This window comes from Argiope bruennichi, chromosome 5, assembly GCF_947563725.1.
Source record: "Argiope bruennichi chromosome 5, qqArgBrue1.1, whole genome shotgun sequence".
NCBI classification, from domain to species: Eukaryota; Metazoa; Arthropoda; class Arachnida; order Araneae; family Araneidae; genus Argiope; species Argiope bruennichi.
In genome coordinates, this window is record NC_079155.1 from 47,313,797 (window position 1) to 47,457,975 (window position 144,179).

General features: G+C 29.1%; 2 protein-coding genes across 3 annotated transcripts; one reads left to right on the forward strand and one right to left on the reverse strand.

The window, feature by feature from the left end:
* The first annotated feature begins 12,527 nt into the window (after positions 1-12,527).
* LOC129969494 (uncharacterized) lies at positions 12,528-29,820 on the forward strand. The gene is made up of 7 exons (XM_056084094.1): positions 12,528-12,843; positions 14,858-14,992; positions 16,844-16,996; positions 17,102-17,234; positions 20,496-20,635; positions 23,588-23,664; positions 25,646-29,820. Exons 1-7 carry the CDS (start codon positions 12,702-12,704, stop codon positions 25,718-25,720), a joined length of 855 nt encoding a protein of 284 aa, XP_055940069.1. The 5' UTR covers positions 12,528-12,701; the 3' UTR covers positions 25,721-29,820.
* Positions 29,821-36,509: 6,689 nt separating this feature from the next.
* Positions 36,510-116,019, reverse strand: LOC129968614 (lateral signaling target protein 2 homolog). 2 transcript variants are annotated; one of them, XM_056082682.1, is made up of 12 exons: positions 115,734-116,019; positions 54,120-54,266; positions 51,494-51,625; positions 49,928-50,077; positions 48,955-49,007; positions 48,116-48,205; positions 46,577-46,768; positions 44,847-46,097; positions 39,542-39,693; positions 39,080-39,436; positions 38,867-38,970; positions 36,510-37,899 (listed from the first exon to the last, which is right to left on the reverse strand). In XM_056082682.1, the coding sequence occupies exons 1-12, from the start codon at positions 115,767-115,769 to the stop codon at positions 37,765-37,767; spliced, it is 2,799 nt and encodes a 932-aa protein (XP_055938657.1). In that variant the 5' UTR covers positions 115,770-116,019; the 3' UTR covers positions 36,510-37,764. The 2 variants fall into 2 exon arrangements, with proteins under 2 accessions (XP_055938657.1, XP_055938656.1); XM_056082681.1 differs by having other exon boundaries at positions 38,867-38,973; positions 115,734-116,018.
* Between the last annotated feature and the right edge of the window lie 28,160 nt (positions 116,020-144,179).

Sequence of the window (144,179 nt, forward strand, 5' to 3'; positions counted from 1 at the left end):
TCGTCAAAAATTGTATGCTGGGTTTGCCATCATTGTACTACGGTTCTTGTAACACTCATACGCGGGACTCCGATAGTAAAAAAGCATTGCACTTGTGGATTTCATGATCTTGCCTAAAGTACACAATTTTTATGCGGAGAGGGGGGGGGGTGATGAGGTGAAATAGTATCTCTATTTGGGAATATGTAAATAAAATTGCGGAGAGACCATTTTGACTAATCTGTTAAAACATCATTAATAATTCAAATTCGAAACACATTATTTATTCTTTAAAAAAATTAAAAATATTTCCTCAGAAAGTTTTAAAAAATACTTAGAAATCAAAAAAATTAAAATCATTTAAAAAAATATAAAATAGACTAAAAGTAAATTTATTTCACATAAAAACATACATTCGCCAAATGCTATCGAAAAAAAATTGAATTTCTCTTAGCAATAACTTTCACATTAAAAAAAAAATGAAGAAAAATATTTGAAATTTTTCAGGTTCTTGCGAGTTTTCTTTCTGAATATTCAGTTTAAAAATGAAAGGTTTTATTTAGACTTCGAAAGTCATTGCCAACTAAAAATGGAAAATAGGTAGACGAAAAGTGAGAAAAACAAGATTTTGGCCTTAGATACCACATGATTAAAAAAAAAGTTCTACCCCACCTACCTCATTCTAAAACCTACTTGTAAAGCAACTTAACAGTTTGATGGATGGATTAGTAGGTAAAAAAATAAGCGAAACCCTGTTTACGATTTTAATAAACACGCCATTAAAAAAATGCAATTCCATCCACTGAGTATCGCCCACAAGTTAGGACACAAGCTGTCCTACTTTCGCTTGTCTCGAAATTTTTTTCCACGGTAATTTTTAAAACTCCTCTGGCACAGTAACCCACTGGATGATAAACCGTCAAGCTGACCTTGCTCATGACACCAAGTGCGGATTTTTATCCGGTCATCGACACTGATTGTTTCTATTTGCCTTTGATTGTTTTTTTTTCTTTCGAAGTTCGCCGGGTTCAAGTAGTCCTATACCGAACGAGGCCTTGCGAGAACGAAAATGGACCCAAACGCTTCTCATCAAGTCGAGATATTAAGCTTTCGATCTCATCTTCCACAAAGAGGTTGCTCAACTTTCAACTTTAGCTCGGAACATACTTTTCTTTATCTTTCTAGGTGTTTGCAAGCATCGGTTTTTGCGGTTTTCAATAGCAGGAAAAAGGAAAATGACTTTTCATTCATGAATTCGTCTGCAAAAGCACACCTGGAATGAATTTTGTTTTCTCACAACACCGGCACAATTTTCTGGATATTTGTTACGCACATTTTTTTTTTTTTTTTTTCCTTAATCTCTGTTCCCGCTTTTAACAAAATATGAATTCGCGGAAAGAGGTTTTTTTTTTTCTTCTTTTGTTTGCATTATCAAAAACATGCCATTCGTGTTACTGAGAAGGAAAAAAATTATTCTGATAATGATTCTTCAACGTCTTCGGTATGCGGCTTTAAAGTGACCATGACGGAAGAAAAATAATTCAATGTACTCTCAGGTTTAAAATGTAATAATTCTTTGTAGCCGAAAAAATTATGCAAATATGTCATCAGTACACCTATATGTACTTATATATATACTAGCCGCCTTTGGCGACCAGCCGGTTCGCCATTCTTAATGCTCGTTAAAATTTTAATAATTAACTCTTTTATGCAATTCCTATTTTAATAGCTTCTTCATTAAAATATTTTAAAACTTCAAATTTTAATTCACTCAGAATATTATAAAGGCCTTCAGTCATAACGTAATCTGTATCTCTCCAATTTTCTGTTAGCTCCCGTAGAATTTATGCTTTAAATTAAAGTGGAAATAATTAATCTGCAATTAATCTAATAATATTTTTTACTGAAACAAAGCATTTTTTTTTTGTAATATGATTACTGAAAACAGAGTCACTGAGCATTTAAATACTTATGGACACTAAAAAATATCTTTCTTAATTTATGTAATATCTCAAGAATTTGTCAACAAAATTTTTTCAGATTCATCTTGAGCAGGTATATTAATTAACAATGTTTAATTTTAAATGCATCAAACACTAAGAAAATAAACAGAATCGTTTAAAATAATAGGTCGAAAACAGATTAAAAAAATTACTTAAAAAACGATGAACTTAAACTAACATTAATACAATTTAATTACAAAAGCATACAACTAACCTAAAAATAATTTAAATCGAGTCCGCTTCCGTTGAAATGTAAACAATCAGAATACAACGCGCATGCATAAATTTTCAACGTCAGTTACGGTAACGCAAATGCGTGAATTCTTCTACACCAGTTGGGGTAACGCTATGTAGATTAGAAATTTTTAATTTCCTTTAATCTGTTTTATTTTAATTCAAAAGTACTTCAGAATGAATCTGAAAGATCTATTAATTAAAAATGTTTAATTTTAAATGCATCAAACATTAAGAAAATAAACAGAATCGTTTGAAATAATCGGCCGAAAAATGTTAGCCCTAGGCTCATTACTGTTGGGGGAAAAAACTGAAGCCTTACTCATTTGGCGGTGGGGAAAATGAAAGGATTTTTTAGGTGGGAAAGTTAGTGTTTAATTAATAATTAAAATTTCAAAAAAAAGGGACCCCAAGTGCACATTCCCGACCTCCAAGGTATACATGTATCAAATTTGGTAGCTGTAGGTCAAATGGTCTTTTCTGTAGAGCTCCAACACACACACACATTGAGCTTTGTATATAAGTATAGATATATATTGATGTGTATAATTTTTCTTTTTTTTCCAAAGATAACTATTGAAAATAGGAACTAATTTTTCTATTTCTTAAGATTTTGTCACTTTTAGCGCTATATATTAACCATATATTTCCCATATATCGTTCATTTCATTTTATAAAAAAATATTTACTTTATATATTATTTTATATATATAAAATATATTTTATAAGTTTTGCCTCAAGTATAAAATTACGGTACGATCACCATATGTGAAGCCTTTTTGCAAACTTTCACTCGTCGAATATGATAATCTAGAAATCTCTCATGGCAGATGTTAGGTAAGCTTTTTACTTTCTCGTGTACGAAATATAGAAAAAATGTTGAAATGTTGTAATCATCAAAAGATTCAAACTCAAAATTTTGGCAAATCTCTACATTTAAAACTATCCTACTGAAAAACACATTTTTGGAAAATGTCTGCATGTCCATCTGATTCGAAGATAACTCAAAAACACTTTGAGCTAGACAGGTGAAATTTGGTATACGGTCTTTACACAAAATTTGTAGATTTCTATCAAATTTTGTCCAAACTCCGTTCAAAAGAAGTCTGTCTGTCCGGCTGTCCGAATGTTAACATGATAACTACAAAATGAAGATAGCCAGATGGATAAAATTTGGTATATATATTTAACATTTATAATGTATACTATACACCTATCAAATTTTGAGCTAAATCCAGCAAGGGGTTGACTATCTGTCGGTCTGAAGTCTTTCAGAAGTATGTAAACACGGAAACTCAAAAATAATATGATTTGAATGTACAAAATTTGGTATAGGATTTAGGAACTACATTTGTAGTTCTGTCTCAAAGTTTTGCTTTAATCGGCTAGAAAAAACACGCCTAAATCCCAAATTCGATTTTCGGTTACTATTAATATTAATTGCAAAAAAATATTCACCAAGGATAGCACGACAGACTCAGTAAAAATGTCAAGTTCACGCCAAATTGCATTCCATAACTATCGTACGCCAATGCCATTCTTAACATCTTTACTAGAGAGTATGCGAGAAAGTTTGGAGAGACCACTACCACTAGTTATCAAGATATGGTCTCTCAAAACATTCGATAATGAGATTATATTGTAGACTGCACATATTGAGTACTGTTTTAGAGAAATAATTTTTCGCACCAATTACAAAAATTGATGCTTTATATAAAATGATATTAGATATAAACTTTTTGTTTTGCTTTCTAATTACAGAATTTAGTTTCATTATAATTTCACATTTATTATAATTCTGACTTTTTTTAGACATTTTAATGAAGAAAGAAATGGAAAGAAACTTTCACTCTTCTCATAATTTATTTAAATTGGGAAATTAAAAAAAAAGAATTGGCTAGTAAAATATGATTAATTTCAAAGATTATCTCTTTTTAAATTATATTCTGGTTAGATTTAAAAATACAGTACTGCCACTAATTTTAATTTTCTTGCTCTGATTGCAGTAATTTTTTTTTTATTTTTTATCATTTGTTGTGTACTATTTTTAAATGATGAACAAAAGCAAGATAATTGAGTCATTCTTTAATCAGGATAATTCAATTATCTTGACTGAAATTTGCCGTCTTACAAAATTATTAATTATAGTCCTTATGGGATGAATACTTAATAACACTTAATAAATACTTAATAATAATAATACATAATTTCATGACACGATTACGAGAAAAATTTCATACAGTTTCATACAGTTTATTTCTTAAAATCCAATACACCAATATTCTTTAAAAGTTTACATCTCTGTTGTTAATAAGGGATTGCTCACACGCTTGTGTGTGTGTGTTGGAGCTCTAGACAAACCTTTTTGCCAATAATACATTAGAAAATATTAAAATTGGCGCCTTTATACTTTGGAGAACGAGAATGTGCAGCTCGGAGCGACTTTTTAAAAATTTAATTAGCATTTTAATTAATAAAAAAACAAACTAAAACTAACAATCTTGCTTAGTTTAAGCAAGATTGGCTTACTTCCGTCCTAAATTTTGATGATATTATAGCAAAAAAATTAATTTTGCACATTCTTAACCCTTTAAAAGGCTATTTTTTTTTCTAATTATGGTATATTAAAATATTTTTAGAATTGCGATTGGCTTAAGAAAAGTGATACATTTAGCTTATTAAATAAATTTAATTTGATTAATTAATAATTAAGTAGCAAATTAGGACACATTATTTTCTGTGAGATAAGGAATTGAAGCATCAAAGTTTCTGTTTTATTTTTTAAAAAAATGTGAGAACTAATGCCAACCTATACAACTTCATACAAGGCATAAGGAATTTGTGGTAAGCAGATATCCCACTGCTCTAGAAAGGGTTAAAAACAAGTTTTTTTTTTTTTTTTTCACTAATTTAGTTCCATTTTTAACCATTCTTTAGAAAACATTTTACACTTTTAGAATTTTACAATTCTATATTTATTTCATTGTTGAAGCTACCTTTAATGCTCAACTCGTTAAAACTCAAATCGTTACCATTGATGCTACAAATATTTCTTTATGGTCGTTTTTTTCCCTTCCATCGTTGAAGTTCGGCTTTCATTCTTTTGTTTACTTCGATTATTTTTCTGTACTATAATAATAACATAAATAGGTTTGTTTAAGACATGTCTTTAATAAATTTTTTGATTACTGTGACGATTATAACTGTTTGACTTCAGAAGAAAGCAATAATTATTTTTTTTAAAAATCGAGCATTTTTATTGAAATATACTGATTTTTTTAATTTTTTATTATCGGATGAGAGAAATTTTTTTAAGTAATTCTCTGGTATATTATGTAAATCAGGAAATGCATTCAAAGTTTTAATCTTGAACTTCTTCTTAGATTTCTGAAGAGTCTATCATCTACTATTCTGATGTATTCTGATGATTCGGTGTGTGGCAAAAGTGGCGTTACAACGGTAAAATCTCATAAATAAATTTTAAAAAAATAGAATTTAAGTAGTTATCAAAGGACTAGCTATTCATTTTTTTTTTTTTTTCATAATCTTGTGTTCTAGAAGCTAAAAACAGCCAAAGAAAAAAAGGAGCAGGCATAAAAAGAAAAAGTGGAGAAGTCTAAATGACCAAAGCAGAAGAGCCTACATAATATTCCAACAGTATCATTGAAACATAATTTGTAAATAATAAAATTTACCAAAAATAATCAACTTAAATTTAGAAAACAGAAAAAAAAAATGAAAAAGGAAAAGCAAAGCGAAAAATATAAATAAACAAAAAAAAGCAAAGCGAAAAATATAAATAAACAAAAAAAAAGCAAAGAGAAAAATCTAAATAAACAAAAAAAAAGCAAAGAGAAAAATCTAAATAAACAAAAAAAAGCAAAGAGAAAAATCTAAATAAACAAAAAAAAAGCAAAGAGAAGAATCTAAATAAACAAAAAAAAGCAAAGAGAAAAATCTAAATAAACAAAAAAAAAAAGCAAAGAGAAAAATCTAAATAAACGAAAAAAAAGCAAAGAGAAAAATCTAAATAAACAAAAAAAAAAAAAAAGCAAAGAGAAAAATCTAAATAAACAAAAAAAAAGCAAAGAGAAAAATATGAATAAACAAAAAAAAAAGCAAAGAGAAAAATATGAATAAACAAAAAAAAAAAGCAAAGAGAAAAATATAAATAAACAAAAAAAAAGCAAAGAGAAAAATATAAATAAACAAAAAAAAAAGCAAAGAGAAAAATATAAATAAACTGAAAAAATAAACATATACAATGGCTCAGTCTAAGGTAGAATCCCTGATCAGGAACTAAAGGCCAGATAGAGTTCTTTTTGCATTTTTTTTCTTGTACTCACTAGATATTGTCCACTTTTAACAGTGCTTAACAAACTAGAATAAATTATTGTTCAATTTGGAAAATTCTGTTTTCATTACGATATAGGAAATCCAAAATATTTTGATCTTCTAAAGTCAATTTATTTTTTAATAGAATTTGGAAATATTTAGTTGAGGTTTAATAATTTTTCTCAAATGATGAAGAATAGGACAATGAAAAATATAACGTGGAGTGTCATCATAAACATCTACAGTTTCTCAATCTAAATCTTTTAAGATTATGTGGGCAAAGACCATGGTTTGTAGTTAATTGGGCTAAATATTTACTGTCAATACATCTATTTCTTTTTACCTGAGAAAAGATACTGAAAGTAAAGCGGTCTTTTTCATTATTTTCCCCATCTTAATTGCCATTCATCGATGAGAATTTTACGAAGTCGAGTTTTGATTGTTCTTTCAGATTCTCCAAGATGATAGTCTATTGCAAGTTTTAAGCAACGCAGTTTTAGCAGCCAGATCAGCTAGTTCATTACCTTTAATGTCAATGTGGGCTTTGACCCAATGTAATGAAATATTACCATCTACCAGATTTTTAACATCTACTGAATTATTTTTGGGGTTGAATTTTTGAAGAGCCTTTTATACACTAAGGCTGTCCGTGAATAGATGATAATGCAAATACGGTTTATTATGGTTTTTTCAATTTAAAGCTTGCCATATTGTAAAAAGTTCTGCTTGAAAAATTGAACAGTGATTTTCAAGTCTATTCTGAAACTCTTCAATTTTATCTTCACCCTCAAAAACACAAAAAGTCACTCCTACTTGTTGATTCATTTTCGAACCATCTGTATAGATGGAAAGCGGAGCTGTCACTGCAGAAACATCCCACTGTATTTTTTCAATTTTACTGGGGTGAACCCATCTATTTTCATAACTAATCATTTTAGAGCCCTGAATTGTTTGGCCAAAAATATTGATGTCTTTATGGTGATTTTTTATCCATTACCAAACGGTTTCACTATCACATATCAGATCTACTAGTTCAAGTCCACTAATTATTTGTAGAGCTGTTATAGATGTTGTATGAAAAGTCCCCATTATTGTTAACAGTGCTTTACGTTGTACGCTATTGATCTTTTGCCTTTGTATATTAATGCCCTTCCACCAGACTGTAACTGCATATGCTATAAAATACTGCATATGCTATCATCTACTATAAAAAAACTTGAATCTTTTTAGATGTTTTTTTCCAACAGGTTTCGATTTAGAAAGCATACGACTCAATTAAGTTGAAGTTCATTCACTTTCAGTTTAAAATTAAACAAATATTAAATGAAGCTATCCACCTTTAGCGACCAGTTGGTTCACCAGATTTTCCGACCAAAATGTTCAATTAAATATTTTATATTATTTGGTCTTAATGATTTTTCTCAAATTTTAATATCCATATAATCATACTATTTTAGAAACCTTACACCATTCTGGTTTTTGTACTATGCATTCACTTAATTTTTTATCATCTCCCCTAAAATTAGAACTTTACTTTGAAGAGGAAGTATTTAAACTTCAACTAATACAATTTTTTTCACTAAATAGAAATATATTTTTTTAATGTGGAAACAGAATCGTTCAGTATTAAAATTTCATATGTGCTACAGAATAATTTTTATGATTTATGTACTACTTAAAGGTTATTCACTAAAAATTTTCTCTGATTCATTGTAAAATTAAGTTTTTAGTTTTACTTTTTAAAAAAATTTAAGTGACATATATAATATTGTATTTTGTTGCTGTCGATGAATGTATTTTTGAAATCCAAATTTTATTCAGTCTTATGGTTCTATGAATCAATTCTCGATATTAACTTTCAAATCAAAAAATCAATCTTCCACGTGCAAATTTGATCGAGCTGTGAAACTTTGAATATCATTATTTTAGGACAATCAACAATTCCATTATTTTAAACTAATCAGCTTTGAAGAAACTCCAGGCGCAAACTAACGAATCTCGGTCAAGATGTCAATTAAGTGGTCTGAAATCAAACTTTTTTTAATAGTATTTATAGTTATGATATTAAAATTTTTATAACTCAGCCAGTTTTAGTCGCAAAAGAAGGTGAATTATCACCTCATCATAACGAATAGCTTCTGAATAACATGTTTTTAGATAACTGCAATCCTTTTGAAAGAGATGAAAAAGTGATTTTCATCACCTAATTTCGACTGCTTTTTAACCTAAGCATATGAGACTCCATCCAATTTAGCTTAGTTTTATTAACGTTCCGTTTTAGAGCAACTCTAGGGCTATTCTGAGACGGACCTCATAATTTTGAACCATGGTCAGATGACGAGGACGACACCTGGCCATCCTTCACCAAACTTCCACACCAGCGGGATAACATTTGGCGCCAACAGTTTTAACGTGCACTAGACCGCTTATACGAAGGTTCTTCGGTATAATCGGGTCTCGAACATGAAGCCCTCCGATTCCGAGACATTACCACCTGGCCACCATGGCCCCAAAACTTCGTCCGGCGTTGAGCTAGTAGTATAGCTTTCAGCTCCGGAGCCGGTGGGCCCCAAGTTCGACATTCACTTTCGCTAACGATCCGTCATGTATGCGAGTCTGGTGCAAATTTATTTTGATGTCGTAGAGCAAACGCTCTCCTGTTAGTGTAGCGTATAAGTTTAGAAAGGGAGTGTTGCAATTAAATACAATTAGTGTAAATTACAAATTTTTATATCATGTAACTTATTTTTTCAAAATTTTGCAGTTGTTCTGTTTATTGCTTACATAAGCCTTCTAATTAAGCAAAGCAATTGCGTGATCTAACATTTATCTAATTGAACATTGTTGGCGCTTATTTCATTTCCTTATTCTTCAAGCAAAATATGCTTTTGATTTCAGTATTAAAAAGGCAACGTATTTCAAATTCAGTTACATATTAAGTGAATTAAAATAGTTTGGTAAAAGGAACTAGTGATTTGCTTGTAATTATTTGACACATTTTTTAAACATTATTCCAAAACAAACAAAAAAGATGAAATAATTTTTTTAACTAAATTTTTCAGCTATTTTTGAAAAGTCATTAAATATAGAAAAAAATGGGAAATAATTTAATTGGTGTCATAAAAATATTACTAAAATCATTTAAATATACCAATATTTACATATATAAAAACATATATAAAAACATATATATAACATAAACATATATATATATAAACATATATATGCATATATAAAAAATATGTTTTTGTGATTTTCGGAAGATTTTGATGGAAAGTTTTACTTTAATATGAATTTTTAACTAATTAAAATTACAAAAAAAAAAAAAATCCGAGGTGCACATTCCGCCCTCCAAAGTATACCTGTGTCAATTTTATTGCCAACGTCGTCAAGAAGTGTGTTCTGTAGAATGCCAGCTGACACACATACGTATTCACTTTTATTATCTTTACTAATAGTACAATAAATGCAATTCTATATAATAAATAAAACAGTTGAAAGACAGTTATCAAATTGTGATACACAGTTTCAATGTATATCGCAATTTGAAGTTTTAAATTACTTAATTAATATTTAAATAATATAAATTAAATACAACCAATACTGAACAAGCCGATTTCCAAATACGGTTACTTTTTAATATAGATTACTTCAGATTGTACAAGCTACTTCATACAGGTTGCTTTAGTTGAATGTGTACACTTGAAAATACTGGAAATTAATGTGTATAGATATCTATTAACCCAAAATACCTAACGACATTGTTATATCTTCGGAATATTATCCAACATTCAGATTTTAAAGTAACATACATAAAATATCTTGTACTTGCAGAGATTTAGCAACCACGGGGTAGGATGATATAATTTGGCGCCATCGGAAAAATACTTTAATGTCATTTTTTAAAACATGAAGTGGCAAAAAAAAAAAAAAAAAAGTCACACTTCGGGTGCCATTTATAACTAGAAGAAAAGGGATGAAAAGAAAATTATATTACAGGTTCCTTTTACCATCATTACATTATTAGCAAGTAGAGATATCATGATTTTATATATATATATATATATATATATATATATATATATATATATATATATATATATATATATATATATATATAAACTATGACTTATATGTATTGCATTTCAGTAAGAATGTTCCACATGCCTCAGGGGCATTCCCTTAGTATACAGATCTAGAAAGTGGAAATATTAAGAACCTTCTTTTTTTTTATCAGCATAAAAAATTACATTTTATAGCTCCAAAATGGGGTTTTTCTTATCTTCTAACAATATGAGAGGGGTGTTTTTTTTGTACCATTTATAGACACTAACACATTTACCACATTAGAATGCCCAGAAATGGCCTAATGGTTGAAAGCATGGTTGAAAAACATGAATGAGACTAAGAAAGTGCATGGTTTTTATTATCTTCAAGCTATCTTCATATTAGTACTAAATGTCTAATAATATTGTTGTGATGTCTTCCCGATATTAAATGGCATTCAAAACATTGAACAGTACAGTGGAAATATTTAACAATATTTTGTGCTAATAAGGTATTCTGTTAATTATCATTATTTAAAAACAAGCAGACTAAGTACGACATATGTGACAGACTCCTGCCGAGGTTTTACTTTAAATAAAAGACAAATATGGGCCACTTTTCCTTGAAATTTTTGTAGAAAGATAACTTACCATGGATGTAGGAACTCAAATTTAATCCATTTTGCTTCTGTCTCCGGTGGTCAGAAATCAGTTTGGCAAACAAATGATGACACGCTTTTCTTTTAGGAGCGTTTAACTAAAGAACTTTTAGCCGAAACATTCAGTGACGGATTTAGGTACTTTGACGTATCTTAGGCAAAGTGCATCATAAGTCATCGCTCTTTTTTTAAAAGTGCTATTTTAGTAATTTGGCCAGTTTGATTTCACACTTCATTACATATTTAAAATAATAATAAACATAATCTTTTGAAAATGTATTTTTTAAATTTTAATTTTATGACCCCAAACTGCCCTGCATTGATATTTGTATGCAATACTATTGAAGTAGGCATTCAGTGTTTATTCAGTTCAGTTGTATTAACGACCCGTTTTAAAGCAACTCTAGGTTTGTTTTGGGACGGGTCTCGTAATTTTGAACCGTGGTCAGATGATGAAGACGACATGCAGACACTCCCCTTTCCAAACTTCCGTAGCACTCTAATAGAAGGACTTTGGTCCGGACAGATTTAACGTGCACCAGATCCACATGTCCATCGGCTCTTCTGTGGAATCAGATCTTGAATTAGAAATCCTCTGGTTCCGAAACCGAGACTTTACCACGGGGTCACCACGGCCCATTCGTTGTTTATAAATATGCTAATAATTTAGTGAACGTAATGAAACATATTAGAATCAGCTCTACTTGTTAAAGTGTTAATATTATTCCAATATTTCGTAACTCTTAGAATTTTTTTTTTTTTTTTTTTTTTTTTTTTTTACAAACTTATCAATATGTCAACAAGAAACTAAACTGTTCTGATAGATTTTCTTGCGGCCTCTTTCCAACCTACTGACCCTAGGCAGCTACCTGGTCACTAGGTTCAAATCCACCATTGACTGTGTTAGAACAAGCATGATTAGAAAGACCATTGCAACAACATTCAAAATAATCATATATTTTTCTATTATGTAGGATTGTCGCTTCACCTGATTCTAATATAAGGATTTGATCATTTGAAAGCAAACTTTCATTTAAGATCCATTTTAAGATATGATAATGATAAAAAAATCAAATATTCAGATATTATATTCCAAAAAGTATTATATTACAGTATATTTTTTTATAACTCCATCGAATTCTTTCGCATCTTAATTTGAATATTTAGCCACCAGTTTTTTGAGGCGACCGTAAAAAAAAATGAACAAAAATTATTTAGAATAAGAATCTGGTTCTTAAAAGTTTAGATCTTCGTTGTTTACAACATGGCGATTGTAGTGAACTGAGAACAGTGTGCAGTAAACAAATACTGATATTTCGGTTTATCTATTCTTACTTTTTAAAGCTGATGCTGCAACAATGAGATTAGAAATTCGAAACTGCATTAGTTGTTTGCGTTTCAAAATAAATTCAATGCAATAATATTAACCGTTGTTCTTCTCCCTCATGTCTACAGATAAGTCACCTTTGACTGAATGGGCATGGAACTTCAAACAATGTCGATTTGAAAGAAAATTTTTCAAATATCTTTTCCTACTGCACTTGTTTAATATCATAGCAATCTCAAAAATAGTAGCTACTACAAGTGGTAATAATTTTTTTATCTTGCAAATATAATAAATATGTAAATAACGTATTCAATTAAATTTATTTCGAATTTACATTATTAACTTTTTTCTAATGGCACACAAAATAAATTGTTTTTCTTAAGAAAATAGCTTAGAAAACGCACAAATTTTATATTTTTTCACATGCATGTTTTGTTTCAATTCTTTTATGTTAAATGTTCTTATTTTTTTATCTTATTAAATTACAATCAAATGCAAATTTAAATAATGGAATTTTAGTTATGTGGAACTGCAATATTTATTTCAGTTTCTTTATTATATTGTGAATAGTGAGATACAGTTTTATGAATTCATTATATATTTTTATTATTTGAATTCACAGAGACACTAAGTTAATAACTTTACTGTAGAATAATTCTATAAAATCATGCTCATTAGAATTATAGTATAAGATTTAATGGAAAAATTTAAAAAGATAAAGTTATTTTCATACTTTTGATTAATATCATATTTTTTACTTTTTATTATCAGGCAAAAAACAGTAATATAGTAAAAATAAAACTGGTAATAACTTAATAGGTTACTGTTCCATTGCATTCAAATTTTCCCTTTATTTAAATTGGTTATTCTTGACTACTGTTCCCTTAAAGAGGATTTAATAAGTGGAACTTGTAAAGTAAAAAGTAGATTAAATTTTTTAAACTGTTGAATTTATAATAAAAAAACTTGTTCATGCAGAAATAAAATATTGCTGTCTAAATTAGATAAGTACATAATAAGTTAAGCAGAAGATATGAAATATTTGAAATTCCAACATTCTTTGGACAAGGAATGCTATATAAATCATGAGGGAGGAGGGAAGTTACACATAAAAGCTTATATGAAAAAATAAACCACAATTATGTATATATATAATATTAATTTTGAGTAGAAATCTGGACAAATTTCTTTTTTTCCTTTTCTGATTTAATTTACTTATAAAAGTAGCTTTCTTTGCATAATATTTTGTTTATAATATTCATTTTTTGTAATTTTGTATAAATAATATGCAGAATAACACTATAATTTGGGAAATAAAGTCTTCAAGGCCATACAAAATATTTTATAGTATTAATTATGTACATACATATTTTATACATAATAAGTTCCTAATAAAATCTTTCTTTAAATTTAGAAGTAATCAGTTAATATTTCAAGTTTCAAAATAATAACATCTCTTGCAGGAAATATTTGAAGTTATTTTTATGGTTATTAGTATCAATTTTATTTTATAATACTTTGTATTTTTGTTGGTTAATCTTAATTTGTTTGAGTTGAAATTTTAATTGAATGCTTAATTATATTTTACTCCTAAAATGATGTAAATATTATGTGTAATGAATAGTTTCATTATTATTTTGCCTAGCAATTCAAATTCATGTGTATACTTCATGCAAAATGCAACAGAAAAGATAATTTTAATCTTTATTAATGATAAGTCTTGACCAATATAAATTTTTTGTGACGTAATTATGTCACAGAATATGAATTGTGAATGTGATAATTTTAAAACTAAAGAAAAGAATATTTGTTTTAATCAGATATTTCCAAGAAAATTAATATTTGATACTTTCCTGAATTATTCAAGTATACAAGAATTAATTTAGCTATGTAGGCAATTTGCCATTATTATTATTTAGCACACACTTTTAAAGTTACATACCATGCTTTATACTTTTGTTTTAAGCAACGATGTTGATTATCAGTCAGTATATTTGTTAGTCTGTTATTGTAAATAAGACTTTTTAAACCATCCTTATGGAAATGGTAACTTGCCTGATACGAAGATTTTTGTACAATAAAACTATTTCTGTTCACTCATTGTAATACATAAATTGTAACTTCTGTTATTTTCTATCAACCCTTCTATTGCTATTTCCCTGTACACACTTCTTTTTACCTTCCATTATGTATTTTAAATAATTTATTGTTTAGCAACAGAGTTATTTTTAAAAAAATTTACATGAAAGCTATTCTTTTCTTTTTCCCCTCCAGACTTTGACATTTCTTGCTCAGCTACCAGTAATTGCAGTAATATTACTGGTGAAGTAATGTGTGATATCCAAAATGGCAAGTGCTCTTGTGCAGAAGGAAATGTTCGTATGAAAACACACCATCATTGCCTCCCATGTAAGATATTATTGCAATCATGAAACTTTGTGGATTTCCTATGTTAAATATTTAATAAGTCTTTATTGATGGGAAAATAACTTTTTCAATTTTACATATATATTTGAAAATGTATTTAAGGCACTTAATATATAGGACTTGTGTATTAACTGCAAGTTATTGATGAACTTTATGCTGCATCGCATGTATTGAAACTTTTAGTTCATGCCATTGGCAAGCACAGTCAAATTTTAGATATAAGTAACATGGCATCTTAAGTGATTTTTTTTTTTTTTTTGTGATGTATAAATTTTATTTTTTCTTGCTTATAAAATTAATTTTTCAGCCCACTTAAATTAAAAAAAAAAAAAAAAAAAAAAAGATAACTTTTGATTTCCAGTGGTTTTATACTTATTCTCAGGATCTAGTAACAATTTTAACTGCCATGAATTGCTTCCCAAGCAGTTTTTTAACTTTGGTTCCACCACCTCAAAAACGGGAAGTCCCTTCTGTGAACTGTTAACATATCATGAACCAATTATATCATATTCCCTTGCTTCAGTTTTCTGTGGCAAAGCTGTCACATTTCTCTATAATGGTCATGGCTCAAACTTGCTGACAATAATAATGACAACCCTTTTAAGTTTCCTCTTTAATAGTTCAGGTTAACAGTAAATGGAGTTGAGGCTTTTTTTTCATTAACTGCAATTTTTTCAAGACTTTACAATACAAAATCTGTTTATTCTAATATTATATAACTTTCAATTTACTACCTGTTTAATTTTGCTTAACTTAATATAAGCATATATTATATAATGCTATTAATACACATTATTATTTTTTTAATAATACACTTTACTAATATTTAAGGAAATGAATCTAAGCATATTCTTAGTGTGCATAGCTGTCTGAATAATCTAGAATAATTTTTTAAAATCTTGTTATTTTGAATTTTATTCACTTATTTGTATTTTTAAATTTTTCTGAGTCTTTATAAATTATTGAATTCAATTAAAGATGATGTATTAATCTGATTGACTTGCTGTAATCTAAAGAAAAGTTACAAATAATAAAAATCTAAGCTTATACATCAGGGATTTTTTTTTAATTATAAAATTTAAAGATACAAATTATTTACTGTAATCACTTTAAAAAGAATGGATTTTTGGAAAAAGACTTTACTGTTAATATTGCCATTTGGTGTATGTCTTGTATTCAAATTTCTTAGAATAATTTATGGTCTCAAAATTTAGTGCTTACTCCTAATTTATTTTTATGATCATTTGTATCAGCACTTTAGATAGTGACAGTTCAAGTCTACTGTTTGTAAAGAGTTGCATACAAACAAATCATAGGTTATTAAGTGTAGTTATTATGTATTACAAGTTTTTATAACAAATTCTATGAAATATAAAATTTTTAATTTAAATATTAAGTTTCACCATACTGAAAATTAAATTATTTCTTTCAGATTTATCAGTTATTTAAAATATATAAACTTCTATTTAACCAGGAAGATTGAGCTTCCTGTTGCATTTGCTGAAGTGCCAGCTTTAGCTGTCTCAGACTTTGTCACCAACTTTGAGAAAAATAATCACAGCAATAGAAATTACTGAAACATTTTTTTCTTAAATGTTATGTTGATTTTTACTTTTTTTTTTTTTTTTTTACTTTCTTCCATTATAAATATAAGTAAATTAAATATTGCTTTTATCTTTCATTTTTTTCCCCAACTTTTTTTTTGTATGTTTGATCTTTAAATGGATATTTAATGAAAACAGAATTGTAAATATGAATGTAGAATTTTAATAATATTGACATTAGTTCTGTTTAAAATTGACCTTTAATTTTTTTTTAAATTTATTTATTTAGATGTTGGTATGGGAGAATATTGCCTAGACAATGCCCAATGTAGAAAAACGGATCCAAATGTCATATGTAGCAAATGGTCTCAAAGATGCCAGTGCACAGCTGGTTTTGAATATGAAACACATGAAAATAAGAGTATGAAGCTATGTTTAAAATGTAAGTCTTATATGGAAATGTTTGTACTGTTAATAAAGTCATTATTTGTTCTATGTACTTTTCAAATCTGAAATTTGTAATCATTACAATATTCTATTTGTTTAGCTCCCATGGCAGAAGTTGAACCTTATTTTGTGCACATTTTCAGTGGACTTGACACTGTGCACATTGTTTTAGGCTGTTTAACTGGTGGCTTAGCATTACTGGCTTGTTTTGCTGGTATATTACAACTTGTTAGGTAATAAAAATTCCTATTAGTAATATAAAATTTTAGTATTTATTTTTAATTCCAAGGTAGTTGAATTGATAATACTGAGCACTTATATATTTTGTTATATTAATGAATTATTGTTTATATTTTATTAAAAATTATTTAATTAATTTTAATAGTATTGATTATATTATTTAATTAATTTTTAATAGTATTGATTATATTATTTAATTAATTTTTAATAGTATTTTAATTGAATTGATGATGCTTTAGAAATATTTTAGTATTGAGCTTTGAGTATAGATCTATGATTTGTGTTATGAAATAAAAAAGAAAGGTTGTATTTTATTTTACTTAATGCATAGTTAGGTCTTTTTTTGTTTTGTTAGAATAGTTAGTGGTATAGAATTAGAAGCTATATGTTCTTAAGTAGAATATATTGTTTGATTTTAACAGTTTCTAACGAAGTATTTCTATGATGTCTTGTTAATTTATATAAAAAATATGCATCTTTCTGGGATTTAATTATAGTAACTGTAAGTACACTTGGTAAATTGGTACAAATTAACACAAAACTTGGTACAAATTTTAAAAGGTTAGAAAGCAAAATTGATTCTTTTTTTTTGTGATAATTTTACATTACAACTTTTATTGTAATTAAGTTGATGTAAAATAACCTTCATATCCCCCTTATGAAAAATGACAAATTTTTCTTGCTTTTTGGATATAATACCAATGATTTAAGTGATTTAAGATACTCAGCACTTATGATGAAAGCTTATTAAACATACTGTGCATCTGAACTGTAATTAAGTATTGTGTTAAATATATTGTGACCTTTATATTTGTTTGTATCTACTTTTCAGATTTTCCAATATATATATGAGTAGAAATTGTGGGAAAAAAAATCATCCAGATTTAAAAGACATTTACAAAATTTCTTATCTAATTGCTTTTAGTTGAATTGATTTTTCATTATTATTAATCAGTGCTTTGTTTTGTATTTATTTTTCAGCTTCTAGAATCAAAATAAAATTTTTGATAAACTTAAAGTTGCAAAAATTCGGGGGGAAAAAATGGGACCAACAAGTGGAAAAGTTTTATGAAACTCTGCTTTTGGTATATAGATAAGAAATAATGATTTCTAAATATTGTGAGAAATAACTATTTTAGAAAGTAGCTTGGTTTATTATTTTATGCATATCAATTTCTTATGAAAGAAAAAAAATATCGTTTGCGGAAATAGTAAATCTATTGCAATAATAATAATAATAATAATTAATAAAAAGAAAGTATTTGTTCAAGTAGAATTTAGGTACTAAATTTTTGCATACTTGAATATCAACTGTAAATAAAATCTATTTTGATTCTTCTCTCTTTTTAATTAATGGAATTTAATTAAGTTTTATTTTTTTAAAGTTTGTTTTATGCTTTTGTAGTTTGTCCACACTAACCATTGCCTAATTGCTAGTTTCTAATCCCTTTAAGATTCTCATATATTTCCATTTGAAAAGTGTATTAAATGAGTTAATAAATTATATTTAATATTATAACATTTAATTACAATACAGCTAAAAAAATTGCAGAATCAAAAGTTTGTTATCATTAGATCATATTAGCAATAGTCAGTAAAATATTAACTCATCTAGATTTTTAATAAACAGTTAAATTGTTTTGTGATTAAAATTGAGTTATGATGTTTTGATTTTTATTATTTTAAACCAATCAATGGCCACCTCAAGTTAATGCTGCCTATTGGTTAACATCTTTTTTTTTTTTTTTTTTTTTTTAAAGATGTCTATTGAAATAGTCTAAATTAAAGATATTCAAAACCAATAACTTAGCTAGTTTTAGTTATATAAAGATAGATTTTTTTTTACTATATAAAATTTATATCAAGAGCACTTAACTAAAAATAAAATTATACATATTAATGTATAATTTTATATTATATATAAAATTATATAATATAAATAAATATTTAGATTTAAAAAAATTTCTGTGGTACATTTATTGACTTTATTAATATAAAATAAAATTATTTACTTCATTTAAAATTCTTTTTCAGTTGGGATATATGCCTATTCCTAACAGTTTTGAAATTAGCAGTTTTGTAACAATGTTAGAAGGCATTTATATGTACCTATATATAAACATAGTCTCAAAATGGTTGTTTTCTCTCTTTAACTTTTCTTTGAAATAATAGCTGTTTCCAGCTTGGCAAGCAATTTCCACATGAAAGATCTTTTCTTTGATCATTATCTTCTTCTTGCCTATCTTTTTTTCAACATTGGTATTAATTAAGATCAAATAACCATTTTGTTGCATTACTTATTTTTGCTTATTCTATATTCTTCATTTCCATTATTTTTAATACACAAATATTTACCATCAACACCTTTATATCAAAAAATAAATAAATTTGATCTCTTCATGTTTATAAGATTGCTTCCTGAAGAATCTGCTAAAGCTCTCTCTAAACCTTTTATAGATATTCAGGAGTTAAAAAGAATGTGAAACTTACATTAATAGTTCACTTAATGCATTGAATGTCAATGTCTGTTGGTTCAAAGATTAAATAACAGAAAAAAATTTGTAAGTAAAAAAAAAATTGAGATTAAAACTTTTAGCTTTAAATATTATCATGTAATGATGTTTCGAACTTGATTCCTCTCATTTTTAGATTTAATGCTTACTTAGAACTGATTGCACTAATTATATATGCATAAAAAAATATTTTTAATATTGTTGTAATATATGTGAATATAAATTCAGTAATTAATGCAATGAAAAGTATTGTATCACTGGAAAGCTAATTTTACAAATTTAAAGTGATATAAGGATAATATTTATCTAATAAAATGTTCCAAAGTTATTAAGAGAAATTGTTAAAATTTTGATTAATTATTAACTGAAATTTTGAACTATTCTTATTTAATAAGTGCCTACTACTTAGGAATTAATTATTTGTGAAATTCATTTCCTCTAGATTCAACAGTCTGTCCAGTAGATCATTTTGAACAATTTTTTTTTCATAATGCAGAGCACATAATGGCAGCTTATTCAATAAAATATATATCAAATTATTATTGATGAAGATTATATATTTAACTAAATATATAATGTCATTTATATATGGATGGCAGGATATTCAATGTGTCACTGAGCAGTATTAGAATGCAGCATCATCCATTTGTGAATAGCATAACATGAGCTATATTAAAGTTCTTAATAACTCAGTGTGCAGTATTACTGTTTATCTCATGAGATGTATGTAATTACTTGCAGGAAGAAATGGACCCGCCCAGGCTGCTCTAATGACCATGATTCCCAATTTTCTCCTGATCTTGGCTTTAGCACCACAAGTGCTCCTTCTCAGAGTCAACCATACTCTGACTCCCAATTTAGTGTTACATCTCCATGTGCAGGTAGGAATAATTTCATAATATATATATGTCACATCTATGTAGCATATATTACTTTGGATAGTACTTCAATCTTTTAATCTTAAGATTTTTATTTGAATTTTTTTAATGTAAAATACAAATAATGCTATTATGAAGGTTTTTCATTTCTGTTTCATTGTACTAATTATTTTTCGTATCTAGATCTATATTTAGAAGTCATTTTTCTATATACATATCATGTTCAAAAACTAGTTTTTAACTGTGTTGGAGATAGGCATTTTCTTTCAATTGGAAAAGTGCTCTAAATAAACATATATTTTATATTGTCAATAAATGTGCTACTGAAAAAATTACAGTCTAAATTTTCATTCTATCTCTTAGCCATATATATATATATATATATATATATATATATATATATATATATATATATATATATATATACATACATACATACAGAAATGGCCAGGTTATAAAGTTTTGAAATTCATTATTTTAAGCAAATCTGGAAATGCTATTTGTTGATTGGCAGGTCCTTCTTAACCTTTTCATTCATAAGATTATCTGAGTTCTGGTACCTTAGAATATTGGAATGCCTGAGCTTCTTTTTCAAGGATAAGAATTCCCTACCTCATCCCCTCCAAACCTCTATCTCAGATTATGTTCATAAGGGATTCTTATGCTAAAGAGGACCTAGCTTGGCTAATGGCTTTTAAACTAACATGTGCTTGGACATCATTTGAATATTCTCAGAAAATTTTCCTGCCCTCTAAACCTATTTGGACAAGCATATCTAATGAGCAAAGCATATCCTCGGGTGTTCTATCAATCAGTTATGTTTAAAAAGAAGAATTTCATAATGATATCTCAGGATCTCATAAACCCACTGCAGTTTTGTTGAATGGACATTAAGGGCCTTTCAGTATTCGTAGAGGTACGGTAAACATTGAAATGATCATGGATTGTCTAAAATAATGATACTCAAAACTTCATAACTCATTACAATTAGCTACAAATAATTATGATGTTCAAAGTTATGAAGCCTTAAATATCACTGTTATTTGCAGATGATATCAGATTAGTTGATAGTTTTAGTTGCAGAAAGGTATTTTTTGTTTGTTTAATTCAAAATGTTAATGTATGGAAAATATTTCAAGAGAATTCAAATATTCAATAGAATCCAGGGATTGCATGAGAATTTAAATTTTATAAATTTTTCAGAACTATATATTTTAAGAACTTAAAATATAATTTGCTTCATTTGAACATTTTTCCAATTAGAAGAGCAGAGGAGCTACTAAATTCTGTAACACTATAAATAAAAATTAACATAAAAGAACACAAAATAATAGTGAATACTTATTGCTGTAAATATTTAATTTGTATTCCAAGCTCAGTTTATAGAGAAGAGCAATTCAAAAGAATATGTGAAAAGATATAAAGAAATCTACTACATTCTACAAAGAAAAGAGCAACAGAAAAGAACATAAGACAGAAAATTATTCTAAATGAAAACCAGGATTTCTGACTTTATCTTAAGAAAAAAGTTGAGCGTTAGCCTGCTGTACAAATAATAGATTTACTAAATTATAAGAAAAGAAAAGCATTGTAGTGGAAATGTGGGTAAAAAAATATTTTTTGGTGAGAAGCTGTTTTATGCTTAGCAGTGTTATAGTATTGATAAACAATTCTGTATAAACAAAATGATTCAAGAATATACCTAAAAAAAAAATTTAAAAAAAAAAAAAAAAGATGACTGAATTTTTTATCTCTCTTTCTCTCTCAGAACAAGGATTCTGTTACTGTTTTGGTTGCAGTGCCAAACAGTGAAAAATTGCTTCTGAAATTCATTGATAAAGAAGTAAATAAGAATGCAGAAAATTACATGAAGTCATGTTGACCTCTTTTTATGGCTACATGTTGATATATTGTATCCTTAAAAGTTTGAGTGTTTCAACAAGATTCTACATAATCCATTTGAGACAAGTCAAAAACAGGCTTGGCTCCATGTCATTTGTCCAATTTTATCAAGCAAGAGGATTGGCAATTTTCTCCTGATCTAAATCCTTTTGATTTTAGCATTTGAGAGATTTTAGAGACTTACATAAATTCCAAACAGCACAGAAGTTTGGGCAGCCTTAGAGGATCCATGTGATGTAATAAATACCCCTTAAAATGATTTTTAGCACTATCAGACAGTGTCAAAAAAGACTATATTTGGTTATTGATAATAATGGTGGCTGATAAACATTCATTTATAATTTTCATCGTTTATGATTTTCTTTTTTAAGTCTGCAAAATGAATTTACTTAATATATGTAATAGTATTGTGGTGAAAGCGTATTTAGTAGCCATTCTGTATATGCATATCTATAACAGCTTAGAATTTATCCCTTGAACTACAATTGTAATGGAAACTGTATTATCATTTTTGCAGAATGCATAAGCATTTCATTGTTTAATGATTTCTTTTAAATGAGTTAAGAAGCTTATTAATTTATTATGCTTTTAGATCAGAATAATATTTCTGGTTAATCCAGCAAAAGTGAGTAAGATGAAATTGTATTAATTTGTATTGATATATATATATATATGTTATGCATCTATAGATACATAAATGTTTCTTTTGAAGGTGATACCTATGTAAATTTCATAAGTTGTTCATACACTCTTAATAACCGAATTAATGATGGATCATGAGTGCAGTTCAGTTTCATCATATAATCTTATACGTGGAGCACATATGTATCTAAATTAGATATCATTCAAATGCTTCCTTACTGTTTTGTCATTTTATACATTTGTAAAGAATGCTTATTATTATGTTGCATTGATTTAGAATTGCAGAGTTTTTTTTTTCTTTTCTTAATATAAATGCTGCATTGTATTCAAATAAATCAGATGATTAGATAAAAATTAGAATTATTTAAAAATATGAACAAAATTCTTTTTTCTCCCCCATAAATGATTTAGGTGATTTTGCTTGCTTAGATGGAAATTCAACTGCACCTCCTACACCAGGTTCTTTAGATGATAAAGATTACATTGTTGTAAGTATAGCATGATTTTAATGGAGAAGGTTGGATAATTTGCATTGACTATTTGTTATATTTGCATGTATGTTTTATCTTCGTGTTAGTATTCTATTAATTTCATATGCTAAATTTACAATGGAGTACCTTCTCCCTGAGAATAATTAATGTATTTTTTGTCAGCTAATTTATCTATTCAATTTGTAATTTTTTATTAAGTTATATATATAAAGGGATATAGATATATATGCCAATAAATACAAATTTCTGTAACTTACTGAAATATTTTATAGCTAATTTTCTTTTCTTTTCTTTTTATTTTATTGTTGTTTGATAGGGTTTTAAAATTTACTTGATTTCTGCATATTATATTATAAGATCTTTTTTTTTATAATGTCATTTATAAACATGATAATGTTTATTGTTGTTGTATTACTTCTAATTGCAATGTGCATGGTGCAAAAATCATTCAAAATACTCAGAAAGTTACCAAATTTTTACAAATTTCTTTGTATTAAATATTCATTAAAAAACTATTTTTCAAAATTTTTTATAGATTTTTAATTGAAAATTAATTAAAATTTTTATGTCTTTCCTTAATCTTGGAATGTATTATGACACAAACATTATTTTTACGTTGTTTAAAAATTCAAAGGGGGGGGGTATTTTTTTAGTCACACAAATGATATTTTAGAATTATTTTTTTTTTGGACTTCATTAATTTTTTAAAAAATGCATGAATTATATTTCCAAAATATTTTTAATGTTATATCAAGTTCTAATATTTTCATTACATAACACATATTTTTATCTGCTTGTTATTGTTGCTATAGTTGAGAGTAATTTAACAAAAATAAAATATGAATAAATTAAGTCTAAAACTAGATTAAAAGTTCAAATTTTCCTTTTTTTTTTTTTTTTTTTTTTTTTATTCCTTTTGCAGTCAGCTTTAGTTTTTTGAGATCTCTTGTACTTTCCCAAAAAAAAAAGAATCTCCAAAATGTCAAATAGGATAAATAATAATGTTATATAATAGATTAAATGAGAATATTTTTAATTGAAAAAATATTGTCCCATCAGATCAAATTTCTGTAGTTTTGCTTTTTGGAGATATGCTATTGCTGTTTGTAATTATTATTATTATTATTACTTTCTCATGTACAAAAAGAAAGTATTTCAATTGTTAAAAAATTTGTAAACTCTAGATTCTGATGAATCTCTACATTTCAGACTTCCTGCTGTCTGAAAAACATATTTTTGGAATTATATCTGTCTGTTTCTCTGTGAACACAATTTTCTCAAAAATGCTTTGAAAAATGGAATGTAGTCTTAACACTAAATATGTAGATTTTTCCAAATGTTGAATGAAATCTGTTCACAGAAGGTTCTGCTTGTCTGTTTGTGTACATATAAATATGCTATTTACAAAACTGAAATATCTAGATGGATAAAATTTAGAACAAAGATTAATCTAAAATGTAGGTCTCCATCAAATTTTGAATGAAATTCGCTAAGAAGTTGACTATTGATATATTTGTATTTCATACATATAAATGTGATTACTCAAAAATACAATGATTTAAATAAATAAAATGTGGTAACTGACCTTGTTATTCAAATTCTAGTTATGTGTCCAAAGTTATTTAAAATACATTCTGTTAGTTATTTAAAATACATTCTCGGTTTTCTTCAATATTGTGAAGCACAAAATGCTCATGTATGAGATTTTGAAAATGAAATTCTGAGCACTTCCAGCTTTCATAGTTTTGCTCATGGTTCACAATTTTTGAAAGGAGGGAAATCATCTTAATTTGGCTGAAGGCAATTAAAATTTCTTTAATCTCTTTTAATGTTTGATGTTATATTAAAAAGGTTTTATTATCACTCATTTTATTTTGCTTTAATTGTGGATTATTTTTGGTGCATTAAAATTAATCTTTGTAGCAAAATTTATTTTCAATAGAAACAATGCATAATCTTTTTGCCCTCTTTGTTGCAGACCCCACCTCCAACATACGAAGAAGCCCTCCAACAATCTGATCGTAGAAACACAGGCTCAACAACAACTGTTTGAAGCAATATTTGTACAAATAGTTTGGACTTTGAAAATCTTTTTGCAGGGTTTTTGATTGTAGCACTGAGCTCTTTGCTTGTGGGCACTGAATTGAAAAGTCTGCAAATGCAAGATTTTAAAATAAGATGCTTTTAACCTCGTTGAAAGGTGCCAGCTGAATATTATATTTAAGTGCATTTTACAAGGTGTTATTTTCACTAATATATTGCTTAGCAGCTATATAAAAGTTGTTTATATATTTATTTATTTTATGATTATTTTTAAGATTACTGACAAGGGGCTTTTATTTTAAATCTAAGCTGCTCTTCAGCAAATTATATTCTGCATAGATGTAGAATTATTTGAAAATCATTGAGGAAAGTTTCTGCATCTAGTTTATTATTACAGAAACAGCTTCAGATTTATTTTTATTTCATAGTGGAAGTATTGAAGTCTGCATTTTTAGTTTAAAATCTTTATGTTAGATTTGAAACTTCATATTTGCAGCCTTATAAAAGGATCCACACATTGGCAAAATGCTCAAATTTTCTAGATTTTAAAATCAACTGTGCCACATTCAAGTCATTTCAAATTTACATCAAACAGTGCCTCTTTTAATGGTTTTCTTATTCCTTTTAACTTCTATATGAAGTTATAAAATAGTATTTACATATTTTTTTCTTCAACCATTGAATGCAACATACCTGCCTTTTATCATAGTACTGAAATAGATTTAGTTAACTCTTTATCTGGTCTGATAATTTGAGTGAATTCTTTAAAATCAAAACTACCTGTGCTTAAGCAATGGATCATGTTGTGAATAGATTAGCAGATGGAGTGAAAAAGTGGACTGTTGGCATAGTGATGGTAAGTGGCATCTAGAACATAACATAATTTCATGCCCCATCATCATCAATGGTTTACCAAGGCCTGCCTAAGCAATAAATTGTGTCTGGCCATTATATTGTTTCTTTTTTTGCCCTCTTATATTTGACTTTAGAGAGTGGCATAAATACACTAATGTTTAATTTCTATAATGCCCCTAAGAAAAGTGCCTAGAACATCTATATATTCCTATCCCTCCAGTTGCTGTGCCACTGAAATTGATATTGTTATAAAACTTTGTTGAGTAGCTTTATAACTAGATTAATTTTTATTAATCACTAATTTTATTTTTCAATTTTAGTCTTAGGAAAAGAAAAGAAAAAATCTCAAATGAAAATAAAGTTCCACTGTTATATATATTCTCCACCAATAGGTGGAAGAGAAGTTAGTTGGCCTTATGTATTTTTAATCAAAATACATTTCTTCTCCCTGAAGCAAATAAGAAATAAAAATTTATTTAAATGGTGAGATTATGCAATAAATACTTCTTGAGATAGTATACTGTTGAATAATTAAAGCTTATTTCTTCTATAAAACACTTAATAAATGTAAAGTTGTAACTAACTGTGCATTATTATGTAAATGCATGGAATTGTTATTAAAAGATATACTGTATAAAAATACAGAAAATTGTATTAAGGAAGATTTAATTTGACATCAATGAATATCCTAGATATTTTTATAGGAATATTGGTATATTTATTTCACAAAATGAATGAATGTATATTGCAGAAGAGATTTACTTAAATTAATTTTTTAGCGCACCAAATGCGTTCCTAGTCATGCATATAACTATTTTATGTTGAAATTTTAACTTATATTTAATGTGATATTTTTTATGCATCATGTTGCTTTATTTTTTACTATATATTTAATAATTTAAAATATTTTGATTTATATATGTGATGTCATGTTTGTATGTTTTTATATGATATCTTTTACTTATTTTAAAGTATTTAAAACTTTTAACTCTTTTTATACTATGATTTTGATGTTGCATTTTATATTATCTAAGGTTTCCCCTTCATATTCTGCGTACTTCTATTTTTTTAATTTGTGTGATTTAAGAGTTACAGAAAAAATTATACTTTCTGATTTTTATTATTCATTCAAAAATTAGTAATCAAACTGCATAAATATAAACAAAGATAAAAAAAAATTGGAACAAATATTATTCTGTTTGTATTATTGAAATATAATCAAGCTCCTATCTGTTGCTGTGAATATCAACCAGGATTTCTTAAACTGGAGTTCATTGTCACAAATTTCAAGTGGAGTGAAGTAAAAAACATTGGGATCATTCTATTTGATTTAAATTTTTAGTTGACATTAAGCTTTTGTATATTTGTAAGTAAAAAAGTGGAAGAGGTAATTATAATTATCTAAAAAATTTCATGACAGTTTTCCAAATATTTATTATAATTAGCATTGATGAATGTACAATTTTTATTGTTCAATTTATAATTTTGAAGTTTTGGCATAGTTTTTTTCAACAATAATGATTCAGGGGAAAAAAGTATTAAAAAAAAATAAGCAAAAGTTTTTTGTTTTTTTTTCCCCAACCTTGATATGGATATAATTGTGACATTAATATTAGAAGATTAAAATTTTAAAATTATGTTTTTTGTGGGAGGAATTTTCATTTACTCATAATAATTGTAACATGATAATTTAAAAGTCATTTCATATTTCTTCACATTTTTATTTATTTTTGTAATTTACCAATTAATATTTGAATGATCTAAACAGGAAAAAAGGTAAATTGTGTAGATAATTTGAAATTTTAGTCACATAATTTTCAAAAGTTAATCTAGTCTGAAAAATTTCATATTTTTCTTGTAATAATCTGTTGAAAAAACTGACTTGATTTATTAGACATACTCTTCAACACAAAAGCTAGTTTCTGTGATTATAAAAAAGTATTATCTGTTGTGACAAGATAACTTTTCTTCTTTTAGTAAAATGAAGCCATTAGTTTCTATTACAGCAAATGAAAATTAAGTATTCTGTACTTAATGATTAAATCTTTGTGTTATAAGATCATGATCACATTAACACTGCATTATGGACAAAAAAATTTTGTTAAAAACAAATGATTTTTTTTAACCTTTATTTAAGTTATATTTTGAACATTGATTAATCTAATTTCTTTATGACTTAAAAAATTGTTAAGTGTGAATAAAAGTATTTTCATAGAACTTAATTTTTCAGCTAATGCTAATGATTATGCTGTTATAGTGGTTGTTTCTATTATTTTTAAAAAAGCAGAGATAAATCATTTGTTGAAGGTAAATAAGAGCAGCAGAAGAGAGATATTAAAAATTCAGTAAAGGTATAAAAGTTGACCTGTTATTTTTGTCATAATTCATCCTTTATTTTGTTTTTATTTTTTAATTGCCCCCCACCCCCACAATCATTAAACATTTTGGCTGACAAGAGCACATCTGAATAACCTTTTTCTTTCTCTCTGAAATTTATTTTGTATGTATTGGGTAAAAAAATATTACATGGGAAAGAAAAAAAAAATGGTTTATAAAAATAGTAGATATAGCTCAAAAAGTCTATGAAGGCCTGTAATTAAAGTTATAAAATGATACATTAGTTCCTTCACCTACAATGATATGTTTGACATATGCATTGAAGTACAGATTTTTTTAAAAATTTTTAATTTAAATCTGCAATTAAAAGGTGGTATTAATTAAAAATGTCACTTGGAAATAGTTCAATATCTCAAAATCCTTTATGCTATTATAAGGATTTTAAAAACAATAAATGCCCCTAATAGAATGTTACTTAATTAGGAAGTTAAATGAATTCATAAGTCAAGGGTTAACATTAACTTCTTTTTAAAAACATTTTTTTAAACCAAAAATTGTTTGAAACCACATGTTAGTGTGCAAGAAAATCAGAAGTTTGTTCATTTTCTTTGTAGTAAACTGTTATTTTTTTTTACTATCCTCTACTTTACTTGGAGGAAATTTAGAAATATTAAGTATAGTTCCATAAGCAGTTTCCTTATAAATTATCCCAGGAAAAAAAAAATATTAGTGTCATTGTTGTAAAACATCCTATTGTATTACAACATATTTTATACTCTAAGCTTCTGTGATAAGATTTGAACATGTTTTCCTTTACGAATCATTTGTACTCATTTTTGTGATGTTTTTAATTTGTAGCTTAGAATTGAACTTTTTAAAAATTTTATTTATGTATGTCCTTAAAAAAACAAAGTGCAATTGTACCACCGTTTTTTTTTTTTTTTTTTTTTTTTGTTAAACAACAAAAGATTCTTTTTAAAAAAGTTATTTGTAATGAAAATGAAAAATCTTGATGACTTATCATTCTTATAATTGATGACTTATTATTAGACTTATTATGCCCAATATTATATCTGCATTTTTAATTTTGTTGATAATTAATATGATAAAAAGATGCTGAACATCTAATTTTTTTCAAATGTATAGTTATGTCAATTGAAAAATGGCTGTTAAAAAATAATCTTAATTTCTGTTAAAACATTTTAAAGTGTCATCATATTTGGCTTTAGATATTAAGATTAATAAGTGATAGATGTTCATACATTAATAGTAAAAGAGATCATTAACATCACTACTTTGATTGTAAATGCTTTGTTGGTTTATTGATTACATCTAATTACTTTCCTTTTATATTACTTTACATGAAATAACACAGTGAATGCATACACGGATTAATATGTTTAGAATTACCATTCACTTATAAAATAAAAATTAGTTATTCAGCATCTTTTTATTAAATTTATAGTTCAAAGTTGTAATATATATATACACAAACAGATCATTATATTTTCTTAAAGATTGTTATTCTTGATTATCAAATGGAAAATCAATGAATTGACATGCATTACTAATTATTAATTTTAATTATTAATATTAATTTTAACTATTTTAAGTATTATTAATTTTTAAAAATCACATTGCTTACAACAATTTGAAGAAGTAAAACAGGTTTCAAAACATTGCATTTAAAAGATATTACGAAATGAATGTCAAAAAATTATTATTGTTAAATGAAATGTTTGAGAAGAGTAATACTTTCAATAACTAAATAAAGAAAAAAAATATTATAATTTAATTCAAATTTATTATTTATTTAAAACAAAATTTTAAAAGTATGAAAACTCATTATATGCTATAAGTAAAGTTGATAATAGTTTTGATTTAATTGCTTTTTCTCAAGTATAAGAATCATATTAAAGCTTTGTACAATTTGCTTTTGAAATTTTAATATATTGTTTTGTAAGAAAATAGTATTTATTATTAGGAAATTATTCAATTACATTAATATTTATTAGTTTTAACTAAAAATAAAACTATTATCAGAAATTTAATTTGTTAAATACTTGCCATCTTGGAAAAACTTTATGAAAATTAATTTCCATTCTCTAAAGCAGTATTGATGGATTTTTTTCTGTATGTATTAAAATGTTTATTATGTATTTCGTATGGGAGAGGGGGGTTTAATACTTAGAAATATAGAGCTTATTTTTCAAAGGATAGTAGATTGTTTATGAGCAAGAAGCATGAGTATTCATGAATTTGGTGGAAAATATTGAGTATATCATTAATACTTTCAGTTGTTTTGTCCATTATATTACAAGAATAATTATCCACATCAGTTCATTTCACTGGATTATGTGGGATTAGGAACTCGTTTCCAGAATTGAATAGCAAAGTTTGTTGAAAAAAACAATGGAAGGCTCATTGTGTAAATCATTGTATGTGTCATTTATGTTTAAATTATGTAATTTCTAAACACTGGTACTAGTTTCTTTTCTTGATAATATAGTTGTAAAATACACTCGTTTCTATATTAGATTCAGAAAACTGCAAACAGGCCATGTGTGAGATTGGGAAATCTGAATAGGTTGATTTCTCAGATTTTGAGAAAACCCAATTGACATTTAAAATCTATTTTTCCTAACAAAAATAAAATAAAATTGGTAAAATTTAATTTATAGTGTATTAATATATCATAATTCACCTCACTCTTTATTTTTAAAGTATTGAGGCCTTGGTATAATAAGAATTTTGTTTAATGATGAAAATGCTCTTTATACTCAAAATGGAAACATTACTCATCATTTTTAATACATATTGTAAATTTAAATTTGTCATATAATTAGGCTAAGAATTGATATTAATAAATCAGATGCACTTCAGCACCATTGAAAAAGCTATTTCAATCTACACATTTAGTTATAAAAATTATAGCTTAGGATTTTATTTATAAAGAAAGCCATAAAAGTAAAAATTTTAATAGGCATTAAATGTTTGAATACTAAAAATATTTAGGTTTGGTAATGTTGAAACTATACTGGTAATTTAATGGGGTGTAAGCAGTTTCACGCTCTTATTTTAGGTCTGGTTGAAAAAGGATGGCACTACGTAATCTTATTACTCAAGCTTGCCTTGAATCATGTTACAGTTTTTCAGTAGCTGTACGGGTACTATTTGCCTTAGTATTGTTGCCCTTAATATTCAATGACTGTGCTCTTTTTTTCATTGTAATAGAATCTGTATTCTGGTGACAATCTTTTCAAATTTGTATTGTTACCTTAATTGTACTGGAATTCGATTTGTTAAAATGTTACTGCATTTAGGATAACTAATTGAATGATACGACAAAAATTTCTATCATAAATAACTAAGCACCGAGAGATGTTCTCTGAATATTTGTCACATAAATATTCATTAACTGTAAAATAATTTTCTTTTCTAATGCATTACTTGAATAGTGTGCTTCTTACATTTTTCTAGTATAAAAAATTTCATGAAAGCATTTTCACTTGAGAAAAACTTCAACTGTTATATTTATGATGTATGATAATGCATTCATATTGTCTAAATGTATGATACATCAACGAATTTTTATTTATTGTATGCTAATTTGAAATAAAGAATTAAAAACATTAAAAGTGTTGTAACAGTGTTTCACTTTTTACATTTCATTCAGTTTTTAGGTGAATACTTAGATATCTTGACTACTGATATCAAGAACACTTGTCAGAATGCACATCATTGAGAAATCCCCTTCCCTTAATGATTTTCAAAAGATGTTTGAGTTTTTAATTACCCTGGGAGATTAAAATATTTCTAATAAGGTTGGAGCTTTTTCTAGTTGCTCTATTTATATATATATAATGTTGGACAATATAAACAAAAACTGCTGTGTACTAATGTTATTAAATTTCTCTTTTCGTCAATCTCAAGAAAGAGTTCAATTTAAAATCATTTAAGAAATCTTAATGACATGATTTATGTTAAAATAATTTTCATATTTTTTATTTATAAATACCAAAGAGTTTTGGATTCATAATTTAAGAAATCCTGCAATAATATATTCATAGAAAAGGTCTATATATAGGTCATTAAGAAAAAAATCTTGGCCTGGATAATATCAGCATCATCAAGTCTGTGTATATTTGCATATTTCATTACAATATATAACGAATTTAATTAGAAAACTTCCATAATTTATTATTGTTTAGTTAATGGAATATTAATGATTTTTTTAAATAATTGGAAAACGAAAAATCTTTATCGGTACTGTTTTTTTTTTTTTTTTTTTTAATCCAATATGTAAGGACAATATTTTAGAAAATTCTTAGCAAATCAAATAAAATACTAAAAAAAAAGTCGTGCATTCATTAAACATTGTGTCAGTTTTAAATGTACTAACATCTCCATTTAAAAATGAAACTGTTTTGTGAATCCAAATCAAATCCACACAATTTCATCAAATTTAAATGTTGCAAAGCTATTAATGTCACTTGATGTTCCTCGAATTCTATTTCTTAAAATTTAATGAGGAAAATTTTTTATTTAATATTTTTCTTATTCTGGATGATTTTTTGTACATATTTGTAATATAGTTTCTAACAATTGTTGAAAAGAAATTCAGTGTTCCATCGAACAAACCAATAAACTGTTATTCATATGAAATTTTTTTCAATGTAATTTTAAAAATCTAAATTTTTCTAAAGAATTAAAATTGATCAATGCACTATCGAAAAACAATTGTTTAATAAATTTTGTTGACACCTTTAATCAATTTTGAGAAATTATTTTTAAAAAAATTAAAATCCTTCCATCCAGTGTTCTAATTCCATTAGCTTTTTCGATTTTTTTAGTTCATTATTCGAATAATTCTAATTTAACATAAGAATAATCTAATAACTTTTTTCATTGAATTTTGCTTTCCTAATGAATTAAAAGGTTTTTCTGTACTGTGTTGTCAATATGCCAAATTAGGAAGTCAACAATCATGAATATTTTTATATAATTTAAATTCTAATGGCAGCAAATTTGAACATGTCTTCATTTTCAATTAATTATTTCGAATTTGAATGGCTATAATTCACTAGGTGACATTGTCACGAAGAACAAGGTGTGAGTGCAAAATCAATACAGTGGGACCTTTCTGGATGAGTATAATTTTCTATTTATACTTATAATGCAAAACACTCATTAAACGGCTTTTTTGTCCCCATATGTTTCGTATAAAATAGGATAATGCATTCCATTCCAATTTTTTTTTTTCACATTTATAAAAATGTAATTTCTTATTTATAATGCATGTTTTTTTTTTATGAGAAAGGTTTTTTAAGACACTCATTTTTACCTACATTTTAAAATTTGGTGAAAATGGGACATGGGATGGCTCTTTTTAAAAGTTTCCCATGCTTTCAGGGTCTTTCTTATTTCCCTGAAAGGTTGATAGTGTACTGAAGCAGCTATTTCCTCTTAAAATATCTCCTGCACAACTTTTTGCTGCAAGATAGAATGCAGCCCCTAACTATGTATGTGTGCTTGCATGTTATTGAAATGCTTCTTCATATCTTTGTGTGAAACCAAGACACTTTCCAAAGTGTCTTGCATTTTTTCTTTTTGATTTTTCAATTAACTACATATTTTACAGTTTCACTTTTAATTAAAAAAAAAACATGAACAAAGTAGTGTTGAATACAGACTAATAGTTAAAAGAACACAGATGATATTCTGCATCCTGATTTCGCTGATATTCATACTTTCAGATAAGATTTCTTTTCACTTCTATAATGTCGGTTTAGCCTAATGTGATATCATTATAAATGTGATCTACTTGTAGTTCAGATTTTCTAAATATATATATATTTAAAGTCATGCAAATAAAATACCAACCTTTTTGGTTATGCATTTGTTTTTTCTTTGCTCTTGATTTGAAAGTAATTATTCCGGTTCGTGCCAAAAATATGATTGGTATAACAAAATAAATTCTTGAACAGAAATTGTGAGCTAATGTTTTAAAAAAGAAACTGATTTTTGATCTATAATTAAAAGTCATTAATATAAAGTCTTGTCTTTTATAAATTTGTAAGTATCTTCTGGCTACTTTGATGTTTTTTTTTTTTTATTATATTGTAATTCACAGATGGTCTTTTCGATTAATGTAGATATTTTGTTTACTTCTGTTTAAAGAATTTTCTTGAAAGAAATAAATTTTTGCTATTGTTTTTAGCTATAAGAAAATTACCCGAATTTCATTACTTAAAATTTTGATTCTAATAGCATCTCAAACATTAATTGATGTATTTAATATTGATAAGAATTCTTTTAAATACTAAAGGCTAAATTGCATTATAAATTTGAACAATAAAGTTAAAAGGACAGGAATATCAGAGGCAAATAAGCAAAAATCAAAAGTTAGGCTTACACTGTAGTTCTTACACAGGAATGATATGCAATATTTTGAATCAGAAAAAGATCTAAAATTTCTTTTCTAGAAGAGACTGGATGGAGAAAGATTTAAATGAAATATAGTAAATGTCAATGTGATCATTTCAGAACTTTAGAATTTTCCTAACATTAACTGACTGATAACATTTAAAATGTGTGAAATCAAAAGCACTTTTCCTTTGATAAGATAAAAGACTTATAGTCTATCTATAATTTTAAAAAATAAAGATATAATTGTTGTTTATCAAAATTATTCCTTGTATTTGTACATACATTTTTTTAAACTTATTGAAGAATGTTGCAAGCCAGCTTTCAAAATATTAAATGTGTGTTCATTGGAGGATTCCCTTCAATTCTTTCGTCCCCGTCAGAATCATCAATTCTTATTTGATCTCCCTCACAAAAACCTCGCAATCTTGTGAAATTTTCAAATGTGTCGGTTCATCTTAAATAAAATTTTATTCAAGTTAAGAATTTAATTTTTTTTAAATCTATTTGCAATTGAAGTACAACAGTAGGTGAAAGTGAATTATAGCTGCTCAAAAGATTTCAAGTGATACTTAGCCAACTAATTGTCTGTTTAAATCATTCTAGTCCAGAGAAAAGAATGTTAACCTTATCCCATGCGGAAGATATGTTCTTGGAATTTGTCCCTCTTGTAAGGAAACATCTGGGAATTAATTGTTAAATAAAGGCTGATTAATTATCTACTTCAAAACTGGTCAAATTAAATGAATTTTTTTGTCCATTTGAATTGGTCAGTTTGGGAGCAGATGATTGTGATATTATAAAAAAATTATAACACTAACCCGATTACATTAAACAATGTTATCTGTAATTCAATGTTTTTTTTTTAAATCACTTTCATATTATACATATTTTTTTTTCATTGTGAAAAATAAAAAGGCTGATTTAGTTCAGATTACCATCTTAACAAATATTTCATAAGAAAAAAATTGTCAGGGCAATAAAAAAAAAATTCTTAATTTAACTCAAAAATTTATTTACATGCATTCATATTTTTAAAATTGTCTTTCTCAGTTTTCAAAAAAATTTTATTTGATGTAATGCATTAAATCATGAGAATAAATTTTGGTAAATAATATATTCCTAAAAATTCTGAGCTTAAATGACTGAAGAAAAACAATTCAAAATTTTGCATTTAATTGTTTATTGAACAAAATGTAAATAGCTCACAACAATCAAAACAAAGCTTAAAGATTCAAAACCATATCAAACATACACTGTTATATTTGTTGAAACAAATCTTATGACACCTCCTTTATGTACAAAAATATTATTTTATCAGTGAAATAGTATTTAAACTGTATGCTTGAAATATAGTCAATATACACACTTTTTTTATTATGAAACACAGAATCTACCAAAAAACAAGAACTCAATTTACAAGATTTACACTAAAAGAAATCATTAAGTCTCACATACAACCTTTTTCATATATCAAAAAGAATAAGTATGAAGCATTTAATCAATGACAATTAAGAAAACAAACTGCCTATTTTTAAAGCTCATCTTAAAGATAACTTTTATCATTCAGTTTAAGTTTGCAGAAAACTTATCATTGTCTAAAAACACAACCTATTATGTAAATAAAAAGTACGAAATAAACATGTAAATCATTGCATACATTTAACATTTGCACTTTGATGTAGCATATCACCGGTGAAATAAAATGGAATAAAAAAATCATTTTAAAAATATATAGGCCTATAAATAAATAAAAATCATTTTTTGAAGATATACATAAGTAAATATTTTAAATTAGGCTTCTAAAAAGTCCTATAAGTATATAAAAATAATAAAATTCTTTTTTTTTTTCATGTATTTATATAATTTTAACATCAGCAGCCAGTTTATTATTAATTCTCAGCACTATGTTTTAAAAAGCTAAAAAAAAAATTAATTAACAAAATAAAACCTATATAATTCTAACCATTCCAAACAAGGTGAAGATAAATGAGAATGAATTTATTCAGCATCTTACAAATTTGAATTTTTTAATGAATATATTTCCCGTCATTAAAATCTATTAGGTCCTAAATAAAATGGCAACTGCCTAATTTAATAACTTTAATATGGAAAGTAAAAATTGTTCCTTCATTCTTCTCTTTCAGTCAAGTCAAACAAAGGAAAACTCTCCCAAAAACAATTATGGGGAAAAATACACTTGGGCCAGATGTAATTCATTTATAGTTCAACACTTTCAACGTACATAAAGCAATATCTTCATTAACTGTAACTAGAATAAGACATATGTACATTCACAATATCATAACAGTAATAGAAGAGCCCTTCACCACTTGCTCAGACCCTGAGAAATTCCTTCTCGACAACTTTTTTTCATTTCTGATTCGTTCGTGATATAGCACCAGATTAAAGCATAGAGGATTTATGTTTGAAAACTCACTGAAACAATTGTCTTTGCATGACAAGATTGGTAAGCTGGTACATGAAACATTGATTACAAACACGAACTGGTTTCAAATGTCCAAATCGAGGCAGAGGAATTGAATTCGAGCTGCAGCGGGAGCAAAAAATCTAAAAAAAAAATAATAATAATTTTAAAAACCACATATTAGAAATATTTGAAATTCAATAATCTTTATGATATTTAATCTATTAAAACACATATTTCATATTTAAATGTAAAAGACAAATTTGTAATGTTAGGAAATATCACTTTATTTTTGACTCAAAACATATGAAATATTCTTCTGTTGAATAAAATATTAATTTAACTTAAAATGCATTTATTTAAAATTAATATTAAGATAATTATTAAAATATTATAAAATTAATATAAAGATAAGTATTAATGATTGTACATGATTGCATCAATGATTTATGATATATATTAAAAATGACATTGCATCAGTTTAAATGTAAATATCATAAAGTTTTTTTTTTTTTTTTTTTTTTTAAATTTATTATATTAAGAAATACCACTTTATGTTTGAATCAAAATTGCTTTGGTTAGTAAAATATAAATTTAATTTAAAATGTATTTATTTAATTAAGTATTAATTATTATATTTAATAACTTAAGAACTACTATCTTCAATCTGTGAAGAATAGCTGTTATAAAAGCAAGAAATTAAATGTCAAGCAAGAGTGAAAGTCTGATGTTAGCTATGTTATTCTATATTAGCTGATTCACATGAAGCTGCTATGCTTTTAAATGAGTAAAGCTGATGCAAATCTTCCAATTGTTCTCCATCCAATTTTGTCCATCTCCTATATGATGGACAAAATTGGATGGAGAACAATTCCTTTTTTACCCCTGAAGCAGTAGTATACATGAATTGCTACAGATTCCATGCTTTGGCATTCCTTCAATTCACACAGCATCCAATTGTCTTTTCTTTGAATGAATTTTATTCATGTATCCATTTCAAAAAGATTTTTATAACATTTAATGCAGTGGCTAATTTCAATAGTATTTCTCAACCATTTTAGTTGAGTTATAACAACAACAACAACAAAAAAAAAAAAAAGAATTTTATACCTTTCCACAATTTCTACAATGGTGCCTTCGTCTTAAAATAGTGAATTGTACTTTGCAAGCCATGCAGTTTGAACTAAGTTCATCTGGCATCCATTCGGGAGGTCCTGCTGAAGAAATTATTTTTAATAAATAAAAACAAACATCGTTACAACTTATATAAGAAAACACGTTTTAAAAAAATTTCTGAATATTTACTCAATATTCAATACATACCATTTAAAATACCAACATTGTTCTCATTTTCCTGAATTAAATTTGGTATGACTAGAGATTGAGTGGGAGAATTGTCCGGAACAGCTTCTTCTGCACTGTCAACAGAGCTACGATCTCTTTCATCGTCATCTCTCTGATTGTTGTTCAGAACTGTACTGGATTCATCATTTGATACATGGTTGTTTGTCTCGCTAAAATTGGGCTCGTGCAACAAACCATGTTCATGATTATCACTTTGATTTTCAAGGGATTTGGAATTATCACAAGAGTCTTGCTGGTTGCAGTTCATATCAAAAACACACTTCAATATATTTCGCAAGTCGCTTGCATAATTAGTTTGCAGCTGATCTGCAACACCTGCAAGAAAAGGGAAGATGGTAATGATAAAATGATTATTAAGGTAAGGCACTTAAAATATTTTTGCAATCATATGAATAGAAGAAAGATTATTTTCCCCCTTACCAGAAACACACACAAACAATTTATGCAAGAGGTCGCGACTGCTCTTGAACCTTGCTCTAGCTTTATTTCGTGAAGCTATTTCAGCTGCTTGAAGAGCCAAAGCAATTTCTTCATCATCCTGACATTCAGAATTATATGAACTGGTATCAGGGCTGAAAACAGAATACATAAGTATTAAAAAAACATTAGCATTAGGAAAAAAAATGTTATGAAAGCATTTTTTAAAAATATGGATAATATATAATTATTTTAATGCTTTATTTATTGAATTATTTTATCATCACTTTTTTAGCTTTATTTTTACATCATTAATTAAAGCAAAATAAGGCCAGAAAAGAGGAAAAAATTTTATTAAATAAAGATCTATATTAATTTAATTAACAATTTTTGTTTCTAACATATCTGTTGCTTGTTGTCCGAACTACTTTTTTTTGTGTTCTTTGGAATATCATTAAAAAAAACTGACATATTACGAAGATATTAGCTCATTTTAATGCCACTTTTAAGTACCATTGGTAAATAAAGGGTTAAAAGAAATATAAAGTATTACCTAAATGCATCTGTAAATAAAATTAAGACATTTACTTGCACATGATTTAATAACAATTTTAGCATCCAAATAAATAATGTAAAAGAATTTAACACTGTTCTGCAAAAATTCCTCCTCTCTTATAGAAGCTAAATAAACATTAAAAATGAGGGCTTAGTTTCTTCCAAACATTTTTGATATCTATTCACAATTTTGATTACACACACACACTGCCCATGAACTTAAAACATGAATCAAATCAATTTGAGTACAGCAGCCCAAAAAATTTGAAAATAAGACGAAGAACCACCCTTTGTCAATTATAGATATGGAAAAGAAAAAAAAAAAAAAAAAAAAAAAAAAACTGAAGAGATAGAAGATTATATAATTACAATAAAAAAACCTGGAATATAATAAATAACTCAGTTTACATAATGTAGAAAGTTAAAAATAACTATATTATTGGCGAGCGGAAAATAATGACCACTTATACGCATACTAAGATTATAGGAAGAGTAGTTTAATATAATAAATCAATTATAAATATTAAAAAAATGATATCCTAAATTATTGATTAACGGTAACTAAACCCAAATCAACCGCATCAACTGCTTTTAATTACAATGGATCGTACTACTGACACATTGAAAAATTTCCTACTTTTGAATTTTTCTATTTGAATTTTGTAGATGACAAAATGTATTGGATTCAAATGCAGAGAGAAGCCCATATATTCTTCAATTTAGATTAACAAAGTGATAATCTATACTTAGAATAAAGCTCAATGTGTGTGCGTTGGCGTTCTACAGGCCAGACCGTTTGACCTACAACTACCAAATTTGGTACATATATACTTTGGAGGTCGGGAATGTGCACCTGGGGTCCCATTTTATGAATTTTTAATTAGAATTTTAATTATTAATTAAAAATTAACTTTGCAGCCAAAAATTCTTTTCATTTTCCCACCGCCAAATAAGTAAGGCTGCAAGTTTTTTTCCCCACGCTAACGAGGGTAGGCTTAACATGCTTTCGACCGATTATTTCAAACGATTCTGTTTATTTTTGTGATGTAGGAAGCATTTAAAATTAAACGTTATTAATTAATCCATTTTTCGGATTCATTCTGAGGTACTTTTGAATTAAAATAAAACAGAACAAAGGAAATTAAAAATTTCTATTCTGTGTAGCGTTACCCCAACTGGCGTAGAAAATTCAAGCATTTGCGATACCATAACTGGCATTGAAAATTTATGCATGCGCATTGTGTTCTGATTGTTGACAACAAATTTACTGTTTTGTTTTATTTCAGGTTCACACTGTAAATAAATTGTTTTTAGGTTAGTTGTGTGCCTTTCTAATTAAATTGTATTTATGTTAGTTATATATTTTTCGTACATGTTTATAGTTTTAAGTAGTTTTTTTCCCCCCACGCTAACGAGGTTAGGCTTAACTTGCTTTCGGATGATATAATTCATGCTCTAGGTTAAAGGAAGAATGTTAAAAAAAAAAAAAAAATCTAGTATAAATCTATCTATACTTAAAGCTCAATGTAAATGTGCGTGTGTGTTGGCGCTCTACAGGCCAGACCGTTTGACCTACAGCTAACAAATTTGGTACATGTATACCTTGGAGGTCGGGAATGTGCACCTGGGGTCCCTTTTTTGAATTTTTAATTGGAATTTTAATAATTAATTAAAAACTAACTTTCCCGCCAAAAAAATCTTTTCATTTTCCCCACCGCCAAATGAGTAAGGCTTCAGTTTTTTTCCCCACGCTAATGAGGTTAGGGTTAAAATTTTTCGGCCGATTATTTCAAACGATTCTGTTTAATTTTAAATGCATCCAACATTAAGAAAATAAACATTGCTAATTAATCGATTTGTCCATAATGAATCTGAAAAACTTTTGTTGAAAAATTCTTGATATATTACATAAATTAACAAAGTTATTTTTTAGTGCCCAAAAGATTTAAATGCTCGGCGACTCATATTTAAAAAAATGCTTTGTATCTGTAAAAAATGTTCTTATATTAATTGCAGTTTAATCATTTCCACTTTAATTTAAAGCATAAATTCTACGGGAGCTAACAGGAAATTAAAGAGATTCATATTACGTTAAAGCTGAATGCTTTTATAATATTATGAGTGAATTATATGGCTATCAAAATTTGAAGCTTTAAAATAATTTGATGAAGAAGCTATTAAAATAGGCACAACAATATAGTATTTAATTATTAAAACTTTAACGAGCATTAAGATGGGCGAATCGGCTGGTCGCCAAAGGAGGCTAGTTTTTTAATAAAGAAGAGATATAAAAACCAATCTATAAAATTGATGTTAGATTTTAATTATCAAAAAATGTAATAAATGCAATATATTTAATCTAAGCAAATATATGAAAGTTTCAAAAACTTGCCAGATGACATGCAAAATCCGATCCTCTAAAAATTACTTACTCTTAAATCTCCAATGTTGTATTAGAATATAAATACATGGAAATAAATGGATAGCAGGAGAAAAAAATGCAGTTGGAATAATTTCTAAAAGTCGTCATGCTATTTAATATATTTCTCTACATTCTTTATCTATAGTGCTTCAAAATACTTTCAGATCCACAAGCATAATTTGCACTTTTTAATGGGAATAAAAATTTCACAATGTCCAAAGAATTTATGTTAAAAATCTTTAAGAATGTTCTACATTCTTTCATCATAGCACACATATACACGGCTGTGCAAAATTTAAGCAACAATGTAAATTTTAAGCAGGTAGCCCTGGAATTGAAGAAAAGGGATTATTGCGATCAGTACAATGAACACGCAATTCAGTAGAAAGTTGATACAAACGAAACATTATAGGCGGCTGAAAGTACGCAAAACGCATACAGTCGGCGCGCGCAGCTCAAGACTACAAAAATAGGAAGAACAAAGGCACAATTAAAGACAGTCGCTGCAAGTGCAAATAGGTTTTATAGTGAAATATGACTAGAAGAAATCACCTGGACGACTTCTCACGTGGAAGAATGATCGGAAAGCTGGAGAAGAGGCGCAGTTTGATCAGTGCAGCTGAAGAGTTCGGAATCAACAAAAGTGTCGCTTCGCGCGCTTGCAAAGCCTTCCAAACCATAGGTACAGTTATTAGAAAGGTTGGTGGTGGTCCCTAGGAAAACAACTGCAGTGAATGACCGATATATCATCCTGCAGGTGAAAAGAGCAAGATACCAGTTAGCAAGCGCCACTGCTCAGCAACTGCGCATAGCAACAGGGCGACAAGTATCGTTATTTACTTTGGCCAGACGCCTTCACAAAAGGTAGCCTATTCGTCCACCAACCTGAGCGTTGCATTCCTTTGAAAGTTGGCGATCGGTGGCACCGTTTAAGGAGCACAAAAACTAGACATCTTATCAATGGAGTCATGTCCTCTATAAGGAAGAGAGTCGTTTCAGTGCCACAATTGATTCTCAACGACAGTTGATTTAGAGAGAGGCCGGGACACGATTTCATCACATGACATCAAGGAAAGAGATCGCTACGGTAGTCCTGGAATTATCGTTAGGGAGGAATTATGCTGAACGGACGGACTGAGTTCCCCATTTTCGATAAAGATTCTGTAACTGAAGATCGCAATTGTAAGGAGGTGATCCTTCCCCATGTGCAGCTGTTCCGAGGTGCTACTGGACCAGACTTCGTTTTTATGGATGGCAATGCACAGTCACACCAGACCGCTGATGAATAGATCACTCGAATAGATTAGCCAGCATTGTATCCTGATTTAAATCCCATAGAACATATATATGGGATGCTTTGTGGAGAAACCTTGCTGCACAATTACATCCTCCAGGGAACACTCAACAACTGAAACAGATGCTGATTGAGGAATGGGCACTCTTACTTCAACAACTGTTGGACAATTTGGTGCTGAGTAAGGAGTGACGGTGCGAAGCAATCAATGCAGTAAGGGGAGGGCATATACCATACTAAGGAGCATCTGCTTGTTGTCCTTCCTCTTAAACAATCATGTTGAGCGATACTAAGAGTTCAATAAAGTCTTTCATTGTTTGATTCCATACTATATGCATTGTATTCATTTTTGCGCAACTATGCTTCCGTCATCGTTTAAGAACAAAATGTTGTCTCTCATTTCTGAATTTCGTGTCTCTCAGATGATTTCTCGTAGAATTATGTCAAAAAAAGCAGCCGTTGCTTAAGTTTTGCACACCAGTGCAATTAAGTAGAGAAAGTAACTGCTGAATAATATGTTTGCCAAAAATAAAATTTGAGAAGTTTAATTCATATTTTAAAAATCCAGAATATCCAAATTTGAGGAAATCTAGAATTCTGGCAATATATAAAACATGATCAAACATTTCTACAGTACAATTGATTATATATGAAATATCCTCCACATCTGGAACTTAATATATTAAAAAGGTAGTAGGGATTACCTTATTCAAAATAATTTTTTTGCATATGACTTGCATTTTTTTTATTATGTTATGAATACATATGCAACTCTCATACACACATATATTCAACTTCTTACGAAACTTCTAAGATAATTTAATTCCTCAAAAATTCTAAAATATTAATAAAACAATTATTTTTAAAAAAACAAAATGAAAATTTTACAATCTGCCATTTTTCATTTTGAAACTTTTGGGCATCAAATTTTTTTTCAAGGAATCTTCGAAATTGATATATGTTTAACTGCAACTGCATCAAATTTTAAAAAGAATTGCAAAAATAAAAGAAGTAATATTAAAAAAAAATTAGCATACCTAGTTGAATCCCATTCTGGACTAGAAACACTGGAAATGCTCTGACAACTTGAACAAGATGAGTATGTTTCACTATTCGTAGCAATTTCCTCTTCGTGACGCAAACGCTGCACACGTGGAATAGTGAGGGGAGAGCTGTACGTAGGATTCGCTATCCATGATGGTGCTGAATGGATACCGCTTTGGTGGTTTGTATTACAGCGTTTGGGTGAGGCAATTTCACTGTCACTAGGAGCACAGGAATTCCTCATACTGCGACGACGAGATACCCTTTTCATCTTGCGACAGGTGGATAACTCAAGGTGGGAACAATGTGGTGCATGTGCAGGGTGAGTAGGAAAGGAATGACTTAGCAAGCCATGATGATAAGCACGTGGGCTATTTTCTACAGAACTGTAACCAGCAATCCGCTGTCCAGGTGGAACAATTTCCACTCTTCTCATAACTTGCCTCATTATTTCTCTAGATGGAGTTAAATGTTCTCTTGAAGAGCTGTCGACACCACAAGTGCAGTCTTCGTGTAATCTACTAAGGCGATTCTCAAGAGAAGCAGTAGTGTGCTCCAGGGAAAGGTCATTATTGTTGGTAGCACAATAAGAACAGTTTTCTGTGACAATTTTCGGCACTTCACTAGAGGAATGAAGGATCATCCCATTTGCATTAGAATGACCAACATGATGATTATTAGTCCTTAATTCATCATCGCACAAAGTATCCTCCAGTTCTTTGTTCCGTGAATGCCGTCGGCTGCTCTCACTTGCACCACTGTTTGAAGTGAACCGCAGCCGGTCTCTATTTTGGGCATTGCAAAATATATCATCATAATCGGAAATGCCAAAATCACTTGACACCAAAGTCTCCATGTCACTCTCTGGAATTTCGGGCGATTTCCTGAGGGTATAAGCCCCAGCTGTGTGCTGGAACTCTACTTCGAATTCAATATTATTATTATGTCTTTTATCTGATTTTTTGACATCTACAGAATGTTTCTCTTGCACTAAAATATCGTCGGAACTTTCTGGAACGCCGTTTTCAGGGAAGTGGATCCCGAAATTGTAGGCATAAAAATCATGAATGAATTGTTTAGAATTCAGTTGATTTTTATTAAGAAAAGGAACAGGGTCTTCCGACGCTTTTAGAGCAATATTGTCCATGACGTTCGATTTCTCGTCAATTTTGGGCTCTTCTAAACTGCATAACATCTTTTCCAGTGCGCGTAATTCAGATTCCGTCAATGTCCACAGTAAATCTCTGAAATAATTCAAGATATCTTTGAAATTTAAGTTCAAATATAAACAACTTAGGTATTTAGCACCCCTAAGCAATGAACATAATGAAATCCTTTTATTAACAAGATGATCATTTTAATTTTAATTTTTAACATGTTAATGATTTTGGTTAGCTAAATCATTTTCTTTTATTTTATAAATTTTATGAAAATATATCTATTATGATTTCAGATTGCTTGGTATCCACTTTTATATACAAAATTATTGAAACAGAGATTTGGTTCTATAAACATTCTAATATCTAAGTGAACATATATAGAAAATTATACATAACTTTTATTTTTTATAAACTTATTTATCTGGCAATAATTTTTTTTAAATCAAACCACTTGTGGCTCTCTCTCAATATAGAGGCCCTATACAGTTGCCTAGTTCAAAATCCACCAATGGATATATATGAAATACTACTAATATGAAACAATAAAAATCAGTCATAATTACCTTATTTTGAACAGTAAATTACAAAATGGCCGGAATAGTTCAGACATATCAGCAGAATCTTTTTCCACATTAAAAGGTCCGTCAGGATATAATAGTAAGCCCCATACAATGGCAAGACGAGGGATGGTAAACATCAGAGATGGATCGAAATCATCCACCATTTCTTGCGTTACCAATCCAATTTTTAGTGCCCTTAGAATTAAAAAAGTCATTTTATTCAGGAACTCGACAATTTTTATACCATTATTTTACTCAGCAAAAGTAATAAATGAATGATTTTACAAGACTGGCATTTTATTCATATGCAGTACAGCAGGACTAAATTATTCTAGTTATGTGAAAAAATTTGAGTGAAAAAAAAATCCTGAACAATTTTTTTTTTTTTTTTTTTTTTTTTAGTAAAGAGATGGAAAGAAAGTGGATCCTTTTCTCTCTATAAAAAACACTGACAAATTCTTGATTACTTTTAATCTGTAACTGTTCTCAAAAGAAAAACAGTGTAATGGAATTAACAGCCTCAGCACAACTGGGTATTTTTCTTTGAGTTACTCTCACCCAGGAACTGTGATTATGAACTGTCAACGGCCAAGTATTTTTTAATTCAAATTCACTTATACTTTAAAGACAAGAAGAATTGGACTTTTTTTTTTTACTATTATTATTAACGATACTTTAAAATGTGTTTCAGCATCAAGCTGTAGAGTGTAATTTTATTATTGTATGTGTATATAAATACGTAATCATTTTTCTACCTTTCTTAATCTTTCTCTCGTCATGTTTCAATATTAATATTTTGTCTTAATTGTAATTTTTCTTTATTTAAAAGTTAAAAATAATTTCAACCTTTCTTATTTTTAGTACAAAAAGTTAAGAATCTCAAGTTTATTTTATTTTTTTACTTAACGTTAGTTTTTGTATTAGCCAAGTTTCTAGCAACTCCCAAAGAATACAATAAAAAAATTATATATTTCTCATAATCCTTAATAAAGATAACGTTTCCAAGTCCATTCAACTACTGATAATAGTTACAGGAACAGGGGTGTGAAAGTGTTCTATTCGATTTTTTAGTCTCAATTAATCCATATAACTGAATATTTTCAGTATTTTATTTTTCCAATATTCAAACGAAGGAAAAAAAAAAAAAAGGTAAACAAAAGTGTCATTTTAACTTGATATAGTATTAATCTTTTTATGGATATTAGTCATTCTTGATTTTGCTCAAGAAATAATCATCCAATATTGCATTAGGTTAATGAAAAAAAAATCAAAGAGTTAAATTTATTTATTTATTTTATAAAGAGAATAAAAGCTTTCAGAGCTGAAAATTTGTAGTAAAAAAAAATCTACCAAAATATGTTTCTTATACAAATTGAATTAAATTTTTATTTTAATAATTTCAAAATGCTTTAAAAAATTAACACACTGTTATACAATAAAGGAATGAATAATCTGAAAAGAAGAATAAAAACGATTTTAATTTTAACTTTAAATAAGATAAAATATTCTAAAATATTAAAAATACTTGTAAAATAATTATACCTTATGAGAGTCTCTGAGAATAGTACAATAATTTCTTGCTGTAAGTGAAATTCTTTGGCACTCTTTATAGGAACCATAGCACTCACATAACTGAAATTTTAAAAGAAATACATCAAGAATAATTCAATATAACCATTATAATTGAAGTTAAAAAAATCTACAATATTTTATAAATAGTTGTTAATTTTCACAAGAATTGTGATTAAGCCTGCCCTTAATATTATTAATTCATTTATTGATTGCACTGTTACATTTCTATTCTACATTAATGATCATGTGCTACTTTTGTAATGTGAAAATAATCACAAAATTTCATAAATTTAAAGCTAGCTAATGATAAAAATTGCGAGACCTAGAGATAATATTAATTAACATTTAATTTTGCTGTCAGTTTTTAATTTTGTGACAATCATTAAATGTGTTTTTTTTATATAAGTATTACGTATCTAAATTAACGGAATAACTAAAATTTCTTGCCTCGTGCTTTTGTCTCCTTTTTTATCCGCAACATTGTTGAAATTAGAAGTCATAGAAGTTCAAAATACAAATGCTTAAATATATAAATGATTAAATAAGTAAAAATATAAATTCATTACAGAATGAAAAATACAGTTAGAAAGTATTTAAAGCTTGATCAATTAAAAAGAAAATTTTTGTTGAAAAAGTTCATTTGGTGTTTTTCTACGTGAAAAATTGAAATATATTTTCCTTCACTATAACATAAAAAACATTTTAATACGAATCCTTGAAAATGTATCAATTTATGAAATGTGATAATATTCATTTAAGTTATAAGATTGGATATAATTGTTATGAAATAAGAAATAAAATACACATACCAAAGTTCAAACTCTGCAAAAAGTCTGTCAAATATCCTTAAAGCTTCTCGCACCTACAATTAAAAGTGGAATAAGATACCATACTTTTGAAATAAAAATGAGATTTCAATTTTTTTTAATTAAATAGGAAAAAAATATTAAATACACTTTTAAAGAAATGGCACTTATTAAATAATCTTTTTAAGATGTCATTAGTGAATGTTTCTATTCAGTATTAAGAAAATATAGTTAACATAACTGAGGAATCAGAACTGCTGGTAATTTGATTTAAATTCTACTTCCATCAATTATATACGAATTTATCAATAAATTATCATTATATGTTTTTTAGAACTTTAATTGCACATGATTGGTAAATAAAAATACATGAAAAAATGCAAGAACAAATTTTTAACATTAATTTCTTTTTAATTTGTCTTGTATCTATTATTTAGACAAATTTAATAAACTCCACAAAGATGTTTTAAGCAAATGGTATATACATATTCAGCGAATAAAAAGTTCTTTCCAAAGCTTGTTTTTATTCGCAAATGTTGGATCGAACACTTTACTTATTACAAATGCAGTTACCCCATTTAAATTCTTTTTCCAATACTGAAATAATAAGAATTGTGAATTCTAATCAATTAACTACCTTCATGATTCCTGGACTTAAAAAAACAAACAAAATATGCAAAGCTTTCTATCATTTACAATTAAAAAACATCATTGATAGATTTAAAAGATTATTGATAAAAGATCAAAAAGTTCATTATAGAAGCTAAATTTAAAGCAAAAACATTAAATTTTAAAATTTATATTAAAAGATATTTTTATATCAAAACATGTAAAATATACAATAGGAATTATATTAATAAAAAAGAAATTTTGAATAAATCCTTTTTAAAAAGTACAGTGACAAACTTTTAAACATTATTATATTATATTATATATATATACACACTACATTTTTAGTGAAAGAAAAACGTTCTACCTTATCAGAATAGACAAGAGAGTTCTTTAATGACTGCTCTCTCAGAAGGCATCGTACATTATCTAAAGCACGAGTTAAAGCTTTAGCCAATGGCCTCATACTAGCACTTTCAAGTTCTCTGTGAATAATATTAGAACCAGCAGCAAGGCACTGAAAAAAAATTAGATTGGAATTAAATTCTTTGGAATAGTTTGGGTAAATATTCTGTTAAATATCAAATGAAAAATGTTTAGTAGAAAATTAGAATCAGAAACAAGAAATTTTTTTAGTTAAAATTATATCAGCATTTAAATGCAATAAAAGTAAATCTTCAGAATTTAATACTCTGGATAACAAATTAATCCCTTCTGTATTGTACATGCTTTGTACAAGACCAATTTCAAATTTTGAGAATATTCGACTAAAAAAAGGAAGAAACAAAATCTTTATCTGGCAATGAATTAATGTCATTGAAATGGAAAGAAAAATAAATTCACTTGTTTAGTATGAACATACAATTTCTGATTTAGTTAGCAGAAAACAAAAAATATATAATATCGAAAATATTCAAAATCATCAGACATGCTTGAGTATAATAAAAGGTATGGAAGCACTGATAAAAAGGATCAAATAACAAAAGAAAAATAAATAAAACTAGCCAATCTAAAAAACATGGCAGTCAAATAAAAATAACTAAATCTTTCCTATTTTGAAAAAAGGCATAAAGGACTTTAATTTTTTTAAATCTAATAATGTTCCATTATGATGCATATTTTAGATTCCAAAACTAATTTCACTGTCAAAACAGGCATTGTTTCTTTTCATGTAATTATTATTAAAGAATTACTGATAAATGTCATTACTAGATTATATTGTCATACAGCAAAAAAAAATATTACATTTGCATATAAATAACAAATTCTGTTGATTGAGTTCAAATAATGTCCTTACAAAAAAGTCGCATTTGTTATCAACATAAAATTAGGTAACTATCTGACAATGCAAATAACACTAAATACTATAAACATTCCATTTACCTATTTTCTTAGAAAATATCACACTGTTCAAAATTATTAATGATTTTATTTTTAAAAAATACTTAAGAGTTTATTTTCGTTTTTTTTCTTTTGTAATTACGATTAAATCTTTCACTATGTATATTAAAATTCGCAAATAAAATCTTAATTTATACATATATTCATGCACTAAGATATTATAATCATTCCAAATGCAAAAAAAGAAAAAAAGCTTCATATATATCAATACTTTAAAGGTTTGTATTGTTTTTAAATATCAGAAATGCATATTTAACGCATTCTAACTTTATTTTCTAACAAACACATTACTAGCAACACACTAATTGAACTTACGCATTAACCACAGGCCAGTGGCAAACTTTATTATTAACCACATATTGTTGGCGAATATTGCAGAATTGTAATTAGGAAAGAACTTATTAGCGTGCGATCTCCAACGATTTCTTTTCTTTTGATTCATCGCTGGCATGCAGTTAATACAGAAGTACTTACTAATTTAAATCAGAATTACTCCTTTTTTCATATCTTTTATCAAAATCTTTATATATACCTCAGCGCCAAACCAGAGCTGACCAGCAAGATTTTCATGGAGCACATCATCCGGGAATTTTGCTCTGAAATCTCTATTTGCTCTCATATCGGGTATTGCATCATCCATTATATCATTGCAAATGCTTAGTACCTGTATGAAATAAGAAAATGTCATTTTTTTTATAATGCAAAGATTTAAAAATCATAAGAGATTTATAATTTTTAAGATGTCAATTTGAAATTCATAAAAATATATAAATAAAAAAAAATTGGAATTTTTTCAATAGAAAATATTTTATGACGAGTGAAGTTTACAAACAAGTCTAATAATTTTTGAAATATAGCATGAATTAGAAAATCCATAATTTACTTTAACCCTTTAAAGGGCCATTTTTTTTCTAGTCATATTATGTTAAAATATTTTTAGGCTTGAAATTAGAATAAGAAAAGGGATTCACTTAGCTAATTAGATAAATTTAATTTGATTCATTAATTCATTTGGTTAATTAATAATTAAGTAACAAATCAAGACATCATTTTGTCTGAGATAAAAAACTGAAGCATCTAAGTTTCCGACTTACTAAAAAAATTTGTCAGAAGTTATGCCAACCTACATAATTTCATACAAAGATTGATAAATTTGGTGGGAAGCATACTTCCCATGGCCCTAGAAAGGGTTAACACAATCCAAATCCAATATAGTTTTTTAAATTTTATTCTTCAGAATTGCTTTGCCGAAATAATGAATATGAAGACTACACTGTAGTGAGATATAAAAATTACTATAAAGTATATAACTTAATATATAAATTTATTTCGCGTATCTCGGAAACGGTTCTAACGATTTGGATCAAATTTTATATTTAGATAAGGTTTTGCTTTTTAATTTTATCTATGGAAGTGTTTTTCCTGAAAAAACGTGATTTTACACATAAAAAAAAAACATTTTTTTATAACTATTAGAGCTTTTTGGTAAAACGGTGTAAGTTCGGAAATATAAGTAATGATATATATAATTTAAAACTAATACTGTAATATAGCAGAGTGTCCCGAATAACATGTTAAACTAAGCGCATTCATGCTTTCTTTTTTAAATGACCAGTTCATTTGTTAGTAAGATTGGAAATCATTCATATATATTCAGCATGCGATCCGCATCTAAATATTTTTTCCAAAAAACAACAAAAAAAAACACGATTTTACAAGAGAGAGGGGGGGGGGGACTGAAGAACGAAGCTTGGTATTCCAGATATTGAACAATAAAATACTTAAAAGAAGACTTAATAGCTAAAATCCTTCAATAGAACATTTACTAAATTTAAATAATATTTTAATTAGAATATTATCAAAATCTACCAAAATTCAATAGAATTTTAATAAACTTAATTTTATTATCTAAATTTATTCTTTAAATATTAGCTAATATATTTTTGTGATGCGAAGCCGATTCATTCTTGGAACCAAGCCAACACAGAACAGGTATGTTTGAAAATTTGCAAACCTCACAGTGTCGAACGCAGTAATAGCCTGCATTTCAAATGCTTAATGCTGCTGCATTTAGAACTTTCGTAAAAGTTAAAACAGTTGGGAACAAGTCGTAAATTGAAGGCTTTTCTAATTAACAGATTAATAATAACTGTAAAACGAGAAGGAACTGATGTTTAGAATGTGAAGCCAAGATTCCATAACTCTGCGTATTAGAAGATATGCTTGTCTAGACGAACTCTTATCCGATCAATAATATCTCGCATATCACTGTCAAAGATTAACTAATGAAAGTTGTAGTTAAAAAATCCTGTATGTTGATAGAATATTCATAGTATTCAAGAGCACTCAGATCAAAATTAAACATTAAAATCGGATTGAAATAATGATCGACTAATAGAAAAAATGTAATGACAAACACAAAATAAAAATGCTGAAAGAAAAACATTCAATTGATTTAATAACTATTTTTTTAAAATTATTTTCAAATTTATTCGCACACCGAAAAAAAAAAAAAAACTGCCTGTGTTGCTTAATGCCGAAACAGAAATTGAGCCAGCGCAAACGATAATGGCGTAGATCACATGATACATTTTTAACTCCGCCCAGCGTTACAGACTTTGTTGGTGAATTCTATAACAGATCCTCGTCATAATCTAGTTGAATTTAAATTACAGGGTAGAATTTTTTTGGTAATTATGGAAAAAATTATCTCAACTGTCCAGAGATACAATTTTCCATGCAAATGAGTTTTGAAGATTAACTTGAAAAGTTTTCAAAGGACTTAAAAAGAGGTAAAAATGATGAGACTACGTTCTCTGAATAATTTACAGCACTTCTTCAACAGGGAAATAATCAGAAAGCTGTGATGCAATTATGAATGATTGAAGAAAAATAAAATGATTGTCTAATGATGAAAAAAGGAGTTATCTTTATTCAAAAAGGAGCAGCAGACGCTCGTAAAATTTTCACACCACATCAATTCGAAGTTTTGACACACAGCAACAAAATTAATATGCACCAAGGCAGTGGAATTAAATCTCAAAACTGTAATCCTCCGCCTCCAAGGCTTATTACATTCTAAACAAATTGACTGACAAAAACCGAGCAAAAACTTAATTATTGAGTATTTGAATGCGATATGTAATACAATAACATACTTTATCTTGACAAATCCGTAACTGGCTCACTAAAATTGAGCATCGATCAGGATCTGTACGTCCATCAAAGCTGTCTAGCTCAGTAGCCACCATCGTGAGTTCTTCATCGGCCCAATAGAAGAGAGCTAGTTTAGAACTATCCTCCTTCTGAAAAAAAATTATCACATGTTTAGAATTTTGATAAAATTACATGTAAATTATTTAATTACTAGTTTATAAAATTACAGGAAAGCATGCAATGACCTTTTTTTGGATATTACTTTTAAAGCCACGCATCTTATGAATCTGAAGACACTATTTTATCATAAAAACAAAGAAACAGTAATTAACAACTTCATAAGGAAAGCTGACATCTCTTATTCTACATGATTTTGCACAAGATTTTAAAATGACAAATATTTACTTCATGAAATTATTATTAAATAAACTCAAATTGTAAAAAATGTAACAAATAAAATGCTATTAATTACAAAATAAATAAATTTTCCATATGGATGCTATAAAATTAGTAGACCCCCCCCCAAAAAATCCATATAAATGTTCATAAATATGAGGACATAAACGATTACATCATTTACATTGGCAGTGACATGCAAAATTTATACCACTGATTACTCAGAAAAAAAAATTTAATAAAACCATTTTTTTTATATAATTTTCATAACAAATAATTTCGAAAGCAATGATAACAAAACAAAGCAGACACGATTTTCTAGGCAGACTGTGGAGCAATTATATACCCTACAACAGTTTTCCTTGGAGAAATGTTCCGACTCCAACCTACTATCATTCTGCGTTCTATATACTGTAAGTTTCTGTAAGGGAAATTTCTGTACTGTAACGGAAATTTCAAGAAAAATATCCAATACTAGTATTTTAAAATGATATAGCAAAATATTAATAATCCTAACCGATGGCTACTCTTACACTCACCAAAATTTTGAAATGAAAAAGCATTTTAAAACATGCGAAATTGCGTAAAAAGGACTAATATATAATCCAGAATGTATATAACCGATATTGATGAAAAATACAGAATAAATAAAATCGGACTTAAAACAGAATATTAATCTGTATGTAACAATAGATACATAATAAACATAGCTTTGAGATCGCTAACAGTTTTCAGAATTATTAAGATTTATTTTAAGCGCAAAAGCCAGAAATGGTTAGGGAGTTATATATAATTACATGTTTATAGCATAACTCCAATCTCAGGCGATCTGGAATGGAATAATTCAAAATTGAGTTCGAATATTCAATTATTCAAAGTTGAACTGGAATAATTCTTAATTATTGACATAAATTGAATTCCAAGATGAAAATAATCAAACGATTTTCCAGAGTTAGAAAATTCCTATTTTTAATTCTATAACAATTTTTTCCCAGGTGAACGATATATTTCTGTTCATTAGCTTCAAATTTTTCTTTCTTACTGCACAACTTTCATCTTTTTCCTTAAATCTATAAACAAAATCTCTATAAATAATTGTTATATTTAGTAAATTGCGGAACATATTTAATAACACACGAACAATTTTAATTTTGAATTATTTTTAGTTTTATTTTTATGAGTAGGTTTCTGTTCAATAAATGACTGTATTTTCATCACTTACACTGATACAATGAAAATCTAATTTTCTGAAATCACAGATCCCTAATCGGGTAATGAAAGGAGCATAACGACAAGAGAAAAAAGTATGGGCTCTAAAACAATGTGGTTTAAATGCCTATCACAATTTGAAGTCTAAAAATACTTTCCTCAGGTAAGCAACAAGCATAAATCAGAAAGTTGAAGGATGACTGGAATGAAATATTACTAGCTTATCCGGCAAATGAGCTGTTCGCCAAAGGCAGCTAATCAAACATAAAATAATTTTATTCACACAAATACAAATGGACCTTCAAAAATTATAACTGTTGTAAAAATCTAAAGAAAGAAGAAATGATGCAGAAAAACATGCAAGACTGTAGTGATGAAATAAATAATGCTAAATGAAAATGCAAGCGTGATTTCGGACTAATATTCGTTAAAGAAGTAAGCACGTTTTCATGATAAAATTCCAAACACATACAATAAAGTTGAGATCTAAGCCTCATATTAAATTTAACTGTAGATTCTCCATGTTTTGTGAAAAAGTGGTAAATAAATGATGAAAAATGGCGCATTGTTTACAAATGCCTGATTTTAAAAACATGGCTTTAAAGCTTTAATAATAAAAAGGGAGAATAAATACAAAGCTAGCTTTTTTATGTTATTTGTTTTTACGAGCAAAATTAAGGGAAATTACTTCTAAATGAAGAGTATTTTGTGCATTTTATTTCGCTGCAGAAATTATGTTGCACATATCCCCCCCCCCTTCTCTCTTCTAAATTGCATAGATTTTTAAAAACTGAGAGATTTAAAAAAAATACCTTTCATATTATTATATATATATTTGTAATTTTAGGAGGCCGATTTCATAACAATGACAAATCAATTTTGATGACTGATTTCATCAACAGTGACGCGTCGTCTTTATATACACTTACCGTGCAATTCTAATTACACCAGATTTTTTTAAAAATTTCTTTCACTTTTCTTTAACACAAGGATAGGAAGGTTTTATTTGAGTATATTTACTATGGATAAAAACGTTATGGAAAAATATATTCTTCCGAAAAAAAATTGGAAGATTTACAATTTATTCAGCCCAAAACTTTAAATAGACTTACAATGTAACATTAATTTCTTTTTTATGCAGCCTACGTTAAATATCAACTTTGCCCGCTTAACTCGTTTTTTATTTATTTACCCATTCATCAACTACTATCAACTTTGCCCGCTTAACTCGTTTTTTATTTATTTACCCATTCATCAACTATTACTACTACTATTCACTACTACTAACACCTGTTTGTTTCAACATTCTGAGACGACCACTTTTCGGCGGTTCTATCTCTCTAAAGGTGACACACAAAAGGATTGACTTTATTGTTAAATGTAAACATCTCCTTTCCTCTCACCCTTATTTTGCCGAATTAAACCCATCCTAACGCATGCGCAAAAGCGCGGAGGGTTTTATAATCCGTTGGCACACAATACACATCCGTGTCTTAGTTTAAAACTGTTTTGAAGTTATCCGAAATAATTTGTAGTATAGTTATTGACACGAAATTATTTCGAATTCTCTAGACTAGTCAATATTGAATATATGTGTGTACTAAAAAAAATAGTATAGCCAACCATTTTTTTTTCTATTTTATTACCAAAACTAAAGACAGATTTTAACGATTGGCAAACGGAAGTTATAACTCAATAAACCACTTCTCATCTAATACGCGATCTTCCAATATTAACAGAATGAATCAAAACTATTTCACCCAAAAAAAGCATTCTTTCGATTATGCGTAAAACAGAATCCGAAATAATGGGAAGCGGGTGGGAGAAGAAAACGAGCGGCCTGAGAAGCAGGTGAAGCAAGACAAGTAATTAGCAATAATTGGACGTCAAGCCAAGTAGATCCAATTTTTCACCGTTCCGTGCCCGCCCCCAATTCGTCCCCGCCCACTATTCAACAGCAGAGTTGACCTTTTCAGGAGCAACTGTGTACGCTTGAAGAACCATTTCCTCGTTTTGTTACGGTATAGTAGTTAAATGTGTATGGAGGCAAGGGATGTGGCGTAATAGTCGCGAAACGGTGTCATATGGCTGTGACGTGGCCACCAACTTTTGGACGGCACTTCTCTGAGAAGTCATTAAACCACTGGCTTTGTTTGCCCGACGAGGCCGTAATGTTCTGGGAAGGTACAAAATCAATCGCAGAGAACACAGAACACACGCGAATTTACGGTTGGGAGAGTTGCATCAGTAACTAGAAATTTATTGACTAAGCAAATGTCTCACTGTTTAAGTTTCGCTTCATTCAAAGTCGACTGTTTTTGAAAATAAAGCATGATGTTCTTTAATCGATGAAACTGAGCAAATCCGGCTCGATATATATATTTCCTCTTGTGAATGAATTTATATAGCAATATTATAAATAACATTATTTCAATGGTATATTATTATACATAGTATTTTGTTACAGATCATAAATAAGTTCTTTAATCGATGACGATTCTTTTTATCATTTTATATTATATATATATATATATATATATATATATATATATATATATATATATATATATATATATATATATATATATATATATATATATATACACAAAATTACATGTTATATAATTTGTTACTAGCTAGAGTAACAAATTATGGATCAAGAATTCAAGAGCTGATAAACTGAATTTCCAAAAGAATCTGAATTCATTTTACGTATACTTTCTTTATCAGAGTGACCTTCACCAGTTTTCCTCTTGCATATTAAATAAATGAAATGCATTGCCATCGCAGATGATAAAGCGTATTTAAAACAAAGCAAATACATTCTATAAAAGGTATTCTTAAAAACTGTCATCATATTTAAAAGCACTATTATTCGCCTAGAAATTTTGATTTATGAGAGATAGGAGGATAATAAAACCGCTTTCTTTTCAGGAATAATAATTCAGCTAAAATATAATAGTATTTACTTTATATTTGATTATAATGCAGAGTATCTATAATAATACTCTATTTTAATTACTTTCAATTTGGTTATATAAGTAAACCATACCCGTTTGTCTAGAATTTTCGAGCTATTAAACGAATAGCTTTATACCCTGGTAACTTAGTTACCTTAATATTAGGAAAAGGTGTTGTTTTAAAATTAACAGTTTAAAAATACAAGAGCAAATCAATTACAAAAGAGATTTTTAAAAAGGTGGCAGACGCACAGAGAAAGAGAACTGTGGGCATCTCCTCCTCTGTGGGCAGACGATTCCAATAAATGTATGTTGCTATAGTAACCGTGATAAATTGTTTAAAATTTAAATAATCGTTTGGCATTATTTTGATGCTTATTTACTTGCTCATTTAGCGTTTTAAGTAAACGCTAAGTAATAGTGCAGCTGTACAGTGAATAATAATTACGTTTTTAAAGAATGAAAGTGTCAATCGATTGAAATTTGGTATAGAACGAATAACCTATTCAGTAATATCCTGTTAAGAACAATATTCACACTTCTTCCACGTCCAAACATCATACCCATCCTTTTTTTTTTTCACCCTATCAAATGGGAGTGAAAAAAAAAAAAAAAACACTCAATATATTGACAAGGTATTTAGAAGAGTGTTTGAAGTAGGGACATGTGGAAAAATAACATTGGCGCCATTTCAGTAAATAATATTTCCAAAAGATTCTTTAACAAGAATTTTTATCTCATCCATTTATGCTATTATCATCAAAATACCAGATTAAAAATAATGAATTATGAGACTCAATCAAGAGTTAAACAAAAATGCATTATTTTAAAAATGAAAAAAAAAAAAATGGTTTGATAATTTGAAAAATTCTTCCTCGAAATTTTACTTCATTTTTTTTTTTATTACTTCATACAATTTTACCATTCATTCTACAGCAAGTATTGTATTGCAAAACATTGGAGTTAAATTCAAATTTCAATATTTTACGATACAGTGGTTACAGTAGAATGACCGAATATTTAACAATGAAAAATGACGCCCACAATATCTGGAAGAGAATAAACCTGCGTGTGAGGGTTCGTATAACAATAAGAAAATAAACGGATAACAATTTCACAAGTAATTACGTAAATTAGACACGAATTCAAGAAGTAACGCTGGTAGAATTCCAAATTCACAATGCATTACACAAAGAAAGGAAGAAAGTTGTTGGCGGGAGTTAAGTTTCTTTGTGGCACGCTCCTTCATTCTCTTCAAGAAAACGGCGCCAAATTTTATATCTGTTATAAAAGAAAGAAACCGGATTCTTATTTTAAGATACCAAAATATACTAAATAAGAACTAAGAATAGACACTGTTTCTAAGTCCAATAAAATTAATTATTCAACAAAATGTTTCCAGCTAAGAACAAAATGAAATTCTTATTTAATTCGGCAACAAATAATAATGAAAAAGAACATTTGATTAAACTTTATTTTTAGAACTCTTGGCTCTTCTACATTTTTCCCCAATGACTTAAGAATGATAGTGCAACCTCTTTAATGATTGTTCTCTAATACTTATCAAGTTAAAGCTAATTTTCGTTAAAATTCGAATTAGAATAAGTTATTTTTAAAAACAGAACAAGCTTTTATCGCTAATAATGAAAATAGAAAATTTACAATTACAGAACACATTAACATAATTCATTAAGAGAAAATTTTATATAACAATCAATCAATGTCCATAACTATCTTTAGAGACTTGAATATATTAAGTTGACAGAAAACTTTATTGGAAAGTAAACATTACGCATGATAATGCTAACGATGAACGTTTGTAAGAATGCACTAAGACAAGAAATGAAAAAGATCACTTGTGAATATCAGAAAAATGATTATTCGCATTTTTATTCCGTATGTAATTTTTTTTTTTAATTCACACTTAAGGTATCCGACTAAGTTGAAAACATGAATCTGTAAAAAAAATTCGCATTTATTTATTTATTGCAGTTTCAAAAAATAGGTACGTTTCTATTTCCAGTAATATCTTTATTTTGTCTTTATGCCAAGTAGAAGTCAAGTTATAGCAAACTATTGATATGTAAGTGATGTTTATTTATAAGCATTTAAAAACTTTAAACGCATTTTATGAAGAAAAAGTTATATCATAGTGCCGTCATATCTCAAAAAATAATCAAGGTATCTTAATGAAATTTATAATTAGTGTTCGTTATGTTATGCAGAATGTAATGTATTATGTATCTGACGTTGAATGTTCAAGAAGTAGATTTATGATGGTTTAATGCCAATAAATTGATGATTGAATGCCAACCAATTTGTTGAAAAAAATTCCAAAATTTCATAGATAACTTCATATATTACACACAAAAATTTAATTTTTGAATATAATTCTTAAATAATAGTTAATAATACTCTAAGATATGTTACACATGTAATGTTACAAAACCTTTTTTTTTAGAAAAATCCTAGTTTTTGTAAATAAATCCTAAAATTTACATCAGAATATGCCTTTTCTTCAAAGGCTACATATAAATTTAAATAATTTCAATTTTATTCATCATTTTATCCTTATATTACTAAAAGAAAAAAACCATCATATAAATATTATTATTATTCATTTTATCCTTATATTATCAAAAGAAAAAACCATCATATAAACATTATTATTGAAAAATCCCCTTCGAACCTAGTCGGATACCTTTAATAAAAATACAAGAATCAATTTAATTAAATATGAATATTAGTTATTATTGGAAGTATCCTGGTATCTTTTCAGTGAAAAATAAGAGAGTTGTTTCATAAGCATCCTTTATTATAAGTGGTATTTTTCGATTACATAATTTATTAAAAAATACACTTTCTGCGGACGGGGAGGGGAGGAATCAAATCTGCTATCAAACAATAAAGTGACAAAGTCTGAAAATGATGAAAGCAAATGATCGTCTCAGTTGCGTCAGCATTGCAGAAATAATACACAACAAACAATGAAAACCACAGCCTTATCTTAAGTAGGTGTGTGTGCGTTGTTTATTTGCCAACAGGTGTTGAAAATATAAATAACACTGATAATTACTGAAGTATTTACTGCTGAAAAAATTTTATTTTATTTTATTATTTTATTTATTATTTATTTATTTTAAACCTCACAATAAAATTTGTTGAATGTTCTATAGGATGATCTACAATAGAATTTCTTGGGATAACTGTTTTGCATACAGAGCACTATTACATCTCAAATGATTACAATGGAAAAAGATAAGAAAATGATTTTAGTTCGCCGGTATTTCTTACGATTTTAAGGTAAAAGAACTAGCTGGCAGTTTTTCAAAGTAAAGAATGAACAAAAGTAATTCTTTTCTTTCAGGCTTTTAACCTTAAAAAAAAAAAAAAAAGAAAGAAAGAAAGAAAACAATAATAAAACAAAGCACAAGCATTATGGCATAAAAAGTCTCCAGTCTTTATCTTCGTAAAAATTTACACATCAATGCTTTATTTCGCCGTTTATTACTAGGAGTTGATTGTACCTTGATATGATTCGATTAAGAGAAGTTATAAAACCTATATACAACTTTGTGGAAAACATTTATTTTAAAATGAAGTTGCCAAACTAAATGATTCATGATAAGAATTTTCTAATAAAGAACATTCAAATAATATTCTTTTATTATAGATTATTAAAAGAAGGCTAAAAGACATTATTAAAAAAAAAAGTGTAACAATTCTTACCATTAACAAATTCAAAACAATCATCTTTTTATAAGAGTTTCAGAATAAATTGTTTTAAAAAATTCAAAAATATTTGTGCTAATGGGAATTTTAATTAATTTTCAAAATTACATGAATCTTTGTATTAATATTTGATGCAATCATTTAAAATGTAAATAATTTGATTATCACAACTTCGTAAAAAATGTTTTATATTTACTTATATATCAAAAGTTGCCTACCAAACGAAAAAAAGGTTAGAGAATTTTCATGTAAAAGTTTTCCACATTTATATACGATCTCAAACAGACATAAATCAACAAATAAAGCACCCAGATTGGGTAATTTAATTGTGACCAATTGTACAATAGATATACATCATAAGTAGCGAAATTGTGTGTCCCACTTACAGAGAGAACTGATGAAACTGTTCAACAAAAAGTTGCCAAAATTAACAACGGACTCAAACAAGAAACAGGTAAATATAAAAATTTTGTTTTCTCTACAATCTAATTTAATATATCGAAGAGTTTAAAGACAATGCCATGTCAAGAATTGTGTTCACCATAAAAAGCAAGTAAGAAATATACACCAATATTATATTTATAAAATAAGAGCACAGTCCTTAACCAGCACCTCATAACGATCAAAGCAAAACGTAAAAAGAGAGAGACTTCCTTAACGAGCGATGTTTCGCAAGTCGAGTGACGAGGAGATATCTCGACGTTATTTGCAGAATCCTGCCTGTATCTCGGCTTTGTATTTAACGCTTGTTTGTTGGTGCTTTTTTTTTTTTTAATTAAAACCGGAATTGAAAAATACGTAGTTAATTGAAGCATGAAAAAAAGACACTTTCATGGTTTCATTTTATGGTGTCATGGTTTCACGATCAAAAATAAGACATTTTCATGGTGTCATGGTTTCACCCTGCGATGTGAGGCAGAAGTATTTCAATAATATATGAGCACAAATAGAAATACAAGAAAAGCCAGAAGCTGCATTCTATGTCACAACAACCTTCCAATAAAAGAAGAAAGATGCTAAAAACATGAGAAACTGCTGCATCGTACGTTCTAGAAAGGCAGAAGCTATTCACATTACAAATTCATTTAACGATAATGCTGTTTTTCATTTTCGCAAAATTTGAAGTATAGGCAAAAACTAATGCTTTTAGACAACTTTCTAATAAAAAAAAAAAGGATGTATTGCAAATAAATTATATTATTATAAGTGTGAGTAATTTTTTCCTGAATAGAATGCATTGCCCTACTTTATATTGATCCTATGGGGGGGGGGGATGCTTCTCTAAACGAGTGTCTCGCATTGCAAGAAAAATTCTGGAACAAATAATGAACGTTAATTGAACTAAAACTACCGACGTTAAATGTATACTTAGATTTACCAAACCCATCAAATTGACGGGTTTTCATCATCATGGCTTTCATTTTAACTTTTGGCTTAGTTTATGTATATAAATGAATATAATTTAACCAAAATAACATTTAATACAATAATTCATTCATTATTAATAAAAAAAACCAAGAAAAACAGTTTACATTTGCATTTATAAGATATCACATTTGATATGGAATGACCTAACTATGAGGCACATATTTTACAAGCACATATCTTAGATGGACACCTTGCAACAAATATATTTGTTGTATACATTACAGGTATAAATTGTTGCTTTTTTTGCACGAATTTGGTAAGATTTGCGTTCACAAAGACTTTTTTTGATTCTGGATTACAATCCATTGATTTTTTTTTTTTTTTTTTTTTTTTTACTGCAACTATATTCACTAGAGAGTTCTTCGGACAATATATGAAAAATGTAATTCAAATTTTTCCAGGAAATGTCTGAAAGCAATGCATAAATGAATGTAAGTACGTATGAATATCCACCATTGCATAGATGATCCTTAAAATATTATAAACTTTGAAATTGCTAAAGCCGTCATTTTGAAAGGTCACGGTATAATTAGGTATAGAACCTACTGATCATGGAAGTTAAAATGACCGAGTCGAAATTGAATAGGAATATGTAATTGTTCTCATATTTCATTAAAAGTCGCCATAAAATTCTGGAACAATACATAAATTATATCAAAAATTTCAAGTATGGAATTTGAAAACCGTCAAAATGACGGTCTTGGTAGTCCTAGTGTTAATGTGGAAATGGGTTTTAGTCCTATCAGATGACAATATGCCTTACAATCGTGACTCACCACGCTTAAGTACTTCTTCCCGTGCATTAGCTAGACAGAGAAGTGGAAATCGTTTAATGACGATCGCATGTTAATGAACGTGACACTTGATGATTTGTTTTTCATTGAGAAGAAAACCAGTCTTCTTAATCCTATTTTCTGTTTATTCTAATTGTTTGTTTTCGTTCTAAATATCCATCGAACCCTAACACTAAATTAATGTTCAGCGCCTCAAACTGTAAATTAAAATATTTAAAAGATTAAATCGTTCAATTCTTCAGCAATCGAGTTTCACACTCAAACCTACATTGATTATCGGGTATTCGGATACTGAGTATTGTCTTTAAATGGATTAAATTCGTTAATCAACCGCTATCTGTATTTAAATTATGATAAACGCTTTAGGTCAATAATTTTCTTCCACAAAAAAAAAAAAAAAAAAAAAAAAACACTGCGTGATATAATTTTTAAAATTTGAATTTACAAATTTACAACATATTTTTTTTTATTTGAATCTGGGGTTTTGGCATTGAAGAAAAATATTGACCTTAGCTGGGGTCACTAACCACAGTTCACGACGCTGTCGTCTATGTAGGTCAGGATCAACGAAATGTCTTAGAAATGTTTGGAAGAAAAATGTCTTAGAAATGTTTTCATTAAGAGAAGAATTAGAAACAGTTAAGGTTTAATAACCATTTAAGAATGGAAATAGCATGAGACTTAAAATGTGAGTAGACATTTAGAAATTTCTTCGGAAGGTTATTAATTTCGTTAATCGATCGCTATCTGTATTTAAATGATAAACTTTTTAAGTCGATGGTTTTCTTCCTCAAAAAAAACACTGCGTGATATAATTTTCAAAATTTGAATTTACAAATTTACAGCATATTTTTTTTATTTGAAGCAGGGGTTTTGTCATTGAAGAAAAATATTGACCTTAGCTGGGGTCACTAACCACAGTTCACGACGCTGTCGTCTATGTAGGTCAGGATCAACGAATTTTAAGATTCACTCAACAACAACAAACTGATAAAGCACGAATTTTGAAAATATTGACTGATTGTTTCTTCAGATACTTCAATAGCTCACAAATCCACCCAAGCTACAAAAACATTCGAAATAAACAAATTATGAAAAAAAAAATTAAAAATACACTTTCCTGTTTCTGTTTTAGAGGCCATAAAAAGAAACATTTCGAAACTTTTAGTGCGCAAATTTCTAATCAATAAAATCAAGGTTACGATGCAAAAACAGACATTTCAAAAGCGTTTTCTTTATTATCATGTTTCGAGTGTTATAGTCTATGAAAATGACACTTTGACACAAGTAAACACCGACAGTGGCTTTAAAAAAATAATTATAAGTGGTCTCAGTGATTTCCAATAAATGCCAACTCCGGCAATCAACACTTAATCAATTTCGATAAACTGCGATTTTGCGATAACGATAAAGGTTATATTAAGATAATCAGAAGGCGAATGTACTGAGAAATTTAGTTGGCTATTGTTTAAAAATATTTTCGCTCTTTGCATTGCAAAAAATATGTCGCAAATAATATTTGTACAAAGATTTTGAATACAGTTTATCGCTAAATAATCAAATTTTTTGCAATATCCTGGGTTCCTGAGAGTTTTTACTCTACATTCAGAGACTAATAACCTTCCGAAGACATTTCTAAATGTCTACTCACATTTTAAGTCTCATGCTGTTTCCCTTTTTAAATAGTTATTAAACCTTAACTGTTTCTAAAATATTTTTAAGACATTTTTCATGCAAATAGCAAAAAAGTCCAACACTGAATAACCATTTTTCAAAAACAATTTTTAATATTTGACACCAAATACGAAAATGTAGAACTTGACGGGGAAAAAAAATCTCATCGACTTTGAGAAATTAACATTCACTTGCAGATTTAGCGTAACTTCACTGAGGCCAACAGAATACAAAATATGATATTTTACTTTCTATTATACGGAGCATTGTAATCGTAAAAAACCTCGAAGTCGAGACTTTTATGAATCTCCAAGTTTTAGATCATCCTGAATTCAAAAAACACATTTCTGAAAAATGTCTGTCTATGACAAAGATAACTCATATACACCTTAAGCGAGACAGATGAAATTTGGTATACAATCTTTACACCAAGTAGATTTCTATCAAATTTTGAGCTAACTCTGTTCAGAGGAAGTCTCTGTCCAGCTGTACGAATATAATTTAACACGATAACCACAAAACGAAGTGAGCCAAGTAGATAAAATTCGGTACACAGAATTAACATCTATATTGTAGACACCTGTCAAATTTTGAGCCAAAACCAACAAGGGATTGACCGTCTGTCGGTCTATTCTTTCAGAAACATGTAAACACGATAATTTAAAAAGGCAATGATTTAAAGGTATCAAATTTAGTATGCGATTTTGCGACTACAAGTGTAGTTCTGTATCAACTTTTTATTTCAATCAGTTAACAAAAACGGAATCGAATTTGTGTTTTAGAAATAAACGCGCCTAAAACATAAATTCAGTTTCCGGATACTATTAACACCATGCAAGAGATTAATCGCAAAAAAATCGAAAAGAATTACACGATAAATTTAGTAAAAATACTAAATTCACTTCAAAGACTATTATTTCGTAACAACTGTTTGCCAATACCAGGCAAGGCGTTAACATCTTTGTTACAGAGCATGCGAGAGAGTTTTAGGGTGAACATTCCTGCTGGTTATAGTATACTTTATTACTGGGATGTAAGTATTTTTAATGAATCTTCTTATCTAGAAATTAAGAGAGTTAAAATGCCATTTTCAGCGACAAAAAATTTTCATATCCTCCAAGATGGACCGATTAATTTTTATTTAATCGATCTTCCAGTTCTGAAATTACATTCAATTTGTTTCTAAGAGGCCTAGTAATTCTAAGCCGTGGTCAATTTAAGACGAGCTGGTGGGTCCTCAATTCGAACTCCCACACCGTGCCTACACGAGGGCATGCATCTCTGCCTTTGAGATCAAGCGTGACTCAGTACCACGCACGCGGGGAAGCTTCCATCTAACTTAAATTGGTATGTGCGACATTGGTATCAAAGTTGCGATACTGCTACTAGGCAACACAGGAGCTGTGCTTGCTGAATATTCATACAGTAAACTCTGCAGAACCGGTTCATTGTTTTTGAAGATAATTTACCATTTATTAGGTACGTCATTTGCTTTCAAAACGGAATATTAAAAAGCATATAATCCATAAATTCGTAGGCTTTGCTCAGTAGAATGGTTATTTAAATCGATGGTCTGACAGGCAGCAGAGTTTATGCGCGACACCCAAAATAAGATTATATAGAAGATCGGTTCAATGAGTCATACACCAGAAGTAACTCACCACACACTTTTTTTTTTTTTTTTTTTTTTGTAGGTGTTAGACCAATTCGGCGATTTCGTGGGTTTAGTGATGCCCAAATTCCGGAATATTGTGCTCTTATATGTATTCCAACATTTGCAGCATTGATTCATGATGAAATCAAGTGACATCCTAAATACTGGAATTAAACAGCGCAAATTCTGTCACTCGTTTAAGCCACAAATACACTATATGAATTAATATATCGTGATTTTGATCGGTTGTATCCAATGACTGTTAATTATCCAATTTATTGAATTTGTATCCGTTATTTGTCAATGCTATTTTTAATAAATACCTGCCATCTGAATTTGCGAATTTCTTTTACAAGAGAAAGGTTAGCATTTATTCATTTTAAGAAGTTGCTTCTAAATCAATTAAATGATGTACAGACATTTCCATTAAATTTTTGAAATTTTCAATAAGAAGAAAAAAATATCCGTTAATTTAATGATATAGAAATAAGTCGTCATCAAAGATCCAGTTATTATAAAGCTACGAATGATATTTAAAATAATAATAAAATTCGAATTCGGGATTTTCATATCTTCCTGGGTCCGAAATACGTATTTTTGGAATTTTATTCGCCTGTCTGAGAGCACAGTAACTAAAAAAACAGACCAAATTTAATCAATTTGTAGATTTCTGACAAAAATTGAATGGAATCATTCAAAGTAAATATATCTAGTTGTCCGAGATAACCATGGAGTAAACAGGATAGCTACAAAACGTAAAGATCTAAGTAGATAGAATTTCGCATATAGGTTTGGCATCTAAAATATATGCCCATATAAGGTTTGGAATTAAATCTGTCAAAGACCGAATTAAATTTGTTCGACCATCAGTCGGTCTGTACTTTTGCATGCATTTAAGAGCGATAATTCAAAAACAAAAAGGCTTAAATAAATGAAATTCGGTGTGTAATCTATTAGCTACAATTGTAGTCCCACGTGACATTTTGGTTGGGAAAATTGATGGAGGGATAAAAAAAAGCTGCATGCCCAAAATATATTTTCGATTTTCTAATACATGTAATGTTAACCGTTTACGAGCGATTAATCACCGCACACTAGAATCACCTAAACACTAGATGAAAGCCAAATATCGATATTCCTAAGCTATCATTAACCAATGGCATTTAATTAATACACAAGTATTGCTTTATTACATACAAAGCATATAATTCTAGCGCAGAATTGATAAAGCTGAACATTGGAAGCCTTTTCCATCTTCCCGAAAATCCCAATTTTATGCGGGGGGGGCGCACTTTTATGAGCAAAAATTTCAGGGTGGGGGTGGAGATGATCACTTACTAGCCCACTATATAGTAGTAAAACTTTTATTCACAATGAGGTTGGAATTTAATCTTATCATTCCAACGAAACTCGTGCATTATCTTTTAAAATGCAAAAACAGTAATAAAAAAGGTATCACTATGCTTGGCAAACAAAAATCTTTGCAGATAAATGCTATACGCATACCATTACGGGAGGCCATCTAAATAAATACAATATCTCTCGTAAATTCTAACACCTAAATCATTAACACCAACAAGATAAAAATCACGCTTTAGAAGCACAATTTCTTATCGTTATGCTAATCCAACCGTCATATCCCTTGGTAAGATTTACTATGGAAAAGAGCTAAGTTTTGAAATGTCACGTTCTCTACCTGTTGTGTTTTCTGTTGGAAAACGAGAAGAATGATTTTAATTAAGTTAAAGATGACAAATGCGATATAGGCAATCGTTTGTTTTCCACAAAATTTCACAACTTATTTTGACGCATATCTTTAGAATGGAAAATAAAGGAATTTATTTAGAACGTAAATATATTCGGAAATGACGTAATTATGTTTAGTAATTCTATGTAGCAATTTTTTTTTTCTGGAAGTCAAATGTTCTAGATAATAATATATCTAAACTTATCGATTGTACCGATAAAACTAGAAATGTATTCGATATGTATCAATAGCTTTCGGTATATTAAGTTTGTAAATGATTTTTAAAAAAATATTTTGATTCAAGTAAATAATTGCTTCAAAACATGAATTTAGACTCTATGATGAGTCTTATAACAATATTTTCTCATCAATAAAAAATTTAGCCATTTTTATTTTATTGTAAAAGAAGTACAAAGGAAGAATTGCAATCGTCCAAAAATTCGAACCGATGCTTTTATGAAATAAAAGATTTTGGCGAGTCTCCATACCAAATTTGTTGATTTCTATCAAATTTTGAACGAAATCCTTTACGAAGTCTATTAGGTTGGCTGCTTGATCATAAGTGAATTGGATCAGAAGAAAACGCTAAGAGTTGTATAGATAAAATTTGGTACATAGGTGCAGCATTTAAAATATAAATTATCAATTTTTGAATCAAATCTATCAAAGGATCGACCATCTGTCGGTCTGTGCTTTCTGAAATATGTAAACGCAATAACTCATTGATGGAATAACTTAAATCAATGAAATTTGGCATAGACAACAATTGTAGTTCCGTGCCAAATTTTGGTTTCATTCAACCAACAAATAGATATTCAAAATATATATTCATACAATACATAAGTTAAATATGTTACTCATACCAAAGATCTATACTTCATAATTATTGTTCACTAATGTTATGCGAGGTATTTGTGATCTTATCCAAGGTCCATAATTTTATACAGGGGGGAGGGTCAAAACATTAGATGGAAAGCAAGTAAAAAAATTCCGGAGAGGGAGTCATTCGCGCTAATTATATTCATTATATGTATTAATGTTTAAAAAAGAATTGTTTAGTTCGAATTAAATTACCAGATCTTATTTTGAAATACAGAAGAATACCAAGGAATGAAACTTACAATTTTAATTTTATTACACATAATGAGAACAATATCAAAAGCCAGAAGACCTCTGGAAGCTGTTCACAACGCACCAGTAAGAATTATTCTAATCGACCAAGGTTTAATGACAAAATTAGTCATGTCCATATTAACTACCATGAAGGAATCAAAAAGTGTAATAGCTAATTTGTCAATCACAAAACTGATGTCTGCCATCTAAAATTGTGGGCGCTTATGACGGTATCAATATAGGGTATCTCAAAAGGTTCTTTAAAAACTTTAATGGTAGGTCAGCCATACATACGAAGTGTGCATCGCTTCAGATAGCGAGTCTTTTGAACACTTAATTTAATTATTCTAAATGTTTGTTATTGATACAACGACCTACTAAGTCATATCTACTACGACTAGTAATATTCTTGCGACTAAGTGTGGTGATTTAGATGTAGTCGAACAACTCTGGAATCATGAATGGTTGCACCATAAAATTCCAATCCACCAAATAAATCTGTTGTGCGTTTTACCAGATATACACTTTTGCTTAATCCACTGATAAACGGCATCATTCAGTCCCCCCCCCCTTCTTATCAGCATTTCCTGCTCCACGTTCAATTGCTAAAATTACTTTTGTAAATTGTACATATATGTTTTGTAATTCATAAGTACATCTTTAAAATTTGTTATACAATCCTTCGTAACAGCTTATAAACAGGAGGAAAAGATAAGATTTGGATCGGCATTTTTATATATCGAAATAGAGCACAACGGGACAGAACAATAGGGATTAAGACATCTTGCAGTCCCAATGCAAAGTGCATTATGGGATCTTCCTTTGACTAGTTAACTGCTTCGACCTCTTCGGAAAATGCGTATCTAAATTGTGTCGCAAAAATTTAGCTATATTTATTACTTATTACTTCTGACGAATAAATTCGTCATAATGCAATATGCTGTACTTTTTCTATGACGAGTATACTCGTCAAGGACAGTTAAATGGTTAAATAAACAATCAATCAAGTTTCATATTCCTATACATTTTTTTAACTAAATCAATATGCTAATGATTTATTTTATGTTAATTTTTTTTTCATTTTAATAATTTTGTGAAAATTTGCACGTTACTTATTTAATATAACTCGCGATTGTCCAGGATCCATGACTGTACACAATATTACTTAAGCAGATGCTTGGTGTTTATTAATACTGCAATAACTAAACGAATGTAATGAAACGAATAGGATCCTGAAAGATTATACTTTATTAAGTTTTAACTCTTTGCACTCGAATGTCTTCTCTTAGTCACCATTCAGGACGGTGCATCATTTTATCTATTTATTTTTTTTTTTAATTTTAATCGTTAAAAATACCTACAGAATGTTAAAATGATGTAGATTCATTTTGCACGGAAACTCAACTTAAAACAGTTGCATGTATTTATTTTTTGGTGTAATAAATAGGTCCATTAAGTGAATAATTGTGCATCGAATTATCTTTCCGAGTGCATCGACAGTGTTTTCGGCATTGATGGTGCATAAACAATGCCTTTGACATAATCCCCCCCCAAAAAAAAATCAGAACTTAAATAACGCATTTGTGCAGCATTCAGAACCATTGACAGAGTGATGTTACAAAATGTTTGAAAAAACTGGATTACAAATTGGACGTATGCCATGTAACAAGAGGGTCACACATCAGACAATGGTAACTGAAAAAAACTTGGTATATTTCTCTTTAAATTCATGCATCACTTTATTGTAATATGTTTAATAATTTCGAAAATATGATTTTTTTTTAATTGGGTCCATCACTTGTACTCACCCTGTATTATCCTAATATTTTATAATCTACAGAAATTTCATTCATTTCGAACTTACTTATCTGTCAACTAAACTAAAAACATTTGTTATCTTTTTTTTTTTTTCTTTAAAAAGCTAATAACATTGCGGTCCTTACCCTCAGCTCAGAGCCGTAATTTAAAATCCAGCACTGAAGCGAAGATGGGAAGGTGAAGAAAATTTCGTAATGCGGCTGGACTCCAAAAATCAACAGGTACATCCCAGCAAATTCAGCTGGCTGTTTTATATATTTAAAAAAAAAAGTCCGGAGTTATAAAACTAACAGAATCATACAAGTAGAAAGCCTCATTCACCAAATGTAAATAGTTGCAAAAACTTTTCAGAACAACTGAAGCAAGCACACCGCGTATTTAAGCGGTGAAAAAAGCGGAAGTAAAATGCAGTTCATTGAAGCGCTATTGCAGCTCATTCGTTCTGTATGGGGGCCAAAAGGAAACTCGACTCAAAGCTTTCTTGGAAATAAGAGAAGCAACAAACTTGATAAAGGAAAAAAGTGCTCCGATTTATAGTTATGCAAAGAGCACAGATACATAATATGGAAATAGAAAGCATGAATGATTCAAAATGCACAACATACACGCAATCTGCATTTCCGGAGTTAAAAACGAAAATAAACATAAGGCACTACATACCGTTAAGGTATATTATTATTATAGGCATTAAAGTAAACAAAGTATAAAGGAGCTTCCTTTAAGAGATATGGAAGGCAACAATTAAAGAAGGAAAAATATTAATGCTAAAAATTAAAAACAGTCTGAATCTATGAGCAAAACGTCCTAAACGCACTATTTACATTTCATTTAAAGCGCTAAATCATACTTATCAAAGATGCATAGAAAACTTTTAGCTGAATCCAACAGTTAAATAATAATGTTTGATAGTAGCACCACTTTGAAGTTACCTTAAGAATGGTCTAAAGAGTTAACTTCGTCGATTTTAGCAACTAACCAAAACCACCCAAACTTCCTAAACGCATGATTATAAGGAAATTGGACACTTACTAAACTAAATGTAACTGGCCTGCATACAATACGTAATTTAAATATAAAGAGATTTGAAACCTGCGTCTTTACATAATATCTGCCATCAGAATATTGTTACGACTCGACAAACTGGTATTCGATTAAAAAAACAATAAACAAGTAAAAATAATTTAAATTATTTCAAGGTAATGAGAAATTGTTACCAAATATTCTTACTCTATCAATATTTCAAACTTTTCTAAACAAATGCTGATCTATAGAAAGCGAGAATGGTCACCGCGAAACTTTTTCGCACGCTCTCTATACTCTGTTTCACCCTAACTTGGCAGTATTGTAAAAGGTAGAAAATGTGACGCTCCGCGTTGGGAAAGAGTTCGCCATCAATTCCGACTTTAAAATAGTTAAAATGCGCGGAAATTTATCAAATAATATCATAAATTACAGAAATCCTTTTTTGATCAGTATGTATTTAAAATTATTCTTAAGTTAGAAGTGCTTATTTGTTAAGTATTTTGTAAATAAAGCGAACGAATAAAGCTAAAAGATTGACAAAATGAATTCCACTTTGGCTAGAACCGGTCTTCAAGGTCAAATATTTGGCGCGCTTTTCTTTTACGTTATAATCTTTCGTACTTTTTTATTCTCGTTTTTTACCAGCTGACATTTTTGATACTATTAATCACATTAGTAGTTATTAGTTTTGATTGTTGAATATTTATTCGATTCGTTATTTTTATTCACTTCTAAAATGTCTGTAAAAGAGAAAGTGTTATCACCGATCAAGACGAGTGAAACCAACAAAAAGAATTTGCAGAAACATATTAAACGTTTATTCTCGACTCCGAGAAAACCCTCCAGATTCTATCAATCAAATCGTCGATTAAGTTTCGCACCTTACAGGTGTTTCGCAATGAACAGTTTCCCTTTTGAAAAAAGAAATAAAAGCATCCAGTTCTATAAGTACCCCTGGAAAGAAATGATCAGGCTCAGTAGGTAAACATTCAGGTCTTGTAAAATATGATGATTTTACATTATCCTGTATTTGACGAAAAATCCATGTATATTTTCGTAGATGAGATCCCAACATTAGATAAAGTTTTAAAAGATGTGAACGATTATACAGATATCCTTTCAAAAAACATTAGCCAAACTACGCTTTACCGAATATTGAAAGATTTAGGGTTTTCTTTTGAGAAACGATGAAACGAAATGAAATAACATTAATGCTTTATTTAAATAATGTATCGATAATATTGAAAAAATAATGAAAATAAGGAAACAATTAATTCTCCGATAAAGTGATAATATAATAAAATAAATAAATATTTACTATTTGGCGAAAAATTTGCGAGATAAAGTTTCGCCAACGATCTGCATTTCTAGTAACTTTGTACTTAAAAGTAACCCAGTTCCCCTGACAGCGACTGTGATTCGGCATGCCTAGAATATACACTACTGCCAAGTTAGGGTGAAACAGAGTATAATAAAAATGTTATTCCCCCCCCCCCGTATAAAAGTCCAGACCTTGAAAAAGATGAGTGTTCTAAATTTTATAAAGTTATTTCGACAGTCTACATGGGTAAACTAGTTCAAGAAATTTGGTATTTCCAGCATGAAGCTTTTACCTTTCCGGTCATGAATTTGAAGATGAAATGAAACAGAATATTTTTATAACTTTGCATGCAGAATTTTTAAAACAAAATTAAGACTTGCATTTTTTTTAAAGCATGATATCGTTTACAGACTAATCATACTGGCTGTAAATTGCGACATGCTTAGAGCAAAAATCGATCAAAACGTCTATTGAGCAAACTGCAGGATCTAGAGCTACAAACTTTGCATATAATTACTTCTTATGTAGTAGACGCTCGCTAAGTTTTCAAAATTTCAACTGAATTTCTTATTAAAAAAGAAATTGTAATTTTAGAATGTTTTTCCTCCATAATTTCGAACCTTATTAGTACATAAAAATATTTTTTTTTTTTTTTTTTTTTTTTTTTTTTTTTTTGCGATACTAGAAAATTATATTTAGAAACAAAAAAGGTTTTTAGTTATATTAATTTTATTTCCATGCAATTTAATAAATTTTCAAAAATTTAATAATAATTTTCATGGTTTTAATTACTGGATTTATTCTAACGCGCGTTACGACGGCATTAATTGCTTTTTTTGTGCAGACTATAATACAATTAAAAGCAAGTTTTTAAAAATAACGCTTTATAGTCCTCGAAGCATAAATAAATAAATAAGCAATGATTTATGATAAAAATGAACTTTCTTAAATCAGTGAAATAATATATTTTTACAAAGAGAAGTTTTTAAGATATAATTTATTTAAATTCCCCGGTCTAAACCAAAGATTTGTACATTTTTTAAAACCTTTTACCTTCATTTTTTTTCCCAATTTACCGTCTACATACAAGAGTTCATAAAAAATATTTTTAAAAAGAGTTCCAGTTGTTATAATCAAATTGTAAATATTTTAAAAAACGATCAGACAAAAACAAAAATTAAAGAGCAGGTTAAAAAATTGTAGGCTACGGATAAAATAACAGCGGCTCAGGATTCTTCGTTTCTTTTCTCAGAGAATGAATAAATAAATATAAAAACACAAACGATAACAGCCTTTCAATATTATATACATAAATATAATAATCCAAAGGATAACCTCAGAAAGCACTGATCCAAAACATAGAATCAATTTAAAAAACACATAAGACAGGAAAATGTATCTAGTTTATCAATCACCTGTCTTAAAATGCGGTTTTTAAGGGGTTAATATATACATTGCAATTTTTTTTTTTTTTAATTCTAGGAAGGGAAAAACAGTGTTCATATCCAGCTAGAGAATCTAAGGATAGCCTACATATCAAAAAAGACGGTCGACTCCAATATGGCCAGCAGCAAGATGGAAATACAGACATTGTTTGGCCTTCATTATTTGCCCTCATAGCGAATGCTCCGAATGAGACCTCGACCTAAATGACAAATCCTTTCGCCTGATGCAAGTTTTCATTCGGGAAGCGGAATATCATCTAATATATATTTTGTACGAAACTGTGAACTATGATAGCCTATCCATGGTTCCCAAACTCGTTGAGCCGTTTAATTAATTTTACATATATATTGAATTACATTACTTAGGAATTTTCCCTAATCGTCGTTACATCAAACTTTTCCTTAAACTACAGACCTTCAGGCTATATATTAAGAGGATGTTTGATGTTATGTTTACCAGGAAAATGAACGACAGAAATGTGAGCTGAAATGAACCACCTCACGTACAGGAAAGCTAAAAAGTTAAAACCAAATTCTCAACAAATACGCATGCTCGCATGCTTCATCTAAATTACGAAATGCCTATTTAGCCAGCTTAAAGCTTGAACTGCTAAAATGCCAAAAACGGTATAGTACTTTTACATCGACTTCCTAATACTTGAATAGACGACAATTATTAAAGAAGCTTCAGGGGATTTTTCATTTAATCATGGAGTTAACATTTTAAAAATAATAATAGAAGAGAGCTTTTTCGTCTTTTAATCAAAAGGATGTGGAAAAAAATATATAAAAATGTCACATAAATAACATGCCTATTAATTTTACTTCATTTATGGATTATTCATCACATTTTTATAAAATAATTCAAATATTTAAAAAAATGATATTTTTTCTTCATTTGATGTTTTACAATTTCCAGAAATTTATTGTTACGGCCATATAGCATATTTCATCTATCAAGATATGCAAACTCAAAGACAAACATAATTTCGAAAATGAATTTTTCGGGCTCAGGGAGATATAAAACGAAGTATTAAAATCTCGAGGTCGAATTTTTCGATAACAGCAATATTTTGCAAGCTTCGTATATAAGAAAGTTACAAAAAAATAGTGCTAAAAAAACAATTTGTGCATATTAATAAAAATAACAAAGTAAAAAACAAATATTAGAGAATCTAGAAACTAAGATTATCCTTACAATTACAGCAAAGTTAAACAAATGCAAAGGTCATTAACGCAACTAAATCCTTTAAGAAAGTAAATCCAAAGTTTTAAGAATTCTTAATGATCGATAATTTCATAAAAAGTACTTCTTATGTAAATCATTCAAAATAAAACGAATTTCTTTTTTCTTAATTCATTTAATTTACAAAATAGGAAAGATAAAATCAGAATCCAAATTGCTTAGTATATTTCCCAATAAACGTGATGCGCATTTCAACTAGTATTGACAATAAAATTAAATCGAAAATATACGATCTGAACAGTCAAGAAGTTCGATGAAATTTCTTTCAATAAAACTTTTACAAAATGTAATTTTTTTTTTTTTTTTTTCAAATAAAAGCACTTGTATTAGTATAGTGGAAATAAACTTTTAATCTTATATTTTAGGACATTTAGCACTATGAAATATCAAAAGAAAAATGAATCGCTTAACCTTTAACTTTTATTTAAACAAAATTTATTGCCTGAGCTTTTAATTTAAAGACGCATGAGTTTTCTTAGTCCAGTTTTTCGTCAAATCCCATTACCATTTCAATTGATCGAGCTGAATAATGCCATTATCACAACAAAAAATCAAAACTGTTAACAGAAGAAATTTTTAATCGTTAGCCCTTTTTTTTTAACTTGATTTTTAATTGGAATTATAAAAACTAGCCACATTCGGTGACTAGACGTTCGTCCACCACATTATTACTCTCAATTGAGTATTATTATAACAATGGTTGTCTTCCGATTGGTTAGCTATGAGTCTTAAGAGGCAAAATCGGTCCAGTTGTTGAGAAAGAGGTGATATTTCTCGAAAATGAAGGGAGAGTTATCTAGAAGTCATGAAGTTTATTTATATTAATGTCCGGTTTCGAAGTAAGATTGGATTCTATGGGACAGACATTATAATTATGAATCGTGGTCAAATGACAAGAATGACACCTGAGCTGACAACTCCTCCCAATTTCCGCACTACATCAGTGGGAGGACATTTGACCTCGACAGATTTAGAAGACACCATAGTGGGTCATGAGATTTCATATGAAATAAAAAAAAAATAATGGCGGAAATCAACTTATAAGCCGAGGCTGGAGGACAGGATCTTTCGGTTTTCTTTACTATTTTAGATGTGCAGATAAATCCCTAAATACTACCACGTACTTGTATTTCAGCAAATTCTTATTAAATATCTACACTTTTATAGGAGAATTCGCGAATATACTCCTAAATACACATCTTGAATTATAAAAGAATTCCTCCAGATAACGATTTTTTTTACAAAACTTCACATACTTAATGAATAATCAAGGTTCGGTTATATATTTGTTTTGAACTAGCATACATTAATAACAAAACTCAGCAATCCCTTAAACTTATTTATTCTAACATTCCAGTTGACTAACTTGTTTCTTTGAATAAAAAAAAACGGACAATCATTTTATTCCTTAGTAAAATAATTTTAATTTTGAAATTTATCAACCTCAAACTGGATAATGTTTGAAATCCGATTGCAATGAAATCAATGATGCACGATACATCATGCACACAAATATAATTGTGCATGTTCTTTAACTGCATGTTGTCATACATTGTGCCGTTGGCACGAGTATGAACTCATGCCTTTTTTCCCTGCTACAAGACACGCAATGGATTCTAAAATGAGAAGACTAATTGGTATACATCACGTAACTATCAATTGACTACTACTGTTGCAATAAAATGTGGTTAAAAAAATTTTCCAAAACAGGTTATGCCAGTGATTTATTTCATGGTCAGTAATGCAGTCAGCCTATCATAGAAACACCGTTAAAACATTGCAAAATTTAGTGAAAATATTTCAATCAAAACTGCAAAAGATCGAATTTATGTATTTGCAATGCATGTATAAATAAATGGTTGGGAACATTAGCCTTTCCACTCCTATTTATTCTACACAAGCATTTCCCGTTTTGTTTCAAAAGGCAGTAAATAGGCCAAATCCGTAAGTCAGAATATTAATCTTGTATAAAGTTTTCAAGCGTGACATGTACTAAAAACTGTAGCGATTTGATGTTTTGACATTCCTAACTAATTATATATTCATTCACTTTTCAATCAAAATGATAATGAAATAGGTAGTGCTTGTATAAAAATGTATTCAGTCGTTACAAAAGAATTATATGAAGATCATTAGAATTTAAAAATATATTTCCAGAAAATCACGATAAATAATAAGATAATGGAAACGTTTGAGGCGAAATATTAAATAAATAAAGAAAAAAACTACAGAACAACGAAAACAATTTAAACACGAATTAAAAATAAATAATTAATAATTTTCAAGAGCACAAAAATGCGACATTATTTTAAGTTCAAATTTCAAAAACAAGCGAATGATTTATTAAAAGTAGATTTTAAAATGGATTGAATAACTTGCGGAAAATGTTGGTGTCTTTCAGCGATTTATTCGGGAAATATTACCTTACAAAAATTGTTAACATTATCCAAACATCTTTTTAAAAAATCGTTCTTAATGATAATAATTTGATTGTCATACTTTTTTTCCTCTAATTTTAACACTTTCATTGATTTGTAACAATACTTTTCACATTTGTAGTGAAATCCAAACCATTTTTATTACCTTTTTTTTTTGGGTTGAAAATTAAAGCAAGGTAAGATGTTACTTAATTTCTGCTTATTGAGCAAATTTCAAGTATAAATCACAGGAACTTCTTATATTAATCACCATTTAAGCATATTCTGAGGTAATCAATAAAAAGTTTTAAATGTTAGGGAAATGTTTCAATAGAACTGAAACTGTAGAAAAAAGAATATTTATTAAAATCGTTTGGCAGTTCAAAAAGAAAGCAAATCGTTTGGCAGTTCAAAGACAAATATAATTGAATGCAAAATAAAACGAAAAACAAGTTCAGTGTATTACTTAAAAGATTAATATTTTTAACAAGCACAAAAACTTTTTTCCTGAAAGCTGAAAATAATGACTGTGAATTAATAATAAATGCGACTTTGATAATTCTCGCGAAATCAAAATAATTTTTACTCTTTTATCTGAGGAGGAAAAACAATCATACATATGAAAGAAACGGCTATAAAGGGATAACAGTTAAGAAGCTTATAAAAGTAACAGCAATTAATTTCATGAAACTGGGTTACACATAAACGGAAGATCTTAAACAGCTCATCCTTATAGTCACACATCACCGCGTTACAACCGCGTTTTTTTAAAAGAGGAAGATTATAATGTTTAAAACAAATTAGAAACAATCAACGCGGAAAAACTTGTTCATCCGTACGCTTCAAAACATCGCCTTCTACAATCAATGTTTACTCGATTCACTTAGGAAATTTTCCTTTCAAACAAACAATCGCTAAATGAATTGATCGCTACACACTTTGATGAGTAAAAAGAAAAGAAAATGAGAAAACTTGAAACAAGTTTTTATAAATACCTGGAAATAATCATAAGATTTAAATAGCACTGAAATATTCGGACCTGAAAAAATTTACTTTTTGTAGAGTTTTTTTATTTAGTTCAGTGCTAAATCAATAATAAATATTTAACTTCAGAATAATCGAATTTAGATTCACAGTTTTTTTTAAATCAAATATTTAAATTCAATAAAAAATTGAAAATTTTTAAAAAATAATCTCTTTAAATCAAATTAATAATTTTAATTAAAAATTTCATTCTAGTTTTATTCCACATATTAATAACAGTAAAAATCTATGCTTCTAAAAAAGGCAGTGCGTTCCGCACAGATATATTTTAGAAGGCGAAAATGAGCCCTATAGTGAGTGTGTTGTGATTTTCTAATGAAATGCCCGGTTTTAAATACACTAGTTTTAATTTCCACAAACACAGCAACACTACAAAATTTACAAACACACATAGACAATTAGGTGAAAGAAAACAGTATGGTGGAGGGATTCCACCGTTTCCAGCCGACAACATTCGGCGTTAGCGCAAGGGTTGCGCATAGGAAAATAGTGGACCTCAGGATGCAGGTCTCCAGTTCAACTGCTTATCTTCTGTAAAACACCACACGGGGGCGCTCTCTATACAGGGGGAAAAAGAGGTGCTACAGTCCTAATTTAAAATGTTAAATAAAATTAAGTGAGATTTATGACAAAATGAAGATATGCGATAATTTCGTACAAAATTCGATGAACATCAAAAAGGCTAATGGAAGAATAATACGCCAAATTTCATCAATCTATTTCACAATTTTTTTTTATTATTTTTTTTTTTTTAATGTCAAGATCGCATACACATGGATGGACAGACAGTTTTAAAGACGACTTTTTTTAAACTCAAGTAGGATTAAAAGCATTCGGTAAAAACTTGATATATTCACGATTACACTCCACTCTGCAAGTATTAGGGTGTCCCAAAAGTTGCTTTCTCATCGCGTTTTTAAAGAGGCTTGTCACTGGAGACGAAACTTGGATTTTATATGAAAATGTGCAAAGAAAACGCACTTGCTGTAAGAACAATAGACATTCAACTGCCGTGTCGGATTACACCCCAAAAAAGTTCTTTTGTCCATTTCGTGGGATTTCAAGAAGGTGAAACAAATTCTACGAAATACTGTCATCAAATGGATCAATTGAAAGCTGCCATAGCAAAAACGGCCAGTATTAATGAACCGACGAGGCGTTCAATGGTTCATGAGAAGCTCTTATAGTTTGATTGGGATGTTTTACCGCATCCTGCATACTCCTCAGATCTCGCTCTATCTGATTATCATTTCTTTCTGTCCTTAACAAATTCTCTTCGAGATAAGCACTTCAAACCTATCACCGAAATAAAAGCGCACCTCGAGGAATTATTTCTTGTCCAAAATACAACAATTTTGAGATGGACGAAGGTAACAGAGCAAAAGTGTTCTTATATAACAAAATAAATAATATCTTAAACAGTAAATATTGTGTATTCATTTCATATTAGAAATAAGAAAGGAACTTATGGGACACCCTAATATAACGTTTCACGTACGAGAAAGTAAAAAACGGAGCAAATGGCGCAAATTGAATAACGACACAATACATATATTCTTAAAAGACTTAAAATGAACATTACGCTGAATGACTGTAAAAAGCTTCATATCTACAAGACAAAGCAGTGCATTGCATCACTATCGACTAGATTAGACCTCTTTGATGTCGTCGTTCTGACAAAAAGAATACGTCAAGAGGAAGGGAGTCGTTGATTGAAGAATCGCTTTTAATTCAGTTCTCAAAGCCACAATGACTAGTAGATTCGACTGGAAAGCAGGAAGGATGGATTGGGGTAATCAAACATTTAAAGACAAGTGATATTTAAATTAAACGCGAATGACAGGAGACAGAAAACAACCTTTTCCTTCTTTCAGATTAATTATAAGCATTGAGTAGGTTGTGAGAAGGAACTGATCAAATTTATATTGGCGATAAGCGAATTTCTTTTACTATTTTCAAATTTGAATTAAAAGATAAGAGCTGGAATTTTCTGGAATAATAAAATGCTTTTAACTGTTCCAAACTGCCCTTCGAATAGCACCATTTCCTGTTATAGTTTCTTGACATCGCTTTTGAGCATGCGAAATAACTTGAAATAAGACGAGGCTTCAACAAAAAATAGTTTTCGAAGGTCTTTTATAATTGAGGTTGACGACCTTATTATAGGACTGTTGAATTTTCGGAGCAATGAAAACAGATTTATTTCTAATAGCTGATAAGAATTTCGAACAACAGAAAAACTTCAAATAAGGATCTAATAGGAATAAAATTTTATTCAATAAGTATTCTTTTAAAAATATAAATAAGTATTCATAAATGAATGTCATTCCTTTAAGAATGCGATTCATAAAATATAAAAAGCGAAAGTAATCTTTCTCTCCTTCTCTCTATTAAAAGTTTAACCAGAGAAAGCCTTGCATAATATTGACGTATAAATAAGTTACGAAATATTAATCTTTGGCGTGGATTTTTTTTTTTTTTTTTTACTGAATCTATATATTATACTATCATTAATATATACTATACTATTATCATATTGAATCTATATTACTATACTATCATTGGCGAGTTTTTTTTTGGGGGGGGGAGGGGGGCGATTAATCCTTGGCATGCGATTGAAAGTATACAAAAATCGAATTTGTATTTTAGATGCGTCTTATCCACCGATCTGAACTAAAATTTGAAACAAAACTACATTTGTAGACACAAAATTCCAGATCAAATTTGACATATTTAAGTCATTGCCTTCTTTTAAGATATCGTGTTTACATGTTTTTGAAAGTAGAGACCGACAGACGGTCAACCCCTAGTTGGATTTGGCTCAAAATTTGAAAAATGTCTACATCATAGATGTTAAGTCTATGTATCTAATTTTATTCATCTTACTCTCTTCGTTTTGTAGTTATTGCGCTAATTTACATTGAAACAAATCTACAAATTTGGTGTAAAGATCATACACCAAATTTCATCCCTCTAGCTCAAAGCGTTTTAGAGTAATCTTTATCACAGTCAGACGAACGGACATTTTCTAAAAATGTGTTATTCGAAACTCAGGGTGGTCTTAAAACGTGGAGATTCGGCAAAATCTCGAGTTCGAATTTTTTGACGACTACTGTACTTTTTCTATACTACACATACGAGAAAGTAAAAATGTAAAATTCAAAATCCATCTGAATTTTGAGATAGAGTTTTTCGATGAACAAATTCGCAAAAGAAATGGAATAAGTTCAGCTGAGGTCGCTTATCGCTTCTCTATATTTGCATACTGTTTCACATGCCTTGTGACAGGTCCTTTTTTTTTTTTTTTTTTTTTTTTTTTCTCTCTCTTGCAAGAAACGCAATAATTATCAAAACTGACGCTGCGCATTTTAAATTTATGATGTGACAATATGAGCTAACATCATTAAAGTATTTTCAAGTTTTGGAAATAAAGAGTTTTACAGCTATTGCGTTTATAAATGGGTTTTTTTAATATGAATTTTAAATGCTTTACTTTTTATATTAGAAATTGCAAAAGAGAGTTATATTAAAAAAACTTCTTAATTTCTCAATTACTTAATAGTCTATTTTGCTCATCATTTTAAATGATGTTATTCTTAATTTCTTTGCAGATGATTCATAAAAGTTTTTGCAATCACCAAGAAAAATTACCAGTAAGGTTCTACTCCATTCTCATGAAATTTCATCGCATACTATGCTGAAAATATTCCTTCAACAAACAAAATTACCTGCCAACTCACGTAAGTCTCATTATTTTGAATTTATCGCCTCTATCTGCCTTTTAATTAAAAAGAAATAATAATAAATTTAAGAAATTTTCACAAAATAAAAAGTGCTGTAACAATGCGTGTTAAACATTATATTGAGCAATTACATATTGTAATAAAGTGTTTGACAATTACTTTATAGTAATTAAAAAACGGAAAATGAGAACTCTATTCCGAAACATCGTAGCTTCATGTATTCGTCTGGCTAGATTGAATCAGCTATTGTATTTAAGGCGTAACGTTATATATTTCACATGACGCAATTTGTAGGACGAATCCTGCCTAAAAATATTACGTTAATAAAAGTAAAAAATCCGTCAATTAATCAAATTTATTAAAACTATTAGTGAGAAACTAATTTTTTTTAAATCTAAAATGGTGCAAAAATGGATAATATATAGAGAATGAAGAAAAACATTAAAATTTCAATCAAAAATAAAAAAGTTTGAACAAAAAAAAGATGCAATTACGTGTGCGTGCCGAATTCGATAGCTCTAGATCCAAGTCTCCCCTATTCAGCATTGTGAGCGAATTTTCCCCCTTTATCATGCAACTAGCCGTCTTTGGCGACCAACAACTTCGCCAAGATTGACTTTTAAAGCAGTGAATCGATGAATACGGAATACATTTTTTTTTTAATTTAATGTCGATCAGTCTATTAAAAATTACCAGAGTGCAATTTTAAAAAAATGTATATACTATAAAATAAAAGCGAAAGTGAAAATTCCACTTCGGAGGTAATATTCAAAAGTCATTTTTTTAATCTGAATTTTAATGCTGAACAAAAACACGTGTTTGAGTATCTTTGATGAATGAGTTTGACTTTCATCACAATCTCGCTTAAAATTGAAACCAAAGTAAATTACTTAAAAATATATATTAAAAATAAAGAAACGAATTATGCGGAAATGAAATACAATGTTATTAAAAATATCATTTTGTTTTTTAATTTTAAGTTAATGTAAAAACCTGTTTTGGAAAATATGAACATAGGCAAGCTATAGTTATTATCCGTCTGACGATGGTTAAGTCTATTTTCGCTCTCAATTAAATTTTATTTGATACTTGTTTCTAACATCTAGATTTCGTTTATATGTTCTTCCCTCTGACTGAATGGAATGGCTTAATGACACAATAAGCACACATCCGAGAAATTCTAATAATATTTTCTAGCTCCATTAATTAAGTGAAGTGTTGAATTATGTGAAGCTATAAAAGATTCAATGAATTAACCTGAAACGATTGTATGACATTTCGCTTACATTTTACTGTTGCCATTCGACAATAATAAATAAGAGGCATTTCTGTGCCATGTACATTAGTGTTTATTTATATAGATTTATAAACCGTACGCCATCTAAAAGCTTTATTAAATGATTTCAATGACTGAAATATCAAAGCAGAATTTTTCTCTATCATATAAAAAAAGTTTTTTGGAAACATTGCGTTTTATTCACTTTGTGATTGGCAAACGACAGCGAATCAACTGACCCATGACATTTGAGGTTTGTTTTGTCTGTATTGTTTGAAATATTTAATGGTAATTTTATTGCCTCGTAGTATTTACACCACAGTATTTACACCACACTTGACAGTGAGATGGTGACAAAAAAAAGAAAAGTAACACTTTAATACCAAATGAGTTAAAAACAATATTTTTTGTTAATTCTACTTTTATAGCACCATTTGTGACAATATTAATGAATAGTTAGTTCTTCAGTCTGTTTACCTTTTTCGAGTATCGGAAATTGTTAGTCTCTCGGTGATCCATTATCTGAATACCTAACTAATACACAAGTTAACCCTGCATTGTTTTTTTAAATAGTAACGAAGCATTCAGTGATGATTCTCGTTTGTGGTCAGAAGGATTAAGCTCTACATTTAACATGGAGGTGTTGACTGAATGGAACAACAATGGCGCAATTGTTCGTATGCCACCTATTACTGATTTAAAAAATGCAGATATGCCATTTATACTGAAAAGATTGCGATTTGAAATGAGACTAGCTATCGCCATGACCATTAATAAATCACAAGGTCAAGGTTTTGACAAAGTTGAGCTGATTATGATTAATGTGCAATATTTTCACATGGACGTTTGCATAGTATTGTCCGGAACGAAATCTAGAGCTGGAATTAGAAATCCAGGTTAAAGTAGGTAGCATTAAAAATATTGTTTTTAAAGATACTCTTATTTAGTAAAATGTAATCAATATGAAATATAATATTAGTAAGTATCTTTTAACAGTTTTAAGAAAGTTTCTATTTAATATGTTTAGAATTTTTTTAATTTCATATGTTAATTTTCATTCCTGCCGTAGAAAAGTTAAAATTGTGATGAGATTTCTTTTGAATTACAGCTAATGCAAGATATTTCTTTTTCTTTTTTTTTAATTTGAAATTGTTTTTTTTTGTTGTTGTTGTTGTTGTTTTCATTCTTGACATAGTTAAAACAGTTTATTTTCAATAATTTTTGTTGTCTGGAGAGTGCATCAATCCGTTAGGAAATCCCAGTAGTCTGAGTACATGCATGGATCGAGGATAACATCGAAGTTGCCGAGCGAAGGGGGCGAAACCACTTAGTTATTTACAGGGGTGTTTGTGGGACCCCAAAAAATCCCCTGAAACTTTTACGGACTTACTACCGACATTTTGGAGTTTCGAGAAGGGGGGGAGGGAGAAATGAAAAATTACGATTATGAAGTATTGAATGACAATTATAAAAGTTCAATGAATTACTTTTTTTGCAAAATTAAGACCTTTGAACCCAGGTCACGTGATCGCACATCTGGTCGAACGAAGTCTCTCCCCTTTTTTTTCTGCCGCGCCTACTTGCCGAAAAGAATCCAGAAGAGAATGTCCGAGAACCGGGGGAATGAGTCATAACTCGCAATAAGGAAAGAACAAAAAAGAAGTTTTTTTCCCCTTTTCACGCATTATCACTGCCTTTGGAGAAAGAAAGGAAAAGTTTTCACTACACACACTGACCTTGCGTTTTCTGCTTTCAAAGCAAACAAAATTACCCAGATCAAAATAAATAATTCATTATTATTCCTACTTCCTTTTGAACGACGATCCCCGGAATTTCCGGGTATCGAAGTTCAAAATCCCCGGAATTCCGGGGTTTCCCCGGAGCACAAACACCCCTGTATTTAGAAAATCATATTATATATTTCTACAAAAACAGACATTTTTGCATTTAGCGCTGTTACAAAATTTTCAGCAGCAATCTATCCTTCGAATCTCCATGCATACTTTATAAAATCAGCAACACTGGATAAATAAACCAATTTTAAGAACTGGCCAAGCATAAAATAAATTCATCTCACTGCAATGAAATTAAGCTAAGTAATGTTGTTCCGGAACCCTTTTTTCCGAATCTAAATTAGATGCAAATATGAAAGATCGAAGAGAAACAAGACGATTTGCCAGCCACCTATTTTAAGTAGAAGCACTTTCAGTGCAATGCACTAAATAGGCGCAACGCATCCGAAAACCGTTGCTTTGTGCAATAATTCATGAAGCACTTACGTCCTTATTGGCATGGCTATTAATAAAAAGCATTTTACAGTTCCGCTAATAGAAATATCGATTTTATGTTGCTTCCTGCGAGCGAAAATCTGCAAGAGGAAGGCAAGCAACCAGAAAATTCTATTGCTGTAATGCAGTAATCGGAACATGTTTGGAAGAATGATACTTCCACAGTTCAGGGAGTTAGTAAAAGGCGTTTAAAATAGGCAATAAAAAGAACTTGGAGCTTGAAAGCGCAATAGTCATCTTTAATGCAGGTAAAAACCAATAAATACGCAAGTGAAAGGAAAATGGAAAGACCGTAAATCTACTTGGCATCTTTAACAGTTCAAAAGGAATTTATTAAAACCATTCAAAAAATTTAGATTTGAGTTTAAGTAAATAAAAAAAAAGTCTGTTTATAAGCATTGAGAGGTAGTATTTCTGCGCATTTTCAGTTACTAGACATTTCAAAATGCACCGCCGAATGAAAAAAAAAAAAAGTTTTAAAAATTCAAATCTGAATCAAATTGTGATTTCTTTTAATGCTTGGGTAACTAATTAAACTGTTCCAACAAATCTCAAAGGACTAGAATGTCAAAGAAGCAAAGTAGGCAACGGCCAAGGAGTCTCAGAATATCTTGAGCCCCCCAAGTCATTAAGAGTTTCATTTTTACTTTCTCGTAAACGTAATATAGAGAAAGTACAGTAATTCTCTAAAAATTCGAACAGGAGATTTTGACAAATCCACATTTCAGACTTTCCCGAGTTCGAAAAACACGCTTTTAGAAAATGCCCATCTGTCTGTCTGTGACTAAGTTAACTAAAAAACAATTTGAGCTACACAGTTGAAATTTGGTAAACGGTCTTTACACTAAATTTGCAGATTTCTTTCAAATTATGAGTAAAATCTATTCAAAGGAACATTGTGTGTCCGGCTGTTCGAGTATAATTTAACACAATAACTACAAAACGAAGAAAGCTAAATAGATAAAATTCGATACACAGAATTAACCCCCAAGTCTAGATTCGAGTGACCATCTGTCGGTCAGTACTTTCAGAAACATGTATATGCGATAGCTCAAACCAAACTACGTAATAAATACGTAACGATTTGAATATATAAAATGTGGTATGGGATTTTGTGTTTACAAGTGTAGTTTTGTTTCAATCGGTTGAGAAAAACGTGTCTAAAACACAAAATTTGATTTTCGGATACTATTAACGCATACCAGGGAATAATCGTCAAATAACTCGCCAAGGATGACACGATAGATTCAGTAAAAATGTTATATTCATGCCAAACGTTAATGTCTCGTAACAACTGTATGCTAATGCCAAACAAGGCGTTCTCTGAGATAACATCTTTTTAAGTGTGTGAGTGAGAAAATTTGAAGGAGACCACTCCAGCAGGTTAACTATTGGATACATTTCAAAATGCATAGCCGAATGAAAGAAAAGTCAACCATCTAACTCTCCTAAGTTAACGGAAGGCAACTAAATGACCGGACCGCCGCAACAGCAACATTGGCGGGAACTGTGGTTGAGTCTTAAGGGCCGACACCGGCCACGGTACAACCCTCCCCGAAGGAAGTACGTCCCGTCATCGATGGGAGGATCCCCCACCTATTAGTGTATCCTCCAGGGTGGCGAGATCCAACCACCACGCCGGAAGCATCTCATCCTCATTTCAAGGTGCCCCCCGGGGAGTTTAAACACAAGGGAAAGAAAACTTCTTCAGATAAATTTGGAGACAGCGGTAATAACTAAAATTAATATTTAAAATTAATTCTGCGGAAAAACATTTGAAGTAAAATAAATGTTTTATACCATAAAGCTTAAAATAGTTTGGAATGAATATAATCAAAAAATATTTAATTGGAAAGAAAAAGAATGAAAAAAATAATACTAAGATATATTGTATAAACTTCTTTCTCTTTTCTTTTCTTTTTAATTTAGTTTTAAATCCTTATGAAATAAATTATAATGTAAAGCAAAGAATGTTTTTCTCTCATTTTCTTCAGCATCTCGTATTAAAATTGAAAAAAAGTCTTGTCATTTTACAAATCTGAATCAACTTTTCTTAATTTCTTTTAATACGTATGTAACTAATCACACTGTTGCTACCAACCTCAAAGGAGTAGATAATCGAACAAGCTAAGTAGCAACGGCCAAGAAGTTTCGGAACATTACGGAGCCGCGAAGGCACCGACTCCCATAAATAAATTTATTTTTTTTCGGGGTAACTTAATTTCGTACTCTCATTTGCTTCACGCCAAGTATTTAAACATGTATTTAAACATTTATTTTGCTTTACGCCATGTATTAAGATTTATTTAAATTAAAATTGTAATGAAGAGAGACTCATGGTGTTATGCACATGAAAACATCGGCGTTTGGGAATCATATTGGAAATTGTACATTAGAAACACACAAAACATCAAATTGCACATATATACTTAACATGGAAGAATAAATCACAGTTTCACGTTGGCTAGAGAACTATCACAGAGTAGTGACTAACTGAAAGGCATCTTGAGAACTATATAAATACTCCGTCTCAAAGTGCCATCTAGGGGCAGGTGTGGAGAATAGACACTATATATACCACAGGTTACAAAATAAAATAATTTAAATTTCAGATTATTATTAGAATTTTTTTTTCCGTGTTTTCATATTTACTTGCATTTAGTATGCTCTAATGTTCTTTAGTTCCATTAACGTCCTGTTTTATGCGACACTAGGGCTATTTTGGGACGGACTTCGTAATTTTGAACCGCGGTCAGATGACGAGGACGACACTTGAGCTGGCACCCCCCTCTCCACACCACGCCACACCAGCGGGAGAACGTTTGGCCCTGACGGACTTAACGTGCAACAGACCCCCTTACGCGACGGTTCTTCGGAGGAATCGGGTCTCGAACCGGAAACCCCACGGCTCACGAGCCGAGACCTTACCACCAGGCCACCGCGGCCCCTAATGTTCCTCTGAAATTGCACAATGATTCACAAACCAATAGCTCTGGTTAACTTTGCAGAATGTATCAGAATCTTTGCAAAATCAAGTATATGGGATCATGTTAAATAATTTTTTTTTTCATTTTTACTATTTTATATAAAATTATTCTTTAATTTAAAATTTTTCATATGCGAGAACCTAAAAACCGCAATCGAAAGTTTTATTATTTCAGTTTTTCTCAATATTTCCTATTTAAAATTTGCTAAAATATATATCAAAATAAAATCAATAAGAAAATCTAGCTTTCAAAATAAAAGGGAGAAAAAAAGGGACCTCGAAATTTGTTACTGGGCTTCTATAGAGTTCAATCCTATGCCACTACTGCAAGTTTAAAGTCATAAAAAAATTGGAAGTATTGTTAATAATAAGAAATCCGCACCATCTATTCTCCTTCCCATAATGCATTCCTTCTAATTACCCACATCACAGAGAGCAAAACATTCAGTGACCCAAACTGATAAGTACAAGTGTGCATTGAAATACTCAAGGAATTTCCAAATTGTTTCAAATAGATTAAATATTTTTAATAACCATTACAGAAAGATTAAGAATAAGAATATAAGAAAAACTTGATAATTATCCCCTTGGCAGTTTTATCGCAAATAAAAAGGGTCAATGCAATTTAGCTTCGAGTGATTTCCCAGCCTTAAAGTTTCTTAAAATAGTATCGCCGAAAACGTTTTTTCTGTTTCGAAATCGCACACGTATAATTATAAATCAGTTCACATTATATTTCCAAATTCCAATGACAGAAAAAAATAAAACTTGTTGATTTAATGTATTTGTCATCTTATATTTTCAGTGCTTTTGAGTCTAAAAGTAATCACTTTTGAAATTAAAATTGAGAAACTTAGCTATAAAAGTTAATTATTACAATTTTTATTTTAAAATCTCTCATTTTAAAAAAAAATAACGATTAAAAATAATAAGCAAACATTCAAAACTAGCAGATCAAGATATTTGATAATTAGTTTTCCAATATTTTTCAATAAAATTTATAAAGTATCATATTTTTAATATTCAAATAAAAATATAAACTTGTATATTTCAATTCAGTATTGCAAACGTCAAAAAACTCGAGCTCAAGATTTTGATGAATCTTCACGTTGTAGACCTCTTTGAATTCGAAAAACACATTTTTAAAAAATGTCTGCTTGTCTCTCTGTGTCAAAGATAACTCATAAATGCTTTCAACTAGACAAATGAAATTTAGTCAATGGACGTTACATCAAATTCGTAGATTTCTATTAAATTCTGAGCAAGAGGAAATATGTCTGTCCGATTGTCTGAATATAAGTTAACACGATAATTACAAAACGAAGACACATAGATGGTTAAATTTGGCACACATTTATTAATTAAAATCTATATTTCTTATGAGCATGTTCAGTATTTACATTAGCTTACAATAAGTCGGCTTACAATAAATGAAATTTAGAATAGCCAAAACACGGGAAAGTGAATTAAAATAAGTTTTATATTCCCTTATTGAGGTTGAAAAACGTTTTTTGAAAATGTTTTTGAGACTTCCTATTACCTAAAAATTGAATTAATTCAGTGCTTAATAAAGGATGGAGACTGAAATTTACTGTTAAAAATGGTAGTCTTTATTTCCTAAGTTGCAAGCATATATTTAAGTTGCCTCTCGCAAGGTTTCATTCCATTTTGCTTTATTCGTTGAGCCAGCGTCCTGGCCTAGGGTAGCGCGTCTTCCCCATGATCTGGGCGTTCCGGGTTCGAGTCCTGGTACGGGCATGGTTCTCTACCCTGTGTTCTATCTGCGAGGTGTGTGAAAGAACCTCCACTGTCAAAAGAGGTTGTGCGAGCGAATGTGTGTGTCATCTTGATATGCGATAGAAGTCGGACTTCTGCGCTCGTGTGCTCAGGGGCTTTGCCCTCAAAAGCTATTACACACTCGGCTTACATCGCTGACAGTTCGTCGACATGCTTGTAAAGTGTCATGAGTAACAACAACATTATTCGTTGAAAATTTATAATTTAAGAGAAAATGTAGATTTTATTATTATTTGGAAAAGTAATCTTTTTGAAGAAAATCCCTGATACAACAGATATTCTCAGTTTTAATTTAAAATAAAGCTGCAGACGATATTACCTCGGAAATCCGATGACTTATTGAGGTTATATATATTTTTACATTAAATATATTTTTACATACTCACATAAGATGGTTATACTGTACTATTTATTATCTACTTAAATAGTTGATTTGCAACGTTATAATTAAAATATTTGCTGTCAAAATTTATGTTATAGGAACTTCAAATTTTATTCACAACTAAGGAAGTATAAAAAAAATTAAGGTTTTATGAAAATTTATTAATTAATTTTCCTTCCTAAAAACACATCAGCAATGTTGGTATATCAGCTAATATTTTTTTTTTTTTTTTACAATTCTATTTTTAAAATATTAAAACAGTTTTTAATTTGATGTACAAGTGTTATGTTTTAGCTTACGACTTTATTTTACAGATATACTTTGATATTTTTAAATCCTTGAATTCAAATAAATAAATTTTAAAATAATTCAATTTAAATATTTTAACAATTTTTTTCTGTCGTTTTTTTTTTTTTTTTACGGACCATAAATTTATTTGTGTCAGGTGGATCGTTGATAACATATAAATAGTCGCCACTTTAATAAAACAATGACGGTATTAAACCTTATTTAAACTCCTAATTAGATCACTTATTTTAGACATATATTGCTAGACTTCGCAATGCACATCTCAAGATCCCTTTCCCCTCCAAATTTTCAAACAACCGAATACTTTTTATCGATTTTAATACATTTTAAAACAAGTAATTTTAAATTGCGAATTCTGATATGTAATGGCAAAATACTTAATCGAAATAATTTTTTAAAAAATCGTTTCCGTTAAAAAAAAAATGCACATTTGAACAGAATATTAAAAATAATTTTAGGCAAAACAATAAAATGGACAAAACTTTTTCTAAAACAATCTAAATAATATAATCGGGTTGTTGTTTTTTTTAATTGTAACACGAAATACTTTTTAGAATTATAAAATGACATATACATTTTGTAAATAACAATGAACTGGAAGCGTTGCAAGAATAATGTTCCAAAATTAACTTTAAAAATATTTGATTTCAATTTTTAATAAGTTTAATAAGTTTTCTACAATTAAATGAAAGCACAAAATTAAATAACTTTCAAAATAAAGCAAAAAAAAATCTAAAAGATTTGTGACCCAGACAATTGTTTACTTTGCCCATCTAATAATTCGATCCAGTTTCCATTGACAGAAAAGTAGAAAAAACGCCCGAGATGTTTAAGCGAGTCCAAGTGATTTTTTTTATTAATTGCTGTTTTAACAGTTAATTGTTTTTGACGAGTATCTCGTCATGGAAAAATAATAACATTTTGCGTTAAGACGAGTTTATTTGTCAGGAGCAATAAGTAGTAACAATTTGCAGTTTGAATTACAATTTTAGTAAAAACTCGAACATATTCGTAAATTTCAAGATATTTAAAATATATTGAGGCCAAGTCGCAATCAAAGGAACAAATTAAAGATTATTAATAATTATTATCAAAAAAAACCCTGCATATAACAGGAACAGTTTTTCTTAAATAAATCGTTGTGTTGTATTAGTCATCCAATTTTTTTTTATGTTTCTTTTCGTTCATGTGCAAAAAATTATAAATAAATAAATGTGATTATTGAAATAAATATATAAGTAATTTCATTACATCATTTTATATTACACATACTCTATGTTTGACGAGCATACTCGTCAACGCTGAATTTCTGCGACACAATTTAGATGCGCATTTTCCGAAGAGGTCGAAACGTTTACTGATTAACTAAATACAGACTTAAATATCAGACATTCTGTAATTAGATGTACGAGTCTGACTCGTCAATTCAGTACAAGGGTTAAGAATATCCTGTACACAATTAACACGGAAATACTCTAATTCACACATCAGCGAGATTGATTGGCACCTCAGATTGTCAGGCAACATATATGGAGGCCAACAGCACAAGAGAGGAAAAGAATAACATGAATTTTATAACACCCTGCTCAAAAAGTGTTCAGAAAAAAAGTACCCGACCTCGATACGCATTTGCTGACCCTGCTGCGCGGTCAACAGTGAGTCACGAAGGAATCATTTCGAAAGTAGGGGGAAACTACAAGTGGGAGAATCATCTTTGAGAAGCAGCATTGATCAAGAAAATGTGTGGATTTAAAATAGAAAAATTCCTGTAAACTGAATCACAGTGATATTATTGGGAAATACTCAAGTAAGACCGGTTTTTAGAAGAATCTTTTTACTGTGTTCCTCCTTTTAAACTAAGTATTTACCACCTCAGTGTTTTGATAAAAAGATTAGAGCAGGTCTAGCGTGAACCTATGAGGCCTTTAAAAATCAAAGTGGGAAAAAAAAAGAATGATTATTATCTTTCAGAGTTTCTAAACCAATTAAGTAATAAAATCACATTTCTTAGTTCTTAATCTCTTTTAAAAACTGAAATAAAATTGTTGGAACAAATTCTTTGAGCTTTACAAAATTCTGAACTATTTTCCAAAATTAGTATTAATGTTTCCTTAATTCTGAAATATATTTTAAAATGTATCAATTAATTACCAAGAATTAGGTTAACGGATTAACGGATAATCGTATTATACGTAATAGGTAATAAGTATTAGCATATGTCTGAAGTATTATTGAAATTATTCTCTTATGTAAGTTCAAACACATACTCATGAAATTACTGCATACAAAAACTTGCTGAACAGAAAATTTTTCCTTCCACAAAATACTCAGAATTCAAAGAAAATCATATGTGAGGACAAATTATTTATTATGATGCATACCTGTATTTATTTTTTTAGAACTTGTCAAATGATTCGTCAGCAATGAAAATATAAACTATATCTAAAACACAACATTCAACAGATTTGGACCCTAGCAACTTTTTTCACTCTTTCGCTAGTTTTGATTTATTGATAAGCATTGCACACATTCTTGCGATAAATATTGATTAGAAATTTGAAATATATAATTTTTCATTATTAATATTTTCTTAATTAACCGTAATCAAGTTCAATGCGTAAGAAAATTGTTGTTATGAACTATTATGTCCCATAATAAAAAATAAAAATTCTAACCAACATCATTTCATTTGACACTTTATATTTGGAGAAAGTGCAGGCTTACTGGTTCAACTAAATACCCACTAAACTCTCGATTAATTTAGGATGGACCTCGTAATTTTGAACCGTGGTCAGTTGACGAGGACAACACCTAGCTTTCACCTCTCCCCCTCCCATCAAACTCCCACACCACACTAGCGGGAGGACATTTGGCTCCGACGGATTTAACGTGCAATAGACCCGCTTACACGACGGTTCTTCGGTGAAATCGGGTCTCGAGCCTGAAGCCCTTCGATTCGGAAGCCGAGACCTTACCACCAGGCCACCGCGGCGCCGCTTTAATTCTGTCAATAAAGCTTTTAGTTTATAAGATGGAAAAAAAAAATTGATTACGAATATCAGACTTTGATTTAAAAACCGGTGGAAGAAAAAAATTCAAACAATATATTTATCTTATTTGGTACTTGATGTCTACATTTTCATAATATTGGGGGGGGGGGACATTTTTAAAAATTAATATTAGTAAAGATTTGATTGCCGACATAAATGCATTGTATCATCGTATTTTTTGAATCCATAAGCCAAAATTAAGTCATGGATAGAATTAAGTTATTCCATGAAAAATTACATGGATTCAATAAAACCCAAGAATTCAACAGTTCAAGGGTAATAATTGAATAACACGTTCTCCAAATATAAAGCTGCATCTAATTAAGTAACGACATCAATTAATACCAATGATACAATAGATAGTACAGAATCTCAGATTTTAGTCACGCATTTTTGCTCCATTTATGTCAATTACATCGTTCATTAAATGCATAAATCTGCATGATGAATTATAATCATCTGAACAAGAACAATACAATTATCAATTACAAAAGAAGAGTATTTCAGCCAGCATCGAACTAATTGAATTATAACAGTATGCAATTCCAAAGATCTCTCAAAACAGTTCCATTCCATTTTATTAATTCCCAAAATATTTTCTGTACAATATAATATTTAATTAAACGATGATTCTGTAAGTTGGCTGAATCGAATAAACTGTAACCATGGTCATTTCAATCACTTCACAAAGCACTCCTTTTTAATGACATACAAGGAGGAAGAAAAAAAACATTGAAAAGTCAGAATCACAAGTTGCAAGCACTTGCATACAAGAGGATGACACTTAAGCAACAAAATAGACTCGAGCGTAAAACAGATAAAGAGAGTAAGTAAGCACTCGTGATATTTTGTTAGGGGATTCTATCCGGTATGAACAGATAATAGCAGATCACGGTCGCGCAAACCGGGATTCTATCCGGTATGAGCAGATAATAGCAGATCACGCTCGTGCAAATCATGCAAATGGAAAGAAGCATTCCAAGGCTTTCCTATACGCCAACTGTCCGTGGAGAGAGCCACGCGCGTTCATAAAAGGTGGTTGGCCCATACCTTGAAAACAAACGCCCTTGAATGTTTTCGCTGTTGCCATGAATGACAACTTGATAATCTGATATCTCCAGAATGGTAAATAAAATAATCCTTTAGATGTGGCCTTGAGAAAAATGGAATTTGGAATGATGTTCGGTGGAGAAATCGTAAGGTGGTAGACAAGTGCTTCAAGGTAACCCTTCCCCGAGATGGTGGAAAGTGATACGGATAAGATAAAGGCGACAGCAATGAAGATAAGAATTTCCGTCAGTGGAAGATGCAGTAGAGTATTCTAAACCAACAGTGAAATCCTAAGCTGGTGTGTAATTATGCACGCGAATATTAACTTGAAACACGCAAGCAAAACTCCTCTCTCAACTAAGGTTCATTCTTTAGATTTATTAGTTTTGTTCGCGCAGATTAGTTTCATTCAATTTTAATTGTATCCCTATTGGATTATACACTATAGAAAAATAAAAGATATATACAAGCTGAATAATTTAATTTCAAAATAATCATATGATTAATTTAATTAATAATATGCTGAATAATTTAATTTCACAGTTTTCTATCAAAATGTAGGATAAGTAGCAAAAAAATATTCAGAAAAAAATCCATTTTTGCTCAATATGAGCGCCTAATTAGTAAAATCAAAAGAAAAAAGTAAACTAAACATCATTTAAAATTTGAAAGGGTTTACACAATTCACATTGTAGTGGCATTGAGACAAATGGGAGAACCAGCAAATATAAATACTCTTGGCATCAATTAGCGCTGTGAACAAAACAGAATATAATTTATTTAACTTTATATGTTAAATATGGGGAAGACTTTTAAGTTTAATTTTTAAAATTTGATGAGCCAATGTTAAATAGATTCAGTCTTTAAGGAATCCAAATGAAGTTTTCTTGACATCAGACAACAAAACATTAAATTTAAAAACTTCAGTGTTTTCTAAGTAATAAATTGTTTTAAGTATTAAAAGATTTCATTGTGAATAATTTATTTCATAATAATTGAATATTTTGTTATAATTCTTCTTGAACCATATGTCTATTTCTATCATCTACTGTACTTGGGGAGGGGAAAAAAAAAACCAGTCTGTCTTCAACTTAACCATTGTAGAAACTGGGGATGGTTCTCGATGGTCAATACTTAACATTAGTATTTGGCAAAATTATAAAAATATAGGCGTAAATATAAAAATTTATTCATTCTTTAAATATATATCCTTTTTTTAAATATAGCTGACAGTGCAAAAATGTTATATATAATATTCAACTACCACTATTGCTGCTGCTCCCATCATGGGGCTGCTGAACAACAAACAACCAAATACATATGCAATTGATACGTGAACATTGGGCATGGACAACTGGGCCACTTCTTTGAGCGACTATTTGTTTCAATTGAAAGAAACATTTAGTTAAATATTTGTCTACCTATTAATTAGTTTATTATATTATTAACATCCCGTTTCGAAGCAACACAAGGTTTATTTTGAGACAGAATTCTGAACCATAGTCGAATTACGAAGACACCTGAGCCAGCATCTCCGAACTTCCGCAGCATAACAGAGGGGGGATGTTAGCTGTTAGATTTTAGATTACCTATGAAAGTCCATATATTATATTATATATATATATATATATATATATATATATATATATATATATATAGCAAATTTTTAGTAAAAATGAATTTTAAGTGAAATCAAAAGTTTCGAACTCAAAACCTGCAACCAGAATCACTGAGGTCGAATTGTAGCTATTTGTCGTGGTTATTAATCTAAGGAATATTAATTAATAAATATTCAAAGAGTTAAATAAACCCGTGAAAACTGTATAAATAACTAAAGAACTGAAAACTGTATAAATACTAAATAACATAAAACAAATTATAAATGATTTTTCCTAAAACTTGCGATAATTTAAATCTAAATGTTCATCAATCTACACGACAAAAATCCGAATATTTCCTCTCCTAAAGCTTCGCAATTCACATGACATCGTGGTCAAATGACAAACGTAAATATACGTCATCTAAATGTAAGTTGTGTCAAGTTCTGCTGTAACGTCATGTCCTTTCTTTTCAGCAAAACACGCGACGGATTTCAAAAATAAATAGGTAATGCGGTAGCCGCGCATGAAAGAACTATTAACTGATAAATCCATAAACTTTTTTAATACAAGATATTAAATATGTGGATTTATCACAAATGAAAGTATTTTATTACAAGTCATTAAATAAAATTAAATACTCGAAGAATTCAGCTAGATAAATGATTGCAGTCTTCATATACATAGAAATAGTATTCAAAAAGACACAAAAAACTTAAATGATAAAAAAAATCATTACAAAAACTAGTATATATGTATTCACATTTCCGCTATATTTGCGCTAAATCATACGCTCCCACGAGCTACACATATGCATGATCAATCACATTTATTGATAGAAAGACGTCATACAATAACTCCATCAATGAATGAAGTGGAAATCCAGACTATAAAAAGATCTCATTTCCGGACACTTTGATACAATCCACTCCAAAATTGCCTCGCCTTTCGAGGCCAGAGATTTCGTTCAAAGGCTCCCGAATGACGTGTTCCTTTCCGTCTACTGACGCAGGTATAGTTTCGTCAGAACAAACATTACCTTCAAAATCTTTTCTTACGTAAAGTGATAAAAATTTCAACCTGCAGTGATCGGTAAATACAACTTTTAGAGAAAGAAACGATATCAGCTTTTCAATAGACGATTATTTGAAAACGATAACCGGAAAACACCTGCTCTGGACGCATGCTCCACATTTTACTGAGCTTAAAAGGATTTATTTTTATTAAAGAGTTTGCTCAATTGCAAACGAAAGCAGGACATTATACAGAAGTCTGAAAAAGTAGCTGATCGTTAAGTTTGAAACTAAACATATTAATGTCATGATCGTTCAAACTGGCAGTTTAACTGTACACGACATTGATGTTATAAATTTTATTTTTCATTCAAAAGAATTAGTTCATTCAGCTTCTGTCCCATCTTGGTTCGTTTTCATAAAATTATTTATTACTTTTTCACAAACCAAAAGAAAGCATTGCAATCATAAAAAATTCGATCCTGTACTTTTGATAACCCTCCTCATACACAATACATACTCCTCATACACAGAGGGAATGAAAGTATATCAAATTTTGGACAAAATCCATGAAAGAGAAGCTAAACATAAGCTTTAAACGCACTGGTTCAAAAACGAAAAGATAAACAAAGAAATTTGTACTAATACTAAATTTCATAATACTAAAAACTTGAATAATACTAAAATTCAAAATCCAAATCGAATTTCAATCTTTCTATTAATGGATTTAGTCTAATCTCTGTTTTATGAATCCGCGTTCATATAATTTTTAGCACTCGACTGGTGCGTCTACGGCGATATTGGGTTGCATGCACTTTTTAAGCTTAAAACAACTATAATTTAGTTTATTTAAATAACATAGACAAACCTTTAATAAGATACAATTACTGTTTTGATTGCTGATCAAAATAAACTACATCATGATCATGAATAAGAACTGGAACTATATGTAATGATGTGGGTATTATTCTGGGGCAAGATTCTTTTGTAAGATAACTGCGCAGAGGTGATTCTGAAAGTAATTGTCAGAACACAAAATTAAAAAACAGCATGTGCAACGAATTGTAATTGAGTGTTTTGAATCTAAAATATGCAAGCAAATCAGTGTCGCTTTAACGGCGCCAGTCGAGGCCTAAGGGTTATTATAATTCAAACACAAACAATATAAATGGTATTTGGTAAGTGTTTTGACACCGAATTGAAGATGTAAATCAGATTTTGGGTTCAACCAGTCAACAAAAAGTGGTCGATCCTCCATATAACACAATAAAGCTAAATATGAACTAAATACATGTCGTGTATTTTGCACGTATACCAGAAAGTTGACAGGAAAACATCCTGCTGCTTTTCAATCATCTTTCAAACTAAGTATAATCCGAATAGTGAAAAAGCAGTTTTTCTAATAATATGGGTTCTCCAATCCAAAAAGGTGTCGTGGAAACACTGATATATCAATGCACTTTAAATTAGATTATTAACATGTTAAGCGCCATGTCAATTACTAATTACTGGCACTGAACTTTCCGTTCGGACCGCATCAGTCACCGGTGACAGACTTTGCACTCTTCGTTCAGCCCATTTCAGTCACTGTTGACCGACGATGCCAATTTTCGCTCAGAGTGCTTTAGTCATTACGAACTAACAATATGCATTTAAAAAAATAAATTCCGTCAATAACTTTTAATCTAAAGATCACAAATTAATGTACCTAAAATGCATACAATTTTATCCCAATTTTATATAGATTTTTGGTTGTATGCATATTATATATAATCAAGACATCGCGGGCTATGACACAAAAATAACTTGGCGTTTAACGTATTAACTAAGCCGTTTCACCTGGATATTTGAATAACATTAAGTGAAAAAAAATAAAGCCCAATTAATATCAAATATTTAAAGTTTGTATAACAACTCAATAAATTATTTATTTATCATTAATTAATACTTCACTGGCATATTTCTTGTGCACAAAAATATGTGTATTAAAAATGTTTTCGTGCAAAAAAAAGAGATCACGGAACTTTTTTCCAATTGTAAAAAGATCAAAAAGGAAAAGATCCGAAATTGGTTTGGTTTTAGAGGTAGCTTTCGTTTTTGAGAAATTTTGAGCCATGATCAAATGAAAAAGCTTGTTAAGTAACCAAAACTTCTGACTTAATTTTTTTAAAAAATCCCTAGCTAAAGAAGTAAAATTAAACTCATAAGGTTTAGAATTAGCTATGAATTGATTATTTCGCACAATAATAAACAATAGTTAATGTCTTATTACATTTATGGAAGGCGGATATAGAAAACTAGAAGACAAAGGACAGAAATAATAGATAAGGAAGTGGAATACAAACGAGTTAAAGGGAAAATGGAACTGACAGAATGCAAGATTTATTTATATTTAAGAAGCTCAACATCCAATTTGTGTAGCACGATATTAACCGATTTGACTAGTGAAATAAAAGTTGCTTAAAACACTCAAAAAAGATTAAAATTACAAAATTTGCATACTTAATTAAATCTTACTAAGATCTTAAAAAGCGTGCATGATATAATCATTTAAATTATATCTTTAAAAACTTTCATTTTATAATTCTTATATACTGTTGATTAAAATTATTAATGTGGATATAATTGTAATTCGTAAGTTCATGTTCAACAAAAAACTCTTATGACTCCGGATTAGCTTCTAGTTTTGGCAAAATCAGAGCGTTTACGCCAGGCACTCTCTTAAATTTCTTTATTTCAGGCACGTTATCTATTTCCCTCCAAATCCACTGCTCTGACGACTACTGTCTACGACTCCTAAGCATTCATTAGAATCGCTTATTAGTTCCTAGCACGTTTTCGTCTTTGTAATATTTCACTTCATTGATTTCATTTTCAGTATCGAGTAAATATATGTTTATTTCTTCTCATTCTTCAGAATCCTTCAAATCTCTTTGATCTTCATGGTTTGCATTACTCTTGTCCAATAAGGATTCATTTCACAACACATTTTTCTTTAAATAAAAATATATATTGACAAGATCGATGTTCACACTAAATGTTTATAAGATTAAAATCCCACTAACAATAATTTGGCCGTGATTTTTACAGAAAACTTCTAACGGTAAACAATATGTGACAGTGATCCATGATATGAACATAAATAATAAAAGTACTGCCGCATTCAGTACACTAATATTTTTAAACCAAATTTAGCATCATGTTCTAAAGTAATTTTTGTCTCATGACGAGTACAGTTGGTCATTGTGCCATATGACATGTTGAATCAATGACGAGCCATACTTGTCATTTTACCGGAAGAGTTTAATCAATGGAATAAATATGTTGTGCTTTATAACTGCTCGACAAGGGGAATCAAAATTTATATAAGAGTGATGCTGAGGGGCTTTCTAGGGGATTAAAATAAAAAAAACTGAGAGGCTTCGAGGAATCTGAATCATGTTGACTAAAAAAAATGAATAAGCTCGAGATTTACTTTCCGATCGGAAAAATATTTGTAGAGTGAGGAAAATATCAATAATAAATAAATAGTATTCAATTCTAAGATCGCTTTTAATCAACTTCAAGAAATTTTAAATCATGCCGTTCGCTATTAATTAAAAAAAAACTTATAGGCATAGTAAAAATGTTTCATTTTAAAACCCCACGCATTGGGTCAAACTTAAGAACCTTGATCGATTCTTTAGACAACGATTTCTGCCTTACTTTGCCTTTTAAGTGAATCTTTATTGCGGTAGTAGTTCAAAAAATCTACTGCTGGGACTCAAAAATGGAGCTTTCAAAATATTCTAGTAAAGTAACAAGTCTTTATAGCTAACATGCATTAGCCTAGAAGGAAACAAAACAGTGAAGGGAAGCATAATTGTACAATCGCGACAGTTAGAGGCCATCATAAATTCATTCGGTCTGGAGGACATTTTCTCACAACCTCATAATTGGCCGCACATGAAAGAAAAAGGACACTGAAGTTCAAAAGAGGAGAGAAAAGAAATGCGACATTTTATGTTTTCGGCTCTTAGCTTTACTTTTGTTCAAAGTAAACTATCTGTAAAAGAGGGAAGTATCGCGTGGTTATTTTTTTTTTTTTTTTTTAATCTTTGTCAGAAGGAAGGGGCCCGTTAGCAAATAGAAAATTATTCGGTCGAAACGAAAACGCAATCCCTCAGCAAGTCCGATATAATTTTTTTGGCAAATTTCACGGAAAGAGCATTCACTGATCTTCGGTGCAACGACCCGATACTGAACGCAGAATCAGTGGCCCATTTTTTCGATATTTATTCTTGTTTTTTCTTTACGACGCGATTGTTTCTCGGGGGCTTTGTTGGTTTTTGTCATACGAAAAACGCAATTTTTCCACAAAAAACCCATGTACTTTTGCAAAGCCTGAAAACGAAATCGTTATAAACTCATTAATCTGCTGTCTGAAGCCACATGCGGATCTTGTAAGACCTGGATCGTTGAAAAGGATGTGTGTGTGCGTGCATCTTAAATTATATTTAATCTTCTGTTAATAAAGTTTATGGAATTCTATATAGATAGCTAGTTAGGCATAAAAAGTCATACAATATCTACATCTGAAACTTAAAAAGTTATTCTTCTATTGGATTATAAATGTTACTAAACGTCAGTTTCCAACAAGCTGTGCGATATCTCAACATTATCACAATGGGGTCAATTCATGTGACGTAAAAGTCACATGTCATGTACCTCTTGCGCATGGCATTTAAGTTTCATCCGCGCCGATCTCGTCGATCAGTCTGCCATTAACGTTCTCCGCCAAGTATGAAGCGGATTTTTTGTTTACATTTGAAGTTATAATTTTTGAGTCATTTTGTTTCCTCTTATTATGTGTTAACAGAGGAAATACTGGTGTGCTGATGGATGCATGCTTTAATGCGAAATACAAGAGTGACTGTCATGATAAAATGTTTTTTTATTTTCCTTTCAACAAACCTGACTTGGGTTGATAGCTTTGGTATAGATTTTTTCAAGCCTTCGAAGTCAATGATATGCTCCGATCATTTTGAAGAATTCCTTCAGTTTGTGTCCATTTATTAAATATAGCTGTTCCAGTAATTTGTTAGAAAAACTCTTCGAAGAAAAGAAATCGGTAAGCGATTTGCCACCAAAAACAATCAAACAAAATCATGAGTGCATTTCTAATTTACTTCATTCACATTTGATGAAATTTCTGATAATTTTGAATATGCTTAGAAGGTTTTAAAATGTTTACATGAGTATTACATTGCATTTTTTTACAAAATCTTATCTAAATTTAATTAACGTAAGTAAACAAACTCCTATTGCAAAAATAACAACTGCTATAATGCTAAACTTAGGTGGAAGTGAATATTACTAGCTTTCTAATTACATTTGCAGATTTGTGATGGATTCAAAGTGAATTTATATCAAACATCTTTTCTATTGTTCAAAATGAAATGTCAATAGTTTATTGTATTTAAACTGAAATTCACTGTTATCATAATATCCTGTTATAACACTGTGCACCTCAGTGATTTCTGTTTTAATAAATAAAGGTCTTTTCATTGAAAATCAATTTCCATATCAGCATTTATTATATAATTTTTATTCCCAACTTCATTGCTACATGCATGTTTCACTTTTTTTTTTTTCTATTTCTTTAACATATCAATTTTGAATTATAAAATTCTGTGAAAGCATAAAAGTGTTTCTTTCAACTCCTCTTTATATAATATTTAACTTCTCTCTCTATATATATGTATATATATCATGACCTTATTGTTGTTTATTAAATTTACTCTATTATATGTTTTTGTTTTATTTTATGATATTCATTCAATTTAATTTTTATCAATGTAACTTTAGCATTTAAAAAAATTTCATAAATGTTCAGCTTTAAAAGTATACTGTTCAACATTATGTTTTTATTAGTGATAAAAAAAAACTGTTCTTTAGTATCTAGGATGTTTCTGTTGAAAAAAATTGATTTCATCATTTACATTGACATTCTTGTCATTTCCAAGTGTCTAGAAAAATAAATGTTGATAAATAGTTATTAGTTTTTTTTTTTTTTTTTTTAGTTTTTTGTATTAGTGAGTACATTGAAACATACATTGGATCATATTTTTTCAAATAATTATCACATATATTTTATATATATCTCTCTCTCTTTCTATAAATATATATATATATATATTTGTAATGTGTAAATAAAAATTATGAAAGCTTGATTTTGATTGTTTTCCTTTAATGATTTCTACAAATTAAAATGAAATTATTTATTCATAAGTTGCATAGATTTAAAAAAAGGTATCCATACCTTTTATATTTCCTAATTTGAAATTGTAAACATAATTTATTCAATATATACTAATTTGAGTTTCATGTTCTTTCTTTTAAGCAAACTGAAAACATCAAATAACTAACTCTCAATATTTATAAAAGTAATTACATAAGAAAAAAAAATACAATAATTTCATTAGTAAGTTTTAAAATATTAACTTATCTAAGAGTAATAATTATTTTTAAAAAGAACTAACTGGGGGAACTATATTCATAAAATTCAACATTCAATACTATTTAAATAATATGTAAAAAAGAACATATGTAATTTTTCAAAAACACTGCTATAGTCATTTGTCAAAATGTATCCTTCGGATGAAAAAATGGGGGTGGGGGGATATGGGAAAGGAAAGAATAAAGCGGCACCAGACGAATTAAAAAGCGATGTTAGTTAATTTTGCATAAACAATAATTCTATTGAAAATATTAATTAAAATTTTAATATAAGAAATAAAAATATATAACTAAGAAAATTTGGTGAAAATAATTCAAAATAATATCTTTAAAAAAAATCAGAAGTTTTTAATAATTGATCGGCTAGCTTAATATTTACTGAACAATGTCAACAACAATGTAAACAGTGTCAACGTTATCGGCAGACATCACGACATGCGCAGAACGGTTGAAAATTGAACAGAAGCGGTTTGTTTGGTACCTGACACGTGACCGTGAATTGACCCCATAGTCCCTAATCCAATGCCATGTAATAAAATGTTAGCACATCCTCTTATATAACTAGAATATGTAAGATTTTACTTTCCGATTATATTTCCACATATAAAGGTAAAATTTTCCTTGTGAAAATTGCCATTTAAATCTAAACAAGAATATAAATCAACTGAATAATGTAAAAATAACACAAATTTTACGACTTAAACTGAAGATCTGTTTTTTAATAACATTTAATTTATTTGAATAAAGCAGTCATTCAAACAACGAAAAAAAACTAAATACTTTAATTACTAGGAATTTTCACAAAGAAAAAAAAAATTTCAGAATGATGAGAAGATAAAACTAATCAAAAATATCATTTTAACGTTTGGAAATACAGAAATTCAAACAAAGGATTTTTACCTTCGTTGTCGCTTGTTAAAAAGGAAATTTTCTATAGAACGAAAAGAAAATTTAAGGCTAAAAAAATAACAAAATCACTTGGAAGCATTTCCGAAATAACTGAAATGGAAAATGCAGTCATAAAAAAACACTAGTACGAAAGTAAAAAGCATTCGATTTGCATGAAATTGTCGAAGCATATGGTTATTATCCTTCATTAGCCAGGTCAAAATTGAAAGGCCATTTGCCCTTGAGAAAGTATGCTGCCCTGTCCTTCACCAGAAGAGTTGCCCACTTCGAACTCAATCTGGAAGCAAAAACGAAACACTGGCAACAATGAATCTGACGATGTTCTTTCATATGCTAAAAAATAGAGATTTTCTTCCACTTGCCAGTTATAGAAATGACCGCAATATACAAAGAAATGTAGCGGAAAAGGTACTAGTTGGCGAAATCCAATTTCGTAAAACATGCAATACATTTGCACTAATGGCATAAATTAAAGCGTAAAGATAGTAATAAGCATTATATCCGGTGACAAGAAAAATCTTGACAAAATAAAGCAGGATGCTATTTACTTTTCGCCATGAAAATAAATCCGAACGCAAATTTAAAATTACGCGAATTTTTGGTGTTTTCTCGCAATAACTTGCTAAAATATTATTGCATAAATATAAAATTTACACCGTTTAAAAATTTTATAAATTGACTTTTATTTATAATTTTTTTTATAAATCATGACTTTATGATATCAATTTTTATTGTCAAAATTTTTCCTGAATTTTGAGATTTTTTTTTTTTTTTAATTTTGACTAATTTTCAGCTATATTACATCTTTGCCCTAAGATTCAAACCCTTTCATTGATTTTATCGCGTTATTTTCTTAAATTGTTGAAAGCTAAGAATGAAGGATTTTGTTTAATACATGTGTAATAAGGTCTTTCAGGACGATAAAAAATTGTAATGCCAGGAAAATTAGATGATAGACGAACCAAATAATTACGATTTTAAAAGCACTATGATGCCCAATGGAAACAATTACGATTTAAAAGCATGAACACAATGAACAGAACATATTAAAAGGATTTAAATAAAACGGCTCTGATATCTGACATTATGACGAAATCACGGACATGATATTATATCCAATTGATTTAGTTGAAATGAAACATGCCCATATATCCTAAACATACCAAATGGCCATTAAAAGCGACTAATCAAAAAATATGGAGAAGTATATAAAACTGCAAATGTTTTGTGAATTAAATAGATAGTTTTTAAATAATTTGATTAGAAATAATAATCAGCTTTAAATTGCAGTTTAAAATGAATGGCAAAGTGATTAAAATTCCAGTCCTATGACTGACAAATTCAAAATTCCAGTCCCTTTTCTGACAAAGGGATCTCGAACTTCCAGGAAATTACAGCTTCTTCAGGAAGAAACCAATTTTCGGATTTCTATTTTAATAGATCAGATTCTTTAAAATCTCTCATCGGACAAGCCTTGCAGAGGATAGATAACAACTAAGTAGACAATTACTCTATAAATAGTAACAACTTACTAATAATGACAGGCTACTTGACTTATTGCGTATTTTCAATAGGCTCACACAATGGATGTTAATTGAAATCGAGATGTGAACCTTAATTTGTCGACTAAGGTCATGAAAATACACAAACAGGTGATAATTATTTAAAATTTGAAATCTTTGGACAAAACAGAGTTTAATTTTTCGTTGAATAGCATTTGATAAGAGACAGTTTCGATGGAATTAATTCTTTATGACATAGAAATGGAAACACTCTTAAGAACTGGATATAAACTTAAAATTGCAATTTCATTTTGAAAATCTGTCCAAAACATTCTTTCAACATGGCACATATATATCCATTGCATAACAGAGACGTTTTGGGAATATCAATATAATACAAAATCCTAAAGTTATACAAATTCATATGGTCAACCCTTTCGATTTCTTTAAAGCCTCCAAAATTAACGAAGAGAGTTTGAATGCTACTACTACCACAGCAGACTAGAAATTCCAGGAAATGACCTATTTCCAATGATGCAAACACGACTTTCCTGAGGCCTCAGGTCACAACACCCATATGACGTCAGTCAAACAGAAATAAGGCATCATCATCACTCTTTCGTTTGGAAAGACAGGTTTGAAATAACTGAGTCATGAGGAGATGTAAGCTTAACTTAAGGTAGCAACGTTGTTTTTCAAGTTACCTAATTTGGCCTCTAAGTTACGTGTTGCGCGACATCAAGCTTAAAAATAAACAACAGTTTGTGCCAGAAAAATCGTATAACCGAGGACAAAAAGAGTTAAAATGTTTCATTCTTTGTTAATGTTTTTCTATGCATTGTTGGTGACATTCATCTCACGATATAAAAAAACGTGCGTGTCGAAAAAACATTTCCCCCCCCCCCTCCTCGCTGTTATTTGAGTATAGTATAAAACAAAAAGGATCTCAGATAAAGCAATCTTCTACAAAACAGATAAAAAGATAAATGCCATTCTCCACTCAAGGAAATTACTTTTTTTTTATGGTCAACGTTCTGAGTTTCTGCAAATAAAGATACAAGCACTGTACGAAAGTTTCAGATACAAAAAAAAAAATGAGATTAAAAACATTTATATAACCGAACAAAATACAACTATAAAAAAGTAAAATTAGAATTCAACATCTAGACGTAAGCAAATTGAAGAGGATTATTACAAAGTTGTTTTGAAATCAAATGAATAATTTGATGTCCAATTATTTATGCTTAAAGCACACAAAAATACTTAAGTCCAACACTTCATTATAACTATCAATTTTTAACAGGACTTTAATTGGCTATCAAAACTATTTTTGCTCATTACTTATTTCGTTATGCTTGAAAATATGCAAAAGAAGCTTTCATTGGGATCATTTAATTATGCTATTTGTTAACTTATTTTCTTTTATAATCAAAATATCAAAGAGATAGGAAATGGGATGATACATAAAAAAAATGATAGCAGTCGCTTCAGTCTATTGTTGGGGGACAATAGCAATCAGACAGTAACTTTTTTATTTTTAATTATGGTTTACACCCATACGTACATAAAAAATTGGACAAAAACAATATTCCTAAAAAAAATTTCAAAATTCTTAGTGATTCAAAATTTTCGAAATCCACTCTTTCCAATCAGATCAGAATATTAACCTTTAATCAAGCAGACAGTATCTTTTGTTGAATTTTGTCAGTTGAATATCGACTACAGTTAATTCTTAAACGCAATTTAAGTTAACAAAAAAAAATTTATCATAACAGTCCCTCCTTAATTATGATTCAATTTTAAATTATTAAAGCTTACTTCAGTCATCCCCATGCTTTTATATTAATCATTAAACTATTTTGTTTCCTCTACAATCAAAGTAGATGACAACTCTAACCAATGAAATATGTTGTTGCAATGATTCAATCAATAGTGAAATTCGGTATCGTCAATGAACGACTTCATTTTAGTTCATGTACATATGACACATAGACGTAACGGTTAATGGCTTAAAGATGCTGCATCGTGATCCTGACAATTTTCTATAATTTCTCTTTATGATCCTGCAGATGTTGAAATATATACAGATATAAATTTAATGAAAAATCCTATCGTCTGTTCTTCAATTTCGAATACTTAAAAGTCTTTTTCGAATTCTTCAATTTTAAGGCCTACTTCCTATGAAAAATCTTTTTACAATGATTTTCATTGCTGTATGTAAAAGGAATAAAGGAGTATTAAAAAAGGAGTACATAAGGAGTGTTAAAAATAATCAGCAACTATTGAGTGTATTTTGAAATTAATGAAGGGTTTGCAAAAGTCATTTATTTTTATCCTTATTCTCGTTGATAAGGATAAAAATAAACAAGATAGAATACCTATTCTTGTAGATAAAGTCCTTTCATAGTTGTCAAATGCCGCCGAAATTTACAGCTTGAAATCGGCAGATTTGTTTTCGTAGAGGCATCGTCAAAAAAAAAAACTAATTTTAGAAAGAAATTATTCAAATTATCTCCTTTCTCACTATTTATTAATATTAGTTACTATAAAAGATTCTTAAGGAAAAAATTCAATAATAATTTTTCCCTACAAAAAAATGAAATAAAACACCAGTATCTCCCAACTTGTTCTGCACAGAATTCCAAAATATATGAAGGGATAAACTGAGTAGCTGAAAAAATGACTGGCGATTTTGAAAAATTAAAATAGAAGAAGTGACAAAAATTAAAGATTTCAAAATGCTAAATTGATATTATATATATATATAATTAAAAATATTTTAATGCTCTTAAATACTGAAACTAAGAACAGGAAAGCCATCTTCAAGGATATAGATAATTTGCATCTAGATTCTTCTAACAATCAATTTTGAAATACATTAAAACAAAATTTACAATTAAATATTAAAATCCCACATTACCAAATAAATGACATCCGTTCTTTTACAAAAAAGAAAAAAAAAATATTCTTAAAACAAGAAGATATTATAAATTGATTAAGTTAAAATTTATCTGAATTTAATGCATGGATTTTTACTATTGTATTCTCACTTCCAATATTAAATATACTAATACACAAGGATTTTTTTTTCCCCCATGTAAAAACATGGATTCTGAAACAGGCTTTAGAGATTAATCACGACAATGCATAGCAGATTTAAAATACTAAGCATTATTTGTATAAGTTAAATACCAGCTATACAAATATATCTACAAATGCCCTTTTCCGAAACAAGTTTTGGAAATGCACCCTGAGAAAATGAATAAGAGTAACAATAAAAAAGAAAGTATGAATATCAGATGCTATAATTTAAAATATAATGTTAGTCAGCATATCAAAATAACAGAAAAATTTTAATAAAATTTAATAAAAACATTCTAAACATAAAAAAAAAAACTAATATTTATTCCAGATAAGCTAATAACTTTAGACAAGAATATTTCTATATATAGAAGAAATTTCGCAACATAATCATCAGAATAACACTGAGTACGCAATATCACGTTAAGAATTAATAGATTAGGATATGAAGAAAAAAAAAAATTTGAAATTAAGTTTACTAAATAATGAAGAATTTCAAGATGTTCATTAGAAATATAGTTTCACACTTGCCCACTTTAAAATCAGAATATACAATTTAACTTTTAAATGTAAGTAAAATATTCGACATTTATAATAAAAATTAAGATATTCCCTTCCTTGAAAGTTATTAACATTGTTTAGAACAATTCCAATTAGTTTGATTTAAGGTCTAAATTTCAATGATAAACAAAGGTTTTTAATTAAATATATTCTATATCAATATATCCTATCATTAGATATTTTAATAATGTTGCTTTTGAGTTTTCATATTATATATTTATACATATATAGCATAATTTAATAAAGCTCATTTAAGCAAACATCAAAGTAATGGATAGATATGAAACCTATCAAATAATAATAATAAATATAATTTGGAATTATATTCAGTTAAATATATAATGTAAAAAATTTAATAACTTTCCTAGTAGAATTTACTTTTCATTTCTTAAATACTGATGCTTACAATTACATAACTAGAATAAACATTTTAAAATAAAACTCTGGCATAAAAGAAAAATCTAACTTTTAAAGTTTCTAAATTAATAAACTGACAAAAGAAATAAAGTATTCAAAATTTGCAATCCATACATATTTCTAAATGATCTGTGTTTTAAAAGAATGAAATTGTATTATCAAACAGGTGTTATAAAATCAAACAGCAAAAAAACAAAAACAAAAAAATGTAAAATGGATGGATTTATTAAACTCAAAAATAGAGAGAAAAAAAAGAAAGAAAAGTTTTACATTCTAGATCTCCCACTTCACATTTTTTTTTTTTTTTTCAAAATGCACGATGAAAACTTTAAAAAAATTGTTTTAATTTGGTCCACTTTCAGATGCTAAATAAAATACCATTTGGGAAAACTTTTAAGATGTTTTTGTATACATAAACAGGAATACATCTATATTAATTTCTAGCACAGTTTTAATAGCAGTTATACAAAAATTACACATGTACTTATTTTTTATAAATATACTATTCAAATATTTGGCTCCTAAAAAGCAATTTTAATCATTTATCGTGAATATCATATTGTTACGAAGAAGGGGATTTAAGAGAACGAAATAACGATTAAGTGTAAGGGGTGAAAAACTGTTATAATTCAATAGCTTATAATGTTCTAAACTCTATTAAATATTTTTTTAAAAGTTTCTGGATTTTTTTTCCCCCAATTTTTAGTATAATTAGATTTTCGAATAATAGAATTTTAAAATTCTTATTAATGAAACTAAAATGATCCTAATAATAACTATCACTTATAATAAAAAAAATTACTTTTAACCAAAAAAATTTGTTTTTAAGACTTTATAAAGTATATAGATAATGGAATTAAAGAGCTTATTACAGAATATAAACAATTTAAAATTTTAATTCAACTTTACAATCTTAACCCAAACTAATAAAAATATTTATAATTTTTAAGCTGAAATTAACAAGTGAATTTCCCTATTTTCAGGTACATTTCATAAAAAAAAATTGTATGCATTACATTTCATGATATTTCAATCATTTTTTTACAAATCTTCAAAAATTTAATAAAGCTGTCATGGAACTAAATTGATTAAAATCTTTAAAAGTTTTTTTTTAAAAAAAGTGCACAACATATTTCAATTACATTTAAATTAATTGATATTCTAAATAAATTTATATGAAACTAAATTTCAATTGAAGCAAAGAATATCATGCAAAATCATCCAATCCTTTTTCTTAAATCTTACATTCTAATATCTTACAATTCTAATAAATACATAACACTATAAAAATAACTTTTAACTTTTTTTTTTGGCAAGTTATTAAAATGTTTGATGAAAGTTTTTATACTACTAGACTTTTCACTACATTTAACAGCTTTTAAAAACAAAATATTATTTAAGGAATGCCTATTTTTCAAAATAACAAACACAGTTTACCCTTAACAACGACTATAAAAGACGATTATCAGATTTTATTTTAATAGTATCATTTAACGATAATAAGAAACATTTGATAGAATATTGGCAATCAGATATTTATAACATTCGAATTGTGAAAGAGCATATTAAAACCTAAAAATACAAATAAAAGCATTTGATTCTTTAAAAAAAATTATAATAATGGATTTAGATTTTATTTTGAAAAATGTTTTGTTAATAGCAGTATACGGTTTTTAATAAAAATAAAAATGTCTCTTGTAACTCACATTCCAATAAAATTGTCTGTTGCATATTTAAGATTTTAAAAAAAGCTATATTAACAGATTAAGTACAGAAAAAACAATTTAAGACAGAAAAATAAAAAAAAAACATATATATAGGAAACCTAATCGGAGTTTTATTGGAATTATAAATTTCAGCTTTCCATTATAATTTGAAAAACTGATTGGTACATTTATTAAGTAATAATAAATTGCAAAATGAATGAAAATTACATCAAGTTTCAATGTTAACAAGAAATAAAAACTGATTAGTTTGTTTTATTTAAATTTATTACGGTCTTTCAAAGCGCATAAAAAATACTTTCGAATATTTTTATCTATATATACAATTTTGGGACATCCAAATTTCCAATAAAAGAAAAAAAAAATAAAACCGTTAGTATATTTTTTTAGAAGAAACATTTGCCAGCTCACCTTAGGTCTGTAAAACCATTTCCTCAGAGAATGCATTGTTGAAGATTATCCTTTACAGAAACTGCAAACTATTTTCACACAGCTAAAATACTTGTATGTCAAAAGATTGGAAAAACTTCATCCTTGCACTACCGCAGTTTCAGATTGCATACAGAAAAATCGTTTCCGAAACTGATGTCATCCAGCATTCAGCAGCAGAAGTAACTCCGAACCAACGACAACAAAACTACTACTGTAACTGCTTCTGTCTCACATTTGCTTTGTGTTTCCATTCACTACCGTAATACTTTTCGATGAAACTGCAAGATAGCTTATCCTGATTGGAAAAAAAAGTAGCCCGGGGAAAACGTTGGGGAAACACGCAATACGATATCTGATCACGTGATAAAGTGAAGATTTTTAAAAATATATATATATATATGGATTCAAAATGTATTTTCCTAATTTTAAACTTTCACTTTAGTTTTAATGTGGAAATATATTTAAATTAGGTGAATTCCCTATGTATTTTGAGCAAATTTTTAAACAAAACGTAGACAGAGGCTGATTTTAATTGAAGGCCTGGTATCTTTCTCCAAAATTGATTTAAATTCAAAGCTAAATATCATAGTAGTTAAGTATCAATGTCTTATTTTGATTCTCATTCGAAACAACCATTATAATTTTATCTCAAAGATGTTACTATGTATTTTAAATTTCTCAGTATTCGTATAAATCAATTAATCCCTAGAAAAGAGTTTAAAACACAATCCACTTCTCGATGATCATCTAACTGTAGTGAGATGGTAATTTCCACTTTATAGAAGATTCAAATCCATATTCCTAACTAAATTGTAACTCCACTAAATGATTTATTTCTGGTGAAATCAATAAATATTGGTCCTTTCGGTAAATGATAATTTCAGATTTATGAAAATGGTGCTTTACCGTCCTCGGAAGAATGGCGCCTAGCATTGTTTACATTATGTTGCATTCGTTACTGATTCTCTTCCTGATCAACATAAAGAAAGCGGACTGAATAAAAAAGAATATTATAGAATGTTGTCTATTGCATACCTTTTCGATGGGAATTATAATAGATTGTTGAAGTGGTTAAACTTTCCTAAAGAATGACAGGTAGGACTGAATGTTTATTAAAGAAAAATGTCTTGGAATGCTAACGATTTATAGTGTGCTTAAATGATGATTAATGCTGATGATTCATAGTGTGTTTAACAGTAATGCTGTCCTAGATGTAGAATACAAACAGGGCCCAACTTGGCCTAATTGGGGCCCGGGGCAAAAACTTCTTTCTGCCCCTCTGTGCTTCAGTAATGAAGAACGTTCATTAAAGAAGGAAACGTAAAATAAACTTTCTATTCGATTTGGGATCCCTCTGATGTGGGGTCCCGGGGCAACTGTCCCATAGACCCCTGCTATAGTCAGGCCCTGAATACAAATGCCATTTCCCGAGTTTTTATCATCCTTTTAAGAAATCTATTCATAGAACGATTCGAGAATTACAAAGTGCAGTAGCCTTAAGCCGTCACTTCCGATCTTACGTATCGGAGACGACTCTTAAATCCTTGGGAAGAAGCAAACAGGATGAGATATCATACAAGTGGAACAGAAATTGATATTTTGATTTGCTTATCTCCTTACTTTTATGTTAATATACGAACAGTTAATTTAGAATTCACCATTCCTAAAATGACCGCGCGAACACTTCAACGTAATAACCGGCATCCATACAGCATTCATGAAGGGCCTGATTAAGTTCTGTAAGGACCTTTAGACAGTACAAGTTTTGGGATCCCTCTCCACCTACTTAACTATTAAAACCAGAAAAAAATTATTAATTTTATTTTAATATGTGTATAAGCAGTTCGTAAAAAACGAATATTACGATTAACTAACAGTTAATTAATTATTTAAAAATATTTGAACATTTAAATAATGATCATCTTCAAGATTATTGTATTCAGTTATTCCCATATAAAAAATTGTAATGTAAAAATAATTTTACATTTCAATTAGAATTTTAGCCTTAAACAAATTGTCAAAAAGTTATAAAACTTTCTTAGCATAATCTAAATAATATTATAATTCAAATTTTGCCAAGGCTCATCTGAGTCACTCAACTACATGCAAAAAAAAAAAAAAAAAAACCTTGGATCATATTTATCTGTAGATGCATTTGAAAACATGAAAAGAATTCTTGGAATATAGTTCTGAAATTTCAAAGGGCTTTTTATTTTAATTTGAATAAATTTGATTGCATGACCATTTAAGTTCAAATTAATGCATGAAGTTTAAATCCTTTAACCCCCTCAACAAATCTAGAGGAATAGGGCGCACTAATGCCACTGAGCTTCTAAACAGTTGCTTATTTGATTATATCCGCCTCTAAAGTTTTGATAGTAGCTAAAGGGAAACGTTTAAAAAGGGCCAGGATACGCGGCAGTGCGCAAAAGACGATACCCCAAATGCGACATGGTGTTGTGGTGAAAGCTTATAAGCCCAACATCAGTACAAAAATACTTTGATCACCCTGGAAAAACTGACAGAAGCAAGTGAAAGCATAAACACAAGAAAAGACGTGGAAACTTTGCTGGTTACAATGCTATCACCTATATATGATTAAATGTCACCTATATATGATTACCGTGGAATCCAACTGATTATTAAATATGAAATCTCAGTTGTGCGCATGCTTAGGGAATTGGACATTTCTACTAGCCAAAACACAATCTTTCCTGATCCTGCTATTTGTTGGAATGAAGTTTGTAAAATATTCCTTTCCGAGTTCAATTCCAAAATAAGACAGAATCAGCTTTTATCATTGAAGTCCTTTTTCAAGATATTCTCAACAAAGAATTTCAAGATTACTTTGCCATCTTCTCAGATGCATCTAAATCGCATTTTATCACTTCTATCGTAGGCCTATCAAACGCACAATCCTTTGGTTATCGAATTTATCCTATTAATTTCATCTTGAGAGCTGAAGTTTTAGCAATTTGTCAAGCCAGTGTTGAGTTCGCAATTTCATAAAAATAAAATAATAATAATAATAATAACAAACTTGCTGTTGTTAACAGATAATTTTTCTGCCCTTCAAGCCTTGAAAATTTTATATGTCAAATCCCCAAGAGTTATTCATAGGATAGCTAAAAAAAATTAATAATGATTGTAACAAATTTCAACCAGAAAATCGTATTTGTTTTGACTCCAGGACATTCAGATATTATTTGGAATGCAAAAGCGGATTGTCTCAGAAACAGTTACAGAGTTGAATTAATACTTTGAGTCGATGGCCAATGAAGATATTATCTCTTATTATTTTTTAAAAAATTAAATGCCTCGCTCCAAAACATGTATCAAATTTATCAAAATAGTAAGTGTCAAGAAACACTAAAAGATATTCTATCTATTCGATCTCTTACCACAAGGAATTAAAATTGATGAATAGATGTAATAACAAATCTTATAATTACTGAATTATCTAAACCCATGATCTACTGAATAAATTTGGACTTTATTGCAACTTTACTGTCTCTCCTTTATCTAAGAAAATGACACTAAACATATTCTTGTGCGCTGCTTGAGGTATTCAATTCATAGAACAAAACTTTGGGAAAAGCTCATTTTCAATGATCAAGAAATTTCGACTCTTATGTTTTTGACCCAAAAAATTGTTTTTCATAAGCGCTATTTACAAATTTTTCTTCGTTCATCACGGAAGCTTTTTGATATCTATTAATTGCAGCTTTTTAGCATTAGAGAATGGCAGCCTTTGCTGGTAATAATCTCAATTTATCCATTTTAATAATAATAATAATCCAATGCAATAATTTTTTTTTTGTTCTTTTAACCCTCTAGTAACCTATACTACATGAAGTGAATGATATACAAAAATATTTACAGACAAAATAACTCGTCATAGAACTGTGCACTCGGAAAGTAAGTTCTTAGCAGACGATATTGATAGCGAAGACAAAAAATGACGACGAAACAAAATATATGCACCAGAGCCTTGGCATTTCCATGAAATCTCAGGGGCACTAAATGAGAAGCCATATTCTTGACGCTGAAAATATATATTTTGTGGCAATTAAATTCCCGCAAGATTGAACCTGCGACGCAAGCGTTCGTAGCTGCGTAACGTAAACCACTAAACAAAAGTGATCATCTCTGTCCAGAGGCTGTTAACTGGCCTTTGAAGCTAGAGCCACAATACTCGCCCACCAGTGAGTCGGCGGAGAGACGAACGATTTTTTCGGGACAAGCGTTTATTTGGCGAGCGTGTGTGAGTTGTTGCGTCAAGTGAGTTTGACGACTTTGGGTTGCTGCATCAAGTGAATCTGACGACTTTTTGCTGTGGGTAGATGGTGCTACGTGAAGGATGGGTGGTCCGGGTTACCAATGTGACAGATCGTTATGAGCGATAATTGAACCTGCAACGCTGGGCTCCGTAGCCGCGTAAAATAACCACTAGACAAAAGTGATCATCTCATCTGGAGGCTGTTAACTGGCTTATGAAGCTAGCGCCACAATAACGTTGCACTGTCGCAAAATTTAAAATTAGATTTAGATGGATGAATAGCATATCTACATTTTTCATAGACTCAAAATGTCATTGGGACAAGTATCCATAAAAAAATATCCATGTATATAATGAACAAAACATACGAGAGACAATTAAATTAACAGCACTTTAATATCTGAAAATTTGAGGAAATTATTGACATGAAGTTATATCAACATAATTCACCTCGAATTAAATATAACAAAAAAGTCAGATGAACCAGCAGGTCGGAGAAGATGACAAGTTTTTCAATAGAAATGTACATCGTAACATATCATTCTAGTTGTAATTGGAAGGTGATGTGTTTTATATTATATTCTGTTTGTTGTAATTCGTTATGTGTTCTTAATTTTATACAATAATAATTTAGTCTTGTTGCTGCATATCATAAATGTCGTATATATTTCAATCAATGAGTGGCATATGTGAAAATATTTTTATAACAAGTGCGTTTATTATACATATACAAAACATCCATACATGACTTCTTTATTTGTACGCTATACTATTCACAATAACAAATTTATTTATGCCGAAAAATTATTTAGAATTTTTGTAATTTTTTTAAATTTTATCTTTTTTTGTAATTATTGAATTTAAATACTAAATAAGGGAGCAGCGAATTTGGCCTACTTCCCGAGCTACTGAAAACCATATTACGCTGTTGGTGAGTTTAAATGATTCAGAAATTCAAAAATTGCAATTTTAGCATGTTTTTGAAAGCAACTGCGTTATCTGATAAATGAATACCAATCAGGTAGGCCAATCTGCAGCATTCAAATATTGTTAAAAACACTACAATCATTTGGCGGTAATTTTGATCTAATTGGATATATTCCTTTCTACAATTTTTTCATTTTATTTCCCTTTTCTTTTTTTTAATCATGTGAGCACATGATGTTGTTTTGGTTAAGGGGTTTTGAAGCTCGAAAACGCGTAGGCAATGAATATTGAAGCTCGAAATCGCTTAAGCAATGAATAAAGTATTAATGGCAATTTTCATCATCATCTTTTAATCGCATATATTTTTTACCTGCTTTCACCAGTATTGCCTTATTATTACGTATGCTTCTTTGACAGCAGATGCGTTTTTAAATGGTTGGCGTAGAATTATGACATCATAGCTGTTATTTCATCTCAAAATCGGTCGAACTCCCAAACTTTGTTTGCCAGCTAGAAAAATTGAAAATGAAAGTTCAAAAACATTATATGCAGTGGGTAAAAAAAGTTTCGGTACGCAGCTATGACTATTAATAAAAGTTTAATTTTTGGCACAAAATATTCTGTTATGAAAATGAAAATTTTAAAATTGGTTTAACAGAATTTCATTTATTATTTATGAATATTATAAAGAAAAAACTATGAAGAAAATTAAATACTTAAATTGAAAGAATAAAAAAAATGCCACTAATAAGGAACTAAAAAGTTTCCTTACGGTATTTACATAGTACGTGAAAAACCCTTTTTATGCTGACCAAATTGCATTTAATGATCGGTAGGCCTTCTTTGGCCTTTATCACTTCTCTCAAATGTTGTGGCATAAGCCCCGTCAGTTTTTTGTTTGTTTGTTTGTTTGTTTGTTGTTGTTTTTGCAGAAATACTACTCCAAATGTCTTGAATGACCCTTTTGAGTTCAACCTTGTTCTTTGTGTCATATTTTTTTAGTTCACGACCGATTTCTTCCAATAAATGTCCTATAAGGATTAAATCGGGAGACTGGGCAGGGCTATGAAGCTGTTTTTTAACATTATAGAGACATTACTCTTGAGAATACTTGGAGGTGTGCTTAGAATCGTTGCCCTGTTGAAAAGTAAAGTCCATTCCAAGCGACAGTTTATCTGCATTAGTTAAAACGTTTTGTTTTAGAATGTCAAGATGTATGTAACTATCCATATTTCCATTTATAAAACATAAATATCCGACACCAGCAGCACTTATGCACCCCCATACCATATTCCAATCATCATCGTACTTATGCAGTTGCACATAAATTCTTAAGTAACATAGGCTGTTTTGATTCCCTCCAGATCTTAACTCAGCCATCTGACCCATGGATATTAAATTTTGATTCATCACTAAAAAGGACCGATTTCCAAAAAGATAGAGGCTTGTTTGTATGCTTCTTTGTAAACTCGAGGCGCTTTTTCTGTAGCAGAGACTTATAACAGGCTTCTTAGGGGCTCCACATTCATTATAATCTTTTTTAAATGACATTTCTCACAATTTAAGATGTGAATTTAATGTTGTAATTAACCATTAGATCAGTTGCAAGTTGAGGTGCACTAATCCAAAGGATTATCTTACACTTTACACATGATATTTCTTTCATGCAAGCAATTTAACTTCGGAGTTCTTCCGGATCGATCTCTATCCTCAAATGTTTACACATCACGGTATCTTTCAATAATATACTGCACTGTAGACTTTGGTTTGTAAGTCATTTCACTGATTTTTTTTTTCATAAATAATCCATTTTTTCGCAACCGAATCACTAAATCTCGAATGGATTTCTGAATTTTCATTTTAAGACGATCAGCGAAACATTGGAGTTAAACAACTGTTGTTATGTCGTATTCTTCACTCTGCCAAACCATCAAACTTAGAATATTTACTGTGGATTAGTTGCAGAGCACGTCAGGAGGAATTTGCATATTGCGTACGGAAACATTTTTTGCATGATACTTCGTCATTTATCTTAAAAATTGCAAATGGACTTGCTAAGTTTTATAAAAAAGAGAAATTTATTATGAAACTCCCTTTTAAAGACTCATATTAACAATATATAAATAGTTTATAAAGATAAAAAGCAAAGATTTGAAATTATGCTAGTTTATTTTTATTTTAGTCTTCCGTACAGAAATTTTTTTACCCACTGTATATAGGTAGAGAGAGAGAGAGAGGGATAGAGACCGATAGAGAAGTCTGGTGATTGTTTCAAACCGGTTTAAACTGGTTAATGACTTAAATTAATTAAGACAAATAATGACACTTAAAAATAATGATGTTCTCACATGATAACTTGAAATTTGCGATCGTAGATTTCATTTTAATTTTTCTCCAGTTTTTATTTATTTATTATTATTATTATTATTCTCATCATTGTTAAAAGATGAGTTTAGATTCCAAATTTTCTTCAAAAAAGTTTTATAAAATGTCTAAAAAAATTATTTGTACAATATGATTTTTCTGAGAATTTTCGAGTTTTACTCAGGTATTCTCTGATATGTAAAGCGATCTAGTGATAAAAAAAAGCAATCCCATTTATTTCGACAATCATTTTATTCTTTATAAAGCATTCTGTATGGTTTTTCTAGAAAAAAACTTAAATAAAATGCAAAGTGAGCATGCATATTTATTATAAACAATTAATAAAATCCTTAGATTTAAAAAAAATGTCAGAAATTAATAAGAATAAATGCATCTTTTACTTTTCTTAAATAGCAATAATTTTATAACTTAATTATTAAGGTTTTCGTCGATTGATTAAGAAAATAAACAGAAGTGAATTTTAAATTCATTTCAAATCACATTTACTTATCAAAGCATAATCTTCAGTTTATTTAAATTCTCAATCCCTCTAGTTACATCTTCTATTTTAATATTTCGATTAATTTTAACCGTAACCCTTAACTTTAATTAACCTTAAATTAAACTTTGCTGTAACCCTTAACTTGTTTCACACTTATTATAGTGTGAGATAAAATAATTTTTAAGATGCAAATATTTTAGCGAAATCGCAATAAACATTCCGATAAAAAAAAACCCAGTTTTTACGAACAATTTATTCAAAAAGAGTGAAAGATTATTATTCAGTGTGAGAAGTTATATAAATGGAAATAAACTCTTATTTTTAATTAATTTATTATTATAAAATAAAATAATAACTCTTATATTTAATTATAATGAAAAAAATATCTTAAATTTTAAAAAAATGAAATTAAAAATATTTTTAATTTGAAATATCTTAAAAATATCCAATAATAATTTTATAAATAAAATTATTATTGGATATAACTTAAAACGCAAATAATGAACGATATTTGCCATTATCTATTAGTAGGTTCTTATGGCAGTGTAAACATGTTTGTGAAAATTGAATTAATGAGCAAATTAAATTGTCAAAAACTAAATCCACAATCCCGATTGTTATTTGTTGCTTATGGCACTGGTCATGGACAAACCCGCTAAGTCAGGGATTTTAAGCCGATATTTAGCGTCTCTTGTCCATTTAGGGCCAAGATTACGTCTTGGCTTCTCATGCGTTGCAGCCCTTTTCACGGGGCGGAACTTTATTCGTACATTTCATTCACTCATCTACAGATCGTAATTTAGACCTGAATAAGAGGACGATCACCTCTGATCCAGTGCCCCCAGTGGTATTGTCTCGACTTGGAGGACTTTGTGGCTACGACAACTTTGTACGTGCGCCAGCCACCATATATACGGAAAATTTTTGACCGGCGGGAGTTTGAACTCACAACCGAAGGGATGCGAATCCAACGCCCTACTAACTGAGCTATCCCGGCCAATTTTGTACAAGTTATCTTGTTATTTATGTGAGCTATAAACTATTTTTTCATGTAATCGATTCATTTTTCAGGCGATACAAGCCAATCGCTAAAAGGTCATATTAAAGTTTTGGGATGTATAACTTATATTCAAAAACTTTAATAGGGGCTTTTGAAACTGGAAGGTACAGGTTCAATATAATCGTAAAAATTCAGATTTGACTGCAATGAAACTTTTGCCCCTGTTATACATATAGAACTGGAGCTTTATTAACTGCAAGTACTCCCACCGGGGGTGGGGGCACCTCAGAAATGAGGATGAGAAGCTTCCGGTATAGTAGTTGGTTTTCTCAATTCTCCCAAGAAATAGTGGGAATCGGCAACCTCCTACCGATGACGAGACTTGCCTCCCACGGGAAAGACTGTACCTTGGCCGTTGATGGCTCTTAGGATTCAATTACAATTGTGGTGTCCGTGGTGGCGTGGATTGTGGCGGTCCGGACAAGGAGATTTATTCTGTATGCTTTAGTAACGTATCGGAGTGGTCTTTATGGTTATGGTTGTTAACTGCAAGTGCGAACAAAAACAATATTCAAACATATAAAAGAACAAAAACAAACTATATAAAAGCATAAAGGATTTAAATGCATTAAAAACGAATATTATTAAATGATATTTACATATCCCATTTAGAAGTTTATATTGAAAATAGTTTTCAAACCTAAGAAGTTTTCTCTGGACTAAAGCAGATCCCAAGAGATCGATACATTAAAGCAGAAGAAACAGTTTTGAAATGTGATTTTGAACAAAGTGAAACATATCCATCCCTGTTTAGATCGACAAGGAAAGAAATTTCATGCACATAATTGTCTGTGCAGATGATAATTTAGATATTATTTATTATTGATGTCTTGTACGCAGTGGGAAAAGAAAATACGAGATAAATCATAAATGAACAAAAAGAAGAATATAAAATAAAAATTTTGAAGTGAATTACTATTTAGGAATAAACATTGAAAGCACAAAAGAAAGAAATTTTGACACCACAATAGCTACCTACATCCTGAACAGAAGGAATTAAAGACAAAGGGAGACTGGATTGCTGTAAAGTGGGTAAGGTATGGACTGAATATCTAACCAGCGGGAGTAGTCAAAGCTTTCTTACGTACACTCTAATAAAGATATTATTCCAGTGAACACTTTGCATAGCATTGACGTACAGTATTTACCAAACACAAACCCTTGGCCTGAATTTAGCATTTTTATTAAATCTATCGTGTGATCCTTGGCGCACTTTTTGGCGATTGATTCCTGATAGGCGGTTAATAGCATCCAAAAATCGAATTTGTATTTTAGATGAATTTATCCCAACCGATCGAAACAAAAATTTGACACAAAACTACTATTGTCGTCACAAAATCAGATACCAGATTTGATATATTTAAATCATATGGTGCTTACATGTTTCTAAAAGTACACACCAATTGACTGTCAATCCCTTGTTGTAATTCGCTCAAAATTTGATAAGTGTCTAGATTATAAGTGCTAATTCTATGCATCGTATTTTATCTATCTAGTTCTCTTTGTTTTGTCTTTATCGTGTTAAATTATATTCGAGTAGCCGGACTTCCTCTGAGTAAATTTTGCTCTAAACTTGATAGAAATATACAAATTTGATATAATTTTGATACATTTTGATAAATTCCATCCATCTAGATCAAAGTAGTTTTGAGTTATCTTTGTTAAAGAGAGACGGACATTTTCCGGAAATGTGTTTTTCGATTTTAGAGAAATCTAAAACGTGTAGATTCATCGAAATCTCGAGTTTGAATTTTTTGACATTACAATACTTTCTCTATACTATGTATACAAGAAATTAAAGGACCAATGAATTGAAACTAATTATTTAAAAATATAAAAAAATCAATCTTGATTGCCTTCTGTGAAGTGAATTCAGAGACTAGTTCGCTAGCTCGGAATATTGATTGTATTTGATTTCAATTTAATCTCTTACGTATAGTTTCATGTTCATGATTCCACCTACAAACATTAATCATAGACATTAAACCTTGTTATTTTAAGAGTCTTGCACTTGTTCTGTCCCCTGTGTACATGAACCATCCTAATGAAATCAAGTTCCATGATAACATAGTGCTATTAAAATCGTAAAGTGCAATTAATCGATCTTCTCATTTCTTTATAACTTGTGTATATAGTAATTACTTTTTAACTTCTTTTTCTTATTCCTTATGTAAATTATTCAGATACTGAGCAGGTTCTTTCATTCCTTAGCTTTCAGAAATGTAAAAAATAACAGGGTCAAATTTTTAATAAAGCAATGAAACCGGTTTAAATTTTGGTATGACAGTGAAATCTATTTTTAAATATCATACAATTTTTTGTAATTACAAAATTCAGAAAAATTTACAAGATATTTAAATTGATATCATTAAAAAAAAATTTTCAAAATCTTAAAATGACTGGAAAATAAATTTTGTGTAATAACATTTTCTTAAGTTATTTTGGCAAAAATCAAAATCTCGCTTAATTTTTAATGAATTAAAATTTCAAAATGATAGCTAAGAAGTGCACATTTCCTTCCACCAAAGTATATTTATGCTAAATTTGCTAGCTTGAACAATCTATCTGTAGAGTACCAACACACTCAAACATGATTCCCTATTATTATTAGTACAGCAAGGAAATAAATATTAATTTTATAGTTTACTTCAATTACAGATTTTCAATTTCATTTTAATTTGCAGTCATCATAGTTTTCTTTTTAATTATTTTAATTAAGAAATCGTGACACAAAAATTTTACTCTTCATAAATTTCAATATTCCGAAAATTCTGACATTAAATTTTATTAAAATTTTTGATATATTTAACATTTTCTTGATAATATTTTGGAAATTTAGTTTCATTTTCAATTAAGTTTATCAGTTTGTTTCCCACAGAATTGTATTCTTATTTTACACAATAATGTTACATGTTACTTTAGTAATTTTTAATATTATATTGTTAAATTTAACCGTACACCGATATTTAACTCCAAAAAAATTTATATTGAAAACTTATTACTTACATTACTTATTTGCAAAACTTTATATTATGCTTTTATTGTGAAAATATGCAAAAGTATAAATATATCATTTTTGCAAAATTTTCGATTTTCTTTGAAATCGATATCTTAAAGTATTATTAAGTAAAGAGGCAATTTTAAATAGTTATGATTTACGTATTGATAGTTTATCAAACAAGATAGCCAATATTTTAATGCTGGCCACCAAAGACGGATGGCATTACATATATAGAATTTAAGGTGTAATAAAGGAATCAAAACTCTTAATTAAGATTGTTACATCAAAACTGCTAAAACGAGAACATATGAAGTAAAAAACAAGCAATTCATTTGGCAAAAAAGTTGATTTTTATTATTACAAGCACAATGCCGGGTTTACACTCGGGCAGTTATAAGACGGCCAGCAGGCAGAGCATGCGTAAAAAGGGACTGATTCATAAGATAGATTCAGGCATTCCAACTTGGCTATAAATTGTTGTTTTGGCGTCCCTGATTTTTTTTTCCCACTGCGTATTGTATTAAAATTATGGATATTTATGCAAAGAAATATGGTAAAATATAAAAAATTAAAAAGTCCACATACCTAAATTTGGAAAAACTATAAAAAAATAGCAAATAAAAAAAATAAAAAATTATAAAACAACCTTCTCATTAGAAAGAACAAAGAGTAAAAAATGCCGGAATTAATCTATGATACGTGATTAAATTTTTCACGCCAAAAAACCGCCAAATTTTACAAACGCATGCGCATTAAGGGAATATATACATATAATACAGCATGAAAATTTGCTTATAAAAAAAAAGAATCTTTTAATAGTGTTTGATATAAAAAGTTGAATATATAAAGCAATGGAATGACCTAATATCATGTTTAACTAATATTGATCTTCCATTTATATTAATGAAGATGTATTATCATTTTTTGATAATAGAACTTCCATATTTCGCTTAGAAATTGGAATTTCCTGTATCCTACTCTATTTAAGTGCTTAGAAAATAATGAAAGAATTAAAAAAAAAAAAAAAACGAAAAGTTTATGAAATGCTCAGACAAATCTATCTCTACTACTAATAAAAATGAATGTGTGTGTGTTTGTGCATGTTGGCACTCTACAGACCGAACTGTTTGACCTACAGCTACCAATCTGACAAGATTACATATGTACTTTAGAGGGTAAAAATGTCAACTCAGAGCGATTTTTCAGAATTTTTAATTATAATTTTAATGAATCAAAAATTAAGCTAAATTTAGGGAAGTTCGTGATAACTTCTGAAAATATTACTGCACAAAAATAAATTTTATTCCATTTCGAAATTTTAAAAAAAATTGCCTTTTTATTATACTAATTTAATAATAATAGAAGATACATAAACTTGACATGTTTTTAAAAGCATTTTAATAGCAAATTGTTATGGAATTTGAGTTTATTCGTTTACTCGATGAAGTGAGAATGAAGATTACATTTACAGAGACGATGCAAGCTATTGAAATAACAAGACTTTAATATTTTACAATTTGATGTTAATAAATAATAACTTGTGATCATCACCAATATTAAGTTAATAATTTACAAGAGATTTATTTGAAAGTAAACGCAACCGATATTCTCGGACAATTAGCTGGCGGCTTAAGGCAACTAGTCTATATTATAAAGAGAAAATTCATATATTGTTGTCAATTATAAGAATTCCGTCTTAACGGTAAGCGGTATAGTCTTGAAATTTGCATGGAAATGTTGAGATACGTTTCTAAGGCAACTATGCTATTTTCATCTTTCAAAATTAATTAATTCCTAAAATAATTAAATAATAGCAAAAATTAAAATAATTGTTGCTGCTGTACGCTGATAACTACGGAAATATCTATCCCTCAAAAATTATTTTTACATCATCTTAAACAGAAATAACTTTTTTTTAATGATAGCAGTTTCATTTCGGGACAATATTTTTTTTCCACAATTAAAAAAATTAAAAAATATCTCAAAATTTTATTTTAAACTCAATTTTTAATATTGAAATTCAAACCATTTTATTGTTTCATCAAATTTTTCATGTACATGTTTTCGCCGCTTTTAAAGTAATGCTAAGGAAATATTACTTTTTTTGGAGATTAACTCTACGGCGAACGTTAGTTTTATGTAGCTTAAAGGAAAGTCCTAGTTAATTAGTGATTTCTTCTAAATTTATTTTTCATTTGACATTTTTAAACATCTAAATGAAAAAGAAAAGCGTTAAATACTGCGTGTCTCGCCACATTAAAGAAATTTATGATATCATCACCCTTAAGAGGAAAAATCTGAAAATAAAAGCACTTGAATTGAACGAGTAATATATAACGAAAAATAAATAACGGGATTCTTTTTTTAAACTGATTGAAAAAAAGCTTTATTTAGTTTAGAAGAAAGATTTAATCAGTTATCGATTTTCCTAAAACATCTGAAAATATTTATATTCTAAATGCACCAAAAGAGACGAGCGTTTTATAATTCATGTTCTCATCTGTATCTCTATAGGTTCTATAATATAAAGTAGAAAATACATATAGCTGGCTGTAGGTCTGTTACAAGAACGCTTTCGAAAGGGCGAATAGAAGAAATATAAAATTTTCATGTGCCATTCTGGACACATCTTGATTAATTATTCTATTTTCGGCTTCCAAAATTAATCAAGTCTTTGATTAATTAACACGGACGCCTCTGACTATAATATGAATATGTTGGGTATTAAAAATGGAGTCCCAAAGATTACTAAAGTTAAAAGGAACAAAGTACAGAAGTTCAAAGAACAGAAATGAAAAAAGAAGGATTTATCTTCTAGCTGAGGGACCACACATGAAAGAGGTAGATCTGTTAATATTCAGAGGAAACACCGGGAATACTTTTAATAATCAATGTAAATAAAATTCAATGCTTTTTTTTTTCTTTTTTTACTTTGCATAGAATTTTAAATTACATTTTTTTTCCTCTTTCTGTTATGAAGCATATAGAAGTTTCCAGTTAAAGTTTTTGATATTTAATCAAATAGCTAATTTGTTATTAATTGAATATTATATTTTCGTTGCTCATGCGTAATATTTCTCTTGAAAACAACATGGTGGTACTTAGAAGTTATCTCTTTAATGGAATTTAAAATTGACAAAACTTGAAAATGATTGATAGTTAAATAAGATTTCTTTTATCTTGAGGAGATTAAAAAATGTAAATTTAACTTGAAGAATGCTTGTTAATTTATTCAAAATTTCATTACCTGTTTTTAATATACGATGGTTATTCACTATCGAAAATGGCTAGCTTTATGTTATATATTGTAGAAAATTTCCATCTTCAATGTTCAACTAAATTTAATATCATTCTGTGAAAATTATTAATTATCAAAAACTTATGGCAAAAATTAGCTTTCTGCTTTTTAAAAAAATCGTTTGAGATATTTTGAAACTTGACGAGAATCCACGAGATGTTTTTACTCTTTTCAGATTTTCACATTTTAATTAAGAATAAAATTGCAAACGATAGAATAATTTTGTGCAGAATTATATTCTCAGTTATATTTTCATAGATTAATATTTTTCATGACACATTAGATTTTTAAAAGACGTTTCTTTTGGGACAAGTTGAGAATCTGTCGAATGTTAATAATAAATATATTTTTTCTTTCATTCCTGCCATGGGTTACATTACGTAGCTTAAACCGCTGATTTTATATGTTTTAACTATAACGTTTGCTATAAAAATTTAATATGCTGTAAGTACTTCAAATTTTGTTCACAAATATTTAGTTTTGATAAAGTTCTTCTAGCACTTAACTATATGGTTAATTTATCATTTGTAAATAACATAAAAATTCCTCCTGAGTAGCATTGAGCTTATCAGGTAATGTTGAAATAAAAAGAACTTCTTAAATGATAAAGAATACAAACAAAGAATTCAACCATGATAAATTTATTTTTTATGGATAATATAGTAGATTACAAAGAATTTTTCTTTGAAACCAAAATTTTTATATATTTATACTGGGTTTACATTCAACCAGTTATAAGATGGCCGGTAGGCAGCGCATGCGTAGAAAGGGACTGATTTATGTGTGCCACAATTTCATAGAATAGATTCAAGCATTCCATGCTTGACAATAAATTGCCGTTTTGTCTTCCTTTAATTTTTCTTTTTCACTGCGTATCGTATTAAAATGACGGATATTTACACAAAAAAGCATGGTAAAGTAAAAAAAAAAAAAAAGTCAACATACCTAAATTTGGAAAACTATAAAAAAGAAATGACAAATGAAATTTTAAAAAAGCGCAACCTCGCATCAGAAAGAAGAAAGAGCAAAAAATGTCGGAATTAATCTATGATAAGTAATGAATTTTTTCACGCCAACAAAACCGCCAAATTCTACAAACGCATGTGCAGAAAGAAAAAATTACAATACAGCGGCATGTTGTTATCCCATTGGGACAATTACTTTCCATCGATCGAACAGCATATTTTAGCCTTTCTACGCATGCGCTGCCTACTGGCTGTCTTATAACTGTAATGCCGAAAGTAAAGCCAGCATTACTCTACAAAGACTTTATTGTTGAATTTCTGTATAATATCTTGACAATTAAATCTGCCATTAAGCATTTTGATGAAAACACTAACACTACTAAACTCTAAAATTTATCAATCACGTTCGTTCGAATATAAATGAAAACCAATTTCAATACTCCAAAAATCTTTCACAAGATGTTGAAGATAAATGGAATGATAGAATGATACTAATAATTTTGAAAATTTAAAGTAAAGCATTTTCTAATTGCTTTTTGTGAAATATCTATAAAATGCAGGTATTTTTAATTTGAATCTAGAAGCATTTTTACTCAGGATGATATAATGCCGATTCCACTTAATATTAGGAAATATTTTCAGTCCGTATAATATTTCCATAGAGAATGAAAAAATATTTAACTCTTTCTCTAACACAGTATATTTAAAAATATTTGGCGGAATTATTAGAACACATAGTATTATTGAAACTTATATTTGAAAAATTCTTTATTTGAGAAATTTTAATCAATTATTTATTGCAGGCCAATAAAAACGATGAGTTTCGTGGGGGTAAAATTAATATGACAATAAAAAAAGTAAAGCAAAAATCACTAGTTCAAATATTATGTTTTCATGAGACAACCTCTGTAACTCAAATGTAATTATAAAATTGATTACCACATAGCGGAGAATCGTTTGATAAATTTTAAATATCGAATAAAGCGTCAAAGCTCAGATCTTCTGCTTAGTTTTTTATGATTTCAGATTTAAGAACTGATTTCAGTTCATGTAGATATGCTTGATAGAAACATTTTAAAAGGAAAAGACATTGTTTTGGCATCGTATCCTTAGCTAGTTTAGAACGACATTTTAAACGAAAAATAAATTTTTAAAACAACGAGAGTGGTCTCTCGAAGGTTTTCAAGCTTACTCTTTAATAAAGATGTTATTCCGGAGAACATCTTGCTTGGAATTGTACTTACAATAGTTACGAAATATTAACCTTTGGAGTGCATCTAGTGTTTTTACTGAATCTATCATGTAATTTTTGTAGAGCTTTTAGGCATTAATATCTGGGCATGCTTTTAACAGTATTCGAAAATCGAATTTATATTTTAGATGCTTTTTTCCTAACTAATTGAAGCAATAGTCTGACACAGAACTATACTGATAGAAACAAAACCTCATACCAAATTTCATATATTTGTCATTGCGTTTTTGAGTTAGCGCGCTTACATGTTTTTGAAAGTACAGACAGGCAGACAGTCATATTCTTATTGAATTTTGGCACAAAATTTGATAGTATTTACATTATGGATGTTAAATCTGTGCCCCGAATTTCATCTATTTAGCTTTATTTGTTTTGTAATCATCGTATTAACTTATATTCTAACAACCGAGCACACATATTTTTTCTGAAACGGATCTCTCTCAAAATTCGACAGAAATCTAGAAATTTGGTGTAAAGACAGTATACAAAATTTCATAGTGTAGCTGATAGTTTTTTTGAGTTATCTTTGTCAGAGACAGTCAGATAGATATTTTCCAAAAATGTGTTTTTCGAACTCAGGAAAGTATAAGATACGGAGATTCGTCAAAATCTCAAGTTCGAATTTTTTGACGATTACTATACTTTCTCTATACTTCGATTACAAGAAAGTAAAAAAAAAAAAAAAAAAAAGCAGACGATTTTTCTTATTTCAAATAATAAGTTGGTTGTTGCCAGAAATTTTTATTCCAAAGCATTTGATTTTTTTTTTTTTTTTAAATCTTTATTGAAATCTTTCTAAAAATGTATAAATAATCTCAGTATTATTATTATTGCTAAATTCTTCTGTTAAATTATTATAGTTTTTTAAATTGAGAAATTTTGCCTTTATTCTTGTGAAATTCAAAAACTTTAATAATTTATTAAACATGTTATAAGCCAGTGTTTACAGATAAGAAAAGAAAAACACCCAGATTTCTTTACAAAGAACGCCACTCTCTTTATATAGAATTGACGATTGAAAATCAATGACACGATTTTTTTCTAAGTATTTAAAAGCAATGAAAAGGATTTAAGACGCAATACATATTATTGTACTGTAGGAATTTTATTTTTATTTATTAAACACTTATACTTAAATTCACATATTTCATGTTGTTTGAAGTTGGGAATGTATGAACGATTTTTCACGGACTTTCTCCTGTGCTGGAGTTCTAAAATTTTCTGCAATTATTGGATCCCGATGACAATGCAATATTTTAATTATTTTAAAGCTTTTAATTAATATATTGCTTTAGTTGAAACTGGATTTCATAGGACGATGGTATCTAGAATTCAGTTTGAGAAATATTAATTTTTGAGATTCTTATATATATATATATATATATATATATATATATATATATATATATATATATATATATATATATATATATATATATATATATATATATATATTAAATGTTAATCAGAGGAAGTTATCTCTGCAACTTTCTCGCGTTTTCCCTAGTAAAGGTATTATCATCCATTTCTCTAATAAAAATAATTAGGGATTCGAGAAATTTCATGAAAACACCGAGAGTACTCAGATTTTTATTTTTAACCACTTAACAGTTTTATTTTCTTTACTATCTAAAAAGATGACACCTATTTTGGGAATGTTTTCTTATTTTGATTCAAATAGAAATCCATTGAATACTTAATTTATCTATGTATTCGAAGTAATTTTAATATTGAATTATAATCGTTATGAATGGTTTATTTTTTGCTTAAATTATCAAAATTCGCTAAATCGATGCACGTATGGCATACGGGCAAAACAGTTAAGGGGTTAAAGCCCCGCATATGAGCGTTTTGTGCTTCGTAGCATAATAAGGAGAGCCACGTATGCATTTCGGACTTCTTTTTGTCCATTGATTGAAGCGAAAATTTGGTACAGATTTTAATCAAAAATATTAAAATCACATGCCGAATTTGTCATGTCCCTTTTACATATGTATATAAAAGTACAAATCGATAAGCTCTATTTCTTGACGGATTTGGTTCAAAATTAATTTGATACAAATCTAAAATTTAGATGCTAAAATTGTGTACCAAATTTTATCGATCTAGCTCTTTGGATTTCGAACTTATCGTATTTACTTGCATTCGGACAAACAAACCTTTTGTGCAAAAATTTCATTTGAAATTTGACGGAAATCCATACATTTGATGTAAAAAGTATGATCGAATTTCATCTGTCTAACTCGAGGCATAACTTATCGTATTTGCAAACAGACAGACAGATATAATTCCAAAAATATAAACTTCGGTGGGAAGGTTTGGAACGTCGAGGTTCGTCAAAACCGCGAGTTCGAATATTTTGACAATTACAATACCTTTTCTTTATATACTTCGTATATCAGAAAGTAAAAAGCAGAAAATAACAACAAAAAAATTAAAAATGCTTTTATTAATATAGTAAAAATTAAAAAATAAAAATTTTTCTTGAAAATGTAGCAATATTATAAGGAAATTAAGACGAAAAGGAAATGTCAGGTAGAAATTCTGGAATTTCGCAATCTTATTAAAATTTTATTTAACATTAGTAAAATTGCTGTTATTTAATAGTAAGTTGTCCTCTTTTCACTATTCTGTTCCATTCATTTCATTTCAACTGTCCACAATTGCATTCAAAATGTGGAAGTTTGAAGCTATTGCAGAAAATTATTTCTCTAAACAAAGTTTATCAACTGGAATAAAAACTTCTACCGTTAAACTTGAGACAAGAAAACAAATTATAAAAGTTGTATAAGATGAAGCTGCAGAAATGTAACAAAAAAAAAAGACAAACATTGTTATTGTTGTTGTCTTTATAATGGGAAATATTTGATGATGTGATGATACCTATGGAAACGATTTGAATTTGACTGAAATAATAAAAAGCTCTGTAGAAAATTATGCAATAAATTACATTAAAAAAGTTGTCGAAGTTCAAAAAATAATGGTAAGACACCTAAATTAAAAAGACATTTTTTTTTAAATTTTAAAATGATATAAAGAGGATTTTTAAATAATATTTTTGGATATGATTGAACAAAAACATAAAAATCTTGCTATAATTTTAATTTATTGAAATTCTAACTAAAATTTCAGAAACAATCGGCTCAAAGTGCACATTCCCATTCTCCAAAGTTTATTTGTTCCAAATTTTATAGCTCAGGGCCAAATGATCTAGGGTGTAGAGGCAAAAGACAGACTCACCTTTTTTATTATTATTATTATTATTATTAATAAAGATTAATTCACCAGTAATAAACATTTAATGCAATATTATCCTGATTTTTATCGTAATTGATATCGTTAATTTTCTCTTTGTTGTTGTTATCATGCCACAACCCTTCACGTAGATGATCTTGCCCCTTAAAAAAACGAAATGAAATGAAAAGCGAGGAATATTTGCGCCGAAGAACAATGCCATTCGTTTATTCTCAAAAATTTAAATATATATTTCAGCCAAACTATCACCGTGCATAAAATTCCCTTGACTAATTCTAATCACTTCAACATTTTTCTTATGGATTTTAAATTTCAAAATAAAATTATCCCTTTGATTGAAGTTAATAACTTTTTTAAAGAATGTATTTGGAACTTTTTCCTGGTCATTTTATTATTGCCACTGATGCATCCAAAACACTCCTCAATTGTTGATTTTTTTCTCTATTAAAAAATTTACGTTTCGCGCCCATCCTGTCAACTTTATTTTTACTGCAGAAAGTTTAGCCATTGCTGAAGTATTAAATGTTCTCATCGTCTCTGCAAAGAATTGCTTTATCCTTACCGATAACTACTCTGCGCTCACATCCTTGAAAGATATCTCCATCCAATTTCCAAAATACAAACTTGACCAAACTAAACCAAAAAAATATATATATCCTTCTTGTGGGTATATGGTCACTCGAATATAACAATTTAGCCAAAGAAGTTACAGAAAATACAACTTGGATTGGATCTCACCTAAAGGTATTATTTCAAGCCTTAAAGAAAATGAGGCATCAGATCACAATGAATAAATATCGAAATAGCAACATTTCGTCTTCTTAAGAGAAGTCCAAGCATTGAAGCACTCTGGTCCAAAAAGGGTAGGGAAGACGTTCTTTTGGCCAGATTAATCAGCAAAACAACTATAACATCAGGACTTTTTAATCGTTTTAACCTCCAAAATACATTTGACTGTTTCACTTTATCATGAGGGTAACAGCATTAATGACATTGAGCACATGCAAATAAAATGTATTTCTATAAGGCAAGATTGTGTACCAGACTACAATTAGATAAGCAAGATAATATTTCCTTCAAAATTTTTTTTGGTACACAAGTAAATTTCTCTGCTGGCAGAGAAACACTTCAGTATATACAGAGTGTCCCAGAAGGTATGTAGCATCTGATATTTACAGATTCGGCAGAACATGTCAAGACGAGTAATCCCTGAATACAGCGTAAACGCGATAACGTTAAATTGAATCCGATAGTCTTCCGATGCAAACGACGATTGCACAACATGGAAACTTTCCTAGGTGACTATGAAAATTTGTGGTAACCTGTGAGAAGAAAAGGCGTGACTTGTTGAATAACTGTGTCAGTCCATTCTTGCATGGCATAGGGAAGATAAGCGATTATTGGTGCATTATTTTTACAAAGGGATTAATTAAACCGAAAGTGGAATTGGATCACGAAATAAGAGAATATTTTAGAATGAAGTTACTATGGGCTAAATTAAGATAAAATCTTGGAAATTAACTAAATTGAAATTAGAATTAAAATATCATTACACACACACACACACACACACACACACACACACACACACACAGAGAGAGAGAGAGAGAGAGAGAGAGAGACGTATGAAAGATACAGTAATCCCTCAACACAGCCCTCAACTTTGGACGATCTGAGAGCAGCAATTGAAACCGAGGCCAATGAAATTGGAATACATGTTTTTCAAAAAACAAATACGAACTTCAATTCCAGACTTCGACATATCATTTTCACAAACGGCCGACATTTCGAAAATCTATTTATTGAAAATTCTCAATAAACTCTGATTTTCGCTTGGTCACCCCCCCCCCCATTTCTTGAAGTTTCATAACACAAGATTCACACCTTAATTATGATGATGTATTCGGGGGCCCCACATGTTGCATATCAAAATACTCGTCTTGAAGTATTCTATCCGAATCTGTAACTATTAAATGCTGCATACCTTGTGGGACACTCTGTACTAACTTTATAGACCATGTTCTGTTGCGACCCCTGTAGAGCTCTCCGTGTTGCTTGAACTTTCCGCTTTGTTGTACCTGGACTCAATTGCATCAGCGAAACTGTTCTGCAACTGTCAACTGACTGAAACTTCATTTTGCTGTGTGTGTACGCGTTCCCCCCCCCCTTCTCATGTGTTTATTGATGAAATTACTTGCTCTCTATATATGGAATCAGGGGCTAACAGTCATTGTTTTATGGCCTATCTCATACTTTCAATTTTCACCGATAAGCGTGAGAATTCTGAGATATGTGTTTAAAATTTGAATCATAATTGCACAAATATGAATTGTCTTTATTTACTCTATGAACTACAATAAACTCGTGATGTTGAGTAAAGAATAATCACTAATGACAAGGCACTCGACAGTTATCATAAGTTATGTTTTCCGATATGAATCTGATAATATCCGAAAAAGAAGAAGATATCGCTGTTTCTATTTATTTTTTCTATTAATAAAAGAAGATGAATGTGAATTTATCTATTTGCTCTTCACAATGCAGATCACTGGACTTTGAGTAGCTAAATTCGTAATTAGATAGACTTTAGAGATTGGATGTACCAAAGAGCAATTTTTAAAATTCTGATCGATTAAAAATTCAGCAAAATATTGCTAGTTTTCGGGAATAACACCCGGAAATATTAAAATAGAAAAGTTATTTTTTCATCATCTTAAAATTAAAAAAATTATTTTTGCATGGTATTTGCATTTTTTTTAAAATATATAAATATTTTTCAGAAGTTATATTATATGTAACTTGTTTATATGTTTCTACAAATAATTATTTAAACTTGTGTAGTTAAATTTTTTCCATAAGCGTGTTTCAATTCAGTTACTGCGCTATTGGATGTATTATCTGAACAATAGTACCATTCATCCATACAGGAGAATCAGATATATGTGCCATGTTGTAACATTTTAAGACGATAAGTTGCCAAATGTGTCAATCTTTTTCTGAAATTTCGTGTTATATCAATTTGGCGAATTTTGATAGGCTTGTCTAGAATATTTTGGTACCCGATCGGCCTTTTAATACATGAAATAAAGTTTTTTTATCCTATTTTCTAATTCTTTGTCTTAATTTCTTTTGATATTTCTTATGCCTATGATTTTTCTAAAGAAAATAAAAAGCTTTTAATTAATATCGATTTTAAGTTATATTTGTCTCATGTAAATTATTTAAAATACTATGCAGGCGAAGACAAGATAATAAAAGCAATTTCGGGATTGCTCAGTTTCATGATGTATAAAGATGTTAGTATATTTTATTGACTAAAAAGTTTCAGGACCAAATGTTTATTTTAGAAATGTTTATTTTATTTCATTAAAATACAATATTGTTACAAAAATTTTCTCTACAAATAAAGCCAATAAATCGTAATGACGCAGCACATTTAATTGCTGGTTCAGCAACTTTCTTGCTGTCTAATCCTCCAGTTTCTTTACTTGTCGGCGACTCCTCTCACACACCACTTCTGACGATCCACACAACTTCCTCCCAGCTGTTAATGATATGCTTAACGGAGCGCCTAGCCCCTAGGGTTGGAGCTTAATCTCCGGTAGATGATAAACTTTTAAAGAGCCTGGCTTTCCATATTTGACGTGATCATTTTCGCAAAATGCTCGTCTTTTATAGTTCTGGGAGGCGGGGCTAGAATCTTCAGACAAATCAGGGCGTACCTTGGTGTATCTCGGTTATTACTGGATGGATCGTGAAACTTCTCGAACTTTCCGGTATTATCCATTTAGTCGCCAAACTCGCCAAATTCATCGCCAAGTCGCCAAGCTCAGCACGCACAGTACAGATCTTACAAAGGTTTTAACGCTTTTTCCAGGATGACACTATTCATGCCGGACAGCAAAATTACAGATTTGTAACAATATATATCTTTTTAAAAAAGTGAGATAGAATAGTTAAGTTTTTTTGGGAAAGAACATGATCACACAGATACTTCAATATCGTACGAATACCATTTTACTACCGTTTTTCTTTAAGCTTATAACCATACTGAAAATGCATAAACCCACCCAAACTAAGATTTATTAATGGATATGAACTTAAGAAAACACAAATAAAATAAGTTAATTTGAGGGAAATAAGAAAAAATTTTAATATAATACGTTAAGCAATCCAAAGGGGATGAGACTTAAGATCAATGTCCCCACCCCAGAGTTGAATTTTTTAAGTAAATTTCTTGTCAAATGTAATTTTTCAATTTTTTATTGTAACCATAAAATCGTTTGTTACCATTTCTTATGGCGAATTTCTGGCTGGTTGGCAAGTAACTGAGCATTAATCTTAAATCTTACTCGCCAAAGGAGTGATGCCTGCCTTTTTGGGCCAGATAAAGACAGAATTTTATTCATACACATACGTATACTGTACACTCCCGAGTATCCGGCCTACCCTTCCCGGATAACAGAAAAGACGGATAGGCTGAAGTTCTATGATCTCATTTCTTTGCTCACCATTACCAGAAGACAAAGTTTTTATACCAAAGCTCACTGTTATAATGCGTATTTTCTCACTTCTTATTGAGTGCTAAATTCCTCCATTTATCTCAAGCTACTTTATTATTTAACGTACAATCGAAAACGTCGTTTACTGAACAATCACAAAAAAAAAAAAAAAAAAAAAAAAAATTCGTACGTTATTTATCTCAAAATAAAGTTTATGTTTTGTATTATCTGATTGTTAATGCCACTCACTTTATTTGAATCTCAGATTCTACGCAATAAAGTAGATATTCGGTAGGACCGGAGTTTAACCCCCTGCTTGGCGAAATTTTCAAAAATCGCCAACAACGGTCTTGCGAAATGTTCAAAAGCAAGGGAGCAGATGTCCAATCATAGTGCATAATAAAGATTGCAAGCTTTGGCGCGTTATCGCAACTTGGCGAAGAAGGAGGTTGAACTCCGATTCACCCAGATATTCTTAGCAAAAGCAAGAAGCTAACATCCATTTTTTAAATCAAAACTTTTTATTTATTTTATGGAATATCATAACAGCGTTGCCTTTTTTGCTTGACTAAAAACAAAAATTATAACAACGTTGTCATTCATTTAAAATTTTGCAAACATAAATATGACAATATTGAAGATCGAAAATTATCTTTTAAATGATACTAATGTTTTAACCAATAAATTAAATTTCTATTTTTAATGATTTTAAAAATAATTTAACCATATTTATCAGCACGAAATAAAAATAAAATTTAACCTGCAAGAGAACGATACGCGTGCATGGGAAAAAATTAGCTTTTATCAACAAGTTGCCATTACATTGACAAAAAATTTAAAAAATAATAATGGCATTAAATTAAAAAAAAATAAGTTAAATATTATTTCAAATAAAAATATATGAAATATGATTTTTCTGAAAATTAAATGCAAAATATAACACTCGTATAATGTGAACGCGGTCTGTGAATCATAGAAGCAGTTGCCGGTAACCTGTCGAGTTAAAATAGAAACAAGCGGCTATATCTTTCGACTCCAAGTTTTCCATCTTGAACATGATTGGTTGTTCTGGTCATGTGATTCACTGACGTTTGTAAGACGAATCTCCTTTCAGAGAGATTAATCTTTCAACACATTTTATTTACTATTCTTCAATAATTTAAAGTTTCTCTTTACATTTCCATTAATTAAATTAATTTAAAACAAAATATTAAGGTACTATACATTTTTTATTTATGATTTCAATGATATGCAGGCTTCTACAATATTTCCGCTACTTTAATTATTTTTTTAAAGATATTTTCTAAAGTGAGTAATTTGATTGTAAATATTATATGGTAATAAGTAGTTAGACTCAAATCAGGATATCATCGCCAATTTTGATTTTTTTTCGATAATTCGCCAAATTTATTATTAGACTTAGCTTTGTAATTACATTTAAATATTTAAAATAATAACGAAAAGCAGTCAAACAGATATATAATTCCAATCACTGATCCGGTATCACGAACTTTTATTTCACATGAAAGCTTATGCAATGGTTTGCTTGTTCTCTTCCGCCCTCCATTTTAGAAAGAAATCGAAAAAACACTATATGTTTTGTTCCTTTTCTGAGAAGAAAACTCGCGGGTAGAGCTCCCCAGCCACAACCTTTATACATATTTCGAAAATTTTTGATGGCATCTAAATACTCATAAATGGTCGGGCATCCTGTTGTTCTCCATTTCAAGATATATGCCAAAATAAAACTTTGGCCTTAACTTCAACGATTGAACCACTTCCACCAATTTTCGTCTCCAAAAATTTATTTCTCCAATTTGAAGCATTATTAACCAAGCAGAAATTGAATGACATGACAAAATTAATTTTATTACTTTAGTATTTACTATACTAAACTGGGTACTTTGGAATTATCCTGTTGACCATTTTCACTAACTCGATATTATCGCCAAAAGGTAGATTTGTGCCAGTAACCACAAATTACTTTTCATTATGATGGCGCCAAAAGTTTGGCGCCTTTTCGCGAGGGTTGACAGGTCGACGGGATAATCCTAAAACCGGGCTGCTATATTCTTCGATTCCAGGCCCAATATAAGTGCATTTATAATAATTGAAAATATTACATTATTAAGGCCTTTGTTACTGAATTTAATACATTAATAAACACACAATAATAACAGATTTTACAATAATCATATACATTCACATTTCTGTTATGCTTAAAAATAATCGAAAATCCATAAAAAATATTTCAAAAAAGAAACTACAATCATATTTAAGATAAATCGCAAATAACGATGCTGCCCGATCGTTTTTGCTTTTAAATTAATCATATACATTCACATTTCCGTCATGCTTATAAATAATCGAAAGTACATTCAAATTATTTTCAATCCAAACAACAATCATATTTAAAATTAATCGAAAATATATTCAAAATAATCTTTCTGTTGCAATGAGTGAATGTCAGTGAATCACATGACCAGAACAGCCAATCATGTTCAAGATGAAATCGAAAGAAATAGCCGCTTGTTTATTTTATGTTTGATTTAATTCATTATAATCACGAGCCGTTTTGAAGCAAAGCTTGGGTATTTTGAAATTGATATTTGGGTATTTTTGCGAGTTCGCAAATTGTACAGACTAAGTCTATGGCAAAGGATACCGACGTGCTCTGATTGGTTTAAGCCTTGGCATCTTTTTGGCAATGTTTTGCACTCATAATAGTGTAGTTTTCGCTTATTTGACTCAAACCTTGTACCTTTCATTAGTTTTATGGAAGATACGAGTGAATATCAACACGATCTAATTTTTATTAATATAATTGTTTTCTCTAAATATTACTAGTAAGACTACTAATACTAATTATTATTAATAATAATAAATATTACTAATAATACTAGTAATACAATTAACTAATGTTGTTTATGCACAGAAGTATAAAAACTAAATGGAAGTAATTACTCAACATATGATGCCGCAATTAAATAATTCTTATTTTTCTATGATTTTCGTGCCTT

What these genes read in the sequence shown, in the direction of transcription:
- LOC129969494 (XM_056084094.1), top strand. Translation starts at nt 12,702, where the DNA reads ATGTCTACAGATAAGTCACCTTTGACTGAATGGGCATGGAACTTCAAA. An exon ending in AATAGTAGCTACTACAAGTG is followed by an intron (nt 12,844 to 14,857) that starts GTAATAATTTTT and finishes TTTCCCCTCCAG; the next exon opens with ACTTTGACATTTCTTGCTCA. An exon ending in GGTATATTACAACTTGTTAG is followed by an intron (nt 17,235 to 20,495) that starts GTAATAAAAATT and finishes AATTACTTGCAG; the next exon opens with GAAGAAATGGACCCGCCCAG.
- LOC129968614 (XM_056082681.1), bottom strand. Translation starts at nt 115,769, where the DNA reads ATGCATTCTCTGAGGAAATGGTTTTACAGACCTAAG. An exon ending in AGCTCTGGTTTGGCGCTGAG is followed by an intron (nt 50,078 to 51,493) that starts GTATATATAAAG and finishes ATTTTTTTTCAG; the next exon opens with TGCCTTGCTGCTGGTTCTAA. An exon ending in ATTGTTTGTGTGTGTTTCTG is followed by an intron (nt 39,437 to 39,541) that starts GTAAGGGGGAAA and finishes CTTTTCTTGCAG; the next exon opens with GTGTTGCAGATCAGCTGCAA.